The sequence below is a fragment of the Dermacentor variabilis genome, unplaced genomic scaffold (genome assembly GCF_050947875.1).
Source record: "Dermacentor variabilis isolate Ectoservices unplaced genomic scaffold, ASM5094787v1 scaffold_12, whole genome shotgun sequence".
Taxonomy (NCBI): domain Eukaryota; kingdom Metazoa; phylum Arthropoda; class Arachnida; order Ixodida; family Ixodidae; genus Dermacentor; species Dermacentor variabilis.
Genome location: NW_027460280.1, coordinates 52,940,212 through 53,084,390, shown reverse-complemented (window position 1 = coordinate 53,084,390; position 144,179 = coordinate 52,940,212). Strand labels below are relative to the sequence as shown.

Here is a 144,179-nt window from a genome sequence, read left to right as displayed (position 1 = left end):
CATTTTGACGTTACCCTTGAATAGTATGGGTGATCGAAAGGTTTTGTTTTCGCTCGACTCTGCGCGCTCGACTTTGCGCCGCACGCGCTTCGGAGTTTCAGTTCTTTATCGCGTCGTGCTGCGGTGGTCCTGCTGGCTCGCGAAACTTGCATTTGGAACAAGCAGCGAGAATGCCACGTCCATGCGATGTCGTGGGATGCGCGAACGGTCCGCGGAACTTGGCCAAGGGCAGTTGCAGCGGCGAATCCAATGTTACTTATCACTCTGTGCCAACGACTGAACCTCTCCGTTCGAAGTGTTTAAGTGCCGTACCTCTGCCACAGCGCGCTGGCAAAGAGCCGAAAAATCACGTAGTGTGCTCGCTGCACTTTCGTCCAGAGGATTACGAGTTCAACGCCGACTTACTGAAGTCGCGTGAAGTGCCTTTCAGAGCAGGCCGTCGTCGTAGTAGTACGCAACGACGCCGGCAGCGCGAGCCCTCAACAGCAGGTCACGTTCATCAGTGCTTAAATCGCTGAACTCGAGCCCAGCATCGCGAGCTAATGTGTCTTTGTCAGGGTCATCCATTGCAACGAGCGTCGAAGTTGGCGTCATAAAATAAAGAACCAGCTTATCGTCGTGCGCTTTCCCTTCCGCTAGCCACCACAGTTCCGCTTTCGCACTACTGTCGGCTCTGTCTTGGCTCTGTTCTGGCCGCGCGTTTGCGTTTTGTGCAGAAAAGCCGTAGCGCCGTCTGCGGGAGCCGTTTTACTCACCGACGGCGCAACGTCACTATGAGACCATGACGTCAATACTCCTCGATCGCAGGGCGGGTGATTTGAACTGCGCTAGAGGTACGCGGACGCTTCAGAACGCATTTTCTCTTAAAATAAGTCTCTTCTTCGAGGCTTCTGGGATTGTATTTCAACAGTCCACGTTGACTTAATATTAACCTTTAGTGTCCCTTTAAGCACCTAGCCCTTCGGGAAAATATATTCATTCAATCTCTCCCTAGCTCAATTCACTCTTTTGATACTTGCACAGTGGTAATGTGAGCATGTCTGTGTGTTTTTTGTCGTTTAAGGTCAACTGATGACAGGCACAAAAGTCGCCAAATTGTCTTTTTCTTTTTTTGATTTAGCTTTTAGTTCATCAGCACCTTTAATACCTATATAAGCGCGTCAGCGCCTAAATTTCGCCGGGCATACGTGCTCGCAGTGAATGGGGAAAAATTATGGGGTTTTAAGTGCCGCCAAAACCACTTTCTGGTTATGACGCATGCCGTAGTTGCCCAGGCCTGTCTCAGTTCTCCCCCAGTTGCAGGTTCGTTCGTCGTATCGCTGCTGCGTGACTCAAATTACTTAATGAGCACGAAAGGCACGCACGACAGACCATTTAAGCCGTGTGACGATGCTGTGCAATAAGTATCGACAGGCGTCTCCGTCGGGAGCGCAAACAGGCGCACTGCGAGTCTCCTGGTCCATCACTTGTGCACACAGGAAGCTGCGCGCGCCATCCCTCCAGGACTCGTTCGATTACACTCGAGCCAGCACGCTTCAGCGAGCGCCCCGACTTCGGTGGACCCGCTGTTTGGTCGACCGCCTCGGCCCTCCGGCGGTCGTTCAACCTCGTGCATGTCCACACGTGCGGCGCTGCGACGTTTGCCGTGCACTCGTTGTGCCCCTTGCATTCCGCGTCGCTTTTGACGCGCCGCCCAGGAATCTGATTACGGGAGCCATGTGAAGAAGAATGCACGAGGTGCGGTAGCAGCCGCGGCGCGCCCCCGCCTCAAAGGGGCGGTGTTCCCTGCTGGCCTGGATCGACGAACAACTTCCCCGAGACGAGGGCAGCAGTCGGGTGCCCACTCGACGCGTACCACTGCCACTCTTCGACGGAGCCTCGTCAACTGTCAGTCATTCGGAGGCACGGCGCGGGCAGCTGCCGCTCGCGGGCAGTGCGGCAAAACTGCGCCGCCGCCGTGAGCACTCGATTAAACGCCGCGGCTTTTCGTGCCTCACTGCCTAGCCCGCCTAAACAGTTTCATTTTGCAGCATTCCTGACGTTGTCAAGCCGGGCGCTTTCCGCGCGGCTGATTTCTGTTACGTATACGTGTTACGTTAGCAGGCCTAATTTCGAAGGCGTGCGACAGGGGCATGACCGCTACATGCGAAGTGGTCAATTTCGCGAAATGGAACACGACTTAACTGAAAAGAGAAGAAGGGCAAGCCGTACCGATTCGCCAGCTGCCCGGGCCTCCTCATGTGCAGGGATGAACCCCACATCGGCGGTGGGCTGCCGTGGTGCTCGCGGCAGTCGTAGTCAGCTTAAATTTCGCGAAGCTGCTAATGGCAGTGACAAACTGACAGTACTGCAGGCAGAGACATGTTCTGCTCTTGATGATCTGCATTTCATTCCAAACTTCGTTATTTATTAAGCGCCCGGAGAAGCAATATTAATTAATAAATTAATTAATTAATTCGCACAAACTTTTTACTACACCTGCATTTTACACTCCGACCCCATTAATATGCGGGGTGCAGGCCTGGGTATCAAAACCACGACCTTGTGCTGAGCCGAGAAAGGCCACAGCGGATAACGCAGCGCTTGGAGAAGCAAATCTGTGAAACATTGTGAAAATTCAGTTAAGTTAGCCACCGACAAACAAAACGTAAATACATAAATGCCGGACAAATGACGGAATACAACACTGCAAGTTTCCCAACTGCACATACATCGCCACTTCTTTTAACGAAAATCGCGCTCATTTTTGCCAAAGAAAGGAGACATAAGTCTGAACCACTGCGCTCTAGATAGCTACGCTTCACTTGGCACAGTGGAAAGGGATCGAAAGGGTGATGGAGATGGTAACAGCAATGTGAATGTGTCGATGGTCAACACTGCGACAAGTTAAAATTGCAACATGGCCCGTGCTCTCAATACTGCACATCCTGTGGGAAGCCAAGGTTTCAAAATGGTCTGACTTGATACTAGAGAAGTCGGTGTCAGCCGCTCGCGTGTGTGTACGATGAGTAGTCGTAAAATGTGCGTGCTAGCTTCTCTGGCATATGACAGTGATCATTTCCTTATTGACTACACCCGCCGCGGTGGCTTAGCCGCTATACGTGGCGTTGCGCTGCTAAACATAAGCGTGAGGTCGCGGGATCGAATCCCGGCAGCGGCGGCCGCATTTCGATGGAAGCGAAATGAAATGTCCGTGTCCCGTACATTATGGGCACGTTAAAGATCCCCGGTCGTCAACGTTAATCCGGAGTCCCTCACTACGGCGTGCCTCATAATCCAGTCGTGGCTTTTACACGTAGCACCGCAGAATTCCGAATTCTTTATCGACTGCTCTCACGACAATGATGTGCACTAAGCGCCAAGTTAGTGTCACGCCGAGACGTTCTCTGAACGCAACACTTGTGCCGTTTGTTCGCCAAACAAAAGCATCGTACCCGATGCAGAACTTATGGAGATGCCTATGAACAGGGCCTCGTTAAGTCGATGCGGTTATTGCATCGTTGGGAAGTTTCGAACCATGCACTTAGGGAGGTCGCATTCGAGAAATGAGTTGAATATCACGCAGCACAGGTCTCGAAACAAATTGGCAGCATTCCGAACTTTCTCAACAACAATTTCCCTAATGTATTTCGTCTTAGAAGATACGGCAAAGAGGGACCCCTTGGTGCAGGTCAACGTTATCGTATACGTCGCCATCTTCGCACCGCAATCGAATTTCCACGAGAAAGCAAAGCAGCCACAATAACCAGAAATAGAAACTGAGTCTCACAATTGCTAGTTGAATGCACTGGAAGCCGAGTGCATCACTGATCTTGCGTAATGACTCTACGGCCTTCCGCACTCCAACAGCGAAGCCTGTTGCCGATCACAATGACTCTAATACCGCAGCGTATAACCCTTATCGCAGAGTATAGCTGGGGCGAGCGAGAACATCTCTAATCAAACAAGCGAGGATGAATGGCGTCAAGACGCCGATTGCGGCTGGCCGCATGTTGCGCAACGGGCGCTTGAAATACGAACACCCAGACAGGACAAATGGTAGCGTCGGCACGCACTGCGGACTCTTGCCGCGCAGTGCCTCTTTTACCATTAGGCACTCCGCTACTGCGACAATGCTATCTGCAAGAAATCTGCTCTTTCTTTTTTTTTCTGTTCTCATAGCGTCGGCGCATTCCAGCGCCGCGATGCGTCCCGCCTTCGTCGGTTGTTCGCTTTAGCAGAACGCGGGCTGTCCACGCTGCCACCGACAAGACTGGGGCCACGTGCGCCTACCGTCCTACGCCGGGCAGCGCGACTGCGCGCGGGTCGAAGGCTGTGCTTGATCAGCTGCTGTTCGAGCAACAGACCAGCCGTCGACGATGCTCGCGTGGCGTTCGTTGCAAACGATGTTTCAAGAAAGTATATATATATATATATATATATATATATATATATATATATATATATATATATATATATATATATATATATATATATATATATACACACACACATTTCCCCTATGTTGTCACTTCGTATCTTTCTTGGCTTCTTATACGATTAATAAAAATCGAGCCCCTCGGCTACTTTTTTGGACGTAGGGATGACGTTATGCAGAGTCATGCACACACGCGCAAGCATAGCGTTTACGCCCCCTTGCACGGCAGCTATATAATCTTGGTTTTACTGGAATAAAGTTTCAGAGCTCTTCGTGAGATACTGGCAAAAGGTCCAGTTTTGGCATACTACCAGAAAAACCAGCCTATCACGTTATCGGTAGACGCAAGTCAAAACGGTATCGGCGCTGGGATCATTCAAAACGGTCACCCACTAGCATACTCATCGCGCTCTGTCTCGAAAACGCACGAGATATGTGGAGATAGAAAAAGAAATGCTAGCGATGGTTCGTGGTTGCGAAAAATTCTAGGACTATTTGTTTGGGCAACTGAAGGTCACAGAGTAGTCTGATCATGGTCTGATCACAAACCACTAGAGATGATTTTTTAAGAAACCATTATATCGGTGCCCACTTCGCCTTCAGCGCATGCGCGTCAACCTGCAACGCTATCGCCTAACAGTGAAATACATGCCAGGGAAACATATTTTTATTGCCGACGCGTTATCTAGCTTCCCAAGAAGTACAGTTTTGAGTCAATACGGAGAACACTTTCACGTCAATGCAGTGGTTAATCTTCCAGTTTCAGACAAGCGCCTGAATCAAGTTTTGCAAGAAACTGAGAAAGACCCGACCATGCAGCAACTTTGCCAATATGCAAGCGCAAGTTGGCTTGACCTCAAGTATGACGTCATTCCGGAGCTACTGGAAATTCCGAGATGAACTACACACGGAACATGGCATGGTTCTGCGCAGCCACCGCTTCGTTATCTCTACCAAGATGCGCGGTGACATTCTTTCTTGTTTGCATGCTGCGCACGTGGGAGCAGAAAAGATGAAGGCACGCGCACGTCTCTCAATTTTCTGGCCAGGCATCAATGGCGACATAAAAGAAACAGCAAGACGCTGTCAATTATGCGAGCGGTATAAGCCTAGAAATATCCGATTGCCGTTACACAGCCATGAAACGCCAAGTTTACCGTGGGAAGTCATTGGCGCAGATCTTTGCTACCACAACGGTAGTGAGTACGTGGCTGTCGTTGACTTCTACTCCTTTTTTTTCTTTGAAATCGGGGCTCTACCGTCTCTGCACCGACAATGGCCCACCGTTCAGCAGCCAGCGGTTTCAAGACTTCGTAAGATTGGATCAAATCATGTTCAATCAAGTCCATACCATGCCCGCTCAACTGGCATGGCCGAGCGAGCAGTGCATGAGGCTAAGAAACTATTAAAGAAGTGTCCTTTTGGCTCGGTATAGACTTCTGTGCCGCATTACTCGAGTGGCGGAACTCTCCGCGTGATCAGTGCTTAAACTCTCCTTCGCAACGGCTCATGGGGCGGCTGACCAAGGTGCTTCTACCGGTTCCGGCTGCCTCAGACGGTGCACCCAAAGGACGTCCAACAGCGGCTTCTGGACATCCGCCGTCAGCAACGCACCTTCGACAACAGAGGTTCCAAGCCTCTACCAGAGCTACCCGCCGCGGTTGCTGAGCGGCTATGGTGTTGGGCTGCCGAGCACGAGGTCGCGGGATCGAATCCCGGCTGCGGTGGCCGCATTTCGATGGGGGGCGAAATGCGAAAACACCCGTGTACTTAGATTTAGGCGCACGTTAAAGAACCCCAGGTGGTAGAAATTACCACAGTCCTCCACTACGACGTGCCTAATAATCAGAACGTGGTTTTGGCACGTTAAGCCCTATAATTTTTTTTCTACCAGAGCTACCACTGGGTGCCAGGGTCACGGTGTATAATGTGCCCACAAGAGCGTGGTCGCCCGCTACAGTCCTCAGAAAAGCTGACAGCCCACGCTCGTACGTGCTCGAAAGCGATGGTGGACGTCAGTTCCAACGCACACGAGAACACATCAGACCATCGCAAACACCCATCGTGCAAGATTCGCTAGCAGCTGGCCCCTGAGCTGCTGTTACGGCTCCACCAACACAATCGAATCAGCAACCAGTACCAATCAGAACCAGCGACCAACAGGAGCGCCATCCACCAAAAAGATATCCAGAGCTACAATTATATTGAAGTCTGTAAACTGGCTAAAAAAAGGAAAGAAAGGGAAATGTGACGTAGGTATGACGTTGTACACAGTCATGCACACGCGCAAGCACAGCGTTGTACGTCGCCTTGCACGGCGGCTACATAATCTTGGGTTTACGGGAATAAAGCGTCTTTCCGCAACCGTCTTGTTACACTTTTCTTCTCGTGCATTATATACCGGGTGTCCCAGTTAAGTGCGCATCTATTTCTTATTTTGAATGTTTCGCGCGCGTTTGTATTTTCTCGGAAAGACCAACGAGCCAAAGCTGAACACGAAACAAATGCTTGATTCGGAGGTTATTTGAGGTGCCCTACAACTTTGTAATTGATATGTTTGCGATTCAAGCAATAATTAAAAAGTTCACTAATTAAAATCAATTAATCAATTGATACTTCGTGATGAGAAATATACTGGCGTTAAGCACATACGACTCGGCTACTATGCAGTCCGTACGATTTCTCTAGAGCTCTTGGCTTTTGGTTTTCTTAAATCATGGTCCAAGTTCGCGCCGCTACTCAAGCGCTCCCAAGCGAATAGCCACGGATACACGGCTTTACTAGCGCCGGCAGCTCAATACAGAGCTAGCTTCACGCTATGTGATCGTCGCGGCGTCATGAAACACGCCGCTGACGCATTGATAAGCGTAGTAGAGCCGCCGGGGGGAAGGGGGGTGAGGGAGTATTTCGAAGAGGGGAAACCGTGACGGCGCACTTGGGAGTAATTTTGCGCACTCATCTTGTTCTGTAGATAGGCGCTCCCGGAGCGTATGTTCCTTTTGTTCCCTTTAGCAGTAGAAACAAACATTGCGCAGGCTATGTCCATCTAATTGCGTTTCGGCGGATCTGTGCGGCCAGCGTATGTACGCTCTTGCCGATTACGTAAATCATTTTTCCTTGACGTGTCAGTGTGTAGATAATAACGGGAGATATCAACGGTACCACGCCAGTGGTACCGAATGATCAGAAGGCTGTATGCAATGATCCTGGCTCTGGGGGCGGCGCACGGCAGCAAGACGAAGGCAGTCAAGCTATTCCGGATGTGGCGTTGTGGAGGACGTCCTATAGTCCGTCAACAGTGCTTAGAACGTACGAAGTCCTTTGCGAGACGGGTAGCTTCCCAAGAAAACGACACAGCACAGCGACGGTATTTCAAGAAGCGGAAACGCATGTTTTGGCATTCTTTGCTGCTAAACCTCACGGTAGCTGCACGACGCCAGTGCAGAGGCCAGAACCTCAAGGTCATCAGTGTGGAGGATTGTTAAAAAAGGGTCATATGCACCCGTGCCATGTACATCTTCATCAAAAACTTAAAGACCGAGATTTTGAAAAGAGGTTTGACTTTGCCAATTGGTTTTTCACGAAATGTGAAAATGTGATTTTCCCGTGCTTTGGACAAATGAGGCTAACTTCTATAGAAACGCACAAGTTAATCTTCACAACGCGCACTACTGGAGTGATATGAATCCCCACTGGCTGGCACAAACGCGACACCAATACCAGTGGTCGTTTAATGTGTGGTGCGGTATTTTTGATGGCAACGTCGTCGGGCCTACCTTTTTTGACAACACACTAACGACGCAACGCTACGTCAATGACATCCTCGAGGGTCCTGTGAAGGATGTGACGCCTGTTGCAACGTTCCACTTGAGCACCTTCGGAACATCCGGTTCCAGCACCATGGTGCCCCTGCGAATAGTATAGTAGTCAGTCTTGAGCGTGGCTCGACAAACTTTTTCCTGGACAGTGGATTGGCCGGCACAGACCTGTACCCTGGCCTTCAAGGTCACCGGACATGACACCGCTGGACTTGTTCTTGTGTGGTTACGTGAAAGGTCGCGTGTATAGCAGCGAAACTACCACACCGGATGCTCTAAAGGCAAAAATAAGCATAGCCTGCAGCGAGGTTCCAACGTCGTTGGTCAGAGTTGCAACAACACATGTGTTGAAAAGAAGCAAGCACTGTATTGCTTCAGACGGTGACCTGTTCGAGCACGTGCTATAAGTGGCAGTTGAAAGTAACCGCTCGAAACTGGTGTAAAATGTGACTAACGCATCTTCATGATGTCCACCCTATCCTTAAATAAAAAAAAGCTTGCGACAAAGATAGAAATAGGTAAAAAAAGCTGCTTTGTTTTGCCTCTTTTCCGGAGTTCAAGAGACAGAAAGGGTAAATGGCTAAACCATTTGCACCTTTGGATGTTTCTTTGCGGGCGGCTGAGACGCCTTACGTGCTTTTGGTTTACTTTTTATTGAAATAAACTCCTGAGTAGCTCTTTTATGTTCTTTCGAGAGCTGCCTTTCTTCTTTTTTTCATGTTCTCTTACACACCGTTTTTTAAAACATTAATTGAATTTCTTTCGTAGTCTTGTTTCACGATACGCGAAGGTCGAGCACAAGATTTCTGCAGCCGCAGATGCTGACGCTTATCGCACCACGCTAGTTAGGTCGCGAAACCTCTCGAGCCATCCTACATGACGAAGCCTTATAGGACGCGCCGATAAACGAATGCAGCCATATGCAGCCGTATATATTTCAAATGTTGCTTGGAGGCGCTTGAATAATAATATTTGGGGTTTTACGTGCCAAAACCACTTTCTGATTATGAGGCACGCCGTAGTGAAGGACTCCGGAAATTTTGACCTCCTGGGGTTCTTTAACGTGCACCTAAATCTAAGCACACGGGTGTTTTCGCATTTCGCCCCCATCGAAATGCGGCCGCCGTGGCCGGGATTCAATCCCGCGACCTCGTGCTCATCAGCCCAACACCATAGCCACTGAGCAACCACGGCGGGTATTGGAGGCGCTTGAGTAGCGGCGCGCGATCGCGCATCTATTTCATATTTCGCGTATTTCGCGGGCTTTTGCTATTTTCTTGGAAAAAGCAACCAGGCACACTTTAGCCCGAAATAAATATTTGATTCAGAGGTTATTGAAGGTGCCCTACAACTTTGTAATTGACATGTTTGCGATTCAAGCAATAATTAAATAGTTAACTAATTAAAAGGAATTAATACTTAATGATGAAAAAAGAAATACTGGCTGTAATTACACACGACTGCCGCTACTATGCAGCCAGTACGATTTCTCTAGAGCTCTTGGGTTTTACTTAAATCTTGGTCCAAGTTAAACGGAACACCCGGTATATGAACTATAATCAACTATAGTTTCTGTCATGATGTTGGATTATTAATTATGTGATGCGCTGTGGTGAAAATATGCGCAGGCTGTACGCTAAACAAAATATAGTTGCATCACTCTTTTATTTATGCAATAACATAGGTGCCTACCGGTATAACATATGCTCGTAAAGGTTATGGCTATATATACTCATATATAGTGGCTCTCGGAGACACGTAGCGTATACCATCCCGATCATTGTATATGTGTGATGCGTTGGTCCCCTTTGTCGTTTGTTCCTATCTGTACAGTGCAGTTTATTACACGCGATCTAAGTTTCCTATCTCGGCTCTTAGGTGCCATTATTTGATTGTGTTATAACTGTCGCGAAACTGTGCGGCAATGCGGTCCTCGTTGTGCTTTTTTTTTCGCATACGTGTTTATAATACCTTTAGAACATAATTAAGCGACATCATTACTTCTTGTCAATGGAAGTGTCGCATGTAAACAAAACAGGCCTAACTAATTTAATAGGGTAGCATATGCCACTGTATACTCCGGTGTCATTACTATCTATAGTTCGCAAACCGACTACCTGTACTAATCATATGAACCAACTCCTTTGGGTCGTAAATGCAACTACCGGCGCCGTTGCTAACTGTCCTTTCTAGAATTTTAGTTAACTTTGTGACAAGCAGTTACTGACTTTTTGGGAACGAGGATACTAAATAAAAAAATAAAATACAAGTATGTGATTTTGCATGCCGAAACCACTGGTGCCTAGCTCTAGACCGCATTTGAGCCCAAGTTCTTGACCTATGTAAATCGAGCACGGAATCAACCTTCCAAGTGGCGCCTTCCGCTTGGTTTTGTGCTTTCTATGTAGGAACGGTAAAAGACGCAAGCACAGAAACGGGTCGAGAAGCTACCGCGCCCACAGATAAACTCCATGTGATGGAAGGTTATGCACGTTCACCTGTAACTTTCCTCCCACTCGTTGCTGCTTACGAGTAGTTGTTTTTACAGCAACCTCCCACCACGCCATGAGTCGCCACCACCCGCGCTGCCAGCAACGCCAGCTGCAGCGGCCAGATTCCCGCGATGGCAGTATGTTAAAACGTAGTACGCTAAAATGTGTGTACGTTTAGGAACCCCGCGTGACCAAATAATTCCCAGCCTCGAGTACAGCGTCCCTGATATCGCATTGTGTATAGCTATACGGTATGTAAGACATCATCACTTACTAATCGCTGCAAAGCCACCAAGGAAGCCGAGGCTTGCGATGCACGTAGTGTGCGAAGAAAACAGAGGCACATTTGTGTAACAAAGCACTTGTAATAACAAGGGGCAACACATCTCCCATCAACAAATAACCTCTTCCGAGTGGCAGTGGTCCAGAAACACGAATGTGCAATAAAGAGACTAGACTGCCCGAGTTCACGAACCCCATACCGCGCATGCGCGGAGCTTAGCCATCGCATCGTCCCCGCTGCAGTTAAATGTCTTTCGGAATTCAGACGAGCTGCTCAAGGGAAGAATGACCCGGCTACGCCACTGGCACAGGTCGGCTGAGAAATGAGGGAAGAAGAGGTCGGCAGCCGAGTTGTTCCGAGGCGTCCCCCGGTGCGTCGCCTGAAACAGCTCCCAGGCTACTGGTAGGGCGGCCGCATCGATGAATACCTCTGCTGATGTGAAGCAGCGCCGCAACAGCGACGGGGGCGTGTCCAAGAGCAGTGCCCGCAGGAGGCAGGCGCTGGCGCGGGCGCTGAGCCTTGCAATAGATGGTTCGGCGAGCGATGCCGGCACGTAAAGGCTGCGCGAGCCCCGGGAGCAGTGGCCATCCAGGGGCGAGCCCATCCAGCGCGCCTCAGGGCGCACGCCCTGGCGCAGTGCGGTCATGCGCGAGCTTGCCTCGACGAAGGCTGCCAGGCCGTGGCTCGACAGCGGCTGCTCACTGGGTGGGGAACGCACCCAGTCCGGGAAGAAGGCGCGCACTTGGAGACGCCGCAGCCGCCGCAGGGCTTGGGCGCGCGTTGCTGCGTCCAAAAGGCCTGTGGACTGCTGTAGGCGCGCTTCGACTGCAGCCCGCAGGCGTCCGGCGAAATCGAGCCGCTGCAGCCGGTCGTAGAGCTCGCGTCCTCCCTTGTACACGGCCAGAAGACCTAGGTGCGGCTGGGCTTGCATTGTCAGCCGCAGGCAGGCGTGCTCCGTATCCAGCTCGAGCGGTCGGCCGTGCGCCAGGTGCAATGCCAGCAGTGAGCCAACACCTCCCGGTACCGCTGGCAAGAAAGGCGCCACGCGCACCAGTAGCCGGAAGCCGAGGTAGTTGAGTGGTATTTGAGGAGGCGACTCGTCCAGCAGGCGTAGAAGTCCCTGCACAAATGATGGCTGACGCAGCCAGAGCTCAGTCGAGTCCGACACGTGCACGAGGCGGTTAAGTGCCTGTGCCACAAAGTGCCGGAACCGGAAAAGCACTGCCATGTTGTCGACTAAGCCCGACGTCTCAGTAGGCGGTGGTTCCGCCAAGACGGCAAGCCGGCGCTCCAGGACTGTGACGTCACTCGCGGCGCCAGACTCGTCAAGACCAAAGGCAGACATAACCGAGCCCGCTGCTCGCGTGTGCCACAGAACACTCCAGTTGTGAGCAGCCGCGCTAACATTGATGAGCAGCTGGGGTGGCTCCAGGGCTACGATGAACTTGCCCTGGTGGTTCGGGTGGTCTCGTATGGAAAGCGACGCCAAAGCTGGCAGGCCAAGAAGCCGTAGTAAGAGCGCCGCGGCTTCCCACACTGCAGCCGGCGGCCTTGCTGGGGCGGTCTTGCTGAAGGGCCAACCTTCGAGAGAGACTGTCGTCAAAAGCTGCCGAAACTGTGCCCAGGCGTCTGGTCGTGACGAAGCGTTCACGCACTCCTCCCAGAGCGGTCTGAGTGGAGAATCGTGTTGCTGCAATAGAGTCTTCTCCAGTCTTCTAACCACAGCTACGTCTGTTGCAACTCGTGAAGCTGGCCTGAAACATGTGAAACTGTAGAAATCGTGACATGGGGAAACACCTCGATGAGAATGTTGCAGTACAGGTGCATGTTTGCGTGTAGTTATTGCCGTAGAAACAGTTTTCTTAATGGTGACCTCAAATCCACCACTTGTATCCTTGCCTGCAAAAAGATCCACAACTGCGAAGAGACAAAACAGGGCGGCCAGCAACAACAAGAAGTAGACGACAGCGTCTGTCCGGCTTCGACGCAGCTGAGGATCATGCAGGCGCTTTACGCGTGGCTCTCTTGACTTAAGTGAGGAGCAGGAAGGAAGGCTCTGTGCAGGTGTACCGTAGCTCGACTTTCCGGCAGTACGAGACGTCATATTGGAACTGGTTGTTCCAGACCTCTCCTGTTCTGGTTCGCTGTTCTCATTGACTTTGACAGTGGCCGGTTTCGCAGATTCCGAAGGTGTTCTCACTTCTACAGCTTCGAGTGGTCCAGGCGCAGCCATGTGGTCAGGCACAAACAATGGCTGATTTACTACTGCGGCAGCTTGGCGGTCGGGTACTTCAACCAGTCTCGAAGCCATTGCCGCTGAAAGGTCTCCTTGCCCGGTGTCGGTGTTCTGTTGATAACATAAGTATACCTGATCTTTCCATAGTTTCATATCCTCTTGCTTGCCATCGTGCTGTGGAGTGGCATTGCGAGCACGGGCGTTGTTCGTCTTGTCAAACCACTGCGGAGGTTGATTCCAGTTCTGGCTTTGCATCCGGCTCTTCTCCTCCCCTTCCAAGAGGTGTGGCTCCAGGGCCACGCGATGAAACTCGCGTAAGTGTCGTGGGCAAATTTGTGCCAGCTGGTCGGATGGCATGTTAGCGGTGTGCATTTGCAGGACAGTACTGCATGATTGCTTGCGTCGTGTCGACTCATTGTGCTGCTGCCAGGTGCAACGTGACTGCCGCACGCTTTGCAGCGGCGATACCGAGCGAGATGCCTTTGCATTTTCGTAGTAACTGCACCGGGATGTCGGATTTCCAGACCGGCTACGCCTTCTCTGAAGCAACGATGATGCGTTTGAGCTAGAACTAATTGTTGTCGCTGCCCGGGTCGATGATCTTGTAGTTGCTTTGGCGGACGGAAGGCGGTTTGAAACCTTGCTTGACGCAGGCGCACGAGTTGAAAACCGCTTCGAGCCTTTGTTGAAAAGGTGGACGCGGGCTGGTGGTCGCGTTGTAATCTTCACTGAAGAAAGTCGAGGCCAGAGCGAATTGCGTCGAGACTCTCCCTCTTCGTAAGAACCACTGCTGTCACTAGAGTCGTCTCGGGCGCGCTTGCTTCTTGAAACGCTGGATTTTTCCTTGCGTGCGTATGTGAACTTTTGCATATCGCTGCTGTCCTCAGTAGAAAAGCTTACTTCATTGTATGCATCTGCCTTACGCTCTTTTGCCGTTACTCGTGCCGCCACCTTTTCTGCCTTTGTGTCTGTCGTCTGCGACGCCTTGTCCTTAAAGAGCGGCACATGCCTCTCAGGTGTGCCAGCTCTCGAAGAGCCGGTCTTTTGCCGTTTTCGCCTTGGGCGCGAAATGTGTTCACGCCGCTCTTTATCATTGCGGTCGTTGTAGGACCGAATAAGTGACGAACTTCGGTGCAGTGTAGTGGCTGTACGGTCCCCACGGTTTGCTTCCCTTTTATGTTGAGTAGATAACAGAATTTCTACTCCACCATCCTTCTTCATTCTGCTCCCGACAAAATACAGCCCTCGCTCGCTGACTTCTTCAGAAACGGTGCTGCTCTCAACAATAAGAGACGCTTGTGTGCCTTTTGCTTCACAAATGTTCAAAATCTGGGGCCGAGACAGCATCGATTGCCATCCAGGCTCCGGTGACGGAGGAGGAGGACCTGGAGACTCCATGACGTCATAATGAACACCCACCGCTAAATCCCGCATCGTAACTCGCTCTTTTTTCGGTGTCTCGAAAACGGCGCGGTCAATAAGAGTAGCCTCAGCGATGCTCTTGAGTTTTTCACGGCCATCCTCGACCATTGCCCTGCTGGAAAGCGGCTCCCTTCGTGCGCATTGCAGCTTGGCCAGTTCTGCCTTGAGGTCTGCTTCGAGTTGCAGCAGCCTGTTTATGTCGGCCTGCGCTGCGTCCATCGTCTGGGCCGCTTCGTCTCGCTGCTGAACAGCAGCAGCCGTGGCTTCACGCTCCTGGCGCTCCTGTATTCGCGCCGTCTCGTCCTTGGTGAGGAACACTTCTTCCGGCAGCATCTTACGGAGCTCAGGATTTTTCGCCATCTTCTCTCTAAGCAGTCTCTCTAGCTTTATTAATCGCTGAAGCCGTGCATCTTGACCGCGCTTGCGCTTGACAAGTGGCAATGACTTTTTGTGCTTTACCGGTAGCTCGTACGAGCCTTCCGAAGACTCCGACGAGTCTGACGATTCGGACGAGTCTGTAGGCACATTCATAGCGCAAGAGTTCATTATCCAGCTGAAGAACGACGGCTGTTCCTGACCCGTATTCGCGGGCTTCGACTGACATATATTTTGGAAGCAGGGACTCAGTGTTCTGCAACACGATGTACCGCGGGATCCCGTTCGCTGTTCAGGGCGGCTTCGCTGAGTTTTCTTACCCGGAGATTTGCCGCCTCCTTTCTGTGCGACCGGCATAGAAGCACTTTCTGCTTGAAGCTCAATCTCACTTCTAGCCTCAACGACGACGGCTGGAGTTTCGACTCTCAACTGTGTGCAACTTCCCGCAGTGTTTTCCTCGGCCATTTCTGTTTCGTCGTCGTCCTTCATTGCTATTACAACTTGTTCTGTAATCTTGATTTCAACTTCTTTTCTCTTGTCCCCCGGAGGGGCGGTCACGTTGTTTTCTTCCACATCCCTGGCAATCTTCAAAGCTACATTGGGAGTCAACTGCAGCCGCTTTTCTTTCTCTGGAGTTTTTGTCACTGTCTCTGGTAGGGCGGTGATTTCGCTCCTTGCTGGCTGCCTAGACAGACAGGGAACTCGCCCGTCGCCGTGGGCAGCGTGTTCCTGTGCGGGTGTCCTGTTCACGACGCCGGAGTCAGCCGAGACAGTCGTGCGGTTGTCGGTTCGCACCTGGCACGTCTGGCCCGAGGCGCATTCGTACTCGATCCGCTCCTCCCTGTGTACAATGCCAATCTCCGGGAAGCTGCTCTCCGGCGGCGCGCTGGTTGGCTGCGGCCACTGCTGGTAGTTTGTCCACATGCGAGGTTGTTCCTGAGGATAGGCAGGCATGGGTGGAGGAGGCTGCATCATCGGGGCCGGAGGCTGGTAGCCGTCTGGTGGAGGGAACATGGCTCCCATCGCTGGACTCGGCTGGTAGAAGTTCGCCATGGGTGCCTGAGCCCGGTGGTGCATATAGTACGGCGCTCCGTATGTACCAGTCGCTGGTGCAGGCGGCTCCAAGTGTCTTCCCATCATCAGGGGAGCTGCTGTGGGCTGTCGTCTCTCGGCCTTTGGCTGCAGCCTACGCTGGTATGAGCGACGACGATTGCGACTAGCCCGTCCTTTGAATGCGTTGTAGTCGTAATCTTCGTCCTCACCTTCTTCGTCCTCATCTTCGTCTTCACTATCCTCATCACCGTTATCTTCCTCATCTTCTTCATCAGTCTGCCTAAAGTGCCGGTCTCTGATGAAGCGCCGCCGCCCCTTGTAGCTCTCTTCAGTGCTGGCGTGTTCCTCGGTTTCCTCGACGTAAACTTTTTCGCGCGATAAACGTGGCTCTGGGGGCGTTGCGCGACTTTTCTTTTCTGTTGCAGGCTTTTCAGGCGGAGGCATGGGTGGTGGGTCTGGCGTTGTCAGTATGGTCACAGTGGTAGGCGGAAAATGCGTGGGTGGTTGCGCCTGGGTTACCGGGGTTTCCGCGCACAGAGAAGACCAGTACTTCTTCGATGCGTCCGTCCGGTCTGAAAATGGCGGTCCGAACGCGAACCTGTAGCGTGGGAGTGGCATCTGCCTCGGCGTGGCTGTTGGTAACGGCGCATCATTGTTATGTCCAGATGACGCCGGCGTATATCCAAAAGTCATAGGAAGTTCATTTGTCCTTGCTTCATTCAAGACGTGAACTGGCGGGAGATCGAGCCTTCGTGCACTGGCGCCTGTTGCTCTTTGAGGATTGTTACTTTCTCTCTGCGCAAATGACATAGAATGACCGTAGGCAAAGTTGAATGGAACTTCGGTTCCTGGTGATTGCAAGTTTGCTGGGTTACTTTGTCCCATCGCTGTTGCAGGTGCGTAAGCGAATGCAAGCGGAACATCTCTTGTCATACTCGGTCCAGCGACATTTGATGCAGTAGCAGTTTGCGGCCCTTGTTGGCCTTCCATTGTCCTCGAGGACTGATTAACACCGTGTCCCAAAGATGACAGCGTCGGCCCGTAAGCGAATGTTAGTGGAACGGTACTTGCGATGACTGGTGGCCTGGAAGTATTTCCCGGCGGAGACGTATATACGGGAGCATAGGCGAACCTCACAGGGAGTTCGTCTATTCTGTCTGGTCGTGGCACGTTCTGCGTAGACAGCGGAGGTGGTGCGTAAGTGAAAGCAAAGGATGGTCCGACACCGTTGCCACTCCGCTGAGGTTCACCAACTTGAGCGCAGTTTCTTGTTTCTGTGGACTGCAGGAACGGTAAAGATTGAGCGGCAATCGAAAATGCGACCTTGTTGTTCCTGGCTCTCAGATCTAGACCAGCTTGATTGCCTTCGGCCGCTTCGGCGGCATTTTTCGTCAGCAGGTCTTGAATTTCAGTCAGTTTGTTGAGGATGAGTGCGTCACCGCCCAAACCGTTTGGAGCCCTCGTTTCACTCGATTTAGCGCCAGCAGACGTGGCCGAGGCACCAGATGCGCTGGGAGACACGCCGCTGTCAGCAGACAGCGCAGGAACCAAGTTATCGCTTGCCGCTGCTGGAAAACCCGAGCCTTCGGCGGGTGGAAAAGTAGTCGCTGCTGGTGCCGGAGCTTGGGGCGCAGCGCTCGGTGGAGTACGCAGAACACCCGAAGGTGCGCCTGTGGCAGTATCAGGCTCTAGCGATGGCAGCACTGGCTGAACTGCAGGCACAGATGTTGCCGACGGTGGCACGACTTGCGGTGCTGCTTCGGCTGCAGGCGGTCCGGCGAGCGGTGCTACTGTCGGCAGACCCGCCGACGGCGAGGCACCAGGCTTCGGAGGTGGAGGAACATTCTGATTCACGGGGATCGGCCGAGCCGGCGACGAGCCGGACGGTAGCTGAACGCCAGCGGGTGGGGCAGCCCGCAAGTGCGGCGAGGGCGTAACCGGCACCCCTGGTACTACCAGTGGTGGACGCGGCGGCGAGCCGGAGCGCACGTCTATAGAGGGCCTGAGCGGCGAAGGCGTGCGAAGTCGCCCGGGGCTGGAGCCTCGCGCAGGAGAACCGCCGGTCGGAGGCGGCGGCCAAGCTGGCAGCCCGGGCCGTCGAGGGGACCCTCCTAAGGGCTGCCCGGCTATCGGTGCCGCGTTTTGCATATCGGCAACAACGTAGATCTGCAATGGCAGAGCAGAACTCGCGTGTTCGAAGCGCCGGAACACGGTTGCTGACGCTCGTGCTTACGTGCTGTCCTCTTCTTCGTGTGCAAGCTCGAAATGGCAATTGTTCTGGCAGTTTCGTGGCGCGATTGACAAAAATGGGCTGTCTGTAAAGAAAAGCGCATCGCTTTTATTCACGTCGTGCTCGACGAGGTTCAAATGGGTGAATTTTCTTTTCGAAAATAGTTAAACTTTGGAGTTGAACGTCGCGGTATTGCACAATGGGTTATGAGGGATGCCGTAGTGAAGCGCTCCGGATTAATTTTGGGCCAGCTGATCTTTATCGTTAACCCAAAGCACGGTACACGAGCGTGTTTTTTTTTTTTTGCATTTTAGTTCCATCATAACGCCACCTCATGTTAAGCAGCGCAACCATAGCCTCTGAGCCACCGCGACGGTTACAAAAAATAATCGCTCACTTGATTGCGTCTAGAGGAAGCATTCACGACATCCATTCCAGTGAAATGTCTGTATCTATATATTCTCTTAAGTTCCATTAAGACTGCAGGTATCCAGAGAGCATGCCTGCACAGTCTTAATAAATATTTCAGTGTAACGGCGGACTGGAATGCCGTAAATATTGCACTCTCCTCCAGGTTTATTGTCATTTAGGTTTGCATTGACTATCCAAGTATAATGCACGCTAGATCCCCCTGCACACAAACGGAGATTGAGAAAATTGTAGTCGCTATAGCCAATTATTCTTGCGTTTGGTGGCTGCCAAGTGTCTCGTCTTTCACATGGTGGCATTTCCCAGTTTAATGCTAAATGGAATATTGTCGTTTCCTTCGCGTTTTCTTTTTTTCTTTCCCGTTCGTTGCTGCTAATTTTCGTAATGACCACTGACACGTTATTTACTTCTCAACCTCCCTGTGGGTACACAGACAAAGTGAGTGAACTGATTTATATTTTCAAGTGTACGCCGCGCCCGCAGGATGACCGTTGCAAGAAGACGTATTCCCTTATTCCCTTCCCCCGTGCACAGCATTCTTCCTTCAGGGATTCTTGTTCGACTCCATTAAGGCGAAGGAGAATGGCCGTCGTGATTACGTACCTAATTTGGCCACAGTCAGTGCCTCTGCAGTTTCTTTTTCTTCATCGCCTTATTTTTTCTGTCTTTCTTTCCTTCTTTCTTTCTTTCTTTCTTTCTTTTTCGCAAGCGCCATTAATGGAAAATAACTCTTAGCTTGACGTGTCAGCCAATGCGCGCGTTCTGAACTTTGGTGAGGAAAGAAACGAAAGAGGCCTGCGCTATACATCCACGGATTTGCAGATAACGCACACCCTGGGCTCTTTAATTAACGCGTCCGAATGGCCGCGCGCGCGCAGCCGCAAGATGAAGTGACTTTGCGCCTCTCTCGCCGTGTCGCCCTCCTTCTTCCGTACATTGCAATGCGGAAAAAGAAGAAGAAGTAAAAGAAATGCGGCGTGCGGTTGTCTCCGGGATCGCGGGGCTCGACGCTGCAACGAGGGTGCGGTTCGGCAGGGCCGCACTTCATTACACGCGGGCGCGAGACGCGCTCCTTCCGCACAGCAATGCCGCTCTCGCCGGCCGTGCACGGCTGCAGCTCATTTGCGCTGCGCCGCGATCGCGGGGCATTAACCGGTTCTCCCGGCAGCGCACAAGGATTTGCCGACCGGCCGCTCCGAGCGCGGCGGCGCGGCCGCGATGGCCACGCCGCTCGTCGTGGCTGCCGTCGGGTCGCGTCGCGACACGCGGCGCGCTGGATGACTGTCGGATCGCATGACTGCGCGCGGCGACGCTCTGCCGTAGGAATTTACGGCCGCGCTTGGCCGCTGTCCACCGCGCGCGGTCAGCCGCGATGGTCCCTGGCAAGCTCGCACAGCGCGCCCGTCGCGCGTGCACGTGGCAGACGATGCGTGCAGGCGACGCGAGCCCATTCGACGGTGCCGGGGAAGAGACCCCGCGCGGGTCATCCGGCCACGTCCTTCAGCCGGTCGACGACGCTTCCCTGGTCTCCCAGGGCCCATTACCCTTTCTAGTCTCGAGCTGTTGGAACGACAAGGTCCTGTTCGAGACAAGCATTAAATAAACGAGAGAGGCGGGGGCCATAATGAAAACTGGCAACTAAGCTTAACCGCCGCGTCACTTTAATGGAGACATGCACTTAGGCTACAGACGGGCAAGACACGGATGCTGCGAAGCTGGCCATGCGATGTGTGACACTCAACGGCTGAACGACCGCGGGCAAGAATGTGTATTCTTCTTTCCTTGTAACGCACTGGTTTGCGGACGCGCGTGCCACGCAGATGGTATATGCTTGATCTCGTTTGCATTGGTCGGCGCACATCGCTTTCACAATATGCGTGCTTATGTGGTTACCGCGTTGCATATTCGCGTGTCTAAAACTGCTTTCAAGCATTTTCTCAAGGCGGCATTGTAACGGTTCAGCTTTTACTTACGGACAACGTGCCACATATATTAATGATATACAGGTTCAATGTGTTTACAAACAGATCCTTAACTCCCGGAATGTACTTACTATATGAATGGTCCGCTGCCTAAAGAAAGGGCGTTACCGGCCCTCTTTTACGCCAGGTCTCACGGGTTGGTCCTCACTATAGCCAGTTGGGGCAGGCTCGACAGCCTCCTTGCTTGAAGAGCCACATCTCATTAAAAAAAAAAAAAAAAAAAAAAAACGGGCTAAGCTGGGTGTAATAAAATGAAGCTCGTAAAAAAAATTATTCGCTACAAGGACTCAAGCATGTGTAAATGCTGTTACACGGATGTGACAGCCGTGGCAACCTTTTCTTTTCTTTTTTGGTCTTCGTAACACTGCGTTTAGCAATGCTTGCTTCGCACGTAAGACATAGCAGTTTGCTGTTGGTTACCCTAGTGTGCAACGAAGCAGTGTATACGCTCAGCAGAGCAATAAATAGTTGCCTTACAGAGGTTGTACCCCGTCTACCATAGTCACTATCAGCTACGTTATTTATTGTTGGAGCCCATAAAAAGAACTAGTTATATCGTTAAAGGCAAGGCACGGAAATTCTTTCACGGCGCCTAAGACGCATCGCGATAAGTCCACCAGTTCCAGGACGCCCGCCACAGTCATATATATAGCGAGAAGTCCACGAGTTCTGCCCAATCGCGCATTACCTCATGTGTTTATGCGCGTGTCTAATTTTACATGAGCGCTGACGAGGCAAACGAACCGTGATTATACTGGTGTGGACCTAAATGATAAAATCTGCAATAACCTTTTGACAGTAGCGACGTGATTTCGACAAGAAGCAAAACACACCCACTTTCAGAACATCTAAGAGCTCCTGCCAGGTGAGCCATCTTATACGCATCACCAAAACGCGTGAGCCGTAACAGAAACATGCGAGCTGCAACGAGCTGAAGGTTGTAAGCAGGGCAATCGATGACTGTATGGTGAGGATGACGTCTGCCTTTCCTTTAGTGCCTTTTACTCAGCAAGTATACTGAAAACATCCGTCTCCTTTTACGCAGATAGTTCTCACCGCTTCCATTATGTTAGCAAGCGTAATACTCATTTATTATAGATTGGATGTTTCGCTTATTAACTTTTGGCATTGCCTTAACATGGTAACATAGTAATCTCTATTTTCATTAATTTAGTCGGATACAATTTAAAATTAAATTCTGGGGCTTTATGTCCTAAAGCCACAATAGGATTATAATGTTGGCCACCTGGGGATTTTCAACGTGAACTTAAATTAATGTACACGAGTAGTCTTGCATTTCGCCCCCGTTATAAATGCGGTCGCAGCTGCTGGGATCGGACCCGCGTACCTGGGTGCGTTTGCCGGGGAAAGGCTGAATATCATACTGGAATAGGGATTGGTAACATCGATGAGCTATTATTCGAGTAAAAGTATCCCGCAAAACGATTAGTCGTCATCGACATCCACCTTTCATTTAATCGACTTAATCGATTAGGCATGTTCGATTAATCACTTTCTACAGTTTGACAGGAGTGGCGTGAAATTTTTTTGAAATCGCACTAGAATGCCGGAGCACGAGCAGTGAGTGTGCGGCTGTGGTAGAGCGATTGTCGACTGTTCTTTGCGAGTCCCGAGAAATGCCGAGACGAGCATCACATCCTCCGTGGTTGCTCAGTGGCTATGGTATTAGTCTGCTGAGCACGAGGTCGCGGGATCGAATCCCAGCCACGGCGGCCGCATTTTGATGGGGGCGAAACGCGGAAACACACGTGTAGTTAGATTTAGGTGTACGTTAAAGAACGCCAGGTGGTCGAAATTTCCCGAGTCTTCCTCTACGGCGGGCCTCATAATCAGAAAGTGGTTTTGGCGCGTAAAAGACCATAATTTTTTTTTAACGAGCATCACACGCCACTACCCCCCCCCCCCCCCCCCCCCCCCCCCCCGCCGCCCGAAGCCGGAGGCTCGAAATGTCCTCACAATCCACGGCATACTACATAGAAACCCAGTCGTTGATCGTGCTGCCACTCCCAGTTCACTAAAGACGTGGCACAGCATTCGCGCCGGTTTTGAGGATGTATTTGACATAGCGATGGAATTCATGTCGATTCCAGCAAAACTGTACCTTCCGAGCGCCTGTTCTCGCATGCTGGTCGTATGGGCAAAGCATGTGGCTTAAAATCCTGCATCAGTAATTTTCTTTTTCCCCTGTGCATACTGCAATTTCTGGCCACTATAGTGCCAACTCTACTTAGTTTTCAACAAAGTAAAGATTATTCGTTATCAAACTTTATACACTTGTATTTCTAACCTGGTTCCACCTCTCAAAGATATTAACTGTTTCAACAGTTTTCATAAAACCCGCTAAAGACGAAAAACGAAAGGAACACATACGACAGGACTGGCACTACTTCCAATTGGCGCTTACTATAAACGGTCATCTATTTATGCTCTGGGCATCAGGTACATCATGCACTCATCATTGTACACACACAAGACTGTAAATGAATCGCATCATACACACAATTTTATGGTCAATCAATTCATGTGCCTAGATACCTCGAAACAAACGTCACTTCTTGCAAAACCAAAGACGGACCAGCTGACGCATTTGTCGCCTGCTTTCCTCATAAAATGTGCCTCAACTTTTTCGCGTTCTGTTTTTGTGTTTTCTTTCCTCGAGAAAGTTGTGTCACCAAACGTGGGCGTGCATGCGCACTTTTTGCAATGCTCAGCCAAGTGAGTGCCGTGTCCTTTTCTAACATCATTGTTGTGCTGTGTAGCCCTGTCGTTGAAGCACTGGCCCGTTTGTCCCATATGAACACGTCCACAATCTATAAGGGTATCTGATACACATTGCAACATCTCAAGTGCATTCGGTGTAATTGGTCCGGTGATTAGTATGACGTTGCATGCGTTTCTGGTGCTTCTTGTTTTGAAGATTACACACTGCTGATATTACAAGGCGCTGAAAAAAACTAGATTGACATCGTGTCGGTTCGCGACCTCTTTCGAATTATGTGAAAATTTATGTAGGTATGGAATTACATGTACATGTCTTTTGTCCCAATCTTCCCCGTTTTCCTTTTTTTAAGCAATGTTCCACAGACAGATGAAATGACACACAGGAAAACCTGCATGTTTCAGTCTGTCTACTTGGCTAGACACACTATGCTCAATTTGGTGAACACATGACTTATGGAACGCATTATGAAGGCGTGTGGTCGCTATGCTTCTCTTTATCAATTTCGTATGTGCGCTATCGAAAAGCAAAACACTTTTCTTCGATATTGGGTTGTATCTTCAGCATACTTAGTCATCTGACGAAAATAAAATTTTAAGATCTAGAAACATAATACAGTTGTCATTGAGCAGTTCAAAAGTAAACTTGAGCCCCTGGGAAAACTTGGTGAAAATCTTTAGACAATTTTCTACAGCATCGTCAAGACACAGAACAGCTGAATTGTTAAGGACTATTAGATAGTCGTCAACATACCTAAATACACGAATGATTGATTTCCCAGTTCGTTCCGCATTAACACGGTTGTCAAAGGACGCTAAAACAATATCACATAATGTTGGGGCTATTGACGAACCAATACAGATTCCTGTGCGTTGAATGTAATAAGAGCCATTGTGACTAATGGCAGCCGAATCCAAGTAAAATTCTAACAACGTTAAAAAATTGTCGCAGTTCATGCATACTAACTTCTGGAATTTCAGTTCACCCATTTCGTCAATTTTTTCACGAACAGCACATAGAATACCTTCACGCGTCACAGTATAATATAAGCCTTCAACGTCTAGTCAGAAAGCTGTGGCGACAGATCCCAGACCATCTTGCAGCTCTAAGATAACGTCATCAAAGCACCTCACCATGAAGGGATCTTCGATTGGTAGTTGCTTCAGGTGCCCTTGCAGGAACCGTTCTACTTGGAGCTGCCACGATGCCTTCTCTGAGACGATCACGCGCAAAGGATATTCAGGCTTATGGGCCTTTCAACGCTGTTGACAGCATGAGTATATAGAGCTGCTTTAAAATGCAATGACGCCGCCGCCTTTTGCCGGCGAACGATTAACTGGACATGAGTAGACGCTGTCGAAATCAGTGACGTCATAGAATCCAGGGGCACGAACCTCAAGGCGGGCGTCTGTGTTTCATTTTTGTGCTGACTCCTTGTTTAATGGAGCATTACGATGCTAAACATTGTGGCCACGGGAATTAACGCCGATTAGCGTCCACGTCTAACCCCACGCACTGCGCGCTCACTAACAAGAAGAAGGCAACTCCAACAGGCAAAATACGCTTAGAACTGCCACTTGTGCTACTATTCACTTTTCCTGCACTGTGTGTAAACATTACTTATATAGTGGCGAAGTAGGCAGCTGTATCACAGTCGCTTCGACTGAATAGCTTAGCTTCGATTGAATAGCTTACTAGTAAGCAAGTGGCCAGCACACCACATGTGCACTGAATATTTTTCTGTGGCAAGCGGCCTCCAAAAATTGTATACAGAAACCTCGGATATTCGTTCGTAATGAAAAAAAGAATGCGTAAATATCGAATATTAAATTTCTAACACTTAAATTTCAAGCGAAAGTACTCGATTCTTAATCAAAATTTTGAATATTCTACCATACCTACAAATTGCCAAATAGCAATTTAAATCGCTAAAGGTACTAGTGAAATTAGCATTTCCGCTTCTTTTCGAACATACACGCATTCAAGAGACCAGCCTTACACCCCGATCCAAGCGCCGTGGAAGCTGATATATATATATATATATATATATATATATATATATATATATATATATATGGCGTTTCGCTGCTGAGCTAGAGGTTGCGGCTTCGATCCCGACCGCGGCTGCCGCATCCCGATGCGGGTGGAATGCAAAAAAACAACAAAAACGCTTTTGAACTTAGATTTAGGTGCGCGTTAAAGAACCCCCTGCAGGTGGTCAAAATTAACCCGGTATCACCCCCGGCGTGCCTCAAAAGCCACATCGTGGCACGTAAAAACCCAATAGAAGTAAATTTAAAATGTTTAACACCTGCTATTTCGACGCTACTTCGCTATTTGCTATTTCGACGCCAAATGCTATTTCGGCGCGAAGTGAACAGCTGTCACAACGGAGCGTGAATCTGTTATGTCGATCCGCAATCAATCCATGCAGAAATAACGCTTCGCGACGATGCCAAAGTGAGACTGGTCCCCCACGCCATCGTAGACAATTGAAGCAGTCGATAACGCTCTGCCGACGCCTTGGGCCCCATAGGCTTCCAGGCACACGAGCGCTGAGCACCCATGTTCTCAGCATGAGTGAGCGCTACAAGCATGTATACCTCTGCTGACGCGTGGTCTCCTATAGAAAGTTTTTGCCGCCTCCGCGAAAGCGCTGCGTAAAACCATACCCGCAATTTAAACCAATAGCAATTTAAATCGCTAAAGGTACTAGTGAAATTAGCATTTCCGCTTCTTTTCGAACATACACGCATTCAAGAGACCAGCCTACGGCCATCGTGATGCAGATTTATTAATGCGTTCCCAACGCTCGCGCCTTTGCACAAAAGTGCCGCCAGGCAATTCCGGTATATATATATATATATATATATATATATATATATATATATATATATATATATATATATATATATATATATATATATATATATATATATATATATATATATATATATATATATATATATATATATATATACAGCACGCGACACAGACAAACACAGACAATACGGGAGCGCGAAAAGGGTATGCAGCGGTGGAGGGAGCTTCGTTTACTTGAACTTGACGCGAGAATGGGTCGAGTCAGAAATCGGGCTGGCCCGCAACGTCGTCAGTCGGGTCGAGCCACCATGCGTATACGCCTTCGTATGTGAGAACACGCGAGTTCCTCCAATCCCTCCTTTTCTGATCCACGCGCATTGAGCATTTGTACTGCATTCTCACTGTTAAAGGGCACACCTGGATGCAGAGCATATCAGGATTTCTATACTCTCACAAGAGTACAATCGGCTTGATTTGCAGCTGATAACTTGTGGTTGGTAACTCGGACTCCCTTCGATCCCGGTGGCATTGCTTCAGCAGCCACTTGAACCTATAGCGCCGGCAATATGAGAGCCCCACATTTGAGCGTTCCCTTTAAAGTGTACTGCACTCACACTGCCGCCATTATGCGACAAGACATTCAGCAGGGCTAGGTATACATGTGCGCTGGAGGTCTTTGAGGGCGTGCGTACGTAAAAGGAAGAAGTAGCCTCAGAAAAGGACTAGTAATTTTGCATGCCAATTTGCTTTCCTTCTCTTCCTTCCTTCTCTTCCTTCCTCCTTTCCACCACTCGACAGCTTACGTGGGCACTCACGATCGAGCAAGGCGGTTCACGGTGCGCCGCATCCAGAGGCCCTTTACACATAACTTAATAAGCAATGCAATGCAAAGAAAGAAAGAAAGAAAGAAAGAAAGAAAGAAAGAAAGAAAGAAAGAAAGAAAGAAAGAAACTGCCAGCGCGAAGTATGTTGTTGTCGCTCCACTTTTGAGATATAGAAGATGCTGCGCAACAAAGAAAGATAAATTCAGAGAGATACAGTCGCTCCTATCGAATCTAAGTTCAACATTTGCTCACTATAATCTGAAGAGAAACAGCAGGGAACAAAGGGTTGGTAAACACACAGTTTCCAGGAAAACTCGATAACAAGGAAAAGCTTTTTTTTTTTTTGTTTCTTTTGCGAACGACAGCGTCCTCGACACAGCAGCTTTCTGTCAGAGATAAAAAAGGGGCGAGATAGGCTTTTTCTTTTGCTTTTATAGCAGATCCTTAGAAATATAAAAACAAACGCGTTCATCAGCACGTGTGGACTTCGAACATGTACGCTGAAAAATTGAATGAATTCAGGAGTTTTACGCGCCAAAATCACGATTTTATTATGAGGCACGCCGAGGTGGGGAGGATTCCGGAATAATTTGGACTACCAGGGGATCTTGAACGTGTCCCAAGTGCGTGATACACGGACGTTCTTGCATTTCGCCCCCGCCGAAATGCGGCCGCCGCGGCCGAGATTTGATCCCGCGACCTCCTGCACAGCCGCACAACGTCATAGGCCCTAATCCACCGCAGTGGGCGAAAAAAAAAAATTGAAGCCCTTCCGAGTAATCGAAATGTTGTGCAGTAGAGCCGGCTGTTTCAAAAAAAAGTGATATTTCGGAACGTACTAGCACTTAAGGCTTTACTTGTAATGTACTGCATATCGCGGACCTCTTTAAGCATGCACTGTTTAAATAAGTATAAAGCCGAGCCCGAAACTGATGGGGGCAAAGCACAGAAAGGACAATGAGCGGTCGTACTCTCTCTTCTCGGCTTTGCCCTCGTCGATTATCGTTCACCTTCATTTATTTAAACTAAGCCCCAACTTTCCCAACAATGTACGTCAGTCGCGTGCATGTGTGTGTGTATGGGGGGGGGGGGGGGGGGACGAGGGGCATGATATTACACTTGAGACAGACAGTGCGAAAGTACACTTAATGTATATTGCTGCAAGCAAAAATAGAAAAAAACTAACTGAAGAACAATTTATGGCGTAATATTGCACTTGAGAAACCTCTCTCCTGCGATTGGTTTACGATAATCTACAGATTCCGCCGTAAAAACAGCGTTACGTGCGTTTTGCCATGTGTGATAGGGGCCATCATAAATGGAAAGTGTTCGCTTCTATCTTTGCATGTTTGCGAGGTGCTTATTCACGTTATTCCTGCTTCGCAGTCGTATAATAATCTCTTATGTTATACACCCCAATAGCGTCATTAATGGATGGCTGTTAGGGACAATAAACAAAGAGGTGCCAACAACGCGTCCTAAGCCGGAACCTCCGAGACATCTTCGCTGGATGCCGCGACACTTTCGAGCGTGCCCAAGCGTTTCCAGGTGTTTAGCAGCCCATTCAAAATTGTGGTATTTTGCGCGCCAAAAACCACGATCTCATTAGTAGGCACGCCCTAGTGGGAGACTGCGAATTAATATCGACCACCTGGGGTTCTTGAAAGTGCGCCCAATGCACGGTACACAGGCGTTTCTTGCATTTCGCCCCCATCGAAATGAGGGCGCCGCGGCCGGGATTTTAGTAGCGCGTACGATCTTAGTAGCACATCTGCGAAAGGCTTCAGTGTGGTAATTCAATGGGAGTGGGAATGATCAGTACGGGAATTTTCTGGTCTTTTAATAAGTTGATTTCGAATATGCTTGTGGCTACTTTCAGATAGCGAAATGCGAAATAGATTTTGCGCTGACAGACGCGTCTTCTCTGGACCAAAATAAAGTTACTTCACTCACTCACAGACGCGGACATAGAAAAGGGGTACAGGACACGCGAAGCGCTTTAGGTGTTCATTTTTATGTCCGTGTCTGATAGCGCAAACAAAAAAATAAAAAGAGAACATTTCGCAATGCATAACCCACTCGCCCAAATCGGTACTTTGACTGAATTCTTTCAGATAACCTCCTCGAACTGAATGGGATGTCAAACGTTTGTTAGACCACCACAACTACATTAATTGAATGCCTCAGTTCTACCATTAGACCGTTTTCAGAGCTTCCTGCTTAGAACTGCTTAGAAACTCCGAAACGTATGTACATCCATAGCGAGTGTTATTGCTTATGTATTACCGAGTTTTAAGACAAAACACATAAACCTGTCGTCATTTACTTGATGCAGTTCAAATCCACAGTAGCAAATAAATCGGTTCTTACTGATAACATTTGATAACCGGAAACGACCGCTGCAAGGCAGACCAAACGAAATTAACATAGTACCCAGAAAAGGCAATTAAAAAGAACAAAGTGCGTTCTTCGCCAATGACAAAGTCGCGAAATATCCATGCAGTATGCATGCAAGGGAGGAGAAGAAAACAAACGGAGAAGACAAGCATGTTAACTAGGAGAGCGTCTGGTTGGTTACCCTATGCTGGGGAATGGGAACAGGGGAATAGGAAGGAGACAGATAGGGGGAGGGGGTGAATGTGTACACGCGTGTGGACATCTCCACGTAGTCACAGACATTCGCACAGGCCCCGCTGGCACTGAAGAACCTCAAAACTGCCTGCACTGCCTCATGGGCCGTCAAGCAATAGAGGCGGTGTTCCAGCAGCGCCTGTACGGAGAAAGGCCTATCGTCCTGTCATCGCAATGCGTTGGATAGTGATTGTATATCAAATCAAGGACAATGGCACAATACGTGTTCTCAAAAGCACCGAAAGTTTGGCATGCTGTTACGTATTCAGAGGAGTCGATTGGTAAAGGCAGCGCGAATAAGGGCACAGACTGAGGGCAGAGAAGGATAGCCTTGTACTTTTCCATTCTCTTCTGTCTGCGTCCTTTTTTGCACCGCCTTTACCATTCCCGTCTATTTTCTTTTCACAACCGAAAAGTCATTCCAATTAATGTTGTGCAAGCCTTCGTGGAGGCAACTCACCACAGTCGACACAGAAGCAATGCCTCAGGTCTCTGAAGTCCAGGTGGTAGTCAGAGTTACAGCGAAGAGCTTTGTTCGCGCAGTATGGTGCGCCTTATATTTGGGACGTTCCACTCTGGTAACGACATTGTACGTACTAGCTGGTCAAGTGGCCTCCCAGCGTCTCTGTCCGAGTGGGATGGGAAGGTGTGGTCTTCTTCATGTGAAATTCGCTTGTCTGCGTAATAATTTTCGGCGATTCCGCAATGACCAGGCAACCTCGCGTGGTAGCGATGTGCGACGATTTCATGCGTCAACTGGTCATGAGCACCACGTCGGAGAACCAATTGCATACATTGTAAATCCGGCTTTGAGTCGCCAAACAAGGCCCCTACTTCAAGGATATCTGTGACAATGAACTGAACTGCATCGCGCAGAGCTGTGAATTCTGCAGTTATAGACGCCGTGACATGTGAAGTCTTCCACCGTAATGTTATTCCTCTCGTAATATTGTTAACCACAGCGCCGTTAACTACTAATCGTAGTGTTAACCACGGCGCCGCCAGAACTGGTCGATGTAGTCGACTATGGACAAACTAGAACCAGCGCTTGCCTTGTCCAGGCGTTCCTCAACTCTATATAGGACATGACTTAACCTGTACGTTCTCTGTGTAACCTTGGTGAACGGACTCGGATTCGCTTATTTTATGTTCATGTAAATTTCCATACTAAAATTATTTTATTATCTCGCCAGCAGCTCCTACAAGGGAAATGTCCATGCACGTGTTTTGCCTTCCTCTGATAAGATATACCGACGTTATGTGTATTTGTGCAGCGTTTACCGTGCACCAATTTAAGAATCTTGGGCCGTATTCACGAAGAGTTTTATATGCTATAGCTGTTCGCAAGGGATGCGCGCTGACCAATCATGAAACCTTCTGTAACACCCGACGGTTCTTGCAAAATAAATAAATAAATTGACGTACTATTAACGAAGGCGACCGGCTAAACGACAAACAGTTATTGCGAACAAAGATATCTGCTCACTCAACTCGTCTTCCGCCTTTAGGCTGTGCATTCACATTTTCACGCCTGTTATTTCATTATTTAAGCGTCCACTTGCCGTCTACTGCTGATGTATCAACCAGAGTCACGCACCCGCAACCATCCCGCTCTACATTTTACTGGGATCAGCAAGCACCGAGATCCGAGGAGATTCCCTGCAACCGAAGTGCAGAGTACACAGCGCGCCATGGGGCGCGAGCCAGGACTACGCCTCGACGTGGAGAAACAACGCAGGTCCCGAATGTAGGGTCGCCTGGCGCCGCAACTGCCTCGGCGGCGGCCTCTCTGGGACCCTCGAGATGCCATTGTGCGGCGTGCCGATAAGGAGTCCTGCCACAATAGCCCCTCCCTGCCACGCTCGGTGTACACTGTATATACACAGACAGTTAGCAGTCAGGAGCCTCTCCGCGAACAGCAGTGGCCACGCACAGCCACTCGCCAGCCGGCCGGGCCTGCAGTGCACTCGAAGTGACCCGAAAGCGCGCGTGGACGGGTACTAGGAATACCAAAGCGGCCTATCCTCTGGCAACCGCTAGACCACAGGGCGCGACGCACGAGCCAGAAGTGTCGCACGCGGAAAGGGAGGCTTCGCACTCCCTGCGAGCCGGTTACGGGACCACTCCTTCCACTTCCGCTTTTTTCTTTCTTTTTCTTTTTTTACAGAGATGAGTACTGTGCGGGTACCGTGCTCATATTTCCTGGGCAGACAAAATCACCAGAAAAGAAAATGCTCTCAGTCCGCATGCACCCAGGAGTGGATCACGGGTGCAGGACCTGTGAGCTGTCGTGTTTTTGACGGCTGGGATCGTCGTCGTTGGCGTCAGACCACTATATACCGCTTTTCTAGGTGGCACTTTGATTTCGTTTCTGTGGTCATATAGAACACTTTATTTTGATTGATTGATTGATTGATTGATTGATTGATTGATTGATTGATTGATTTTTTTCATTACGTACGAGAATGAATTTAGAGCTGAGGAAGCTGACATTTCAGTTGTATTTGTCAACGTTTTCCTTTTATCTCGGTGCCATTTGCGAACGAACTATTATCTGCTTGCATGTCAAAACAGTGTTGCGCTGGCAGCACAGTCAGCATGTGCAGTGAGTATGCAATGCCGGGCACGTTGTCTCTATCATGGGCTAAGCCAAGGAGGTCTGACATTGGTCCACCCACGCACTTGAGTTCACTGTTCGGGGAGCAGAGCGGCAGATCATGTATCCATCGAAAGTTCCAGGGACATTTCATTCTAACGCTGCAAGTCGCTGCATCTTTCATCGCTGTACAAGGTCGTATTCAGTCATTAAGTCACTGACAGCTCGTTAGCAATTGCCTTTAGGCGCCTTTCCTCGAGAAAAACCCTTCGTCGCCAGTGGTGGCTGCAAGAATCTAAATAATAAATCAAAGTGCACGTGGCCTCTGTCTATACGCCTCGGATCTACCTGTAATAGAGCATGACTCGTGCGCAATCGAAAGGCCTATGTATTGCGCATTTCAGTTACGCCATTCCAAACGTCAGCAGATTCCAGCGCGAAGAGAGCTTCTGTCGGAAATAACTTCAGGCGCGGCCTGCCACAACGCGGGAGCTCATTTCACGCTCGGCTGAGCAGAATATCGACTGCAGTCTCCGATCGGAGGTGATACACCGTAAGAGGGAGAGGGGAGATGATGGGGGTAACGCTGTTTGCTCTCAATTCGGTCGCTGTATCTGCGAGCTGTGCAACGCGCGCACAGTAGTATGCTTATTATTAACTCCCACACGGCCGACTGAAACACGAGCGCCTGCAACGCCGGCGGCGCGACGTCAGCCGCATGCATCACTGACGTGGATCGGTGCATCGGAGTATGTGATTGACAGATTGTTCCTCGAGATCCCACCGGATTCTTTTTGTTGGTGACGCGCCGGCAGCCATTCAGCACCGCTGGCGGGGAAATGTGGCAGCGTACTATTCCTCGGGTGCCTCTGAGACGGCTTTGCCGCAACAGAACGAAGAAATGCACGTTAAAAAGTTGACAGAAGCAAAACACAAACTAGCACCAGCTTCGACATTGCGTTTCAAATCGAGGAACCCTGTTTCCACGAAGGAATTTGTATCCGCGCGTATAGCGTCAACTGCACTGTATACAACATGCTGTACGCGGCAGCAGTGCAAATCACAGACGGTTCAAAAAGCGAGAACGGGCAAGGATAGTCCAGGTTTCGCCTCATTTGCATGAATCTTTTTGAAAAGAGCTTCACCTTCAAATGCGGATACTATAAATACCGCAGTCCAAGCTGCACACGCTACATTCCTCACAATTCTAGTCTTAATCGAGAAACCGTGACGTTAACTAAGGGCGCTTTATATCTCAAGATCCACACTGGATAAGGAGGAACGCCGTAGTGGATGACTCCGGATTAATTTTGACGACCTAGGATACTTTAAAGTAAATGTGAATATGCCATGCTTTCGGTATGCTTTCGCGCGCGCATTAATATGCGCGCCGCCACGGCCGTGAATCGAACCCTCAACCACATGCTCAGCAGCCTGCCACACGCACACACACGCGTGTGTTCGTGCGTGCGTGCATGTATGTGTGTGTCTGTATGTGTGCATGTGTTGTTGTTTACACGTCTTTATTCACATTTTTTGTCCTTAAGGGCTGCAGTGAATTCGCTTGGGAAGTGGCGGGAGTGAGAAGGTAAGGGAAACAGTGGGGGACTTAATTATCTACATCATAGAGTCTGGTGCTTTCGCTGGTAGGCTCGAGATGAAGCCTGGTCCCAGTGGCTGGAGCCTTAGGATCGTCCAGGAATTAGTACAGTGACCGCCAGAGCTCGTTGGCGGTCGCAGCACTGCATGCAGTGTCGCGGTAGCGCCCAGGTCTGTAAGGAGGTGGGTCGCCATTCCGTTGGGAGCGAAGCAAGGGCCCTTTGCCTGGGGCCAGAATACATCGGGCAGACCCAGACTAAGTGTTCGAGGTCCGCCCGGGTGTTGCAAGGGGGGCTGCAGGTACTCGCGCGCGAACGTTCCAGGCGTGCGTCGCGTGTGTGTGTGCAGGGCGTACGAATAGCCCCCTTGAGTAAGCTTTCAGCGTGTATAATCTCCTCGTTCACGAACTGCCAACTTTCCTGCAATATTTAAGAACCCGTTTATCTCGACCGAAACTTGGCTTCAATTATTTATCTGCGCGATAAGAAAATTGCTTCCTAAGCGTGTTGCGGTGTTCGACGTCTCAGGCACCGGCGTGGCGTTATGCCCTTTAACACTGCAGTCACACGCGTAGCAGACTGTGCCAGCACATGAACGAACTGATCCAATCAGAGAGCCTTTTAAAGAAAGCTACGCAATTGTGATCGTTCGTACTGTGGACAGCTGCCGCTGTTCTTCCATCGGTGCCGGTTCCCGCCAAACGTGAAACGTGGCACGATCGCCACACAGATGACTGCACAGTGATTAACAGTGTTTGAATAAAGAGCCAGCTTTTCGATAAAGGGAGTTCTCGAAACATTGGCTCCAGCGACATTCCTTTATCAGCCGCTGTAGTCCCTTCAAGTCGTCATCCTCCTGTGAACATCTCTCTAATTTAAAGGACTGTACAGTTTTCTCGATTTTTTTTTCACACGATTAACTTTCGAACACTTCAAAAATCTGTCGGTGTGCGCTCGAAAACGACCATCACCGAAACGCCCGTGATGACAACGCACGACCCTTCTCCGAAATTATCTATACGCCTGTTGACGTTTATTATCGTTGCCTCCTCCATAGCACGCTGCTGAACTGCGGCAAAGGTTGTGGCGCTCTGCTGTAAGAAAGCTGCACTGTTCTACAACTCACCGCACACTAAGATGAATATTCGTTGAGCCCTGTTTGATGCATGTTGCTTTGGACTTTCTTCCAGTACGGGACATGCGTCACAAGGACGTAGGTTTCCCGCATTAGCCGTAAATACCTCAAAACCATTGCGAATTGATCCGAAATGTCAAAACCGCAATGATATAATCGTGGAGTGGAAGTGCCACATTTTTCCTTTCTTTCTTTCCTTTATTTCTGTTTTCTTTTCCTTGTCGCGGCATCGACATGACGAGCAGGGCTGCTTCTGTAAAATCACGGCTTCATGCCTCGTGGGTTACGCGTACACCTCTGCGCCGAGGCAACACGCTCTCGCAGACATTCGCCGTTGTGAACGACGAACCGGACAAGCAACTTGAAACAGAGTTTAACGAATGCGAAGCGGGTCGATCGATCGCCCGTTTATGCGTTGAACGACCCCCATTCCGGTACAAGGGCTCGTGTCTTTGCCTCCTCGGCGAATAACGGCACCGCGGAGTCGGCCGTTGACTTCACAGGCGCCAAGCTATGCCATGAAGGTCGCGAGAGCTTCAGAGCAACGTAGTCGAGAGCGCGCTTTCGGCAGCCAACGTCGCCTGTACGTTGCGTAATGCGTCGTATTTAGTACACGCGCAGTGGGCCGCCCGAAGGACCCGCGATTTCCCGAGGCCGACGTGCGAACAGGCGCGAGTGTTTAACCGAGCGCTGCGGTATACCGACGCGGGCCAGCGCTCGTGCGCGGTCTTCAAGTGCGCGCGGAAAACATCCTGTCGCACAGTTGTCTGCGATCTGGCATGTCTCCCATTATTCATCTCATCTTTCTTATTTTCTTTTTTGAGCGCTTGTTTGCGTCTGCGCGCGTATACGTCCATTTCCCGCTTTTTTTTATGCGTGTTCTCGCCAGGAATGTGTTCCGCGTCGCTGAATTGCTCTGACAGATTCGGGGCTTTGCAGAGTGCGCGCTTGACAAAAGATTTTCGGCTAACGAGGCGTCCCTTCGCTCTATCAGTGACATAAGTACGTGTCACGCTTGTCTCACAAGAGCGGACAAAGAACAAAGAAGGAAGTCCCGCTAAACATCTTTCAAAGAACTGAAAACGCGCCAGAAAAATATTATAACCATCTTAAACACCGCTTCGGCAAAAAGGCATGACTCCGTTCAGCTAACACATCGTACCTTCCCTGAGCTTTAGACGGTTGAAGTCAGATGTCGGTAGTTCTGATGGAAATCGCAAAATAATTTAATCCGCAGACCTTCCTGTTCCCACGCGTTTTTTTTTTTCTCGTTTTTATGTGCCACAGAAGGTTATAACAAAGCACTCCGACTTTGGTTGTCACAAACTTCTCTCAAGAACATGTTCACTCTCACCAACTCAGCGTCTTCCGTACAAACAATATTTGTCAAAGCGTTGATCGACGAAATTGCGCAATAACTGATTATTTGTCTAAACATCGTGTACATTTTTGTTTCTATCCTTCGGCCGAGTAGCATTTCCCCCCTTTTCTCGGTGTGTATGGGCTGCGTTTGTGTTAACGGGATTTTGTTGTTGCTTGTTGGACGCGTTACGAGTATATATAAAGGGCGCGAGAAAAGAAGGGTTTTTTTTCACTCAGGATAGCGCTTCAACCAACAATAATTGCCTCTGACCTGCACACAACAAGCCCTAATTTATATGACAAGTGCCGCCACAGACGAAAGGACAACTTTCGATTTGCCAAAGCGTATTTACCTTATGCTGAGTATACACGTGCAGTCCCGCCTAATCATCGGCATGACGCAAACGTTTGTGAGCGTGCCAACAGAAAGGAGGGCATCGCAACGTTCTATCTTGCTGTTAGCGCGCCCATCGTGGGAACAAATACGACAGTTAGCGCAGTATACGGTTCGCAGATTCCCTATACATGTAAACGCTACAAAGCCTAAATGCTACAATGATCGAACGTTCCGCTGTAGAAACGCGGAGAAACTGACCGCTAGGCCATTCGACTGTGCAAACAAACAAACAAAAATCTTGCAAGTGCGTTCGCGAGCCACATGCAGTCGTCGAAGGTGGTGCATAAGTGAGCGAAATACTCCAACCGTCTATTGTTTTTCGTGCGCGCTTAGGTGGCGATATGGCCGGTTTATTTTTGGCAGCGCACCGATCGCTCTTAACTATGGTTTCGAGAACCCTTTCAGCCGATAACAGCAGTGCGTCGAAGCTGCAGCAATGACCACTTGCTGTCGCTGCCGGGCGTACGGGTATCTTTGGAGATACAGCTAAAGGCAAAACTAGAAGTATCTCACGTGTTTGTGAGGCTTCGCAGGCGATCAGTCGGGGAAGCCGAGGGACTCGAGATCGAGAAAAACTTATTGGTATGAATTGTGCACGCTAAACAAAAGTACACACTTCGGGAACGCCGATACCGACAAGCGCGTTCGCTGTTCATCGAATCGAACGACGCGGTTTTACATTCAGTGCACTATTGATACCCTCCCCATAGCACATTTTAAGTTGCCTGAAAGTTGTCGCGACAGTTCTTTGCCATGCGTCGAAACAGCCTGCTAGTGCTGACTGGCCTAACTAGAAGCGCTGATACACTCGCGACGCATAACGCCCTCACCAGCTGGCAAGCTTTCACGTATACAGCCATTCATATTCTTCGGCAGTTGGAACCGGAGCGCGCCGAGCGTCACAATGTACAAGGATTCACGCATGCCGCTCCAACGCTTGGGAGAGCGAGAGGCACCGTTCCTCGTCGTCCTCTCGAAAATTGATGCAGCGAAAGTTCTTCAGGGGGCCACGTTCCAAGCCCAACAATAGGTCCAATGACATACGGCGGCTTAGAAACTTTTGATAGAGACTGCACGTACGTATGTGCATATGTATCTCTCTTTACAATTGCCTGCGCTTGTCACCTATTCTGTAATAGTGTTTTTTTTTCTTTTTATGTGTGTTTGAAGGGTAGTGGTGGGGGGTGAGTTGCACTGATTTCATTCGATCTGAGCCAAACTCGAAAAATTAATTCGGCATGATTTTGTCGCTGCTTCCACTTACAAGATAGGCTCGCTGATAATTCTAGAATGCAGGCTAGTGTAATGATACAGTCAGTGTCCTCTGCTTCTAGCTACCGAAGTCGTGTTAACGAAACTGTAATAATCAGAAAGCTCTTGTTTAAAGAGACCCGCCGTGGTTGCTCAGTGGCTATGGTGTTGGGCTGCTGAGCACGAGGTCGCGGGATCGAATCCCGGCCACGGCGGCCGCATTTCGATGGGGGCGAAATGCGAAAACATCCGTGTGCTTAGATTTAGGTGCACGTTAAAGAACCCCAGGTGGTCAAAATTTCCGGAGTCCTCCACTACGGCGTGCCTCATAATCAGAAAGTGGTTTTGGCACGTAAAACCCCACATATTATTATTATTATTACTTGTTTAAAGAATACCGAAAAACGTATCGACGTTGGCTGAAAACATCGCCGAGAACGGAATGCATCAGTATGACGCACGCCTCATTCGCCCTCCACTTGGGGCAGCAACAGCGACTATCCCGCCGCTGCCGTGGCAACGCTCGTCTCCATTGCGGCTGCGGTTAGAAACTGGAGAGGTTGAAACATGAGGCGCGGTGACATATAAAAGAGATTCGAGCGTCGCGTCTACTTTTTCCCTCTTTGTTGTTCTTGTGGGCTGCGTAAGCAGATTGACACAGCTAACGGTGTACAACGCAAGGGAGCCGCCGTGGAGCAACCATCCCCAAGCGACATTTAATGTGCGCTTTCTTTCTCAACGATCGCCACTTAGCGAATCGGGTTTGCGCAATGAAAACAAGACAGTAAATCATGCGCGTATACACAGCGCCGCAGGCAAGAGCACCAATATTGAAAAACAAAAACATTTAACAAGAAGGCTAATAAATCTTACGGTTTTATCAGCGCCGGTGGTTGTAAACTGATGTACCGTGATGTTATTTATACAGGGTATCCCAGCTAACTTTAGACAGAGTTTAAAAAATATGCGAATGCCACGTAGCTGCACAGAACCAAGGCAATGTTGTTTGCCGTCGCTTGGAGATACTCAAATAGCTTTTTTTCATTCTGCCTAATAAGATAGTTAGTATCAATTAGTCAACTTTTCAAACATTATAATTAGATGAAAAGTGTCAATGAGAAAATTATAGAGCGACATGAAAAACTGCCGATACAGCTTTCTGTTGCTCAATACGCGCTACGTAAAAGTGTTTTTCCAAGCGTGAAAGGAGCCCGCGAATACACGCACACTGCCTCGAGCGGTTAGTCGTGCGGCAATTTCGCGTGCATTTGCGGGCTTCTTTCGCGCTCGGAAAAACACTTTGACGGAGCACGCATTGAGCAACAGAAAGCTGTATCGGCAGTTTTTCATGTCGCTCTACAATTTTCTCTTTGGCACTTTTCATCTAATTATAATGTTTTAGAAGTTGATTGATTAGGACTAATTATCTAATTAGGCAGAATGAAAAATAACTTGAGCATCCCTAAGCGACGGAAAACAACATTACCTTGGTTCTGTCCAGCTACGCGGCATTCGCATATTTTTAAACTCTGGCTAAAGTTAGCTGAGACACCATGTATAGCAACATTTGCTGACTAACGTATATGTGTACTTTTCTCTTGGACACTGTTCCTAGAAGTTAGGTTAGGTTGGTCAGGTTGGGTTAGATAAGGTTAGGATAGCTCGAAAGTGGGCGAGCAGAGTTTCTTCATATCGGAAACATACACAAAGCATGCGGGCCACCGGAATTTAAATCGCAGTATTTCTCTTGCTTTAAAATCGAAACTACCCGCCGCCGTAGCTTAGTGGCTGTGGCGCTGAGTTCGCGGTCGCGGGTTCAGTGTCCGCCGCCGCCGAGACAGAAAAAAAAAAAGAAGGAAAGAAAAACACTTGTGTACTTATATTTAGGGTCACGTTAAAGAGCTCCAGGTGCTCAAAATTAACCTGGAGCCCCTCACTTCGGCGTACCTCATAATCAAATCGTGGTTTTGGCATGTAAAACCCCAGAATTTAATTTCACGTAAAACCTCAGGGTCTTATTTTTTTTAAAATCGTATCTGATGGGCACGCGGCACTCAGTGGACTCTGTTTTCCCGCTGTCATCAGCAGCGACACGCGCTTCTTTTCGAGAGGAAAGCTGCGACTCGGGGACCCTGCAAGAAGCAAGGGGCCAAATGATACGGAACGCCTCCCGTGGTGTCACGTGAATGCTGGCACGGTGCCCCGAACAGTGCGAGCGCACATCGCAACCAACGCGCTGAATGTCAGTAGCGACTCGCGACCGAACCACCCCTTCTTCGAAGGAGGACGTACGACTGCTGTTAATTTCGGTCATGTATCATTACTCACTTCCTATGTGCTAGCGAAAAACAGTTTCCCTGCTTGTTTCCCCCCCCCCCCCTTTTTCCCCCGTTGAAGGTGGCTTAGTAGCAGAGCACGCGTGCAAACGGTGAAACTGCCTCGCCGTTGCCAGTGCGGGCCGAGCTCGCGAGTCTGATGAACGATTTCAACAGCCAGTGCGAAAACGCCCTAGTTTGAATGATAAAGACACACACTACTGCGTTTGAATACATAGCGTCACCAATGACCTTTGGTTGCAGGTTTAGCCATAAAATTCTTCCCCCACCGGTCATATTTGACTTGCTTGTGCGAAAAAGTTACGACTGTAAGTTTTATTTTTTATTATTCTCTAACACACATGTGGCTGCTGATGTTTAACATATGTGAACTTTGGAACTGATCTCGTTGTATTTGTTTCTTGCTTGTGACATTTGCGGCTTCTTTAGGCATGGTTAACAGGGTTTCCCAGCTAAAGGTAACCAATGTTTTAAAAACGACGGAGTGTGCTAGGGGACTGAAACTAACTCAGTAGTGTTGAGAATCGCGCGGCCTAGTCTGTGGTATATATTTTTTCGCTTTGCAAAGTCAGTCAATTAGTATAACTAATTACCTATACCTTTCCTAACCTTTTAAATATTGGCTTCACCAAGAAAGTCTCAATACGAAAGTTGTAGATCACATTTAAACATGGCCGTCTGAAGTGTTGCCAACAAATTAACGTTCATGGAGCTTCTTGTACAAGCCTTTAAAGAAAGGCCTCGAAATACAGAAACTAGCGCGTGATAGCGCCACTATCTCAGCGCTCCCAAATGACCGATCAAGAAACTAGATCCGCCCGTCTCTGCAGCGCTGTCCGGAACGGGCTTGGCGTTTCCAGTGGCCGCAAGGAATGCGCCAGCTACTGCTGACGCGTCGTGAAAAGCAAGCGGGCGCCGCTTCTGTAGGAAGCAAAGCCTGGCCCACATGGAGCCTTTTTCACGCCAAAACGCACCTCGCGTGGCCTGTGCCGTTCCATTGCAGCGTCGTGGGCCCAAGAAGCGGGCGCGGGAAGTGCCTGTGATAGCACCACTGGGGCGGCGCGTGTCTCGCGCAAGAAAAGCTCCACGCGGCTTACATTGTGAATAGGACAAAATGGTTTTATTTCTCGATTGCAAAGGTAGCAGCCAGGACATTGAGCTACAAAACGTAAGATGAAATAAAACATAAAAATAGACAGACGCGTTGTGGTAATTAGCCGAACACAATATACGAAGGAGCAACGGCATTTGGTTCTTCGCTGCTGTCTTGGGGCAACAAGTTCACGACAGAAGCGGTAGCACGCGTCATGATGGACATACGCTGTGTGCGTATGCGCTTCTCGAAATGAGTCTTCACGGGCGCCTCAAGCGCTTCTTTGCTTTCAGCTTTTCCGCTCCCACCTGAAAAGGTCAGGCGTCGCTCTCGCCCACGCGTCGTTAAAGAAACAGGCTTTTGTAAACAAAACAAACCCTTTGTACATGAGATCGCATAAATGTACAAGTGCCACTTTTAAAGCGAAACTTTCTTTGCCTCTTCCTTCAGCTTTCTCACTGCAGCTGCTGCTGTCTGGCACACGGAAGCGGTCGACCGTCAAATGAATACGTCTGTGCCCGCCGCGGTAGCTTTGCGGCTATGGCACTGCCATACTCTGTTCCATACATAACAGCCGACGCTGTGGAGGCTAGAGAGACTCCTTGCAGTGGCTTCGCTCGCACTTGTATATAGTTCGATGTTTTTTTGACCGCACTTGTGCGCAACTATTTATATAGACTCAATATTAAATGAAACAAATTTTAATCCTGAGAAATAAACGCACTGTGGTATACGGCTGCTAATGCCTTGCTTTAGATCATTTTTATTTTTGTTGTTCTTTATGGGTTTCTTTGTGTGCAGCACGTCGCGAGAAGCCTCACGTGCATGCTCGCGCGAGCGAAGGCTCTTGGCGCGCAACGCAGCGCGGACGGAACGCGCAGACTGATAACGTTTCTTCACCGAACTTCTTGCGTAGCTTCCACAGCGTTGACTGCTATGTATGGAACGGAGTATAGAGGTCACGGCTTGGTCCCGACCGCGGCAGCCGCATTTCGACGGGGGCGAAACAGAATAACGCACGTGCACTTCGATTTTGGGACACGTTAAAGAACATCACGGGTGTCAAAATTAATCCGGAGTCCGCCACTACGGCGTGCCTCATAATCCGATTGTGGTTTTGGCACGTACAGAACCATAATCAAATTCAAGTTTAATACTTCTGCCACGATAAGATGTGCCGTGTGAGACAATGACAATGCTCAAGCAAACACCTCTCCCTGTATGTTCTGTGTAATACGCAAACAGCAGTGGTTCGCAAGGTAACGTTTAACATCAACTCACCACTCTCGTGTTAGAGATTAAGCTTTCACCGTCAACATCACCGCTCATTATCGCCAATCAAGGCAACCAACACAGAAAGCTTCGCTTAAATCGATTCCCACAGTGCATGATATCTGCATTTATTTTTCTTCTTTTTTTACAGCAAAGCATGGCAGTATTAACAAACCGCGACTTCGTATTTAGACTGTCCGCGCTGCGCACAGCCACAGCCCTCACTTACGTGAGCCCACATCCGCACTGAATGACACCTGAAGGAGACTGTTCCCCCTTTTTTGCGTAATGGCCACACGCCAAGATGATACGCCAAGACGGCCGATTGTGCGGCGAGATGTGTTTACAGCGCGGAACGCAGGGGTAACGAGACCCGCACTTGGCTATAGAAGCGACCGTTGTAAACACGCCTGATATAACGTGCAATATCTACGCACCAGCACGAATGACGGCCCCGTCGTGGCGGAGCGGACGATTGATGCTCCGGCCCTAAGGCACTTATCATAAAGAGGCAAAGGCGTGCAGTTTGTTGTCAGGACTTCGGATAACTGCCGACATCGGAGTAGAGGCGTAGACGCGTGGGGGGGTACACACACACTCACAGCACAATGACAAGAGATTACCACCTTGCAGATCGGATGATCCCTGAAATCTGGCCCAGAGCCCTCGGTGTGGAAAGAGTGAAATGGCGTTTTTGTCTGAGCGGGGCAGGGAGTGAAAGTGCCGACATGACGTCGTCAGATGCTCTGGAATTTTCCGCTGCCACCGTCGCAAGGCGAGTGCGCCAAGAGCGATGTTTTGGCGCGGAGCGTTAACATGCAAGAGATAAGAGAGGAAACATGCCACCGCCAACTTTGATTTCTGGTGCGGTGAGAAAATGACCTACGCTGATACCTCGAACAAATGCCTTTCACGACAATCCTAAAAGCGGACTACCATGGGGTAAACTGTGGGCACGTCAGAGACAGGTCGAATTCACGCAGCTTTTCGTTCCTATAGGAGCCGTTAGCCATCGACCTTCGCTAATAATACGACCAACCAGCATCACGATTGGCTGGCGTACTAACGTGCTCGAAGAACAACAAACAAAAACATAACTGTCGTCAAAAGCAGTATTAACTCATCGCGGATTGTATACCGAATTACTTTTGCAATGTGTTAACGTAACATTCTTCCTCTAATGGCTTGGCGGTTCCCGAAGCTTCGTCGCTCAATTTCACCTCGCCTTTCATAATAATAATAATAAAAAAATATACGAGTGAATAAACAGCCCATGCATAAAACCCGACTCAAGTTGGTAAAACTTCTTCACACGGGCGCATATTCTCGGTCGATCGCTTTCAAGGATAGTTTCACTTTCGCGAGGTGAAACGCGAAAATGCCAATTTACCGAAATTTCGGTGCACCTTAAAGGAACGCTAAAGAGAAACGTAACTTGAGCTGTATTAGTAAATGATGTCCTTCCATAGAATACCAATTAAAAGCCCACCGCGGGAGAAGCCTGAAAGGACATGAGAACGAAAAGCGCCGGTGGCGACGCCGCCTTGCAATTCCCGCACTAGCTCGCCGCGTCGTCCTGGATTTTGACGGTGCCTGCTCGAGACTAATTAAATTTTTATAGGTAAATATGGACCGCACAGATGCCAAAAGAGCCAATGACTAGGCAAGCTGCAAGGACATTTACTGAGCCGCAACTGACCGAATACGAAAAAAAAAAAAAGATACTCTTAAATAACTTACGTGACGGACCTGCTCTGGGGTGTCGGCGCGAAATTCGAGAAAGGCAACTTGGACCTTTCTCTTCGAAAAATCAAACCATTAACGTGAAATTGACGAAAATGCAGTTTTTAAAGAATAAGAAAAACATGAAATCAGTTAAGATGTTATTAATCTTAACTATAATAATAATAATAATAATAATAATCTTTATTACATCCAGTCATGTCATGGTTACAGATCCAGCCCGCATAAGCAACATTGCTTGTGTGCGAGGCTGGGCAGTCAGCTGGTAGTACTGATATGTGTACAAATAAATAACCGATTTCAGTTATCTTTAGCAGCCGTAGCAACAGCTTTATTTATCCTTTTTAAAGGAAAGATGTTTCCCTTTAGTGTTGCTTTCAAAGAATTCGCAGTTGAATGTGCGGAGCACAATAGTGCGGCGTGCTTTATATTCCAGGCGTGGTCCCGACGCCCGGTTAACTGACGGACAACGCGATTCCACAAACCAGTTCCGTAGCAAAAATCTCGGTAACCTTAAGCAGGAAACCACCCCTGGCTCCTTGGTACCTTCTATAGTAGCGCAGAACATTGTTACGTTCAAATACGCCCTGCTTACCGTCCACCGTATCCCCTAGCAACGCGAGCAAATCCAGCAAGCAGCGAACCTCGCTCGGCGTTTCTTTTCCCTCGCCGAGCCACGGCGTGGAGTTGCCGCCTCTATCGAGAAGGAAAAATGGAACGAAAGAGGAAAGCAAGAAGGAAACAAAAATAAAGGGACAGGAAATAAGGAAAGAAAGAAATATAAAGAAGAAATAAAAGGACGAGGAAAGACAAAAGGAAAAAAAAATGAAAAAGAACTCCAAGACAGAAATAACGAACCGGCACCGACGTGGGAAGGAGGCGCGCTTTTTGCGACAAGTACTGTATGCAAAAATAGAAGAAAAAAAACGAAAAATAGATAAATGCGTTGCATAAAATTTCGCACACGTTAATGTGTTCTTAACAGACCAGCGGGAAAAGCCGGCGGCCATAGACTTTACCCGTCGGTCTCTATCAAGCTTGCTGAACGCCTTTCCGTAGTATGCGGGGTTCTGTGGCGGCCAGGTGAACGAACAATATGCTTCCGTTTTGCTCACGTGTCTAACGAGACAAGCGGCAACCGCGGGTGGCCGCCGCAAACACGTATCGGAGACGAGTGTCCGCTTGGACTCGAAGGACGCTCCGGAGGAGGAAGCAACTCAATTGGAATAACTATACATAGAAATGAAAAATTTCCGGAAATTCTGAAGGCTTAAAAAAGAGAGAGTGAACAAAATACTTTTTTTCCCGGAAATTTTGGAAAGACTGCAAAAATATCCCAAGCATATTGCATTCTTAGCATACGGAAGTAAAAATACCAGCAGACGAGGGTACACGCAAAGACTTGTTTTGAAAACTTGTGGCCAAGATGTTGACATTAATAAAACAAATAACCCAGTTCTTTATTCGCTCGGAGATTATTGGTGTTTCCCGAATTCTCGTCAAGCGGCCATGAAAGCTGTGCTCCTTTACTCTATGAGGGGGGCAGAGGCTGACGTACTGTCTGCCACTAATAGAAGTTGTTTTTCGGACTGCGGATGCAACGTGGTCAATTATGTGTTGGGAGTTTACCATGAAAAAAATATTTTGTCAAACGTGTGGGCGCCTTTAGATGCATATCATATTGACTGCAAATAAAGACGGGGACAGCGGGAGAGAACACATAAACAACACGGGCGGTGTTGTGTGTTCGTTATTACCGCCCGTGTTGTTTATGTGTTTTGTCCCGCTGTCCCCATCCTTATTTGCGGTCAATATGATATGCAGTAAACACCAACTAGGCCAAGCTGAAGTTCTTCTGAAGCCTTTAAACGTACGGAAGGGTGGTAAAGGAGCAGCCGTAAGTATATGCTCTTCTGCGACCCGCTTGAAACGTGTCAACAATTGTAAAAGTATTCAACCGCTTTTTTTTTTAAAAAAAACCTCAGAACCATCCCGTAAACATGCCGTCACGAATTTCAAGTTTTCTTATCGTATTTGGACTGTTTTTGACGGCAGGAGAGATCTCAAAACTCTTTAGGTTGAGCCTTATTTAAAACGCACAGTAAATTATAGTCCTTCCTTAATGAAAAACATCAACTATAGGTCCACGCAAACGCCGTATAAAAATCCATGACGTCTGGATGAGCTAGCATGAGAAACTTCAAAGAAGCGCCGCAACCCGAGTTCCATTTTTGGTTTTATTTTTTCTTTTATTTTGCCTTGCTTCTCCTCACGGTAAAAGTTTCCTTCTTGCAATTTGTGAAGTGTAATGTACTAACACTGCCAAACAATTTGCGTTAGTGCACCTTTAATAACAGTTAAAATCGTCAGCCTTACGTAAAATCTATAGCGAGTTAGCCTATTTGTCCTAAGCAGCACCTCCAAATTCTTGCTCCAGAAGTGCATTATTTCCAGTTGGGCAGTCAGACAGCCTACAACTTTAGAATATGGCAGCATAAAGGCTTGCATCGAAATTGAGAGCCATGGAAAAGAAGGAACTTCTGTGGAGGCTTTCCTTAGTTGAATGAGGCAGAAACCCAGGTCAAGCTGCTCCATTGCAAAGAAGAGCTACTGCTGGAATAAGTTATAAAAATGGAACGGTGATAAGGGAGGGTGTGCACTTCTGTGTCACTGTAGGGTAAAAAACCAGATGGGACTACTACAGAATGGTGCACCTTGCTTTGACATAAAGAAACACAAACACAGAATAGCTACTCGGAAATGCTGCACTGAACTGCCAACCTATTGGCTCACGTGCTCAGTATCCCAAGTTAAGGCAACAGCAAACGGTGTTCTGCGTATAGACTCGAATATCCATCAACAGGCTAGACAAGGCATCTAATGTGGCTTTCAAAACAGATTTTTTCTCGATCATTACAAAAGAGAGTATTACTAGGACTGTCTTTCCTGCAGTTTCTAATCCGCAACAGTTCGGATCCTATGTCCTGCGACATGAGACGCATGTCGAGGTTGCCTTTCAGAGTAACAAACGATGGAGATGCAGCACATCACCGCCATCAAAAATGTTACACAAATTGTATGAATCAACATGTCACCTGAATGATTATGCCCCCTAAGTGACATCAACCTAACTGCGCATGATTCACATCAATGCACTGCATTTTATTCAGTACATCTGGATTGTTATTTTCCCGCTCTTAATGCGCAGCGGAAAGAAAATGAGAAAAAGAAAAGGTTTTCCTCCTCCAAAATTTTTTTTTTCCCGAGCCCTCACATCCCTGGGAATAACAAAACACTTTCACGACGGTGAGCGGTTTCAGGAACTATGATTGAATCAGCTTGCGGCAATTTATTCGTTTGCAGTCTTAAACGCCCTATACTAACAAACGCTTGTAATGCAAGTTATAATGTGTCAATTTAGGGTGAATCTGAAAACCAGCAAATGGCGTGCCGATGCATGGGTCGAACTTGGTGCTGACTCCGTGCAGGAAAAATTGGTTTCAACGGTGGAAAAACCGATCAAGTCGCAACACTAGGTCACGGACACCCGTTTGCTTCTGGCAAGTGCATCACAGAACCATTTCCGAGTCAAGCGCAAGAAAGGTGAAAAGGAAAACAAGTCTGACATATATTTCTGCAGTAGAGACAGAATTCCATGCAGACTTTAGTACCTCAAAAGAAAGTGAAGCCGGAGATGCCATCTTACCACAGGCGTCAAAGCAATGGTATCCAGCGAGTCTCGGGTATCATCCGCTGCAGCGCTTCCTTATCTACTGAACATGCTTGGAACGTGCCTCCGTGTCAAGAATACAAATTTCTCTGTCGACAATGAAGTCCACATGTCAGCTGAAAGAGTGGTTCTCCTGCCCACAGTAAGGTTTTATATTCTACTTGCCCTATCTCTAAATTTTGGATGTGCAAACAGTGAAAATGCATTTAAATTCTGCACAGGCTCCTGTTCGCCTTTCCATAAAGCAAGATTGGCTGTGGATTTACCCGGCCTTCGTTAGGCGGATATGGGAGCTGTCGCTTGGGAACTTTTGGAACCTCCTGGGTGGTGTGAAGCTGTAGTCATTCACTAACTTACAGAGGGTGGCTTTTTTTTTTTTTTTTCAGACCATACAGAATTTTAAAAAATCACTTGTGGCAGATAGGAAAATTCCAGAGATTGAGCTGGATTAATCTGAGATGGACATCACTTACACGAGAAATCGAAATGCATAATCGAGCAATTAACAAAAATCACTAATTACTTTATGGCACATACTGCAATTTACGCATTGCAAGCGACGAGTTCGCTAGATGTATCCGCTTGGAACAAATTTTCAGGATGTGTAGGGTCTCACACGTGCTCTTGGGACAAACCTGGGGTTTCTTAATGGACACCCAATGCATGGTACACCAGCGTTTTATAGCGTCAGCATTCTTAGGGTTCTCAGTAACGTATGATTAATGCCTTCTTAATAATATATTAGTACGATATGCCAAGAGGTGTGTGCCGCTCTTCAATGACAAAAAAAAACATCCTCTTATTTTCTCCGACGCTGAGCGCAATCGAACCCACGTTACAAGGGTTCCTAGCAGGCTGTACCACAAATGCACTGGGCATATGCCACTTTTCAATGAACGCCTTTCATGCCAGATCATTGGCGAGCAGCTCTATGAATGGACTGGGTATGTGATGCTCTTCAATGAACCGTTTGCCAGCTCGGGTCATTGAGTATGGGTCACTGAGTGTGCAGCAAGCGAGGGAACAACCTTCAGCCTTCCCAAGCATTGGCGCGCCATGCTTCACGTTTGGATGACGCGCAGACTTCTCGGCATTGTCACTAGATGGCGCAGCATGTCCAGAGAGATGCACGAGCCTGGCTGCCGCATGACGCGTTTCTCAGTGTTCGCACGCACAGGCACGCCATGCATGTCGGAGGCCATGCACAGGCTTCGCGGCGGCGGCGCTAGACGGCACCCAGTTTTCTTAGGCAAGCACAAAAGAGGAATTCTGCTACAGTCCGCCCACATCAGAAAGCGGTTGCTACGGCCAGGGTTGAACTAGCGACCTCGTGCCCAGCAGCCAACGCCATAGCCACTAAGCTACCGTAGCGGGTTGATCGATTTTCTACTTCAAAAATATGTGCTGGACTCCTTCAAAAAACTGCCAACACAACATTTCCTTTTTTTCTTTTTACCTCAATATAGCCACCGACTTCGGAATCACGATATGAACGCCCCAATTTCTCGAACGTGCAATAAATCATGAATTAGTTGACTTCCATTAATGCGCCCATTGCAAAATTTGGTTGAATCAACAAATGGCAACAAAATTAACAAATTCAAGTAGTCTGCAATGCATTTTTCTTATTGCTTACGAAGCGCAACTTGAACAGCATGAGGCGAGCAGCAACGACATGGTTAGATGGCTCAGCGTGACATAACACAAAACAAGTGCCAACGGATTGCTACATGGGTGGAAGAAGAGTCGGCCACCACAGGGCAAAACTAAATCGATATAAAAGAACTTCGTGCATACGGAAGCACACGTGTGACGAAGGGCGATCAGCCACACGAAACGTGCACAAAGTTCACGTGCTATCACTAATGCATGGGCCACTGCAGTAGGTCGAAGCCGCATTGTGATCACCATGTCGAAAGCTTTAGACGACGGGATAATAGGGGAGAGAAGCTGACGAGGAAGGGCGCTGCGCATTCTGACAGAAGCTTAGCATAAAAAGATCGTAAGAAACGGGTCAACAATGAGACAAAAACACTATTATCCTTGTCCAATTTCTTGCACTGTTTTTTGTTCTTAGCATCATATGGAATGCGGAGAAGTGCAGAGCGAAAGCATGGTTTATACGAAGTGCATGTCACTGTGCGGCTTGGCTGACCGGCACAACTTGTCAACACAGCCTATGATGATGATAATTGGCATACACTTCGAAATGGGGCGGTGACAGTAACCTAGCCTGCTTGATTTAATCAGGTGAGCTCTAGCGTCAGCCTGCTGCCTGTGGGTAGCAGGACCCTCCTAGTGCGCCAATATGCTTACGCTATAGATGTTTTTTATTCTAGCATTTTTGCATACATCTCCTTAGACTTCCTTCCTCATAACTCGCTCTATCTACTGCACCACTACCTACACCAAGAAGCCGCACTATGTCTGTTGGGCATTTTGAAACGGTCACCTTAAAGGAATACTGTCACAAAACTGTAGTTAGAGGGTCAATGGCTATGTGATTAAGCTAAAGAATGCGAGATACAACACTTTTGTGTCCGCAGTCTTTTAAGTGGCAGCAAGTCTGTCATGTGCAAAAGCTGTTCATAGAGGCAGTGAACTTATCGGTGCAAGCTATAAACCACCAGCCTTAATTTCAGGCTCTGTGCACAGGCTGCAAGAAAATAAGGCTTTCACATTGCAAAACTTCTGTGGGCAAGTTAGACATTTTGTCTGTTGGGCTTCATGTCAGTCCCTAGCAATAGGCATTCTAGGTGTATGCCTCAGCTTCTCATCCTTTACACAAAATTAACTCCACTTGTAACCTGCAAGGTCAGTCCCTTTTGTAGGACAAATGAGCAAGAGCACTGGGAAAAACAGCGCCATTTGCAAGGCGCATTTTATTATGCTCCAAAAATGGTACATAGACCTCTGTTCTTCGAGAACAGTTGATAGTAACAGCATTTTGTCCAGATGCTAAAGGGCCATAAAAAATTTCTGGGAAACAATACATTTAACTTCTTTACAAAGCAACTATGTTGCATGACCAACATTGGAACTCTCTCTCTCTCAAAAAAAAAGAAAAAAAAGAAAAAGAAACCTATAATAATAAACACTCGAACAAAGCAAAATACTTTTGAACACTTGCACACAAAATCCCAGCACAAACACGCAGACGTAGCACTACCATTAGAGCATTATTTAGCCAGCCATAACTTCAATCCATTACACTGGCTGTGCAATATGTTCCTGCTCTACTGTTTTTCAAGCAGCAATGATTGCATGTTGAGGAAAGGGCAGGAGTAAAATGAATTAAAAAAATGCATTACCCATGAAAGAAAATTACGTCGTTCAAGAATTTTCAATGCTGCTGCCAGTGTGTGCAACAATGTTATAACTTGAAGTGATTATGGGAGGTGAATAATATTAACAAGACTGCAATGATGACTTCGAAGATGCGTGCTGTACGTCTGTACGTCAGACTGGCGTACTTGAAGAAAATGTGCCCATTCTTTGTGGCAACTCTCAAGACCACAACAAGAACACAGTGTTTGTGAGCATGTTGTTTTTGCTCCGGCACTTGATAAACACTCAAAATGTCACACTGAGAGTGACAACAACAACAAAAATGGAAGATGGGCCAGATGGGACGAGGCAGGGGGAAGAGGGAAGCAAAAGCATGTACTCCGCCAAGGCACATGGCCGTGCTTCCCCGATGGCCCATTTACTTGATGTCCTTGATGTGGTTCTTCAAGTACTTCATCATCCCGAACATGCGCACACGCTTCTGACCTGTGGTGCATGTACAAATGCAGGAATGAGCATGTTGGAAAAAGAGGTTGAAGGGAAGAATGTACAAAGAACAAAACAAACAGTATACACACTGTTACCGACAAGTTAGCCGCCGAAACCACATCAGTTAATAACAAAACTATATTGTTCTAGACCAATGAACATCAAAGTGCAATGTCGCAACATGACTTGGCCAAATGTGTATATACTGTTTGAAGCTAATAAAATTGCTGTAGTTCTGTAAATTTATGTACCAAGTCCCACCAATATTCGTTGTTTTGGTGTGTAGATGCAATTAAATTAATGACATCATGAGTAGCATGCTATAAGAGTAGGTATACTCATATTGAACATTGCACCTTGAAGATTTACAGTGTTAATGCCGTTCCCCAGTTGTCATCACAGAAAGAATGAAACATAAGATATTGAAGAGAATGCGGCTTAGCCAGAGTTAAATTTGGTGCTTTTTACTTCAGAAAACTGATCTTCCGAATGAGCTGCTGTGTCAGTCATCATAATCTTTCCTGCATCTAGATACTGCCAAGCTGGTTGCAATCGGCATAATCACCTTATAGACCAGCGAGCTCATTTTAGATTGCTGAAAGTTGCCAAAACAGTTACATCTTGCAACATATTTTTCACACTATGGCATACAACTAAAATTACAATAATGAATGCATCATTCACTGAGTCGATTGTTGAAGGCATGAAAAGCCTGCTCTTGTATTGCCTGGATTGTTAAAGGGACCCTGAACCATTTTTTTATTGAAGTGGAGAAAGGCATTTGAAGTGAAAATATGCTATTTCAGAAATACTTTGCTACAAAAAAGTACTTCGATGCATTCAGCAGAAGCACAGTTATTGGCAATCAAACACTGGTTCTGCTGTGCTCCCGTTCCTCATTCAATGCCTTGAACTGTGAAGGCTACGGCACAGTGGGGCGTGCCCACAGCTAAATGTCACCGTGGCACCCAGTTCAAATTTCGTCTGGATGTTAACGTAGATGCCACGACTTCCGCCTTTGGTGCCTACGGCACGCTAAACATAAGCCAAACGCGGTTGCCCTCAGCGAGCCGCAGTGTGCTCAGCCAGTGGACTCGTGGTGGCACCTACGCCATGTAGCCGACCACAGCTTGATGTCGGCTATCAGCCAATAGCAGCAGTCTAAGGGAATGACGAAATAGTGCGGTCTAGAAGAGAGTGAGGACAGGACCTTCTGTTGAAAACAGAGCATTTGAAAGAAAGGTGGCTTCGCAATCTGTTTTGTGAGCTCCACGCACTCTGTACGACAGCAAACCTTGGCTGAGATATTCACAGCAGCGTACGCCACCCACGGACTATTCTTTTCACCAAGCCTGAGTTGTGGTTCAGGGCCCCCTTTAAAGCATGGAACAGAAATTGCACTGCAACATGTGCCAATGAAAAAAGATCACACGAACAGTCACTCCATGTGGTGGTGACTAAATGAAGTTATGGGGTTTTACATGCCAAAACCACGATATGATTATGAGGCATGCCATAGTGGGAGACCCCCGGAAATTTAGACCAGCTGGGGTGGTCTAAATTGAACTGAAGTTTAGTGAAGTGAAGCATGTTTTTTAACAGCTCCTTAACGTGCACCTAAAGCTAAGTACATGGGTGTTTTCGCACTTCGCCCCCCATCGAAATACGGCCGCCGTGGCCAGATGTAGTGGTGACTGTGGTTACAGGCTTGCAATCTATACAAAAGCAACACTTGCTATTGAAGAGCTAGAACATGTACCAGCAGAGACATACTTAGTTAATGAAGGCACAACTGAGTGCCCTTTGACTTATTTCTCGCCCCATTTTTAACTCCTCTCAGTGACTTCGTGACATATGTTTCCATGGATACCTTTGTCTTTTCCTGCAATTTTTATGAAACATACGAAGGTTCTATTGTATTTAGCTGGTTCCAGCAGTAGAAAACTGGTAGCACTGTTATGGAGATGGAATACCAAGAGCACAGCACTGCAGAGCAGAGCTGTAAACAAGGCACCTCCTTTCAAGACACTGAAATTATTGGTTTTGCCTGATGATTGCAAAGAATGCAGAAAGTGAAGCAATCAAGAACTGGGCTATCTTTGTCCCTCATCTGCCCCTTCCAATTTCTCTTTTATTCAATGCTAACTGAGCCACTATCTTCCATCCAAATGCAAAAATTAGTAACATTCATTACATTTCAAAATGCCTGTTTCACAAACCATCAGCACTTGAGTCTACATACAAGATCCAGTATGGCTATGGGACCCCGTCCAGTAGATAACCACCTGTATTATCAGCTTAGAACTGATGATTTGGATCACAATTGAAGGTCCCAGTCGGCATACATAGATTACTATGGGTCTAAACTCTTGTTATTTCGACCCTGAAATTGCCCTTCACAAGATAATTAGAACTCGGCTGGTCAGCATGCACGCACCTGACCCCCAGTAGCAGCAGCATCTGTCTTGGTGGTACTAACACTTCGAGGGTCATTATCATAAACATGACATAAAAAATTGTTACAGCGCAAACACATGCAACCACAAGTATCAAGGACGGGACACAAGCGCTGACTGTCAACTAAATTTTATGTATGGAAGATGGATACCTTATATAAGGGGAAAGGCAGAAGTGAAGGGGGAAGGGAGTGATACAATCGGGGAAAATGGCATTGCGCATCGATGAACGAACGTGCCAGCAGTCAACGTAATCAGGCGCAGAAAAAACAAGAAAACGAGAAAAAACCTAGAAAAAGGCGAGGGATATTAACATACAATCAAATCAGTAAGCAGTCGCTTCCAAAAAATGAAGCTCTGCAGCAAAAAGCCATACAGAAGGGGTGCTTACGCACTTGCTGCCATATTTGTGTATGTGGAACGCTTCCAAACTGACGCACGCCGTCGCGTCGGCACTCTTGCCGAGAATCTTCGTCTCTCCCAATCGAGCCTCGCGTCCTGTGCATTCAATTACGTGCGCGACTAAATGTGCGTACTTATCCTTTAAGTTACTTAAATTTCGGGCATGTTCCCCCAAGCGTTCATTAGTGTGGAAAGGCTTATGTCGGCCAAACCGGCTGCTGCAATAATAAACGCTTGGGGGAACATGCCCGAAATTTAAGTAACTTAAAGGACAAGTACGCACATTTGGTCGCGCACGTAATTGAATGCACAGGATGCGAGGCTCGATTGGGAGAGACGAAGATTCTCGGCAAGAGTGCCGACGCGACGGCGTGCGTCAGTTTGGAAGCGTTCCACATACACAAATATGGCAGCAAGTGCGTAAGCACCCCTTCTGTATGGCTTTTTGCTGCAGAGCTTCATTTTTTGGAAGCGACTGCTTACTGATTTGATTGTATGTTAATATCCCTCGCCTTTTTCTAGGTTTTTTCTCGTTTTCTTGTTTTTTCTGTGCCCGATTCCGTTGACTGCTGGCACGTTCGTTCATCGATGCGCAATGTCATTTTCCCCGATTGTATCACTCCCTTCCCCCTTCACTTCTGCCTTTCCCCTTATATAAGGTATCCGTCTTCCGTAGATAAAATTTAGTTGACAGTCAGCACTTGTGTCCCATCCTTGATACTTGTGGTTGCATGTGTTTGCGCTGTAACAATTTTTATGTCAAGTATGCACCAACTCACCCAGAAAGAAGCTTTAATGAATTATCATAAACATACAGCGCCGCGAACAAGACCGAAATGGTTTACGCCATACATTTGCAGCACCGTTTGTATGTTTAAAAAAATGCCAATTTTTCAACTCTTTTTAGTCCAGCAAGTGCTGCCACCCTGTGTGGATACAAGGATTCTTTTTTTTCCCTCTGCAGTCTCTTGGTTTTCAATCCAACACTTCTTTATGGTGGCGTTTCAGTGACTGTTCGCAGTGGTCCGTTTCGGTTTCATTTTGCACGCTGTTTCCGTTCGTTGCACAGACGCTCGCTCATCTGCTGCTCACAGGGGTGTGATTACATCTGTTCACAAGTGGGCGCTGGTATATGCAAACAATGCTGCCATGCCTGAGCTTCCTTTCTTGAGACTTTGCTCACAAAAACTGATCAGATTTCGTTGGCGATGGAACGAAAAGTACTGCAAGTTTCTGACTCATTAGATTTTTCTGATGGGTGCACAACCATAGAGTTTTCTTGCATGCGCTCACATAGGTGGTTCGATTACACTATGGGCATGCATGGGCATGCACCTTCTTTGGATAACAAGTTCCTTCAAATTTACATGCGTGTTACAATCCTAACTAATTCTACTCAAAATAAAAAACAAAACTGATTCTTACCAAAAAAAGAAAAAAAGCTCCATGCAAGGTAACTAGCTGCACTATGAGTGGACACTGCTTTGGTTTTCAGTCACTATTTTTCAGTTTGCCGTATGTGTGGCATTTATAATGCGTTAGACGGAACTGAAGATTACTGTCTGTGGTCAGTACACAGAGAAAAGGAGGTGTCGTCGGACTTCGATAACGACTAGCCACTAAGATTCAGACGCTTGTGTGTCTGTGTGCCTTTGTATGTTCCATAAAACTGCTTAAACACTGTATACGTCAACTCAGGTTTCGGTACTTGATGTGCACGGTAGAATTGGTACCAAGTTATTTTTTTTTTAAATATTTGGGCCATAATACAACCGCGCATTACAATCGGGGATATGATAGTATCTTGCAAATACAGTAAGTTTACATGGCAAGCTAGTGCCAACAAGTCGCATAACATTTTTGGTGTTTCACAGAACTACATGCATTGCAGGATGATCTAGTGAAGTGGTCGTCTAATACCCCTGTCACATGGCAAATCTAATGTCATTTACAACGAATGACATTCGCTGATAATGCCATTTGTTTGCTGTCACATGGTAAAACGTAATGACATTTGTCGAAAATGACATTTACAAACGAATGAGTTCGCCAAACTCATTCGCATTCGTTTGGAACCGAATGTGTATCCTCGACACCACGAGTGTACCAGTCTTTCGCAAACAGTACATGCTTCTTTTTTTGTTTTAACAAAAATCACTATTATTCTATCAATTTTATTACCTAATTATTGCTTTAACGACATTGAAGTCAATCACGTGCGTAAATACAGAAAACTACTCTCAATCCAGTGACCAGACAACAGTCTTTAGCTTTTGCTGCAGCAGTCGTGTTGGTTCGCACCGGAGCAGCGGCCGCGGTCGCTTCAATTGACTTGGCGCAAAAGCATGCGCGTGTGTTCCTGTGGCACGCGCCAAGAATGAGGATATTAGGAGCCCGCATGCACATACAATGGTGATGACATGCAACTGCCCTTCTCGTACCACTTTAGCAGATGTAGTGGATGCGCCTATCGTTCCCTTCGCCCTGTTGCTTGCCTTAGCTTTGGCTTGGCTTGACTCGACTTCGTTGGCAATGTCGACAAATTAGTGATCGAACGCTACGGTTTGAAAGCAACGATCACATATTCTAGTGGAATTTAGCATATTGGAAAATAATTATTGGACAAAAGTGGGTTTGCGGCGTCTTTTTTTTACTATCGTCATTGTGGTCATTTTCAAATGACATTAGTTTTCACCGTATGACAGCGCGCTGTTATAATGACAATAATCGCAACAAATGTCATTTGTTGGAAATGACATTAGATTTGCCGTGTGACAGGGGTATAAGTGTGGGCTATTTCATTTGCAACTGTTGCAGAGTTGTTTGATAAATGTAAAATATCAAACATGCAATGGACCGTATGGAGGACGACATGCTGTGGTTATAGACAGCAAGTAATTGCTGTCTGAGAGTGACGATGATGGACACTAAGTGTAAATAAGATAAAGTTTTCTGGTTTAATTTCTTTATTGCCAGAACAGAAGGCATGCTCTTTTTTTTTGTCAACAGAGTGAATGTGTTCATTTTTACTTTGTTTGGGGCTCTACTATCATTTCTACATCTGTTTTCTGCTTTGAACCCGTAAAAAGTGTGTGTGCCTTTGATTTTAGGGCGTGTTAGAATAAGGCAAGTCCTACCAAATGGACCGGAAGTTGTGCCGGCATTTTTTCTGCTGCTTGTTTATTTCAACTCTCCAAATAATTAAACCAATTTCATCGTTCTCTTCAGGTCAAATTAAAGAAAGCTGACTATGTTAACAAAACAAAGTCCAGTAATAAACCACCTTAGTTGTTAGGACCACAACCAAAATCGAACACTCCTTGACTTCAGGCCATTGGTCTTTAGATATCTAATTAAAGTGATCAAACAATATCCAATATACATTCAGTAAGTTGTGAACAGCAACCTCATGTATGGGTGCCTTTACTCACAAATGCATAATGCCTCGTGCGCAAAATAAGGAAAACATGTGCGGCATTCACACGACAAGAGGAGGGTGCTAAGAGCAACCAATTCAAGCCGTCATCCACCAACACTTTTTCCACACCTGTTAAATGCATTCCACTTATTATGGCAGGGCTGCCAAGCCAATTTAGCCGGAATGAAGAGGGCACTGCAGTGCAGCACCATGGCTATCAAACACATGATGCAAAATGTGCGTAGAGAGCTTGGCAAGTGACTAGGGCTTGTATGTGCGTAGGCAGCATTTCTAGGCCTCACGAGTGTGCACAGAGCAGTTTCAAGACTTTGTTTGGTTACTGGAACAAAAAGTACTAGCCAAGTGCACCTAGAGGGCCCGACCCTCTAGGTGCATATGGTCAACTGCACAGGGTTACCTCTTGCCTGACTTTTCACTTTCAATCTCCTCTTTGACTAGCCTTGAGTTCTTTCCATTTTTATTTTTCTGTCAAGCGTTTGGAGCTAGTATAGGTTCAACACAATGGCAATGGCAGCACTTCAGATATTCACAGAAAGATTGACCATGTCCATGGTAACCCAAAATTAATTGAAACCAACGCTTCATTGTAGGGTAGTGGACTTTATGTAGCAATTTACGAAAAGCTCAACGCTCAAGAAGCCAACAGAAGAAGGTCACTGCATATTGAGCACACCTGACTATATGCAGTGGGCATTTAAATTTGCCTGGTGAACCTTGCAAATAATCACTACTGAAGTAGTCTGCAAATGTGCATTATTTAATGTGCATTATTTTCAAGGATTCTTTCTTTACGCATCAATTTACAAGCTCAAAGCTAAGGTAGTAACATTAGGTCACTGCATATTCTCCAAACTAGACTACATACAGCAGGCATTTAAATGGCCTGGCAAACCTCACAAATCATCGCTACTGAAGTTGTCTGTAAATGTGCATTATATTAAAGGATCAAACAACAATAATATAGCTTGCAGGCTCTTTTGTACATCCTTTAATAAGCAAGTCCAATCATAACTAGCTCTGCTTCTAGCAAGCAAACACATTTAGCATTACAGAAGACCTATAAATAGGTTTGACTGCAGTGGAATCCTAAATGCAAGAAAAAAAAAATGCACACAAGGTAATACTAGTGCCTAGAAACATGTGAAAAGCAATGCTTACCGAAGACTTTCATCAGTTGGGGATCACAGAGTGCAAACTGCTTGTTGGATGGGTCCTAAAAGACAAATGTGCTTTCAGAATACAAGATTAAAAAAAAAACTTTTTTTTAAAATTTACAAACAGCAAGAAAAATTGCATGAGTGGGACAGCTGAGAAACAGCTCTTGGAGCAATTTTGGAGCAGAAAAATTTTGCTTCTGGAACAGAATATCTTAAATTTGGAGCATATTAATGCGTAGAAAAATTACTTTTATGGAGCTGCAAATTTCAAATATAGAGCAATTTTCACACGTCTTTCTTTTTTTGGATTAACTGCCCCCAAAATTTTTTCAAAAAGTGCCTTCATCATCATCAGCAGCAGCAGCCTCTTTTTTATGTCCACTGCAGGACGAAAGCCTCTCCCATCTCTAGTTACCCCTGTCTTAGGCTAGCTGATTCTACAAAGATTCTATCACGACCCTGTTTCTCCACAAGTAGAAAATTATCAATAAAAGGGTCAGGCAAGGAGACAATCTCTCCATTGCCATTCACTGCGTGCTTAGAAGTATTCAAGCTATTAGACTGGGAAGGCTTAGGAGTGAGGATCAACAGTGAACATCTTGCAACCTTTGGTTTGCTGATGACATTCTCCTGTTCAGCAACCCTGGGGTTGAATTGCAACCAATGATTAAGGTACTCAAGCGAGAAATTGTTAGAGTAGAGTTGAAGATTAATATGCAGAAAACAAAGGTAATGTCCCCTGACAAGGAAATGAATTCATGATGTCCAGTCACCTTCTAGAGACTGTGCAGAATTTTGTTGATCTAGGTCAATCACTCACAGGGGACCCAGATTGGAAGAAAATTTACAGAATAAACGAAATTGATTGGAGTGCATATGGCAGGCATTATCAAATCGTGTCTGGGAGCTTAACACTGTCACTGAAGAGAAAACTGTACAATCATTGCATTCCACTAGTGCTAACATATGGGGCAGAAACTTGGAGGTTAACAAAGAAGCTCGAGAACAAGTTAAAGGGACATTAAAGCTTAACAATAAATAATTTATACTGATAAAGTATTCTTTGAAAACTTTTGCCATTATTTTGCAATAATAGGTCGATTATTAGATGAGAAACTGCAGCTCAAAGATTAATTTTTTTAATTTCGTGCCAAAACCATAACGCCAGTATGCCAGTGTGACGCAATGGATTTCAAAGGATTTTTGCATGTTTGGGCTGTGTTGGCTCTACAGTCATTGATCCCCACCAAGAGCTATCCAAGCAGCATGCGTTGGGAGAATTCTAACGCAGCACTGAGCGTGTCCAGTATTCCAGTAAACACAGGTGACCTGGGCATTTTGACAGATGAGCGGAGGCGTAAACTAAAGCCCCTCCATCCTGTTACTGCTATGATGAAGGGGCTTTAGCACCACCGTGAGCGGTCTGCACGGTGCGGCCACCTGGTGGTGCAGCACTTACCCAGCCTAACACAGGGCTAATATTGCTGTAACCAAGTCTAAAACATTTTAAACATTTAAAAAGACAACATGCTCATGATTACACTGCTGCCGAAAATCTACACCAGCAGCAAAGTAGAATACACTTGGTTACAGCTATATCAGCTACGGGCTTGTCTGATTGAGCTCTATGCCAACAGGTGGCTGCACCTTGCAGGCCAATCACATTTGCGCCTCGGCCCATCTGGCAAAACACCTAGTCCGCCTGCGTTTACCAGAATATTGGACACACTAAAACTTTCTATTGTAGTAATCCTCCAGCACGAAGTGACGGCTGCAAATGCATACATCCTGACGCTGATCAGATATGGAGAGCCTGATTCACTACAGCCCCTTCCGCTTGTCGCCTTGCAGTGGGACATGTCACAGCTAGACATGTCACCAATCGCTAGGTACACAGCTCAAAACGCAACCAGAGTGATTTCTGGTACTTGCAGAAAGGGACCTTGAGACCAACAATGACTGCGCAGCTCACAATAAACACAGAGCATGTTGGAACACAAGCACATGGCACTCACTCTGAGCTGGAAGTGCTCGAGTGTAGTGATAAATTGTCGTTGTGCATTCTCCTTTTTGTTACTTGTTGAACCAATTAAGCAACATTCTAACTACCGTATTTACACGATTGTAAGTCGACCACTTTTTTTTAAATTTGAAAATCTGAAGTGGGGGGTCGACTTACAATCGAAACCAAAACATGGCGCCGCCAAAAAAGCGAGACCAAAGGGAGCTACAACATGGTTACAATTTTGTTTGCTCTATGGCCCTACTCGTAGCTTTTCGCTATCCCGCATGATTGTTCACTTTTCGAAAGGGTTCTCTTCAACATTTCTTAGAGTTTTACAGTGCACACAACAATCATGGGGGGGTGTCGATAGTTGATGGAAGTGCCACTGTTCCATTCGCGGCGGCATCCTCAGAACGGCGGCACTTTCGGGTTTCTCTTTCCCTGTTGCGCTTAGCCTGGCTTAGCTTTATAGTTTGACACGTTCCACTTAACTGCCAGCTACGTGCTACTTCTATGCTTCCTCAGTTGTCATGAGTGCTCCAGACCCACTAATCATTCGGCACTCGTTCACAGCAGTGTTCAGGATGGCTGAGGGCCGCAAGTGCGATGTTTCTGAATGGGTGGTGCGAGAGTGGCGACTGTAGCGAAGCGAAATTTTTACCGGTGACGGCAAGTGAGGAATTTCCCACGTGCCGAAGTCTGGATGATTTCCGGAGCTGTAGGCTAAGCTTGTGTCGTACGTCACTGAAATGCGTGATCTGTTCTTGCCACTGAAGTGCGACATGGTCATAAAACAAGCCCGGATCTTCGCCTTTTAAGGACTTGCTCCGCTGTGAGTACAACGAGTGGCTGGCGGCAGAAGACAGCGAAATTACGCCAACTGGACCTATCAAAAGAGCCTCCCTGACGGCTACATGTGGTTGGGTGCATTCGGCGTGGGCTGCTGTTCCACAAGATGTCGTGGTGTGGTCATTTGCCAAATGTGAAATTTCGCTGGACGACGACGCGCTGTGGGACCGTAGCAGCGATGACGATGGCGGTACTAGTGAAGACGAGTAGTCCGGTGACCATGTCAGCTACTAATAAATTTTCATTCATTATCGAATGCGCCCTCGGGTATGCTCCCCCCCCCCTGTCACGCGATATGGGGGGGGGGGGGTCGACTTATATTCGAGTCAACTTACAATTGTGTAAATACAGTATTACTGACAACATTTTTTCCATAAAGTTGGAAAAGATATAGATGGCACTATCGGGGTAACCAATTGGATAGCTTGCCTAATTGACGTCACGTGTGCCCACTACATAGATGGCAACGGTGGGGCTGAAAACTCAGGGGAGCATTGCCATTGCAACTGGTAGCAATGCACATTTTTAAAAGTGTATAATAAATTACATCTTTATGTGGAATGCTTAAATATGTCACTTAATGATCAGAAGAACCTACCCTACCCACTCAGTAGGTTTGTACAATATTGTCAAAATCATTTCACGGTCCCTCTGTCCCTGTAATTTACTTGTGGTGCGCTAAAACTCAGATTGCAGAGCACCTTTTCATGAAAGATATTCCCGTTAGCGAAAACAATATGCTTTATTTCAACCACTGTACGGTCCCTTAGATGCCCCTTTACAGCGTCCCTTAGAACCACAACTAAAGGGAACACAGAGCTTAATACAGCTGGATGTATCCCACCATTTCATTCCACTCCCAGAGCCCGGCCCTGTCTTTACCTCCACACACTTGGTTCCTCTACTTCCGTGGTTTAAACCACAGCACGCTTCACCACTAAACAAGAAAAAAGTCTGTGTTTCCCAAAAGCAATAACATTCTTTCCACACAGGTGCTTCAAATAACTTTGAATTGAATGTCCTTAACACTCAAACATGACATGAGCACTGCTACGGTGTTCATCGCAGACGACACAGAGCCCATTCGAAGCGTTTACAATTAAATTTCACAATGCGTACTCATGCTGCTGTAAGCGGAACAACGCACGCATGTACAAAGATAAAAGATTGAATTATTTAAATGTGCATTAGAAGTTGTCACATGAAAAGTCATTTAATAGAACTATGGTGTTTCCCAACACCGGGTGACCAAGCAAGGAAAGCTCGTTTGGTCTACCGGCAATGCTGGCAAGAATGATCACGCACCTACTGTTCTACACGTGTTGACCTCTCATGGGATAAGCGAGAAAATATGCAACTCATAGGTTCTCAACAAAACAGAAACATACTATTGTAGGCGCACTAATATGATCGCGCAGCATCGCATGTGAACGTACCGGAATGTATGCATGCTGTAACAGTGCGAGACTAGACTGCTGTGGCAACTTCAGATACCCAAGGACAATGACAAACACTTGGATATCTTACCTAGCTGTCATTTTCCTCTAAAACTGACCTAAACATGAACCCTTGGTGGTGACACCCAGTGCTTTGGAGCAGCTTGGGTGCAATTTGAGGCATTTTTACGATTTTGGTGCAGCAAGTCGCAAATGTAGCACTTTGGTACAATTGGCACAGCTGCATCACCCCTGAAATTGGCAAAGCAGAAGAGAAAAACTTACAAAGAGGTTCCTCTCACGAACAATAGACCACATTTTCTTCACGACTGCACTTCGGGCCATCTGCAGAAAGAAGAGCTTACGTTTAGGTCATGTGTACTTTACACCTCTACTAAATAGCATAGTCTCTCCAGATGCTCATACAGTAGACTTACGTTAATTCTATCATGACTGACGGCACAGGCTGGCATCCATATATTTTTTGGGGACCAAACTTTTGTTATTTCAATGCTAAAATGAGCCTTCACCAGATAATTCAAACTTGGCTAATCATCATGCATGCACCCGACCCCAATGGCGACCACAGTGGTGACTCCTATTGCAGTAGTGTCCGCGTTGGCGGCCTTTAGGGTACAGCGAATGCATCAAACACACATCATCCCCCATCATAAATGCTTACTCTGGGCCTGCCCTAGGAATATTTGAAAGTTAAACCGGTTGCTCACTAATAAATTATTACAATATTCACCCAATTTTCACGCTTTTCATAAGAAAATATGCGCAAAAATTGCTTGGTAGGTGCCATCTGATACGAAACCAAAACTGCGTTCGCAACAGCCTACTATCTGAGCCAGCCTAGCCAGCATCATTGAGACCAGGGAAGCCGACAAAATTAGTTCTTGCATAGCATAATGATGACTGATTACAAAAGCACATTCAAGTATTAAGTTATTTCACATGTTAGGCTAGCAGCAACAAGTCGCACCGAGCGTTCTTCGCACTCCAGAGAATTTCATGCGTTGCAGGACAAACTAATGAAGTGGTTAGTTTAGTCATGGGACACCAGACCATTTGCATGTTGTGAAGTCGTTTGATAAATGTAGAATATCAAACAAGCTATGGACAGTACGGAGGATATAACTCCGTACTCCGTACATCGGCATAACTTCTTCGCGGAAGGTACGATAGCCGCTTTCTGGCTTCATAAAACTAGATTTTTTCCTTAAAAGTTAGAGCAATCACTTCTTTTTCTTTTTTCCAGCAAGGGCAAGACCGCGAGTAAGCTGGATGATCTCCTTTACAGTTAACACAATGTGGCGAAGAGGTGCAGTTGTCTGATTGGTGATCACTGGAGCTGCATTTAGCACAGGTTGCTTGGCCTCGGCACGCATGTGAAGCATGTCCGAACCTTTGGCACTTAAAACATCGTCTGGGGTTTGGGATATATCGTCTCACATTGACTTTAACATAACCCGCATCGAGTGAAGTAGGTATTTCGCTTGTTCCAAAGGTGAGTATAACATGTTTGGTGGGGATTTCTTGGTTGTTTCTGCGGATTACTATTCTTTGTACTTTTGTCACATTTTGTTCTTGGAAACCCTCAAGGAGTTCCTCATCGCTCAATCCAATAAAGTCTTCTTCAGATATCACTCCCCGACTTGTGTTCAGTGTTCTATGTGGTGAAATTGTCACTGCGGCGTCGCCAATAATGGTAAGGTCAGTGAGCTTCTCTGCTTGGTCTTTATCATTCAGTTCTAGGAGGAGGTCCCCGCTAGACATTTTGGAGGTTTTGTACGTCGGTCCGATTTTTTCTTTCAGGCATTCGGCTACACGGAATGGTGAGAGTTTTCTTACTGGCATGTTGCTTTCGCTGTGTACTACATAGTACATGGGGAAAGATGGAGCGTTGCTCCGAAAAGAGAAATGGAATGGTACTTCGGCGCGGCATCTTTTCAGATGCCGATCACAGACGACAGAGGTTTGTGCTGCCATAGAAAATTAGTATGTTCGGCAACAGCGCCGACCGCCCACCACGGAGCCCAACGAGGGGACGCGGCAGAGCTTGTGTACAAGCCTGCACGACGCCCAGCCGTACGCAGTCGCTTAACCAAATATGGTGTACCCAAGGTAGGATAGCCACACAAGCTTAACCCTTGCCGCCGTGGAGAAAGGAAGTAAATGGAAGAGAGAAGAAGACAGGAAAGGTCAAAAGGTGAGAGATAAAGACGAAGGTTTGGGGAGAGAGACAGGAATAGGCGACTGCCGATTTCCCCCGGGTGGGTCAGTCCGGGGGTGCCGTCTACGTGAAGCAGAGGCCAAAGAGGTGTGCTGCCTCCGCCGGGGGCCTTAAAGGTCCAAACACCCGGCCTCAGCTCAACCCCCAGGATCCCCTTTTCCCCGGACGCGGCTAAGCCGCGCACGGCTACACGCGGGAGGGTCCAACAACCCTCGTGTGCTCGGGCACGTGGTGCCGCAACAGACCAAACGCCTGCTGACGCAGATGCCCCTGCGGGGAGTGAGTCAATATAAACCCGCTAAATAATTGGATGTCATAAAAGCACATACCATTTATAAAATCACTTTATTGATGAAACTAGCTTAGTTTTGCATAAATTAGTCCTGCATTTTCTTCTGCTTGGGCAATTTCGCTGCCTGCGATGTACGTACTTCTCCACATTACCTAAGGAGTCGGAGCAGCTGAGGCCACAACCTTCCGCATTCACGCAGAAGCATCGGAGTAGTGCGAGTGCACCAATAACTTCGGAAGATGTGGGCAAAGGACCGTCGTTGCTTTCCTCATTGTGCCCACTTTAATTTGTGCTCTGTACACTGTCGGCGATGTAGCCTTCGTTTTCGGGCTCTCCCACGGTTGCAACACCGTCATCTGCACTCACAAACTCGTCCACCATTGATTCGAATGTCCCGGAAATTCGGACAGCTCGCTCCAAACTTCGGCAACACCGACAATGTTTTCATCGCATTCATCAGAATTTACAGTCATGACGGACAGCGCGGAAACCAGCACCGGGTCGCAAGTCTGGCCGCTTTAGCTCTGATCGTGCCGAGAGTGCTCCTCGGAATCTTGCACGCTGCGGGGACGTCCGACTTCTCGTTGCGTTCAACCCGATTTATGATTTCAAGTTTCATGACAAAAGGCGAATTCTGCCGCTTCATCAAGGCAACACTGCGCGAGAAGGCCCACAAGGCACAAACACAATGAACCAGAAAAGCAGCAAGACAACTCGCACTTTCGCCATCTTGCACGACAAGAGCACAAGAGCTTCTGAATGGCTGTCTGAGCAAGCGCGGTCACGGTAGAGAGAGCGGTTGGATGGAGCATCGCCGCCGGGTTTCGCCTCTACCGCGAGGGAAAGCCACCTTCTGGGGATACTTCTTAGCTGCTTGACGTTCAATATATCAGGAGTCGCTGCTATATTTGTTCGATGTAAGCGTAATTTTTGCGATATATATACTCATTGTAACTATACCGTGACCAGAAATTCTTCTATATATAGAATAATTTTAAGTAAACGGGTTCGATATGGTCGGGTTCAACTGTATTGAACAATTTCTGAACACGGTATAGTTACAATGAATACACATAGCAAAAATTACGCTTACATCGAACAAAAATAGCAGTGACTCCTGGTATAGTGAACGTCAAGTGGCAAAAAAGTGTCCCCAGAAGTTGGCTTTCCCTCACGGTGGTGGGGAATCCCGGCAGCACAGCTCCAACCAACCACTCTCCCTACCGTGACCGTGCTGCCTCAGGCAAGCCATCACAAGCCCCCCCCCCCGCAAAAAATGATCCTGGCCCGCACACATCGCTTGCTCAGACAGCCAATCAGAGGCTCTTGTGCCCTCGTCGTGCAGAATGGAACAAGTGCGAGTTGTCTCGCTGCTTTTCTGTTTCATTGTGTTTGCACCTTGTGGGCCTTCTCCCGCAGTGTTGCCGTAATGAAGCAGCAGAATTCGCCTTTCATCGTGAAGCTTGGAATCATAAATTGGGTAGAACGTGATGAGAAATCGGACGTCCCAGCAGCGTGCAAGATTCCGAGGAGCACTCTCGGAACGATTAGGGCTAAAGCGGCCAGACTCGCGACCCATTGCCCGTGACGCCCGATGCGTACGCACAGCCGTGCACGAGTGGTTCAGTGGTCCTTTGGTTCTTCATACATGCCGGTTTCAGTGTGCTCCGTGATGACTCAATTCTGATGAATGCGACGAAGCTGTTGCCGGTGTTTGGAGCGAGCTGTCCGAATTTCCGTTACATTCGAATTAACGGTGGACTAGTTTGCGAGTGCAGATGATGCTGTCACGACCACGGGAGAGCCTGAAAACGAAGACTACATCGCCGAGATCGTACCGAGCACAAATTAAAGGGACACTAAAGGGAAAAATGATTTCTTCTGCATCAGTAAATTACTTTTCTACGACACTAAAAACACCACTCTTACCACGATAAGACGCTTAGTGAGCCAGAAAAAGCGCAAGAACGAAAGACGGGTGGCGACGCATCCTTGAAGCTCCCACACCTGGTCGCTGTGACGTCATGGATTTTGATGGCATCTTCTAGGGCCTACTTAACCCTTTGAGAGTCGAATTATATTGAAAAAAACTTTCCCAGGTGGTCAAATTACTTTATTGTGGATCTTGAATGTACAAAATGTATAAAGTCGGGAATAAGTACTAAAAAATAATTAGGAACAGTATTTTGGTGTTGGCATCACTCAGAACTGCAAAATAGTCAATAGTATTTCCGAGCGTGGTACTCCTTGAAACACGGGTCTACGCACAGCGCCTTATCGCAGTCTGCACACCTAAAATGCGTGTATGTTCTCTTGGAGTGAGGAGTTGTGTTAGTGCACACATGACATCTCTGCGTGCGGCTGCGTTGTGCAGAGGTCTGATGCGGCCTCTCGCGCAAGCGCGTTGCCGCGGAGAGCGAGAATACCTCGTGAGCGGTGGTGATAAACAAGCTAAGAGCAGTGCCAATCAAGATGGAAATCAACTTCCGCCGCCCCTGCGAGAGCATGCCGACAAAGAGAAAAACCACGTTTCGCACGCCTCCGTTGCCATCATGCGGCGGAACCGAAACCACGAAAGCGCGTTGCCACTGAGAGCGAGAATGCCTCGCGATCGCGAACGTCGCTGATAAACAAGCTAAGAGCAGCGCCAATCAAGATAGAAATCAACTTCCACCGCCCTGCAAGAGAGTGCCAACAAAGAAAATGACGTTTCGCGCGCCTCCATTGCGATCACGCGGCGAAACCGAAACCGCCAAAGGGGCGTTGCCGCAGTCTGAGCGACGCGCTGAAGCTAGCAATCAGTTATGTTTATCTCCCCAAGAAGGTAGCGCAAATTTCAAACGCTTCTTGTAAGTGCTAAGAGGTGGCAGCACCTCTCGGTGAGCACGCATTGTCATTAAGGCGTGAAATTTCCAACTGAGGGCCGGAACCGTACCCGTACGGCAAAGACCTTGCGGGACAGAAAACCGCTGCCGTACATGTACGGCGAAAACCTTCAAAGGGTTAATATATAGCGGTACAGACTGACTACATGGTGACTACTACATGGTGTTCTAAAGGAACCAAATATTAAACATGGCAAGTTTCGGGAACCTATACTCGGCCAACGCGGCCCAAATGCGAAAACATACTTTGGAACCCCTGACGTCAGTGACGTCCCGGCATTGGGTTTTCGGCGCAATATTCAAATACTGATACTTCGACCTCCATTTTCTCATCTAATAATCAAACTATTATTTTGAAATGACTCCCTACAGAGTTCTTAAACAATGCTTTATTAGACTAAAGTGATTTAGTGTTTAGCTTTAGTATCCCTTTAGAGTGTGCACAATGAGGAAAGCAACGACGGTCCTTTGCCCGCATCCTCCGAAGTGATTTGTGCACTCGCACTAGTCCGGTGCTTCTGCGCATATGCGGAAGGTTGTGTCCTCAGCTGCTCAGACTCCTTAGACACAGGCAGCGACACACGCGCGTCACAGGCAGCGAAATTGCCCAAGCAGAAGAAAATGCAGGACTATTTCATGGGAAACTAAGCTAGTTTCATCAATAAAGTGATTTTATAAATGGTATGTGTTTTTATGACATCCAATTCTTTAGCAGGCTTATATCGCATTATGCTCTATATCGAACTGATAGCCGTTTTCTTGCGAGTTCGATATAGCTGGGTTTGACTGAAGATTGATTTCTCTCACTAAAGTTTGCAATTTGAGTTTCTCATTTGATATAAAATTGGGTTACAACACCATACTTGCTTATTTACACTCTTTGTTAGTTCCCCATCATTTTCGTATGTCAGTATTTATCATGCCATGTATAGTTTGGTAGATAGCTCACCTCTATGCAAATTACGTAATAAAGCTGAATTTCTTTAATTTCTGGAAAGTTATTTACTATGCTAGATAACTGGATGTATATTTAAAACTAGCACATTGAAATACATAAACTTGGCAAGTTTATCAAAATCAACAAAGAATTAAAAAGTTTTCAGGTGGAGGGTCCCCTCAATGGCGAGAAAGACAGAGTTGACATGTTGAAACCAGTTACAATAGAGCATGGCCTTTACACAGTGAAAACTTTTCTAGCCATGCAATGTGAAGGCCTCTCGATACGGTGTTGATGCTTCAAAACAACCTAGAATAATAGAGTGTTTTATAGTTTGGCATTTTTACGCTCCGCTCGGCAGCTGAGCAGTGTGGAAGCACGAATGCGCATGCGCCTCCGCTTAGCCGCAAGCAGGCTAGCAGAGCGACAGACATGGTCCGCTTAAAAGCTGACCGAGCGGAGCGCGTTGGCTACCGTTGGCATCAGAAAGGATTGGACTGGATGCAAAAGCAAACTTGCTGGCTATCACATCGCATTCCCCAAGATGGCACTTCATTTTCCATTGGATAAAATGGACCGGTAACGCATTACAAGCATACGTCTAGATACTTCATGAACAAATAAGTTACATATATTCGTTTTACTTTATAAAAGTGATCAATGGGTATTGTTATTTCCTTTCATTACCCTGAATTTGGCCAGTGGGCGCTGCAACTACAAAAGGTCCACTCCGCAACGCGAAACGTATACTAAAATGTGAAAATCGCCGCTCCGCTGTGGCCTAGCGGGGTAACTTGGAGCGGAGCGTACCGTAACGTCGCTCAACTAAAACACTCTAATAAATGAAGTGCTCCATGGGCAAGATTTGACAGAATCAAGAATTGAGAGGACACAAGTTACAAATTATGTAAATTTTAGCCATTGCAGACAACAGACAGACAATGAACGTTTTTTTTTATTTAAAAAATGAGTAACAGCGCAAAGCTATTGCAGATATTTTTTTTTTGTCAGTGCTGCAGGTGTTTCAATACTTTTCTGCCGATTTTGTCAGAACCCACTTTTCCCCGTTTCTTTCTTGCACCAACAAGCATAATTATATTGACACGGATACTTTATCTGTATTCGGTGACCGTATTTCAGCGGTTAAATGTTAAACGTTATGACTCGGCGCAGGACGCACCTGTACATATAGGAAGTTTCGCGAATGTTATCAATGGTTCTGTACGTTGTCTGTTGTCGATGAACCCTATACAATCTGACTGCATACGTGACATGAATTGTGTAGTAGTTTCTGGAAAGATTGCGAGCACCAGCGAATATGCTGGAACTTTCAAGACTGATATATGAAAGCTGACGTGCTTGACGCACAGATGAGATTTTCGACGGTCGCCGACCTTGCTCGCCGCTATCGTTGCGAACGAGTGTTGCTTTTGCTGGATACAAGTTCGCCTAATAAAGAATTATTGTAACTCCCAGTTTTGACCACGTTTTGACTCTGCATCATTTTTCACCGTCACTACTACGGGACACATATTTTTCAGTGATACTTTGCACGCCTAATTTTTACATAGTTGGCTGCACAATGAGTTACCAAAAATGAATTTGTACAACAGCTTTGATATGATATGGCATGGTTGTGCAGGTGTTTGCAAAGCTTATCTTGTAGACAGACGACGCGCAAGCTCGAGCGGCGACGTCGATATGTTGTGCACTATTGTTACTTCAAAGGTAAAAAGAAACTGTTGTGGCTGGACCACATTCATTAATCAAAAGTGCTTTTCATATCTAAAAGAGCATACAGATCACTAACTTATTGTTTCCAGCTCAGTTTACAGCAGGCTGTTTTAGGTTAGACTTGGACGGTTGAAGACAAAACAATCCAGCAACAGTGCGCTGCAGCCGAAGAGCGAGCATCGGCGCGCGTCAGAGCTTCTATCCAGTGGTTGCGTGCCCTTTTTCCCCAACAGACACGATGTGTGCCGGCGCATGCTAGTGGTTGGACCTTTAGGCGTCCTGTGGCTAATCGTGTTTTACAGGCGAAATTTCGCCAGCAGCATAAAATTATTGCAAAATTCAGCACAATATCAAACACGCTTAAAACATGTTTGCTCCCGCACAGCCAGCAATATATTCGATTTTCTAGTTTAATTTAATACAAATATTATAGTATAATATTTTATAACATTTGAAATTTTAGAATGTTCACACACCCCTACAGAAAACCTATAAAATGACCAAGACCACAAGACAGTCTTACCTCCTCAGCACCAACAACAGCAGCCAGCTCTGGAGAAAGGGCACACTTGCGGGAATAGGCACTTTCTGGAAGTGGAAAATGCAGTGTCAGAAACCATAGGTAGAACTTATGTATAAGACATGTTCACATTTAATGGCAAAATATCAAGTTAGTAAGGTGAGCCTACAATTTAAAACTATGCAGACAAAAAAAGCACAACCAATGGGCAAAAACCACTGAAACTTCACATGTCAACAACAGTGCCATAACAGATCCTAGTGAGCGAAGGAGAATGTTTTCAGTAGCACATCTGCGCGATATCACCTCCGCAAATTCACCACTCATCTTGAAGCAAACGTATCCAGCTTCTGATAAGATTCAGTATCAGCATGCTAGAACATGCATGTGCTCCCTGTGATGCCTTGTAGCCACGGTAGAGCATGGCCACGCTGGAAGCGTCAGGAAAAAAAGAATGTTGATACAGGTGCACATTTGTCTGAAAATGTCGTGCAATTTTCATGGCCTCCCAACCAGATGGCTTCAGCATATTTTAATTGCACAGTGAAACAGCTGTACCACCTCCTAGCCAGCACTGGTTCCCTATACCACGTTAGCTTGTTTTTGTTTTAAAGCATTGGATGTAGTCTGAACCTTGTAACCTTGTAGCAGGCAAACTTTATCCCCAGAATATATGCCCTTGCAGGACAATTCATAAAGGGGTACCGACACTTGCTGTGCGCACTTCTTATCCTTTACTGCATAGCTGGCGAACCCGTAACTACAGCAGTATAGTGCTAGAATTCCTAGAAAGCAATTATATATATATATATATATATATATATATATATATATATATATATATATATATATATATATCCTCTTAATATGACCAGTTCAAAACATACACCGAATATACCACACCCTCGTGGCTTAGGGTTCGTTTTCAAAGGCTCCTCTACCCAACTAGCTTCAGTTGTAAAACTCTCCGCCCGTGCGCTTACAGCCGCTGTCGCCACTTCTGTGACAGCCGCCAGATGGCAGCGCTGTTTCCATCGTGCTCCACTGCATACGCCTCGCCGCAGCCTTGATCAACGTGACCAGACTGGTCTTGAGCTCGTGTGGACGGGCAGTTTGCGCATGTTTCGCGCTTGCTGGTGTTCTCCCTTGTCTGAATTAGTGATACCATGAGAAAGCGGTGTCCACCTACAGCAATAAGATTTATCGGGCCAGTTGGTTCATACTGAAAGAAGGGTAAATTGCACAAAAGGAAGAAACGCATACAGAGAAGCACAGAAGCTGCGTTTCTAAATGTTGTGTGTTTCTTCCTGTCATCTTAACGTTTCACGCAGTTTAGGCTCAGGAGCCTGAAGATCTGTCCAAAGTGCATGATGGTAGGATGATCTTCATCCCCACCGAAGCTTGTCACCACGCCAAAGAAGCGCTACAGTAAGAAAGATGAGGTCAGTTGTTGAACTGTGGGGATGCGTGACTCTCGCGCGTCCTGATATGTTTTTCCAGCATGGCGCGTCTCCTGTAATCCGGCTTCGCCGCGTGGCCTGCGTGATGCCCGCGGCGGTCGATGTGGTTGGGGCGCAGTGCGAGAGATGGCGCGAGTGTTGCGTTGCTAACGCCGCCTCACGGCAGGGTTACTTGGGGGCGCAGGGGAGGACGGGCTGTCTTTTTCCCGGCGGGTCGGGGAACAGCGTGGACGCCCCGCGCGCCGACCCATGCTTCTGCGAGACCGCCTCGCGTGGCTGCCTTGGAACGCGCCACCGTCCGCGTGACCGTACACGCGAATGACCAGGCGTTGGGATCCAGCATGGGGCGAACATATTCGCTCGCAAACCGTTCACGGTAAGTCGGACTTCTAGATTTGTTGCGCGCCCATCGGCATGTTTTGTGGATAGCAACTCCGCTAGCAGGCATTGATCTATGAAAGGTGCAATAAATGCCCTTGTGATTGTTTGCACTACTGTGTTGTCGTTCCTTTGTCCCAAGAGCACGGGTGTGAGAGACCCCACAGAACACACAAGCAAAAAAAGAAAAAAAAAAGATCGTCGGATCTTCCACTCCATGAAGATGGTTACCCAACGAAGCTGAAACGTGCGGCCCCTGTGTTTATCACTAGGTTAATCCCTAGGGTTCATTAAAGTATTTCTCAATTCTAAGTTTACACACAATCGACTGTGATGGAGAGAACGACGTCACTGACGGTATGCCTGCAGTCCACCGTTGTTGCTTGCGTTCGATGTCTCAAGTTTGCTCGGCGGCATGGTTAGCAGCCTTCACTCGCCATTTGCGGCTTGTGATTCTTCAAAATTAAATCTGTCCATTACGTAAGACAATGAGTGACTCATACTCCCTTAAGCAATGGCTCACAACCCCGTAAAGCGGCCTCCCCATTACGACGACAGAAGAGAAGTGAAATTCTACGCTGGAATGATGAACGGCAACGCAGCCAGCTGTAGAAGACTACGACGAACGCGGGAGCAATGGCACGAGCGCGTGCCATGGATTTCACAGAGAGTTCCCGGTCGGCACGAGGAATCGCTCTGTTATAGTGAACTAGAATACTTTCCAAGATATTCTAGTACACTGTAGCTGTGTTCCACGCCAAGCGAAGCGTCACGTTGCTGGGAGCACAGATAAACTGGCGCGCCGAACTGTCGACATCATTCCGATACTAAAGTACTAAAGCGCCAAATAGATGACACAAGAAGAGACATGGACGAGCGCTTACTAACAACTGATGCTTTATTGACGGAAACACACAATATATATATGCAAATCTGGCGGCGCAACCCACACGTTGTCGTAAATCACTTAGTAACCAGGCAAAAGGCGATAAAACGATTGTAAAGGTGACGTTCGTGCCAATGACACGTGGTGTATAGGGCCAAATGACCATAAATGATAATGGTTACGTGATACACAAAACACCGCTGTAAGGGAGCACCCCATTAAAAACTAAAAGATTAAGATTTTTTACCAAGCGCAGGCGGCGCAGCAACATGCTCAGTTCTAACTAAAGGCTTCTAAAAAATTCTGTATAAAAGTGAACTGTCCTTTTTAAAAGCCCTTAGTTAGAACTGAACATTGCTGCGCCGCTTGCGTTTGGCGAAAAATCTTAATCTTTTAGTTTTTAATGGGGTGCTCCCTTACGGCGGTGTTTTGTGTATCGCGTAACCATTATCATTTGTGGTCATTTGGCCCTATACACCACGTGTCATTGTCACGAACGGCACCTTTACAATCGTTTTATCGCCTTTTGCCTGGTTACCATGTGAGTTTCGACAACGTGTAAGTTGCGCCGCCAGATTTGCGTACATATATAGTGTGTTTCCGTCAATAAAGCATCAGTTGTTAGTAAGCACTCGTCCGTGTCTCTTCTTGTGTCGTCTGTTTGGCGCTTTAGTACTTCAGTAACATGCACCAACTAGCTCAACAAAAAGTTCTGCTGGAATATCGTTCCGATAGCCGCCTATGCAGCCAGGTACGCAGCACGTCGGCATCGTCTGCTGATATTCTTAACAAACTCGGCGAAGGATACAGTTCCGCGGATGACATGCTTGCTGAAATTCGCTGTCAACAACGAAGCACAGAATACAACAACACTGCACCGCGTGCTTAGTCCGGCCCACCCGCGTAGCCGGCTAGTGAGGAAGTGAAGCTGGGCGCGACTGCAGCGCCACGAAGGCACGGGCGTGTGGCGGTTCCGCGCAACGGCGCCGAGTTTGAAAACTGAAGCTAGTCTAGTAACGTTGCCTCTACCCACCAAGAAAACCTGAAGCAGTGCAGTATCACAAACTCCTTAGAAGTCATTGCAAGCCACACAATGATTGTGCATCTGAAACCTGGACATACACTGCCCCAGTCTCACGCTCCTTCAATCAGCATTTCCCTCAGAGCTTCCAGCACCCTTCACTCTTTTCACATTCCCTACCATATTATCCTATTGCCTCAAGCAATCAACAGGACACTCACAATGTGGCTTCGAAGAGAGCACTGACCCACACCTCAATTCTCACGGCTGTAGAGGAGCCCTTCTTAAAGGGGCCCTGAACCACTTTGTATCAAAGTGGAGAAACATTTGAAATGAAGATAGGCTATTTCAGAGCCACTTTGCCACAAAAAGTACTTCAACGCGTTCAGCTGAAGCGGAGTTATTGGCAATCAAACAAGGCCTCAGCTGTGCTCCCCTTCCTCCTCCAATGCCTTGCACTGCGAAGGCTACAGCGGAGACGTTACCGTGGCGCACAGCTCAAATTTCCGATTTGGTGCCTACGCCGAGCTAAATGTAAGCCAAACGCGGCTGTCCTCAGAGAGCCGCAGTGAGGACAGCCGCAGTGCGCTTAGCCACTGGTCTTGTGGCGGCACCTCGCGGCGGCCAGTGTGTAGCCGAGCACAACGACCAATAGCAGCCACATATTGGAGTGTGCTTTATGACGAAATAAAGCACACAGAAGAGAGCGAGGATCATGGGGTTTTTGAAACCAGAGCGTTTGAGAAAAAGGTGACTTCGTGCTCCGCTTGCGAGCTCCACGGACTGCGTACGACAGCAGAACTTGGCTGAGATGCTCACAGCAGCATCTGCTACTCGCGGACTATGTTATTTCACCAAGCCCGAGGGGTGGTTCAGGGCACCTTTAATAAACTACTTAAAAATATAACAACTAATGATTAGTTGTACGTTTTGGGAACTGAGGCCCCATACTGTGATTACAAAATCAGGCGGCTATCTAATAGCATCATCGGATGGTCGTTTTCACCACTCTAGAGCATTCCCAAAAGACCAATCTTGTTTGGATGGTTCTTTCCAATCACCCGGCTGCACATCAGAGCACCAAGTGGCACTCCCAGGATTGTCGTCGGACCCCCCACTCGGACGAGCTCTCACATTACAGTTTTTAATTAACTAAACAACTGCACGGCACATATGCACTTCGAAGGAAGACCGTCAAAATATCGGCACGCAAGATTCATTGCTGTGCGGTTCACAGACCCACAGTACACGCTGAGTGCGTTTCATTCGTGCTCGCAATGTTACAAGTGAGTGGAAATGGACTCGGTTATTTTATGCAAGCTGAAAGCCACTTTCTAATTAACAGCATCTGTGTAGTGTTGGTAGTCATTGATGCAGCAGCTAGAGGGGAAGAACCAACAATGAAAGCAGCACCGGAGCATCGAGAGGCATGCAACTAGACACGGGAGGACGAGAAGTGATAATGGCTGGTTCCAAAAGGAAGGGAAAGTTGGTGTGAGCACAGAGTCAGTTCCGAACCTGATACCTAACAATTCCTGACAAACCTGGTTGATTCATAGCAAACATGGCAATTGGTTTATACATTGTATTGTAATGATCATAAGGCCAGGCATGTTCATGCACAAATCCATACAGGCTGGCTTGCTTTTGCACTCGCCCATTTCTGCCTTATCCTGAATAGCAACATGCAAGAAGCATTTCCACGCGCGCGAGGTGCATCACTGTCTTGCAGCCAGGCTACGCAGGCTTTTAAGGTTAGCGTTGCGTCATTACAGTCCACTTACATTAATTTGATCCTGTCAGGACTGGAGACACTGGTCGACTTAAACAAAAGGCAGAAAAAAAAAAAAACACGCCATTGATTCACTTGGCAGCATTTGTCTCTAAAGTTTGCTTCACCACAATAGGCACCGGGCGTGGGACGAGTCTGGCCCAGCGCCGCGAATTCAATGGCATGTGACGGCCAGGCCGTGGGCAGCAGGCGCAGCAGTCAGCTACGTTGGTTATGTTCTATCGTTTCTTCTGTTTCACGTTGTCGAAATATGATGTGGCACCAAATGTGAGCAAACATGTTGGCCTTTTTGGGTGAACAGTTACCGTATTTCTCTCGCATAATGATCGCACTTTATTGTAAAAAAAATTGATGCAAATTCAGGGGTGCAATCATAACGCGGATTAAATTTCCCGCGATAAGAAAACATGTTTTCTTCATCCTGCATTGGCTGCGGGATGACAACTGGTCAACGAATAGGTGGCTGCTGCTGTAACAGTGCAGGACACCAAAACAAAGAATGGCAGCTGGTGGAGCAAGCCAAACACAATTTTTTTTTCTCATGAGTACATTACACGCATTGAAACAGTTGCTTCCCTATCAGCAATGAATAATAGTGTTACCATCAGCAAGTTTGCGGCAATAACGTAGCCATGACCACTTTGAGGGGACAGAAATGGAGATGGGCGCACTTAGCTGCCAGTGACAGAAACCCATGGCGGGCACACTTCGGAAACTGCGGCCATTTGTCTTCACTACAACCTTAATACGGCGCGCTTCCGCCATGGGTGGGCGAATATCTTAGCTCTGTTACAAGAGTCGGCGTATGAATAGGGTACACTTCTAACATATCAGTGAAAACGTGGCTACTATCATTGCCGCTCGCGATTTGTTGCGTGCCCACAAGTACAGACGAGAAGAATCGGAAAAAAGCGTCTTTCTTGTTGTTGACCCCAACCATTAAAAGGCCTACAAATAAGCCAAGGCCAGCTTGGCTGTAGCTTTTTTTTTTTCATGAAAGTGCGGAAAGTGGTGAAAGGAATGAAATGGGGCATCTGCTTAAGAATGTTCGGTGCGTGCAGACCACTTTGTATGTCTTGGAAGAGTAGCTTGCGTAGCATTCGACAGCATTTGACAGACGGTAAGTGCGATCATCATTAGCTAGACTTGCCACACGACTATATCGCTGTGGCAAGTTCAGGGTGCGATCATTACACAGGAAATACGGTACTCATACATGACTGAAACCGTTAAGGCCATTCTACATCAACCTCACCAGATAAAACGGCGGAAGGCTTGGATATGCGAAGTTCATAAGCAGTAGTACGTACATTTCCGATGCACCTTTGCTTTTGTCCAGTTGTTCTAACATCAATAAAGGAGCCGTTCATTTGCAAGAGTTTCGTGTTCCGTGTAAATTGTGTGATGGCTCCGGAGCTTGGGCACATAGGCAAACACGTGGATTTGTAGTAATTATTTTGCCATCCTCTCAGCTGCTCAGTCTTTTTCTTTTGAGGCATGTTCCTAAGCTGCGTCTGGTACATGACAAGGCCTTACTCGTGCACCAGCCACCACCGCCACTTTTCATCAGGCCAAGTTGCGTGAAGTAGACCATGACTGAAGATTTAGCTAGTTTCAAAAAATTTAGATTGGCAAAGCATGATAAAGTAAAAGAAAGAAACTGGACAAAGAATGCGAACGTACCAACACATGCATGATCGGCAAAGCAGCACAAAAAAAAAGGATATGTGCATCTTGTCTGATTTTTTTTTCTACTTTGCGTATTTACATGAATAAATGCACGACCACGTTAACATGCACAGCAAAATAATATCTCCAAAATACCTGCTGAACTTGCACCTCCCAGCTTCTACAGTGAGCTTTGTGGGGTGCCTTTGCATCGCAACTTAAACTTGTTTTCTGCTGTATGTACTACGTGATGCCATAAATCCGAGCTGCTTCGAACAAGCTGCGGCCATTCTCAAGAGCAGACGAACAAAAATACATTTTCCAGTTCACCAGGCCTTAAAGAAAGCACTGTGCGCGCCCTTTGCCCGTCGTCTGCATCACATGCCAGAGCTCTTACTGTTGTCCGCTGGCACCTTACAATGGCCACCCGGTGCCAACATGGCCGTGCTATGTGGTGAAGCCTGCCAAGCGGTGAAAGGCGTCACTGTTATGGAACATAGCAGGTGTTATTTAATTTACGAATGTGCTGTCTTTGATAACAGTACAAGCACCAAGACGCATAAGTTTACTGGCAGGCCTTCAAAGTATTAGATAGACACCTGCTCTTTTGTTGGCTTCATATGTCCCCCCAACTGTGCAGTACACACACACTTTTTCTGCACTTCTGGGTGCACAGTGCACGTGAATAATTAAGGAACGCATATTACGTCCTGTTAATGTTCTTGTATACGAGACATTAACGAAAGGCGAAATGAGCGCTCAAAGCACCACAGCAATGTCAAAAACAGGACTCTTGCCATTCTGAATATGCTTCACAGCATAACACGGCTGTATTACAGCAAAGCTGACAAGTCAAGCTTGAATTATTCGGCGAAAGCCAGTTTCTCTTTCTTTAGATTGAAATAACGTCCTTAGAAATGTATGTGTGCCAGCCGGGACATTTGGTAGGGATCGAATTAACTGTAGTCAAATTAACAAATGCCTGTTATATCAAAGACCATTCCAAAGTGTGAGTGAGTAGTCTGACAAAAAGCAAAAGCCGTGGCACTTCGCTGCTTGCTAGGAAATGCAAGCAAACCAAAATTTGATGTAATGAATCTTTTCTGTGCCAGTAAATCACACGTTTCATGGCAGGTTTCTACCCATAATTGGTGGTGGGGGAAATGGCTCCCACTGCTCTGGTTTACCACCCAGTTGACCACATGCTCCTTATGGGGTGATTCAACAATTATCAAAGCCAATTTGTCAAAAAAAAAAAAAAAAAGCTTTCCCCACTAGCTTCAGATGTTCTCTTATCACATGGAGAAACATGGCAAAGAAATGTTAAGTACACGCTGAGAAAACTGCACTTTTCTTGTGTGCTGTCAAAAAAAAAATAGGTTGAAAATTGGGCCTAAGGAGGTGCCACTGCATTGTGCCTAGTTCCGTTGATGCAATGCCACCATGTCGTAAAGGGGAGAGATTAGAGCTTCAGATGACTACAGTGCCTCATATCACCATGCAAAAGAAAAGCAAAAGAAGTGAGCGAAAGAGGAAAATCTAGCATCGCAATTTATTACTGCTGCCATTACCCACAGGACGCATTCCTATTGGCTGACGCAGATTTGAATTGTGGTGCATTGTGCATGCATTTTGAAGGCGGCAAGCTGTAGGTTTCTTGGTTCTGGAGGCGTGTGGCAATCGTGACAGGCTCCATCACTGGCTAACATTTCTTTTGTTAATGCATCTGAGATGCAGAATTGTAATGCACCATTTAAAATAGTTAAATGGTATCAAAAAAAAAAAACATGAAAGCTTATTTGCGTGTTAACCACCCTCAGTTACAAAATGTTCACCCCTGAAATTTCTGGGGAGAACTCTATGTTTTATGAAATTTTTTACAAGCCCTATCAATGTTGTTGTGTCAGAATTTAGCTGTGCCCATACACATTCTCCAAACCATACTGCCGTCTTTTTATCTCTTATGTTAAACCTACCATTTTTAGTTCCATTGCGAATTGTACTGTCATAAGGTTCTTCTACAGTTTCCCTGTTATCGTCCAAGTTTTGGACCTGCAGGCAAGTACTGGCAAATTGCACCAATTATACACCTTTCTTAAGGCTATTAATAAGCTGCGTTTGCTTTATTCGAGAATGCATGCGTTTGGATTAGTTAAATACGCCAGTATTTTCTAAAATTGTCATATCAAGAAGAATATGGATGAATATAACAGGAACTTAACTGAATAGGGTTTGAACTGCTGAAGAAACCTTACGTGCAATGCAAAGCGAGGGTTTAGAAAGGTCACTTACCTCGCTTAGTGCCCGGTGCCTTTGCAGCTTTCTTAGCTGGCTCTTTCTTGGCAGTCTGGATGAATATAAAGTTATGTTAGCACAAGCTGTATAGTCACCCTGAATGGTATAAATGTCCCAACACAAAAATTCACTTTTAAACTCGTTTAAAGTCTGCAAGAGGACCATAAGGATTGGCTTTTATTTCATACTAAGCGCTCGTGCTGAAACCTCACATAAAGGTAATATTTTCCTGTCTTCTTTCTGTCCTACTACGTCCAACGACAGTGATACCCACAGTAGTTTCATGACAGGCCTCCTTTTTTATGCCAAACCTTGTCTTATTCAGCGCCTATTTTTTGTATTCCAACAAGATAAAAGCAATTACGAGTGCCTCCAGGCATTCTACTATTCTGGAGGATTGCTATCTACATATTATGCCACCAGAATGATGCACATCTACAGCATCAGCTATGTTTAGTATGCAAGTCCGCCATTCGGTCGCTTTTTTTTTAGTTGGTGCACTTTGCCAAACCTTTGATCATATCAAAGTTAGCTTTAGCAGCTTTCATATTTGGTGATGCAGCTTGCGATGCAAATTCATAGAGCAGCACAGTAACTAGTGCAGAGAATGATACAGAAAGCAATGAGATAAACATTCACTGTTTTGCCTCACTCTCCAATATTCCAGCCCTTACAGCAGAAAACATGCTCACCCTCGATTTCTTCACAGCACGACTGCGACTTTTAAATTCTTCATCCTGAAGCTTGCGGGCCAGTTCCTCATCATCATCTTGTTCCTGTAGGGTAAGAGCAATGTCTCAGAACAGAGAAAGACTTCACGTGCATATGTATACGAGGAAGAACACTAGATTAAAGGCTGTAGAATCAGCACCAGCCACAGGACATCATCAATCTCCCCTACTACTAAGAATCGGCTGGGCACAGTGCGTCCTTTCATACAGTCAGACACAATTTTGTTTATTTACACCTTTGTCCACAGCGATTGTCGCGGCACCATTCTTTGGTCAACTGCCAAGCAGCATTTTTTACTGGCAACAACATGAGGGGGGGGGGGGGGTTCTAATATGGACGTTCTAACAACACTCTTCCCAATGCCCTATTCCTGCCTGCAGCCAAGCAAACTTCCACCATGCTTTCGAACTAAGGCCAACAAAGGCAGCAAGAGCAGAGCTTAATCTCACAGGCTTCCTGCATGCACTAGCAAGCGCACTGCATCAAGCTAAAACTTCTGCAGCAACCTCTGCCTGCCTATCAACAAATATAAATGGCTAGCACCACTGCAGCCACGATGCCAGCAATGGCAACATTACACTGACCCAGAGAGCTAGCTGCCTTAGCAATGCTGACATGTTTTCACTTATTTGTCCTTAATAGCCCGAAGGAATTCATTACATAAGGGTAGGCTCGAGTACTAATAACTTTATTCAGCTAATCACAATAATAAAATTTTTGGAAACAACCTAGCGAAGTTTTGATATGTGCAATGAACGAAAACTAGAAAGATCTGAAGAATCCTGAGTGCAGTGATGAAAACCAAGAAACATGTGGTCTTCTGATAAACATGCTTTGTTATAAGATGGAGTCATATCAAGTATCCACACGATTTTATTTACTGCAGTCCACTGCACACCTAACTATGCGATGAAGAAGTGTGTAAAGTTTAATTTTAAAATATTTATTGGAAAATAATTACGGTAGTTAGCATATTAAGAAGTTGCAAGAATATAGGTACTGGGAAAAAAAAAATATAGAACCCATACAGAAGGTAGTCTCCTTCAGACTTTGTTTGGGCTTGCCTGTCTGGCACTTCCATCCTTATTCTAGCTCGTTTTTCAGTATCAGTACTGTGAAAGAAGGCCTTAGCAATGAGTGGCCAGTGATTTGCGAGACACTGCTTAATTGCGTAATGGCAAAGTTCTTTTCCACGTTGTTTCAGCATATCAAGTCTGCCTCTGTTGTCATTGCTGAAATGGCTAAGAGTCATATTGAGCAAATTTGAGTCAGAAGGCTCGTGTGTCTCTAGTTATCGATTACAAAATACTGATACCATTGAAATGCTCACTTGAGGAAAGGCCATGTTTGACAAAATGCAAAGAACTACAATTGTTTCACTCCAGTGCTGAGCTTGACTTCTGAAATATGCAGCCACCTTCCACGTTGAACCATTGCCATCACCAGATGCGTCACACACTTATGGCTTTGGTGTTTTTATTACCAGCTAATTTTCGTTTCCCTCCCCTTTGTACTCTGAACTCCATTCTGTAGCTACTAGTATAAATGAGAAAACTGTAGTATGAACACAACCAAGAAAGGCAATGTGCTGTTACTTCAAACAGGTAAAATGCCTGCAGGGTGTAAACAATGTGTTCCAATTTTGCTTTTATTGTGATAGCGATTATACAGACACTCAAGGAGAGTTCACACCGCCGTCATGCTGCACTGGTATCGACACTGCAAATGCAGCTCGCACGTGGAGGGCACAGGTTGGCAGACTAAAACTATCTTACTCATACTGACTCTCCAATATTTTTGCAGGCTATGTACTCCCTCACGTTCACTAGCATTCATAGTCACTTCCATTCACATTTACCAGCACCCACCCATGCTCATTCACCAGCACTCACATACACACTGATGTACACTGGCGCATTGTCCACTCAAATTGACCATTACTGTCTTTCGTTTATACTCATATTAACCGGCACTAACTCCTGTTTCTATTCATGTAATGTCAAACTTCGCGGCACTCACTCACACCCTTTGTCACTCACTGAAGCTTTATCTCCCAGCTTTGAAATGAGTGTGAAGCGAGCATGAGTCGGTGTACTCGTGGGTGAGTATGCCGAAGTATGATGGAGCACTAGAAGGTGTCCAGACACAGGAAACACACAATTAATTTGGATTCAAAAACAACAAAGCCAAGTGGATGCACCCTCTTGCTTTGCTCAAATGGCTCTCAGTGGAGCCAAGAAATCCTGCCTTCCACTGCTAAAATGAGCGCTGTGCACGCAAACACTAGCATCCTGCTGTGCAAATGTGCAGGTACCACACCATGGTGCGTACAGTGGTGCGATTGGAATGAACAGTACATTTCGAGCTACAAATGCTGACAGTTCTCCGTCTGACTCATCTCTTAGACCATTGCGGTGTGATGCCTGCAATGCTGGTGGTGGCGCTCAACCCACCAGCGTTGCGAGCCACCTAATAGCTGCCAGGGTGATGTTCCTGCTGTGCAGCAGTAGTCGCCTCGCAACCTGTCTCACGACGATATGTCACCGAAGCGCATTCTTAGAACACAGTTTGAGGAGCTTCAGCGCAACTAAGATGCCTGGCTACAGCTTTCAATGCTCCCCTTCGGGCAAAACTGCCCAAGATATTTTAGACATGAAAGCACGCTCAAAATGCTCTTAAATTCTCATTACTTCTTGAAACTTAAATTAACATTCGATGGTCTCCTCACACCCACAGAAATCGCACATCGAGCTTTTGGCCATTCCCAAACGATAGTTGTAGTGTCCCTGTGCATAGTGTCCCGCCCACACGCACTCAGTGCTCACTTTCTCCCCCTTTCCTCTTTATATTCCCCTCTCCCCCAGCCCCAGTGTAGGGTAGCAAACCGGATGCTCTTCTGGTTGACCTCCCTGCCTTTCCTGTCCTTGCTTTCTCTCTCTCTCTTAAATTAACGTTAAAAAACAAAAATAATGCTACAGGATTCAGATAGAGAATTAAGTGTTTCAAGTTTCAATTTCACAGGTGCCGACCTGGGTTACCAACAACCCCACAGTATCTTTTCTACACAACAGCACAGGAACACCATTTTTTTTGCAATGTGATCTCCAATGAAACATACCATCTTACTACGAAAAAAAAATAATAATACAAATAAATAAAAAAGCTGCTTTATTAAATTGCCAACTTGGTATCATATGTTAAAATACCCTGCAATTCTCCAAAAATATGATGCAGTAATACCACAAACTCTGATGCTTCCATACTATGTCTATATCTTTGCCACATAAAAACACATATGAGAGAGAGAAAAAAAGTGCAACTTGTGAATATAAATAGCACAGTGTTTAATTGATCCATAGTGATGCATAGTGTTTAATTGTGCAAGGGCCAGATATGGTTTAATAACGCCATGAATATAAATGGTATTAATACTGGAAAACGTTAATAAATACTCACTTCGTCGTCATCATCACTTGATGAGCTTTCGGCAGTCGATGTGGAGCTCACTGCTCCATTCTGCTGAGCAGTTGTCTTGGGCTTTTCAGCTTCTTTACCTTTAGGCTCAGAGATCAGCTCCATGACCAGACCATCAATTTCCTTTTTCCTATCAAAACCAATATCTCATATCACAACAGGCAACAACATAAATGCAGCAGCCACTGAAGGTAACTTCAATGTGCCAGGCTTTGCAAAGAAATTTTGTTTCACCTGTGCACTATCAGCAGCAGTACACATTTGGATGTGTGCAATATGAGCAGATAAACCAACTAACAATTATTGCTTTAGCTAATAATTTTAGGGTCCATGTTGCAATTCTGGAATTACAACACCTGTCCATAGTGTCACATGACCATACCGGAAGCCCTAGTTTCATGATATTCATTTTCAAATGACATGATAAAATAAGTCCCATTCAATGCAGTGTGTTTCAGATAGATAGGAATGTCCTGAAGCACAAATCTGTGGACACATCTATAAATCAGAGCTAGGCTGAGGATTCATAGACCCTTTTGCCCTAGTGTCCTCAAATAAGAACAAACCAAAGAAGCCGTTTTCAGAGTCCAAAATGAGCAAGAAAAATGGTAAGCCTAAACTAGAACAACTCGCACTGCATCTCCATCAGCATGGAAACCTGTACTCATGCTTTCATGTTTCACAGAATCGCTGATAGAGGGGACAAAGATGGCAGATGTGCAGATGGCATGCTCTGACCGGAATCAAAATAATGTTGAATTCCAATGGCGGAGTCGGAGCAAGTTTTTCTGCTCGTTTCGGAGCAAGTTTGTTCCAAAGGCAGAGTGAGGGTGGGAGTAAGGTGTTCCAATGAGAGAGTCGGAGGGGATTCAGAGCGGGAGTCACTCCGTGGAGCAGAAAAACATGCTCCGCCAAAATCGGCGGAGTGGACCGGAACTCTGCGTGACGTATTTCCTTTGCCACGTTTGTCTGCTGGGAGTCGCCACCGGTCACGACTCACGAGGAAGCAAAAGCTGCTGCAGGCTTGACGAGGTATCCATTCCGCACTTTTAAAAAAACAACAGGTGAACGGCGCTGAAGAGACAAGTGACCGGTGCGGCGGTGCTGGGAGCAAACAGCGAAAGGAAATGACAACACGCAAGGTATCCTGGGTAACTCTGTGATAGAACTTCCGCTTCCGCCTTGCTCCAGCGGCGCAGGTTGTGTTCCACTCGCGGATCTGGAGGCATTGCTCTGCGCCAGAGTCGAGTGCTCGCTTGCGGAGTCTGTCGGCTGCTCCGACTCCGCCATTGGAATTCAACATAAGTGAACGTCTTGTAGCTTTTCTCCCCCTAACTGCATTTAATAGCGAAATGAAACTTTCAGATATTTCAATAAACATTAAAACTTGTTGGAACAGTCTGCCCCAACTAAAGTTGGCTGCCGCACATGGCAAAAGTGTACTCAAGTACATTAGGGTTAAGCAGTCGCTACATATTGCAAGTCATGTCCTCATTCACTACAGCAGCTTCCCTTGCTATTCTTTCTCTAATTCTGCATTATGGATTGTGCATGTTAGTAAATAGGGCCCATGTCAACCTTTCTGCTCCAAAAAATGCAGACAATATGCTTGCTTATACATAGGTGACAACCAAGACATGGGAGGGCAAGGACTTTCCTGTTGAAGAAGCAGAAATATACACCATTTCTATGTAGGTTCAAAAGAACACTGATAACAGCCTCTTCTAAGGGGCATCGGAATTGGAAACATCTGATGAACTCGCCCAGAAAACCCTACTGAAGATGCTATAGTATCGGAAAAGGTTTGGGAACTCACCACAGTGGCTTAGCAGCTATGATGTGTTGCTAAGCACAAATCATGGAATCAAACCCCGACCGCATTTCGATGGGGGCAAAATTCAAAAATGTTTGTGTCCCGTGCATTGGCGGCACGTCAAAGCCCTGATGGTCAAAATTAATCCGGAGTCCCCCACTATGTCATGCCTCAATCAAACCATGGTTTTGGCATATAAAACCTCATAATTCAATTCAAAAGGTTTGGGAAGCTTCCTGCTGAATGTAGCCAATCAAAAGCCAACCTATTCCAAACAAAGACCAGTGGATGTGTGCCTCAAGCACGAAAGAAGCAACCAAGAATCAATTGCGAGAAATCCAAAGTTCCCCTTATGCAAAAAGGTAAACTGCATGAAAAAGGAGTTCAACAAACCCTAGTGACAGCGTTTAATAACTTCATTCTCAAAATAAGCCTCATGTGTAACCTTTCCCATGTAAAAATAGTATCCGAGCTGCAAAATAAAGATCAAGACCCCACTGCACGTCTTCACAAGCTTTTAGCTAGGGGGCTGCTGTATAAGCTCATGAGAACGAAAAAATTGTTCTCGGCAACCAATGCACAGAATTTGACGAGGCATGATGCATTTTTAAGAAAATTACAATCTAGTAACTGTAGGAAGTGGATTTTGATTTAGGCCATCAATTATTTTACAGAAACTGATTAAATTTGAAAAAAAAAAAAGGCTCAAGTATGTACGAAGTTCACAACTCTAACTGCACAAGAAAAACTATATCACAATTCTGCATACTGCACCTAATATTACATATAAAGAGGTCAAAATTGGTGCATACACTGCTTTGATAAAAAGTGCAAATTTGCAAGTAAGACTTGTGCAAAATCCTTGTAAATATTGCAACAATTACAAGTAAGCTATAAATCCATATATCCAATTTTTTTCGCTTCACACAGATGCAGTTTACAAAACTGAGATGTGTATTCGGTGCAGGGTTATGTATTGTAAACTTCCTTGTTTCAATTTTTTATTCTAACTTACCATTAAGGGGAATTTGTGTAATGATTTCCAGGCCCTAAATCAAAGTTCTGCTTTTCTTTGTCTTTCTCAAGTGCAACCATTTTCATTTAAATTGGTCTAGCAATTGTTCCATAAAGGTATTTCTTAATTTTAAATGTATTTGAATACAGAAATCTGAGTTGGACCCGAGCTAAAGCTTCCTTAGAAAGGGTCACTAAAGATAAATAAATCAGCTTAGACTTAACTAACCTTCAAGAACTATAATTTCACAATAATCAGTATAAGTGAAAAAGAATGTCAAGGCTCCATTTTCTTAATTTCACGCCAAGACCCCCAGCATGAGACCCCTATGCCGGGACACATCAGTGTGATGCCACAAATTCTTTTTTTTTTCTTTTTTGTATTGGGGCTGCATTGGCTCAGTAATGTTCCCAAAATTTGCCACAATGAATCTTTAGCTTCTTTATAACATAATTTAGCTCTTTTTACCATTAAAGAATTAACTAGGCCTAAACAGATGGCATTAAAACTCATGACATCACAGCAAGTTGGTTCAAGATGGCAGCGCCACCCCTAATTTCTGCCAGCTCAAATAATGCCTCTCTTTACAAGTCCTTTTGTATCAGTACATTACCTTTCCACAATACCAAAACAGCCACTCTTGCTGCGAGAAGATGCTTGGTAAGTGAGAAAAGGTGCAAAAAGAAATGACGGGAGGCGACGTCACCTTGAAGTTACCGCACCAGCTCACTTATGTCATAGATTTTAATGCTGTCTCCTCCGGCCTTGTTAAGCTTTTACTAAAGAAAATAAACCGCACTGTATTTAAAAAGAGCCACAGACTGAACTTGCATTTCATGAACTTTTAATGAACCACAATAGCTTATTAATGAAAAAATACTTTCTCATCCGTGACATCACATACCAGAGTTGGGGCTGCGGCTTGAATTCCAAAAATGAAATCAACAAAACTAGAGTTCTTCAATTATACTTCATCAATATAAACTGATTCAGTGTTTCTATTTAGTGTCCTTTTAAGGACACACTAATATCCAACAGCAAACAGTCGCATAGCTGAAAGTGCTAGTAAATAGACATACTTTCAGGTACTGGTTGGTCTAAATTTAAGGCACCTGCCTTACAATAAGGCATTTCATAGTCCATTAATTACTTTGTTTATTACTGTAACTAGTGTTTCTCAACCAAATACTGTAGACATTGCTCCTTTGAATTAACGGCACACATCAACTGCATAAGTAATTGCACTTGCACTAGTTGCAGTTCACTGAATGACCTATTTTGCTCCCAAAAGTTCCTTAACTTCCATGCTAGAGAGGAAACCTCAGCACAAATAGCAAACTTGTACAAAGTACCAACCGCTTGATTATGTTCATGACTAGTGACCTGTTAACTCGTGCAACAAGCAATGCACAATAAAATAAGGTAATGCATTCATACAAAGACAAATTAATGATAAAAAAGTAGATACTCAAACAATTTTAAATAGTGCATTGCTTATTGACAACCCCACCTGCATACTAAACATTAGCAGCTCCATTAAATAATTTGGCAAAAATTTATGGTGTGCTCTCAAATCAATGTATGCCATTTTACTTTGATTCTAATTAGCATTCTTGCAAGATATACCAACACCAAATTTATGCAGTGAGGATAGCTTTTATGAAATGGAAAGCTCATAAGGGCCTTTAGGGTATCTGAATAAAAAAAAAAGTGCTAAGACTGGCAAAATGCGGAGAAGTGTTACTTGGCCTACTAAGAAAAGCTCAGAAAAAGTTGTACTACAAATTTTTACCCCTCAAAAAATGCCCACATTACATAAAACTTCGCTTGAAAAAGAAAAAGGCAGACAAAAAAGACCTACAACCTAAGAGCTTACTTTTGGCAAACATTCAAGACCAAAGTTGGCTCATGACACAGACAGTGTGGAGCTTGAAGCAGGCAGAAAATAACATTCGTTGCAAAACTGTCCTCATACCATACATCCCATTCCAACAGGGCAGCTACAGTGAACAAATACTACAAAAGAGAAGTGTATTCAACTACAAATACAAACGTTAACTCCTAGGTCCCTACTAAAATGATTAATACCTACACAAGGAACACTGGTTGGTTTGAAATGTAATTTTTCCTTGGACCAAGGTTAATAAAACATCGCTACAATTCAAGATTATTACATCACTACCAATAACATGTTTCGTGTTTTTCTGGCGTAAACATTAAAGGGCAAATGCTAAACTAAAACAAAACACGTCTATGTTTCCAGGCATTAATTCATATGTCAGGAACACAAAAACTTGTTAAAAGCAGTCTATTCATTCATTTATAAAAAGTAAACCAGACAAAGTTGTTTGAGTCTTAAGCCACTGGCACAAACTGACGATTAGTGTAGCTTATAAATCCCACGCGAGATTCCGATCAGTTTTGCTCTCTACCTCAGGCACATACCTCAAGTTCAGATATGGACGTGAGCTGTGCTGAACACACAAATACCATAGAACTTTGGACCGCTTTGTAGATTTTAAATTACGTATATATAACGTCGGTAACAAGACGCAGCACTATAGCGGGTTCCGATGCTCACTAACACACCACACGGATCGCCCATCTGACTAGACTCGAAATATGCCACATATTCGTAAAGCACATCGTATTTTCATGGTGAACCAGATGAAAGAGCAGCGTAACAACACAGTTTAGTTTGCGCAAAAAGTTAAAATATTCATGAATGCCACCGCGACGTGTTCGAACCACGTTCGAACAGCCGACGCGCGGCGACGCTACATGCTCGCAGGCACTTTCCTACAGCTGGCATCTGCAGGGAGGACTACAAGGACTGGCTTTTATTTCATACTAAGCGCGCGCTGAAACCGCACACAAGGGAAGTATTTTCGGTCTCCTTTCTACACTACTACAATCCAACGACCATCATACCCATTGCTTTTCCGTGAATGATTAATCCGACACTGCCGACACCAGACGCGCCAGGTGCTAGGCGACACAGCGTATGTATACAATCTCGCAGATTACCACAGAAATATTGATTATAACCAGTGAGCACGCCGTAGATCGTGGTGATCGGTAAGAAGACATTGCGCAATGGCACAGCGTGGTGTGCGCAAAAAGTTAAAACATTCCTCATGACCACACCACGATGTGTTCGAATTCGCATTCGACGCGCGCCATCGCGTAGATCAAAGACGTTCGCGATCACTTTCCGGTTGGCATTGAGCGGATGAAATTCTTGAAAACACTGAGCATTAAATATCTGAAAAGTAAAAAATGTCATCGATACGCACAAAAACTATGCCGAACGCGCCCGATACTGGCAAATAGATTGTAGCGTCCGCCGTCTCTGCTGCCGATCCCACGGCATTCAAGCAATCGGGGCCCCCCGACAGGCACTCGGGAGCTAATAATTTCATTTCACCCGACTTTTATTCGCTGTTATACGAGGCACTGCGATTCCGATGTTGTGCGGCCGCTCACTTGTCAAACGCGCACGGTACCAAATGACAAGTGAGGTTACCCGCGAGATGTCTGATGTCACCTGCGTCGCAGCGTCTCATGTAACCAACGAACTGCATACTAGCGGTCTTTTTCTGCGTAGATACGCCAATAAGTGATATGATTACCATCGTAGTATTAAACAGTTAATGCTACATGCAATCGCTGCATTAAACCCCATAATACATGGACGAACAATTAAGAGCGATGAGAACTGGGACGCGTCTCAGCACCATGGAACACTGTACTAAGGAAAGCTAAGCCTCGCTTTTTGGAACCACGCGATCTCTCAAACTACATGCGTTCCACTTCCCAATGACACGAGGTACTACCAAGCTCACGAAAGTATAACATCACAAACACATGGCTTACCTGTCAGTGAAATCGATACCGTACTTTTCTTCCAACTGCTGCCGGATCTTCTTTGATGAAAGTAAGTCGAGATCGGCACCATCCAACATCTCTGAAAGCACATCAGACAATTCGCGAAATTACCACCACATATGGCAGAGAACCGCTTCCCGTCACTTATCACATGCGATTAAATGTGCGCAAAAATCAATTTAAATAAATTTCTTACCTGAGATAGCCTTCCGCAACTCGCTAACCGGCACCTCAGCCATCTTAACGTTCGGAACACACGTGCTTCTTTGACGCCGACACTCGAACTACTGGCCGACGCTGTTTACCCACAGAGTTGACTGAGCCGCAGAAACGTACCGGCCGTACGCATCTCTGTTTACTAACAGAAGAGAAAGTAATAGCAAAAAATATAAAATATTCAAGAAGCTTGGCCTTTCAGCTGAAGTTTCTGTTTATTTGTTTCTTTTCTCATTTTATTTTATATAAAAGAGTACAAACCTTTCACCGTGATTGCTGAACATATATTTCGGTTTCATTTCTGCCGCTGATGCCGTTGCAACGCGCAAACAGGCGCAAAGCTTTCTTCTCCTCTTGCCATTTTGTTCACGCTGTTTCGCTGATTTCCGGCACGCGAAAGATATTGCTGAAATTATAAAGTCGAGCTCCATTGATCGTTCCAGATCCGATTCTGTAGCGATTCTTTTCCTTCCCGGATTTTTTCCCTTAGTCATTCGCCGCACGAATCCATAGCCTCGCTAGGGTGGCTAGCCTCGCTATCGCCGACGTCAGTGGGTCATATAAGTGAACAAAATCAGAAAAATAAAGAACGCTTGAAAAATATAACTCCTTGATGGTGTATTCTTTTTTTCTCAGCATCATTTTTTTTATTTTTTATTCTTAAACTTTTTTTTAGCAGCCAGGGGTCGGCAAAGAGCGGGTTCGCGTTGCTGCAAAGTACGAGTAGTTTTTCAACTGAAAGGCCGGATATGCCAATATGTCAGCTTACAGAAAATAAAGAGAAGGGAAAAGCACAGCTAAAAAATAAGAAGGAAGTGAATGAAAAAATGCGATAATTATTACCCCTGAAACAAGGGCGAACTAAAGTCATTGGAGGTAAATCCCGACTGGTACCTATTCGAATCAGGGCTGGTCTCGATCCTAGGCTATACCTGAAATTTGGAAGGTCAGCAATAAAAAGGAAACGGAAAGAAAACTTTAATCGAGTTTAAGCCGAATTAAAAAAGGCATTTCGTTGCGAAAGAACGTACAACGTAGTTGATGTTCCACTTTCACAAACGTTCCCTTATCACATCGGCCGGAATTTCATCCCGCTTGTGTAGTGACATGTCGTGACCCAGTTCACTACCTAAGCAAATATGTCGAAGGCGCGCCAAAATAGACAGGCATCTGAAGTTATTCCGTGCGACACTTCGAACTTTTGCGACCTCATTAGCCTTCGCTTATAGTAGTAGTAGTAGTAGTAGCAGTAATTCTTTATTCAAAGCGATTGAAGTGCGTCTTGTTCCAGACCCTCCAGAGCTCCTTTGGCCGTGGCCGCCGAGCGGGCCCGGTAAGCCTAAAGCCCCTCCATACATGCGCGTGGATTGAGGGGCTTTAGGTAAGTCGTCCGGTCTGGAGCTGAGCAGCGCGGCCTCCTATATGACTGGGTGGGGTCGGGAATAACTGGAAACGCCGGATTATATACTGACACCCCCAGGCAGTGTACGCGGTATAGGTTAGCATATTTGCCGCAAAAAGGCCATAATTTTTTTTTATTATGTGGGGAACTATTTGTCCATAGTAGGCGTTGTCTGTATAGTTGCTACCAGACGACAGCCTCCTCTTTGGCTAGCTATACCTTCTTGTGGGGGGAAAGCTGTGGGGTGTAGCCGTCTTCTCCCTAATCTGTATTGCCTGAGCTCTGCGTATCTGTTTAGCGGATGGCCAGTGTCCGTCCCCGGTTCTAGCGTTCCATTTCCTGGTGCTGCAGAGGGTACTCTCTCGAGCGAGCTACAGCGGGGGTTCACTGATTGCACCGGACGCCACCGGGCACGGATTCATGGCAAGGAGTCCGTACTAGCTTGGCTGTGTAGCGTTTGTCTTGTATGATCTCCGCGTTACGGACATTCCTGTTTCCCTTTGTTCACTGGGTTTTCGGTCGACGTGACGGATGCTAAAAAATGCCGGGATCCTGTGCTGTAAAAGTCGCCAGGCAACAGCAGACGCGCGCCTTTATCATTGTTTGCTGAGCCCGATGCGCCCGGCCAAGTTCTGTCCATGGCCATGCGGGTTCGCGTGCGCTGCTGCATTCTAGCACGTCCGTGCCCAAAAAGATCAGTTGCTGAATGTATGTGCTTCAAAATGAGCGGTGAATTTGCTTACGCAAATTCGTAGCATGTGCTACTGTGAACTGTATCCGCCACTCGCTAGGCTGTGTGTTACGGCGCTGCAGTCGGCCCGTGAAAGTTCAGCGCTGGTTGCCCATAGTCATGAGAAAAATCTATAGCGTTGTAGCTCCTGACGTTATTTGCGGTTCTGCTTGGCGTCACATCTGACGTCAATGCTTCAATGTGACAATGAAGTGAAAGAAACAGGGAAGTAAAACCCTCCGTTGAATCTAAAGACGAAATACTTGCGTTGATTGAGGAAATAAATCACTTTATTTAATGTTGTAGGAATTTTCCTGCACTGTGAGCTTCTGCAGCTTGTTTAATCCAGGCGCATTCACCCGTGAACATCTCAGGTTCCACATAAGAGCTGTGAACCATGTCCACAGCAGCCGCGGAGTCGCGCAGTAGGCGACATGGTTTCCCGTTTACCTCAAAGTCGCACATTTACGGCTCGAGCAGCTTGATGTCCTCGTCATTGCAATCAACCGATAATAACACTACCTTTGCCTTGTTATATTGCGCAGCAATGTGCCATGGTTCGTGACAGTTGTAGCAAAGGAAGGGTTTCCTCGCTTCTAATTTCTTTTGCTGCTCTGCCTTAACTTCAGGGATCCCTCCGACCAGGAAATACTACATTTTGAGGTGCCCTCAATCATAGGCTCATCCTTTCTTTTCCCGGGTCCTAGCTTCGGCCTGCCGAGCCTGAAATTGGGATCGCCTTTTCGACCGCCGCTGACTTCGCGAGCATGACGCGTCACTAAGTTCTTTCGTGCCAACTTCCGTGCTAACCAAGTTCCACCGTGCTAACTTCTGGCCTATCTTGAACCCAGTACCTCACGTTCTCGGGTAACCGGTTATAAAATTGTTTAAGTGCAAAGCACTGAACAACCTTCGCGTGAGCACCATAGGCTTTTTGTTTCTTGAGCCATTCCTTCATGTTTGACTTAAGCTTATATGCAAATTCTGTATAGGACTCCTTCCTAGCCTTTTACATTTCGCGTAACTTCCGCTGACAGCATATACTGGGCCTCTTCGATTTTCGGAGTTCTGGCAGCCCGCTGGCAGCCAGATGGCAGCCAGCTAGTTCCGGTTCTGACAGGAAGTCACGTGGGCTGGGATCCCAAGACCACCCGAACCTGCCCGAAGTTTGCAAAATCGAACGCCGCTACAGCTGGCCAAATGTAAACATGCTACCAGCATGGCAGCGCCCGGCGAGGCCGGCGCGCGCTCGGCGTAGTCGGCCCATTTATGCGTTACCAGCTTGAAACTATATAGTTGCATTCAGGAATACGATCACTTTCGCGCGATTTCGCGCGACTCTGCGCAGGACGCGTACTGGGCCAACCTCGCCTTGCGCAGCGCAACAGGTGGCCTCCGACGCGGCGGATGACAAGACGCGAAATCGTGATTGTATACTCGAAAGCGATAGTTGGAGGATCCCTGTTCGCGGCGATCACGTCGCCCACTGGCGACATTGATGAGTTGGCGCTGTGTCATTACAAGACATGAAAAAGCAGGTTATCGGGTACGTCTCATACGCATAAAATTTCGCGCCTACCTGCTTGCACGGGCTTCGATTTCAGAAAGTTTGTTGTGGCTGGTGGTGCTTCTCATTTTGACCCCAAGGAGCTGGGAACGCGGCTGGCGCATGAAAATGCACGTCGCCTGTGACCAGCGAAACGTTTCACGCGAAAAACATTGGTCGCAATCATGAGAGCAATAAGCCAATGTACATACGTGTGTGTCTAATGTACCGAGTGCAATCAGTGTATTCTTATATCAACGGCCTGCAGTTCGAACACATCGGTTTCGAGCTGCCACCTAAGCATACGACGGACAGACGGAGCGAACATGGGCTAGCTGCAAAGCCTTGGCTAATTGCAGAGAAAGGAGATATATACATACGCGAGATATGTGAGAAGGAACGCCACCAGTGAAAGACGAACCCAAAATGTACCGCAATGTGCGGATGAGCGTCTACAACTTTCGTGGAACACGATGCAGTTAACATGCACGCATGAGAGCGCGGCGCTCTGTTCACCGCCGCGAAGAAGCAATCAGGGGACACACACACAAAAGCTTCAAGCGGTTCACCACGGCTCGTATCACACCGCTTCGCGATGCGCAACGGAGCGTTAGCACCTAAAAAGATAACGCGAGAAGTAAGGAAATCCGAAGATGACCGTAGACAGTTGGCTGAGCGAGGTAAATGTAAGTCCTCAAGCGCCCGCGTTGCAATCCGTGAAGTCCCAGCAAAGATGGCGGCGAGCGCCCATCGCCTCTTTTAGTCGTCTGCTAGCCAGAGAACTTCCAGAGAGCAGCCAGACCAAAATCGTCCTGGCAGGTTCTGGCAGCCCGCGGGTAGCCAGAACCGTCCAGCCCGAGCAAAACGAACGCCCGGCGGAAGTGCGTCGCGCGGTGGGCGGAGCAACCCGAGAAAAACGAAGGCGCTCTGGCTGGCTCTGGCAGCCCGCGGGTAGCCAGAAGTGTAAAATCGAAGAAGCCCACTTCCTCAGCAAACTGGACTTTACCTTATCATAATCCTCAGCTTCCTGTCTGGTTAAAGGGTCCCTGAAACGGTTCGGACAAATTTTGTAGACGCGTAGGGTACAGCTTAAGTAGAACATTCGCACCACAATTTGAATGAAGCGTTACGTATTAATGGAGCTACAAGCGATATGAAGTTACCCTCCTCCCCATCCACGCTTTTCCTCCTCAACTCGTTCGCCGAGCGAGCGGGGCTACGCTCCGCCTTCACTGGTCCTGCGTCACGATGCAACGTCACATCGTCCACTTCCGGTTGTTTTGGAGCCCGCCCCCGCCCGCGCGAGACCTCTCCGCTAGCCGCTTGGCTGTCGACCCCAAGCGAGAGCTATCGAAGCAGCGTGCGTTGCGAGCATTCTGTCGTAGCGCCGAACGTGTCTGGTATTCCGTTAACCACAGGCAAGCTGGTCATTTCGGCAAATCACTGGAGGCATAAACTCAAGCTGATGAAGGAACATTGGCGTAGACGTACGTGAGCGGCCTGATCGGTCTACACGGTCCAGACACTTGTTGGCGCAGCGCTTAACCAGCCAAAGAAAACGCTAATATTGCTCTAACCAAGTGTAAAACATTTTAAACATTTATAAAAACAACGTGACGATGATTACACTCCTGCGAAAAATACGCACCAGCAGCAAAGAAGAATACGCTTCGTTGCTGCTACTGTGTATGGTTGCGCTCTATGCCACCAGGTGGCTGCACCGTGCAGACCATTCACATTTGCCCTTCTGCTCATCTCGGCTCATCCCGTTACGGCAGTCAAGAGGCCAGACCCTGTCCCCTTGCGCTTGCGTTTGCCCTAATACGGGACTCGCGAAACGCTGTTGCGTTAGTAATCTTCCGGTGTAAAGTGACGGCCACGAACGCGCAAATTCTGGCGCCGATCGGATAGCGGTAGTCCGATGCGCAGCAGCCAGTTCGCTCGTACGCTGCCTTGCAGAGGGACACGATGTCGCAGCTTGACATATTGCCAGTCGCTACGTTTGTAGTCCACAAGGCAACAAAGTCGAATCATAGTGCTCGCGAAAAGACTGAGACCAACTGTGACCGCGGAGCTCTCGTCAAAATGGAGTACGTTGTAACACAAGCAGACGACACTTGCTGTGTGCCGGAAGTGCTTAAGTGTACTGAAATATTGTTCTTGTGCATTCTCTTTATGCTACTTTCTTTTCATAAAAACAAATTAACTAACATTCCAACTATTACGAAGATCATTTGTTTACCATAAAGTTGGAAAAATTATCGATCACGCGCCCTGGTCAGCCAATCGGATAGCTCGCCCCACTGACGTCATATGGGTGATTTTGGTCATATGGGTAGGGGCGGCTTAAAATTCCGCCGAGCAGTGCGCTGCGATCGGCAGCGATGTGCATTTTTAAAACTTTATAATAAATTACACGCTTTACGCAGAGCACTTAGATGTGTCAATTAATGATCAGAAGGACCTACTCTAACGACTCAGTACGTTTGTAGAAAATCGTCAAAAGCGTTTCAGGGTCCCTTTAAAGGGACCCTGAAACGCTTTTGACGATTTTCTACAAACGTACTGAGTCGTTAGAGTAGGTCCTTCTGATCATTAATTGACACATCTAAGTGCTCCGCGTAAAGCGTGTAATTTATTATAAGGTTTTAAATATGCACATCGCTGCCGATCGCAACGCACTGCTCGGCGGAATTTTAAGCCGCCCATACCCATATGACCGAAATCGCCCATACGACGTCAGTGGGGAGAGCTATCCGATTGGCTGACAAGGGCGCGTGATCGATAATTTTTCCAACTTTATGGTAAACAAATGATCTTCGTAATAGTTGGAATGTTAGTTAATTTGTTTTTATGAAAAGAAAGTAACATAAAGAGAATGCACAAGAATACTTTTTCAGTACACTTAAACACTTCCGGCACACAGCATGTGTCGTCTGCTTGTGTTACAACGTACTCCATCTTGAAGAGAGCCCCGCGGTCAGAGTCGGTCTCAGTCTTTTCGCGAGCACTATGATTCGACTTTGTTGCCTTGTGGACTGCAAACGTAGCGACTGGCAATATGTCAAGCTGCGACATCGTGTCCCTCTGCAAGGCAGCGTACGAGCGAACTGGCTGCTGCGCATCGGACTGCCGCTATCCGATCGGCGCCAGGATTTGCGCGTTTGTGGCCGTCCACTTTACACCGGAAGATTACTAACGCAATAGCGTTTCCCGAGTCCGGTATTAGGGAAAACGCAAGCGCAAGGGGACAGAGTCTGGCCGCTTGACTTTGCCGTAACGGGATGAGCCATGAGATGAGCAGAAGGGCAAATGCGAATGGTCTGCACGGTGCAGCCACCTGGTGGCACAGAGCTCAACCATACACAGTAGCAGCAACGAAGTGTATTCTTCTTTGCTGCTGGTGTGTATTTTTCGCAGGAGTGTAATCATGAACACGTTGTTTTTATAAATGTTTAAAATGTTTTACACTTGGTTAGAGCAATATCAGCGCTTTGTTTGGCTGGTTAAGCGCTGCACCAACAAGTGTGTGGACCGCGCAGACCGATCAGGCCGCTCACGTACGTCTACGCTAAAGTTCCTTCATCAGCTTGAGTTTATGCCTACAGTCATTTGCCGAAATGTCCAGCTTGCCTGTGGTTACCGGAATACAAGACACGTTCGGCGCTACGACAGATGCTCGCAACGCACGCTGCTTCGATAGCTCTCGCTTGGGGTCGACGGCCAAGCGGCTAGTGGAGCGGTCTCGCGCGGCCGGGGGCGGGCTCCAAAACAACCGGAAGTGGACGATGTGACGTCGCATCGTGACGTTGAACCAGTGAAGGCGGAGCTTAGCCCCACTCGCTCGGCGAACGAGTTGAGGAGGAAAAGCATGGCTAGGGAGGAGGGTAGCTTCTAATCGCTTGTAGCTCAATTAATACGTAACGCTTCACCTAAATTGTGGTGCGGATGTTCTACTTAAGCTGTACCTTACGCGTCTACAAAATTTGTCCGAACCGTTTCAGGGGCCCTTTAAGCGAGCGATTACGCCCGTTGTCTCGCCCGGTAATAGTATGAGCAGACGCTGTGACCACGATTCGCGGGAAAGAGATAAAACTTTATTGTGTCCTTGATGGGGTCCAGGGGTGGCGGGGATTGGCAGACTAAACCTCAGTTACCCCCCCCCCCCCTCCCCGTCCTCAGACGGCGGTCAGTCCTTGCTTTTTGGTGGCATCTTCAGCCATCCGGACGGCCCAGAGCTGCTATTCTGGGTCCAAGCATGAGCGGCAGAACCCTTGCTTCTGGCACGTCTGCTCGAAGGTCACCAAGAACAAACTAATGTCCTCTCCGAGCTTAAAGGGTCGCATTAGCTCTGTCCTCTTTAACGATACGCGCTCTCCTGCACTGTTTTCTTCGCTCCTCTGACCTGCTGCTCGAGCGCGTTCCATTTCAAGCTCGAGTCGTTTCAATTCAAGAGCGTGTTCCCTTTCCTCACGCTCTTCCTGTTCTTTATGTTCCCGTTCTTCATGTTCCCGCTCTCCTGCCTGACTTTTTGCAGTCTCCCTCTCTCTAATGATCTCCAAGCATTCTGTAAACTCATCATCCTCAGCCTCTACAGCAAGAATAGCAAGAATAGCCTCAATCAACTGTGGTTTTCGGAGTGCGTCAGTGACATCCAGGTGCAACTCCTTCGCCACCACCAACTCCGGTTTGCGAAATAACTTCAAATTCGTGGCTGTTTTCAGTGCTACTCTCTCTACTGTGCATGACTATCTTGCCACAGCCAAACTAGACGACAACAATAGCTCGAATAACCCGTTATGTTCTAACCACTCAACAAAACCTGGCAAAACTCCGCAGAGAGAGTCCCGCACTCACCCCCTTGCAGCCAAGAATCCGGCCTATAGACCGTCGCAAACGCTGCATTACGTTGCGACTTGGTAGACGAGGCTCGCAGATTCATATCCAACCGCTGCCACAAGCTGTTACGGGGACGGGGTTTCGGCGACCTTCAACAGCGTCTGCTTGGAGCTCGAACCAGGTTGACCATCGGAGAGGGTTCGGTAGTGAAGACGAGCTGATGTAAAAACAAACAACAGAAGTTTAATATATCGTTACGGGTGCGCGATGCGCTCCAAGAAAAAAAAAATACAGAAACGTTCGGCCTGAGGAGGAGTGTAGAGAAGATGTGTTTCCACGTGGCGACTCGCTGGCCTTCTGACACCCTCCACCATCCGAGCAACCTCATTCTCTTTAGCTCCTTCGTTGCGGGCCTTGTCAAGACATATCGAGTCAACCCACACCGAGGAACACATGGAGAAACCACTCTTGGGCGTAGAATGGTTGAACGTAGGACAAAGGAGAGTAGGATTTGCACTGGTGCATAATCCCGTCGCACACAACCAACGGATAAGCATTTTCACGTTGTCGAGCGTGACGATTAGGCACGCCGCGTCTCAGACGTTTGGCATCGTTCCATTCATTGCCGCGCAAAGGGAGCCGTAACACCAGTCATTTGCAACCTTCGCACAATCGCAACTCAATTTCCAGCGAAGCCCTTTCTTTCGAGATGTTAAATAGGAATTTTCAGGTCGTCTGTCATTAAAACACGTACTTTAAAACGCTGTCCACATATGACACGCCAGCTTGAAACTTTGCCCGTATATATCGCTTTCGAGCAATTGTTAATGAATTATTTTACAACGGCAGTATTTGATCAGCACACATATTAAATCGAAAACATTGGCGATAATTTCCCCCAAATTTTCACTAAATTTGATCTTGTTGGCGTACATCCCTGGGCAGGGGCTAAATTTTGCGCTATTCGTAAAACACACTTGTCACGCTGTGTGTTAGAATACGCAAGTTACAAGCAGGGCCGGATAAAGAAAAATGGGGGCCCTGGGCTAATGCGCAAGCAGGCCCCCTTTCCCTATACTGACCCCCCCCGCCCCCACCCCTGTCGCCTGCTACGCTACTGGAAATATGCCATATTTCATTTTAATTCCACCAAATTAAAAAAGAACGAAGTGCGATCAACGGGATTATTATTATTGTTATTACTATAAGGAAAAGAACAAAACTTGCTTGAAACGCGTGCTGTTGTAAACAACACATATGTTTACTTTTGATTAATCTGCATTCTGTCTTCAGCAAAAGCTAGGCTTTAAGGAAAAGTCTAGTGCACTCAAGACGAACAAGAACGTAGAAAAGACAACACAGCTCAGATGTCGATCCTTCTGAAGCTAGGCTTTTTTTGCATCACTAAGTTTGATCCCGTAGGAGACGCATGGTTGTATCTAAAACATTCTTTATTAAAATTCAAGCATCGATCTGCAGTAATCGTTATACACGTTACTCTATAGATATGCAATAGATATATACAATACGTAAGGCAATACAGTCACCATAAAAATGCACTAGAATACAGATGAAAATTACCAACTGTAATTGCAAAACGTTATTTGGAAATATTTTTGTTAAAGGTAAGACAAGCAAGGACGACACCAAATAAACGTGACACTATCAAAAACAACAAAAATATAGTTCTTTATAAGCACGCTAAATATAACAAGAAGAACAAGAGACGAACGACGCAGGTATGCATATCTTGAATTACACTGCTCAGCGTTTCATTGGCAACGTGAAGGCTGGGAGGCGACACAAGGAACTTATTGGAACTATTCATGTATAGCGCAAGCAGTCCTCTTTTAAAATGGCATTTTTCGCGCCTTCGCTTTGGCGAAATCAGATGTAGTCTGTTCGAAGGATAGATCGCGGAATAGGTCACTTTCAATGGACATGATAGCAAGCGAGTTCATCTTGTCATCAAGGAGGCTCGAACGAAGGCGATTTTTTTATCAGCGACAACTTGGAAAACGATCGTTCGGTCTCACAGTTTGCCACGGGTATGTTTAAGCACATTCGCAAAGCAATAGAAAGGTTCGGAAACACATCAATAAGCTTTCTTTCGTGCAGCAACTTCATTATTCCCTGGGGACTCGTGTCCTGGCACACAGAGTTGTGCAGAAAGTTCGCAAACTGAACGATTTCAGCGGAAAATGCTGGCTCCAAATCATTTTTGTAGGTTTTCACCAACTTCTCAGCTTGCTGTGCAAGAGAGGTCTCGCTCCCAACTTCTGTCAGCAATTTTAAGAATCCGAACCTTTCGCAGAGTTGAGCGCAGGCAGCCTTTCGCACTCGCAAAGCAGAGCCTAGACTGTCAAGTACAACATTGTAGGTCTCTACGATAAACTTTTTCTACCTTGTAGCGCACTATCGCTGTTTCCGTCCGGGTGCTTACTCAAAACGATGCGTTTGCCCTCATCCTGATAACATTGATTGGTACTTAGCGTGCGTGCTCTGTCTTCGAAGGTATCAAAGAGGTCGCAAAGAATTTAGAAAGCCTTCTAGAGAGCTCAGCAGGTATACAGCAGTTGAAATGTTGAAACAGTCGGTACTATTGGGAGTTTGACACGGACTCTCAGTAGAGCGATCATACTGCTCCGCGGAAGCTGCATTCAGTAGGTACTTTGTCATCTTCGGTAGGTTCTTTTCACGCTCTTGTCTTTCTAACTTCGCCTTTCGTTTAGACGCACCACTTTGATGCTTCCGACCGAGCATTTCCGCATGAGTGGGTGCTAATTGTTCACCGGGCACTTCGTCAGTCCGACGCGACCGCAGGTGTCCAACGGTGGCCGTCCCGATGACTGGCGCACGCTGCCTGGATGGTCCGTGGCTGGTCGAGAGTGGTGCGTCCCCCGGGAGCTCCTCAGCGGGCGGGCTTATGCAAGCTTAACCGGCGGCCCGGGGCTGAATCGCAACCCGCGATCAACTTCCTTTTTATAGACGCGTGCCGCGTCTGTCTGTTACTAGCGCCAAAGTAGGCGTTCACATACGCATAGAGTTCCTTGTACAAATTCCCTCCTTCTCTGTACAAAATCACTCCTTCTCCCGTTCCGGTCTCGTCTTCCTATTGGCTAGGAGCAATCGTCTGTTCTGGGAGGTTCTCGATTTTTCTTTCGCCCCGTCGACGCCGAGCGCGAGAACGAAGGGGAAAGGGCGACTCCTAGCGCGGGCGAAGTTACGCGCCCTCCGTCGCCTCTGAGTCATCTTTTCCTACTTCTTTCTGGAAAGTTCGGCGGCCAGTCTGACTTACTTTTTCCGTCGAGCGCGAGCGAGGGTGCGCAGCCACTAGGCAGGAATGGGCCCTGGAGACAGGCATTTGTGTCCAGCTCTCCAACTTCCCCCTTCACTCTTCCACAACCCTAGCCCGAACAGTGAACATTCCATGCCCCACGGCACGCGGACAAAAGCACCGTGTGACGTCGTCTGCCATCAGACTCATCATCATCTGCTATCGGACTCATCCTGCCCCGCCCAAATTACCATCACGGTAAAGAAAATTAGAATGGGAGGCACTGTTGGGTACTGCAGCACATCCTTTCTATGAGAAGGACAGCGGCGGAACTATTTGAGAGGTGGAGGGTGGCGTGGTGGTGACGAGGGGCAAGGGAGATTTAGGTCCTCAGCCCACATTACATGTTTTAGGTGTTTCCCCCTTGCCCCTCCTCTCCAGACAGCACTGGACAGACGGACTGACAGGAAACCACGAAAACTCTTCCAAGCAAACGCACCTCGCTTCGTAAGAAAGAGGGCCCCGCCGGGGTGGCGGGGGATGCCTGTTTTTGCAGCTCGACAAGCTCTCCCCAAATGATCAGGCTAAACGCATGCTGTTACATTAGGCGGGGGGCCCCATCTACTCGTACTGGTTTTCTCGCTTCATACATGTCGCTCGAAGTTCCCTCGCGCATGGTTCCATATACTAAGCAGGTTAGAATAAATGGGCCCCCTTCTCCTACTGTCCGAGGTGAGGCCCTGGGCTGCAGCCCCCCAAGCCCGCCCCCCCCCCCTTAATCCAGCGCTGATTACAAGTGCGACTGATGGCAATCTATCGCCAACATACGCAAGTTGCTTGAAGCGATTTTGACGCGGATTTAAGTTAAGGTTTTAGGCTTCTCAGCACAGTGAACAAGGCTTCCATGTGGAAGGCGAAACGTTTAAGAATCTTTAGACAAACCCATTTTGGTCGGCGTTCTGTGTTGCTTCTTATTATGCCGTTACTTCCCGACCAGACGATATTTCACCAAACTCTTGATTTCAAGTTACAAGTGTGCTTGAGTGCTCAAGTTACTGCAAAGGTTACAAGTAACTCACACACTTTGTGTCCTACTTATCACCCACAACCTACCATTCGTTTTCAACAAATATGAACAAGGTGCCTCATTAAGTTCACCGAAAACGCTTAGTACGAACCTCGTGTATAAGGCATAAAAATAGGGAAAAGAAGAGGGTTCAGTAATTATTTGCAATGCTCCTAATTAGCCAGATCCATTAAAGTTCTGTCACACTTTAGATCCAATATGCAGCCCCCCATTCCCACATAATGCAAGCTCAGTGTGACCTAGAAGTCTCTCGGGGCTCTGGGAAAACATACAGCGTAAAGTGCCGTCCAACACTTTTGAGCCCTCGCTAATGGAAAATGTTACGAAAACTGTGTTTGATATACACACACTTAGCTTCGCATACACATTTAACATAGAGTCCACTCCTTTTCCTAGAAATTTGATCTTGGTCGAATTTGTTGTTCTCCAAAGGCAGCGGGCTGAATTCTGTGCCATTCGTAAAACACACTTATTATGTACAATGCCTAGCGCTTAAAAACGTAATTTATTACAAAGACAGCTATGAGCCAACACACGTCCAACTTTGCATGTACGTCACATGTGATCTTTTTCTTTTTTCCACCCGCTGCAAGCTTAGTGTAGTAGTAATGAGTGTTTACTTTAAGTCATAGGAATAAAGAGAAAGCAAGGAAACCGACTGCTAACCACGCTGTATCTGTCTAGCTACACCTTCTGACACATGAACGGCTGTTAGCAGTGTAAGTGGGATGGGAGGAGGGGGAGCGACGGGGCCAGAGTGTACGAAAAGATGACAGAATGGGACAAAGGAATCTCTTTACGTGTTTTACAATGCGGCAAAAATACCAGATAAGTAAATAAATTAAAAGCAACTAATGCCAACATGAAAAACCATAGTTCGCTTGTGCTGTCCCTTCCAAGAAAGTGTTTGTTAGCCCGGCAAGCCATGGCCTTGACACAGAATAAAATACCGGACAAACAAGGGTTTAGTAAACATTTCCAATGCTAGTAATTAGGCAAGAAGCGTTAAGATTTTGCTACGCACTATGCCCATTTACTTTTCATCGCTACAAAATACAAACGTAGTGTAAAGCCGGGATAAACACTTTTATGTTTACCGATTTCAAGAAATCGCATGTTGCAGATAACATAATTTTAGTCCTTGAGCTGGATTATTCGATGGAGCGGACATTATTTGAACGAGAAGTCGGAGCACATATTCAACTGATTAAAAGGTCTCTAATTAACTTCTTATTTAATTACCTTACGGTACATATTATAATTTACGAATTGTATCCGGTGAGTTTGCAGGGCGTATCCACTTGGAATAAATTTCCATAATGGCACCAGTTTGAAGATATGCGCCATCAAACACACCGTAAAAATGCAATTTTCTTCAACAAAACGCTCTTTTATACACTGAAGCACAAAAGTAACTGAAATGCCCATGAACGCTCCAGGGTCCATCCTGGAGATTAATTTTAAGTGCATACGTTTTGCAAGCTCACCGGCTACGATTCGTGAATTGCAATATGTACCGTAAAGTAAAGGAGTTAATTATCAATTTTTGTTAATTAGCTTAATACGTTTTTTTTTATTTCTCGTGCTAGTATATCACGGCTCTTCGAATATTCCATCTCGAGGACAAGAATTTTGCCGTCACAGACAAATTTTTAAAAATTCCAGAAGACTTAAAATGATCACCCCGTATCGAGCAAAGTTCGCTCAGGACATTAGGAAACAGATCTCCGAACACTACTTTTATACAAAATATTTTGCAAAAGTTATGTCTAATGCACACGTATTTAACTTAATAATAATAATATTTGGGGTTTTACGTGCCAAAACCACTTTCTGATTATGAGGCACGCCGTAGTGGAGGACTCCGGAAATTTTGACCACCTGGGGTTCTTTAACGTGCACCTAAATCTAAGCACACGGGTGTTTTCGCATTTCGCCCCCATCGAAATGCGGCCGCCGTGGCCCGTATTTAACTTTTCATACGGTTTTGCTATAGTGGTTACCCGATTTTTGATCAATTTGATCTCAGTGATAGCTGTTATTATGCCACCAGCGGGCTATTGTAAAACATACTTATAACGCTCCGGTCACAGAACTCGAATACGTAACTTATTGCACAAACCACAATCAACTCACACATACTGAACTTTACCAATTACGTTCCCCTTATTTTCTACCAAATATAAACAGGTGGGTCGTATAATTCACCGAGGACACGGGCTAAACCAAGTACGAACTTCTTATAAAGCACGAAAATGCCAATAAAACGAAGGGTCAATAATTATTTGCAATGTTGCTAACTAAGCCAGTAACGCTAAAGTTTTGCCGTATATTACGGTTAAAATACCTCATATCCTTCCCCATTTCCACCGAACTAGAGCTCGGTGTCACGTATTATTAGCGTACGTAGATTACAGACTTCTTGTATGCAACCCACCAATATGATCCCTACTTCAACGAAATATACATATTGGGCTTGGCATACTTCATCTAGAAGACCGGGAAAAAGAGCTATACACGCCTCGTATAACGCAATCATAAAAAATTGTGAGAACACGGAAGTTCAGTAATTATTTTCAAGGCACAAATTATTCAAAGAACTTGGAATTTTTGGTACACGATACCCAAAGCATGACCCTTATTTTCTCTAAGTATGAAATTGCTGCCGTCTTTCGTCCTTCCAAGAAAGCAGGAAAGTTTGTAAGTGTTACATGTCCGTAGACTGTAACACTTTAGAATTTAGCAACCCTAGACTTAGCAATTTTCCTTTAGCACCTAATTAAAATTCAAAATTCACCTGCATACCACCCCGAACATTTCCCACATTTATTTTTGAAATAATAACTTTTGAGTGATCTATATTTGTTTTTTGTTAGAAAATTGTGAAAATAGGAATGCAACGTTTTCTAATACTTCTATAGTCGCTCTAGCAGCTTCGCTGTAGAGAACGTGACAGCGGCCAAGTTTCATGTCGTTGAATTATTGGAACCTGCATGGGGGCGTTGTTAGAGCCCGGTTGCAGGCTGTACGGAACAGAACAACCTTTGTAACGGCAACACCTGTCTCACAAGCCTGTGTCATTGCCAAATCTTTAAATTTTTACTCCCTCAGTGGTCCTTCACCTCAACGCCCAATGTGGACACTGACCGGCGCAAATAAATGGAATTGAATAAGTTATCAACCCATTTGGCACTGTGGCCTTCGAAAACAAACCACAGTACACGCTCCAAGCCGCCTTCCCTACGCGCGGGCGCCTTAGATCACAGTGTGTACAAAATTTTTTTGCGGGATAATAAAAACATCAGAGATGCATCGGCCCGCATCCACGTGGGGACGGAAATAAACTATCTTTCGGTCACATCAATTTAAAGGTGAGGCCTGAAAAGCGTTTTCTAAATGCTTTCATTCTCCGTAACTTTGAACCGTTATGAACCCGTATGAACCGCTTAAAACCGGTTCGAACCATTATATTTGTCCTCCGAAGCCGAACCCGAACTGAACTGAACCGCAAGATAGATAGATAGATAGATAGATAGATAGATAGATAGATAGATAGATAGATAGATAGATAGATAGATAGATAGATAGATAGATAGATAGATAGATAGATAGATAGATAGATAGATAGATAGATAGATAGATAGATAGATAGATAGATAGATGTCATAAGGTAAAGGCAGGGAAGTTAACCAGGCTGAGCCCGGTAGGCTACCTTGCACTGGGGAAGCGGGAAAGGGGACTGAAAGAGGAGAAGGAATAAAAGAAGTTCGCACTTTGCACAGTTTCACAGAGAAGTGTTCATAACTGAGTTAGTCACCGGCAATCATACAGGCTGGTGTATTTCATAAAATGCAGCAGCGCCTTTGTAGCCTTGCACATAGCAGATGCGCGAGGTCACGGGCCCGAGATCTCCTCTGTAAAGGACCTGCCATCAAAGTGCCTCAAAGTTGTCCTAAGGGCACTCCTCTTATCTTCGTATGCGGGGCAATCACACAAGAGATGCTTGGTGGTTTCCTCAACGCCATATGTGCTGCTATTGGCACTGTTGCAATTGAAATTGGCACATTCCGATTAGGAATGAGTATGCGTTTATAAAAGAAACTCATATTGGCAGGCGGCGCAGTAATGTTTCTCCCCGTCGGTTAAAACCCGGTAAAAGTTGTAATTTCATATGTGGGTCCATGGCATATAGGCGCCGGTTGGTAAGCTCCGGTGTATTCCATTTTCTTAGCGTTATAATACTATGGGCAAGACCGCTGAGGTGCCGCGCTGCATCCGTTCTCGATAATGGTATCGAGGTTCTTTAACATTTTCCATGTGCCTCACGGGCAGCTTGGTCGGCACTTTCATTGCCAGTAATGTTGCAGTGCCCAGATTGCCACTGAAATACAATCTCGTGACCTGTGTCCGTCGCTTGATGGTAGCGTAATCGTATCTCTGCTACTAATGGTTCATGTGGGTTGCGGCGCAGAGCTGATAAGAGTGACTAACCGAACCGCAAAATATGCAAAAGGCTGAAACTGAACCCGAACCGAAGCCAAAACTTTTCGGTTCGACACCCTGACACAGGGGCGCAGTCCCAACATGGGTCCCAAGGCTACACCTCGGAAGGAAGAGGAACACAGAGCGAAAGATAAAAGACAGGGAGGTTCGCCAGTCATAAACCGGCTGTCTATGCCCTGCGCGGGGGGGGGGGGGGGGGCGGAGGAGGGGTAAGGAACAACGGGAATTAAATGTGATAGAAAGACGGATGGCCGAGCAGTGTCCTAACGTGGTGAAAACCAGGGCTGTGAAAAGGTCGCGAAAAGTTCTTGAAGGCATGCTTTTACCGTAACCCGCGCGATAAAGCCGACAATGCGGCGCGATTTTGCCACAGTGCCGGCGGGCGTGAGCGTCTGCATCACATTTGACCAAGAGTGAGGACGGGAGGCTCGGGGGCGCGACAGCGGCCGATTACCGTTGTTGCACAGGACTTGTCTTAAAACTTTTTGTGCGCAAACATGAATCTGTTTAAGATGAATCTGTTCCAACTAGGCCGACTCGCAGTTGTGCATCAGGACTTGTCAATGTTGATTGGCAGCGCGTGGAGTTCGGTCCCTTGCTGGCATAGGTCAAGGTCAGATTAGAAGGTTGCATATAGTCGGAAGGATTGCGCATTGGTTGGAGAAGGGACATGTGGGAGAAACGATAGGGGGGTAAAGGGATTGAAGACACCAGGGAGGATAAAGCAAAGAAAGCTCTCTATATGTCTGCAACTTCGCGTGGGGAGTGGCTTCCTCGAGAGATTTTGTTGTTACCACACGGTCCGTCTCAGTACTCGCGGGGGGCAGCTTCTAAAACACGGTGTGACTTATCGGCAGTCGGTACCTCGTTGTCCATAAAGTAAGCATACACTTTACGTCGCAGAGCACCTGTTGTGAAACCGTCGTATCGCTGCAACTTCGTTCTTCTTTGAGAGCGTGCACATAGTAGCGCTCTAGAGCTGTGCGGATAGGCGTTCATAGGAAGGTTTCCTAGTTCTTTCAGTCTTCTGGCGGCCACCTTCATCCGAGACCTTAAGTTTTCTGCGTTTTGGGGGTTTCTGAGGCCCGCGCAGAGAGAGATTCGGCTTTTATGCTGGCCGCTGCGTTCACACCGACGAGTATCGCAGTTGAGAACGAAAAGGCGAAACAGTGCAGCACGACGAATTCCACTTCTGAATCTAGTATATAAGGAGCCTTTCATCCTTCCTTACGGCGAAGGGTGCGTGAAAAAAAGCAAGCGTATTCTGAAAGTGTACTGTAACAGAATGCTCGGAAGTGTACGGCACCCGGGCAGAATGCGGGCGCTGTCCGCATACAGGCATAGATGCATGCAGGCACGCTCAAAGTATACGTCGTCGGGAACGCACAACCTAAGCGTCGCCACGAGTTGCGCATTATTTAAAGACCATACAAATAACATTTCGCATGATAGATTCAGATGTTTTCTTCCGATTGTATCTACTATACAGACATTTGCTTGGTACTTCGTAAATAGGCCGTCTTGCGCTGCTTTGCATTATACGTGCAGCTCGCGCTTCGCACGCGGGTATACACAATCCAGACGCGGAAGCACGGACTGCAAAATGTTTATCTGAAACGTTTTTTTATGTAAAAGCAACATCAGTGCCTACACAATTGAACAAAAAAATTCAAAAATTAGCATAAGTAAATGAGTTTGTACACATGTTCGTGAAACTTGTGGCACAAAGTTCAAGCGACGATGGATAATACCAGCAGCAGCCGTATAAAAAATAAAATAAAAGGGAACGTCGCCGAAGTTAGCATAAAAGAGCGTGCTTTACGCGCCAAGATGCACATAATGAGGGAAGAAAGTGGCAAGCAAGAAACTACGTGCAAACAGAAGAGCGCATGGGAAAACCTCTCGCCAACTCGCTTCTTTTCTTTCAGCTCCTTATCGCTCTTCCCCTCGTTGTAAATAAGCTCCATATCACACTAGAAGCATATGTGCGATTAGAAACGAATCTGACACACGGCCTGTAGGTTACGCGATGCCATCCTGCCATGCGACTCGTGCAACAGACGTTTCAACTATGCCTGGGAGATTTAAAGAATATGTCGAGAAAATGTCGGTGCTAAAGAAATGCTGCAAAATTAGTAGGCCTGAAACCAATGCAGGATTTCAATGTAATTTCCAAATGAACGAAGCACAGTCGCCAACTTAACTGTTCCTAACAGACGAAAAGAGCACCTTTCGTGAGGACAGGTGAAGGGAGCTTCCAGAATACACTTGCTTCCTCCATGCAACCTTGGCGGTAAGGAAGCATGAAGGGTGCCTCACAGAAGATTAGGAAGTGGCCTAAGGAAAGTAAGAATTCCAGTATTTGACTCTAACTCTTTACTGGAAGAACTTGTGCCCAGAAAAAATGGAACAGTCAAAGCACTACGATAGCGCCGAGCACGATCGCCTGCATGTCGGCTAAACTTTGGTCTATACGGATGGAAAGCGTCGGTTATATATGACTCATCGTACATTCTTAGACTGCTTTGTAATTTGTTATCGCAATCAATGCTTCGCTTTCGAGCGAAACTGCAATTTTTTCTCTACCTAATTTCTGTCCTTTTTGCCTCCTTTACTGCCGCAATACTTTGATCATGTGCTTCACTTTATATATATCTGAATTAATAGCCGTGGCCGCATGCAGCGCAATAGGTATACCGCAACGCTCGCGTAATGTGGAGGTTGTAGGTTCGAATCCCGCCGGCAGCATGTTACCTTTTCGTCCACATTCATCTCGCTTTCTTCATTCTTTCTAGATTTCAGTTATATATATATATATATATATATATATATATATATATATATATATATATATATATATATATATATATAACTGAAATCTAGAAAGAATGAAGAAAGCGAGATGAATGTGGACGAAAATATATATATATATATATATATATATATATATATATATATATATATTGTCACGTAATAGTGACGGTGAAGAAAACAGAATAACGGTGAATGACGAGACTAGCGTTTTATTGGGCGAACCTGTGCCCTTCCTGCGCCCTCAATAACAGGCTACACAACGATAGCGGCGAATGCGATAGCGCACGAGCGCAATCACGTGGTTTTATTTCATATTTCGCGGGCTTTCTTTAAGCGCCGAAAAAAAAAATCGCCACGAGGCATGTACGTTGCCACAAAAAATTGGACCCGTCGTTTCTGAATCCCCTCTACAACAAAACGAAACGGACTTGGCCTTAAAGTGAATATTAAAACTTTTGCATAATTCGTCTTATATTTAGCCAATTAAGCGGACTATAAAATATACTCTAAGGAGCACCACATGACGGCAAATTATATGCCGTTGGTATCATTCAGCTGCGGGTAACCACTTTTTTTTTAATCCTTGGCACAAGTTACGTGAAACACCCTGAATAGTACCATTGGATGCGTTCGCCGCATGCCATCAGTGAACAGACGACGCGCGCTATATACTCTGGCGTCATCTCGTAGCGGTCGTCACCGCAGAGCGGCGCTATGCTTTTCTTATCACTAAAGCCCCTTAAACTTCGTAAAGTAGTGCCACACTGTGAAGAATGCCTCCTCGCGCGCTCTGGCCGAGGCCGACGCCGCGTCGCTATTGGCCGAATAACATCACGTGGGCGCTCGCGCCCTGCATCAGCGCCATTTTTGCTCGAGAAGCGTCTACGGAGTGGCGAGGAGCGCATGTTGGCGCCCTTGCTACGCTCGAGCAGTGTAGGCGGCGTCACGGTCGAGGAGGAAGCGTGAAAGAGAGGAGAAACGAGGAGGAGGGAAGGCGGAGGAGGAGAGTGTCACGACTTTACGAAGTTTAACGGGTTTTACTTATCACGCTTTCGCCCTACCCTCCTCTTCCCCATTTCCCTCATGCTTCCACTGTAGCCTCCTCCGCTTTCCCCGTCGCGCTCTCTTCGCTTTTCATCGCCCGCTGCGATCTGCGTTGACTCTTTCGTCCTTCGTTCTGCTCGTTCGATCGGTTACGTCGACGACGCCGACGCCGGGGCACACCGACGCTCATCGCAGGAACGGGCACTTAAGAGCTGCGCTGTAAAAGAGTATTGAAGTCGATGGTCGAGTAACTTCGAAGCACAAGATATCTTAACGGTGAAAATGAGCGAAATTCGTCATGTTGAGGCTCATATAGTTTGGCGTTGAGGTCCAAGTAAACAAGCGCGCTTGACGTCATTCGGAAGATTGTACGAAAGTCATTTATTTAGGAGTGGTTTCATCGGAGTACTTATTGTTTAAGGCGAGAAAAAAATTTATATTGTGCGTCCACCGCGTCCCTAATTAAGCGCGTCTGCGGGTATAAGATGCGGCAGCCGCGCGAGTCGAAAGACCGCACGTTGCATTGAGTTCTCACGATGCTGGCTACTTGATGATAACACTTATTGGGCACGCGTGGGCCGGTTTTCCGTGGTGCCGCTTACGAAGTTGTTTGTTGGAGTGTACAAGTAAAAGCGGAAGCGATCGATAAAGACCTATAGAAGGACAACGCCACCTGACAATTACTGAGATGACGGCATCATTGCAGCACAGATGGAGAGCGAGCACGTGTGGTTTACTCGTAGGTTGTGCAGGTTTAAAAAGCTTCTAGCTTGGAAGGAGGTAAGAAGACGCTAGTATTGCTACTCCGAGTGTTGCCAATATGATGGAAGAGAGACGGCGTGAGCGGCGTGCCAGTGCTTCTGCACCTGCAGCTTGTACTTCTGAAGATAAGCGTCAAGAATTTTAAGGTACTTTTTTTTTCTTTGGTTTACCAATGAACTAGCTGACGCCTTCGTCTTAAACGGAGTGTGTTTCTTACAACGAAGCTGTTAAGGGCTGCTTTCCCCACTACTGTGTCCGCGTGTAGAAAAAAATTCCGAAGATAGTACAATGCCAGGCCGACCCGCGGAGGAGGTGCAGTTCGCCACTAACGGGCCCACGTACACAGCGTTACTGGTCATCGTTGTTCACAGAGTGGAAGGGCGTTTTTTTTTTCTTCGACGTTCGTTTTTCCGATGGCTGCAGATTGTTTTTAAGATAAAGTGACACTGCATGGTGTCGCTTTTCCAGATCAGATTAAAATCTATTACGAAATAGTAGATTCCAAAGTAGTAGATTAAATTATTGATTACTAAAATAAACACTCTAAGCTAGCTATGCAATTGCTGCTTGCACAGGAGGTTTATACGCTCTGGTGGACACAACTTTTCCGAGCAACAACTGCATAACGAAAAAAAATCGGGTCCCTCAGTTTCCTTTCTTTTCGCTCATTACATAGCGAGGGTCTCGAATCCGGCAGCTCTGATGCCTTCAGGTAGCACGTGTGGGTTTATTGACCAGTTGCCTTCACCCAAACAGTTCATGTAGACGTGACACCCGACGCTCCCACGTCTGAATACGAGATTGCCGTCTTGTGCGTCAGCTTTCATGAATATCTCGGAACATAAACGTTTTGTAAATACCAAACAAAGTGAGGTTGTCTTCGAATACACTTGTCTTCAAGGAGCTAGTATAAACATATGCAACTGGAAAGGTTAAGGAAGACAATACATACATACATACATACATACATACATACATACATACATACATACATACATACATACATACATATACATACATACATACATACATACATACATACATACATACATACATACATACATACATACATACATACATACATACATACCAGTGGCGTAGCCAGAAATATCGCTCGGGGGGGGGGCCTCACGTTGCAGCTTGGCCTCCTCCTTAAGAGGAAGCTTTATCTCGGATGCTCCTATCTAAATACATGTAGAAGGTGAATTAGTTTTTCTCGGCAACCACTGCACAAAATTTGATGAGGTTTGTTGCGTTTAAAAGAAAAACTTATATTCTATTGCCTTCTGGTTTCGTATTTTTCATTTAGGTTGTCAATTTTTTATTAAAGATTGGCACAAATCTCAAATTTTCAGAAAACGATACTATCACGTTTAAAATTCTGTAACTCAACAATGAAAAATAATATCACAATTCTGTGAATCGCATCTAATAGTACATCTACAGCGGACAAACTTGATGTGCTACAAATGAATCTCAAACAATTTAGCATTATCGAAATACGGCTTTTGCAGAACCCTTGTGCACTACGTAACTAATTCACGTAAGATACAACTTGACATACCGAATTTGTCCGCTTTGACTCTTATAATAGAATGTCGTTTGAAGAACCGCGATATCTGTTTTTGATGAAGAGCTTTTAGTTTGTAAACGTCGTGGTTCTATTTTTTACGCACTTTCAATTTTTTCAAAATATTTTCAACAAAATTCAGGCCCTATAGAGCCTGAGGGAAGCGGAAGTTCGATATATATATATATATATATCGAACTTCCGCTTTCAACAGATATTAGAAGTTAACTTTCTCAAATTCAACAAATTCCATTAAAAGTGACCCAGGGGTTATCTCAGAAAAAGCATTTCTGCGTTTTACATTTATTTGAATAGGCTGCGTCGGAGTTGGGCCCGAGCTAAAGCTAGTGAAAAATAGTAAACAACACCTTCCTGGCGGAAATGATCGCCTTTGCTTTCTTTGGGAGCGGTGAATTCGAATTTTTCCACTGTAAGCTTTGCCGTCGTGTTTCAGGCTCGTAGTAGTGGCACCATGGTTCGTCCCCGATCACAATTGCAGACAAGAAGTCGTCATCCTCATTGTGATACCGGATCAGATGACTCAAGGCAGCGCAGAACCTTCTGGCGGTGGTTCAAAATCTTGGGCAACCATTGCGCACGCAACAGCCGATGACCGAGATGTTCATGAATTATGGTGTGAACCGAACCGCGACTGATGTTCACACGCTCAGCCAGTTCATGGATATTTATCCTCCGTTCTTGTCTCATAGCTCATCAACTTTTGCACATGTGTTGGGGGTGATTCCACGATGGCTTTGGCCCGGTCTTGGATCGTCTTCGCAACTTTCACGTCCTTCTTTCAACCGTTTGCTGCAACGCTTCACAGTGGCCAATGAGATGCAATGTTCAACGTACACGGCAGCCATACGGCGAGTAATTTCCTTTTGGGAAACACCTTCAGCTGTCAAAACATTCACGGCACTCCGCTGCTCAACTTCTGAAGTGTCCATTACGTCACGCAACCATGTTCAATGCAGTGTATGAGAGCATTAAAGAACATTTGCTCTCACATCTGCGTGTCACTTTTGTAAATGAAAGATGCCTGTGTGCTACGTGCATGCCGCGCAGATGATGGACCGAACCATTATTGCGCGGGGTGGGTATAGGCTCACTTTCATTTAACTCGCCCTCGTTCATTAGAAGAGTGAAGATACAATGGAATATACAAATGCTTGATAAAGAGCAAAAAAGTGTCACTGGAAAGAAAGTTCACTGCACGTATACACAAAACGTCGCAACAAGATATTTAAATATACGTATAAGTCTCCAATAAATCTACGTATCTAAGAAAAAGTGACTGTATAGAATGCGTCAAACGAGGCTAATAAACATGCAGCGCAATCACAGATTCACAGAATCCTAGATCCCGCCCCCATTCTGTCCACTCCATCCGATGTATCGCGTGCGACGGAAGGCGGCGCGCTTAATTGCTCCCCGCTTTTCTCCTTTGCGCACGCAAGACTGAGCCACCATCGTCGGCTCACCCATTCCATCCCCCCCCTACTCTTTCACTTGCACATACAGCATGCGGCGCGCGGTCACGACGTTATTGCCCTGAGACTTCATACGAAACATGAGGGCGACGGCGACACCACGAATGCGCCTGGAGTCTTCATATAATTGCTATCACAATAATATAATAATAGTATCCGGCAACAGAAGCGTGCCGTGGCCGATTACTTTCCGCAAAAGAAGTAACAAACTGTCACCATGCGACATTTCGCTGTGCCGCAACAATATATCTTCTTTTTTTTTATTTTGTGGGATGGGCCACCGAAATGAAAAAAAAGAAAGAAAGGCAAAGGATAGTATGTTGGCCACAATCCAATGCCTACTTTGGGCACCTAATGTGGCTACCGAATGAATATCGGAAGAAAACGTGAGACGCTTGGTCCACCGAGAACCATACGCATAGTGCTTGGTATTTTACACCGGCGAGACAAGACTTACCGGAGAAGTTGCGCTCAAGAGAACACGGTGAAATCCGTCAAGTCTTCACAGTGATGGCGGTGAGCGACCATTGCTTCTTTTTCTCCTCTGCTAGCCAGAAGGCGTCCAAAACTCTGCCAAGCGAAAATTCACTCGGCCAGAGAAAACCACACGCGCACCGAAGTACGCCGCGCGGTGCTTTCGGGGCAACACAAGAAAAACGCATGCGCTCTGGCTGGCTCTGGCAGCCCGCGGGTAGGGTAACGAGAATAAAAAAAACTTAAGAGGCTCAATGTGTCCTCACGAATAAAAGTCAAAGTAGAAAAAATAAATAAGAACGTAGTTACCCTGGCTGGCTTTAGTGTCTTGACATCGATGCTTTGGCATATGTGAAAAAAAATGTTGATATTTGTTTATGCGACAGGACGGCACAAATGAACCACCACACTGCTTCGTCTCATCGAATCTCGCTGTGTGTTTTGTCAATTTATCTGATAGTGTGTTGATTTGGCTTGTCTCGTTGTATGTTCCGATCTAAGACTTTAGAAATGTCAACGCACCTTTGGCGTCAAATGTTTATAACAACATTATAAGCCCACAAAGTTCCGGAATTGAAAATCTAAAGCACGGCTTTGGAAATATCAATGCACGTTTCGCTTCAAATGTTTATTAGAACTTTATACCCATAAAGTGTCAGAATTGAAATACAAGCGGTCCCGATTCCGCGGCCTCAGCGAGATGCCGCGACAAGCACGCCGCCACGCCTTTGGAACTTTGTGCTCGGATGGAACTCCTTGCGTTACGATATGTGACTCCCGGTGCATGGGCGCTGCCGCGAAATCCAGCCCGATTTCGCTATGTTCGCGCTAAAATGTTTTTTCGAGCGTGAAAAGGACATTCTAGACAAAATCGAGCATGATATTTCCGGCGCCGGGGGTTGCCGGCGGCGCGTGGACAACACGAAAACATTTCGGGGGGGGGGGGGGGGCTGAAGCCCCATAAGACCCCCCTGGCTACGCCCCTGATACATACATACATACATACATACATACATACATACATACATACATACATACATACATACATACATACATACATACATACATACATACATACATACATACATACATACACGCTTCTCTTCTATGCGCAGCAGAGCTGGTCGATCTGTCACACGTTTCAGGAACTGCAAGAGCAGACGGGTTAGCCTCGTAATCCAGGTGCACCACCGCCGAACTGCGCTGTTTGTTTCTGCAAAGGTTGGCAATGGAGGATTTTTTAGTTCTTAAGCTTAGGTCGTTGTTTATAATCATGTATTCTATTTCATTGTATCATCCAAACTATGTGGTAGTGAAAATTGTACGCACCAAATATCCTCTTCAAGACAAATAGGTGGTTATACCTGTACACGCGCGCATTATAATGATGTGCATAATTTGCGTATCAATATATATATATATATATATATATATATATATATATATATATATATATATATATATATATATATATATATATATATATATATATATATAAGCACGGAGGATTTATCTGCTTTTTTGTGTTAGGTTTTCTTTTTTTCTCTATTGCTATTCTCCTGTAACAGTTTCTACGCTGCCTGTCACGCTCTGCAGTCAAGCCCAACATGGCTTTGGAAGCCCTGTTGAATGTACTGTGTTTTCTAGAAATAATAAAAAGAATTATTATTATATTATTATTATTATTATTATTATTATTATTATTATTATTATTACTATTATTATTATTAACACTGGCATATAGATTTTAAATTGTACAGGGCACTCTCTAAACACCTTTACAAGCGTGATCATTCCATCTATGCTGCACATGTGGAAGCTAGTACTTCTAAAAATTCAGTCTTTTTGGAGACACGTTCGTGAACACTAATCCGAAACAAGATATATCTCTACTTAGTGACGACAGCCAACCTGTCTTAGATGTTTCGGGCGCCTTCGCCCTACACTTTGGGTCTGTGTACGGTAAAGATATGCAGTGACGGAGTTAGTGAGCTTTCCAATCACCCTTCCCTGGATTCAAGTCTATCGGTCTCAGATAAACTTGTCTGTAAGAGCGTCAAACACTGAAAACCGTCTTTTTCGTGTGGTCCTGATGACATTCCACCTGCTTTGATTAAGACGTACGGGTCCGTGCTTATTCCAGCGCTTACTTGTATTTTTAATTCTGCTTTAAAGAAAAATAATAAATTATGGGGTTTTACGTGCCAAAACCACTTTCTGATTATGAGACACGCCGTAGTGGAGGACTCCGGAAATTTCGACCACCTGGGGTTCTTTAACGTGCACCTAAATCTAAGTACACGGGTGTTTTCGCATTTCGCCCCCATCGAAATGCGGCCGTCGTGGCCGGGATTCGATCCCGCGACCTCGTGCTCAGCAGCCTAACACCATAGCCACTGAGCATGCTTTAAAGACGAACACGTTCCCAAACGTTTGGAAAACAGCCCGGGTTGTTCCCGTCTTTAAGTCAGGGGTAGAAACGGCTGCGAGTAACTACAGGCATATTTCTCTCCTATGCTCAGCATCTAAATTATTCGAGTCAACTTTGCACTCAATAATTTCATCCTCTATTAAAAATACTATAATTCCTCAGCAGCGTGGATTCATATCGGGACGCTCCACAGTTACCAACCTCGTTAGCTTCATGATGCATGCCTCTCAAGCAGTGTATAAGAAAGGACAACTGGGTGGCATTTATTTTGGCCTCAGCAAGGCGTTGATGTCGTATGCCACAAAATACTCCTTCATAAGTTGACACCAACTTGATCTACACCACTCTGTCACAGCGCTGATAAGAAGCTAGCTGCACGGCCGGTATTGCTACGTTAGCGTAAATGGTCAGTCGTCAGAACTTTATGCGGTTACATGTGGAGTTCCTCAAGGGTCTGTCCTGGGCCCGCTTCTTTCCTCGCTGTTTATTAACGACGTTTAGACAGTCATTAAAAACTCTTCAATTTTGTTAAATGCTGATGACGCAAAACTTTTCAAAGCGGTAAAAAACGTTAATGATTGCGCCGGCCGCTCTTCAGAAGGACATTGCAAATTTTGCGTCATGGTGCGCTGAAAACCAAGCTGGTCATAAATGCATCAAAAACGAAAGTTGTGAGCTCTACGCGGAAGACTAACAGGACTTTGTTTCCATATAGCGTTAAAGATGTTCTCCTGCCAAGAGCTCAGGGAACGAAGGACCTTGGAGCGTACTTCGATAGCTCTCTGAGTTTCTCGCCCCACGCTCAACAGACGAGGCAGCGTGCACTTCGAACCCTCGGCACAGTATGTCGGGTGACGAGAGACTTCAAACAACCATTTGTAACTTTATATGAGAGCGTATGCCTTTTAGTTCTTGAGTACGCCTCCGTGGTTTGGGGCGGCACGTGTAGGTCCAATTGTGAACTCCTCAAAAATGTGCAAAAGAGTTCACATCTATATTTAAACATTGATTCTGCCAAAAGCCTTCCATCTTCATAGAGCTAACACAGACACTCCCGTTACCTACCCTCACCTCTAGATGCAACAAATCGGATGTTCTTTTTCTTCCCAAATTAATACATGGAAAAAATCTGCTGCTCGCACTTGCTTTCTAATGGGCAGGAAGGCGCAAGGAAAAAGCGCGCCTTTCAGCCTTCAGATTTTTTTGTGACCCTCTATATGAGTGCAGGCGACATATAAAGCCCATTCAGAGTGTCTGGATATCTTCATGCCTAACTTTGATATTTTCCTGAAAGGAGTTGCAGAGATATTTCAATAACTGAACAAAAACTCTCATATATGTTGTGTGTTCCGTCATTCTGTAATCCTTTGTTCTGTTTCTCCAGTTTTGCTTTGTAGTCTCTTCGTGTGCACATTTTATGCTCTGTTAAAATCTGTATTCGCGAAATTATTATTCCTTTTATTATGCGTGCGCGCATGTGTATGTGTGTGTGCGTGAGCTTGCATTGTTCTTCCTCTTCATTTTTTTGCCGAGTGCGCCAGCACCAAGACCCTCGAGGTTGTTCCTGGGCACTTTAATAAACACATTTGATTGATTGATTGATTGATTGATTGATTGAAATATTACAGTGCTTGAAAGAGGGAGCCTCGTGTTGCACAACTAGTAAAATAGTGACAGCGGTAACTCGCTGCTCATACGTGTTGTGCTGATCAACAGGTGAGCGTTATACATTTTCCCGCTTCGTGTTAGGTGCGGAAGACATCGTCCGCGGACACGGAAAGTTCTGTAGGTTGAATTGCCGGTGCCCCGCTTGCGGCGTGACTCTGTACCAATATTGTTCCATAGGTGCGCGTCATACCTTTCGAAGCCAGAGCACAGCCGACACGAAACTGTGAACGGAAGCCTGCGAAAATCTTCGCAACTTGCTTGGGCCTTTAAAAAATGACGTGTGGCAACGTACGAAGCGCCGCAAAAAGAGCCAAGTTTCTTGACCCCTGGGGAAGTGAATGTGCGCCTCCGAGTAACCTCGGCGCCAGGAACATGAACGTGAGACCTGCACAGTAAACCTCGGCTGAAAGCTTCTGTCACAATTGTTGGTCACCTTACAGTCAATGCATCATGGTATTGCGAAGAACAGATAAGAAAAGTAGGCGACAGTGTTTGAAAAGCCAAAGATGCATCTATTATATGAATTCCTGACTGCATATTAAAAAAAACATATGCGTGTTATCTGGTAAACGCCAAAGCTCTTTCCGCTTCTTGTATGTCATGTGCGCACTTGTTAAGTTAGAAAACACTCTTGACGAGCACAATATTATCAGCACAACGTTTCTGAAGGAACGGTTAAGTAAAAGTAAATAAAGTAAGTAAATAAAAGAAAAGGAAGATGACAATACTGGCACAAAAAATAAAGAAAGAACGTTACTTTCAGAACGGAAAAGATATAAGTTCTGTTGTTTATTGTGGCCACACACACAAAAAGAACTTTAGGATATTTCTGTTTCATATTCATTTCATATTGCGTGAGTCTTGCTGGGTATAGGTCATGTATTAGGAAATCGGAATGGTGTATGCTGTGTTCATCGTATACATTCTAATAGTTGATTGAAATATATATGTTATTTTACTTCCTTATTTTTTTATACACAAACGCGTTTATATAGTCCAAATGTAGGTAGCTTCCACATTTTCAATGAACCGTTAAAAAAAATCAGCGCCCCTTTCAGTCCGTGAAGGTGGTCGAACAGCGAAGCTGTGTTAGTTCCACCGAGTGTTACACCATGCAAGTCAAAGTTCGTAAGCATTCTATACAGTAAATCTTTTGTTTCATCATTCTTTCACCTCATTTTCGCTGTTGCCGTAGGCAGCTTCTTTCTCAGCAGTAGGCACTACTCGTGGGCTTCCCATAGTTGTAGCTGGGATGGGATGTGCGGAATCACTACTCGAAAGCTCCGGATATTGGGCGCACCACTGGGGATGCGGGCGCGGTAATCGTTTTTATGACTGCTTGGATTGGTTTGACGATTGATGTCTTTGTGTTTCTTAATGTGGTTACACACGCGTTCGGCTGCGACGGAGAGAACGACGTCAGTGACGGTACGCCCGCAGTCTGTCACTGTCGCTTGCGTTCGATGTCTCGAGTATGCTCGGTGGAGTGGTTAGCAGCACCCACCCGGCATTGTCGCTTGCGATTCTTCATAATTAAATTGCGTGAGTCAAAATTAAATCCGTCCGTGACGTAAGATAATGAATGGCTTATACCCGGTTAAGCAATGGCTCATACCACCGTAAACGCGGCCTCCCCATTACGACGGCAGAAGTGAAATTCTGTGCTGGAATGACGAGCGGCAACGAAGCCAGCTGTGGAAGAATATGACGACACTCGCGCCACTGAGGATGACGATAGTTTTAGCAAACTCCGACAACGATGGCACAAGGTCTGCGTGAACAGTTTCGCTGTAGAATCAAGTCAGAAATGCTTCATTCTTGTACGATGCCACGTAATGGGTCGGAACCATTTTAGAGACAAGAAATGGGGAGCAGTTTCTACTCGCTCATCCTGCTGAAAAATCGGCACTATAGTAGGATACAACTGACAAAAACAGCAGTTGGCAACCAAGGCATCCGGACCGCGCCGGATTATGTTAACCCGCCAGCCAATCACAGAAGCAAACAAAATCGCCGTCATGCGACCTTTTCAAAATGGCGTCGTACTTGATATCTCCGGAACGTCTGCTGTTCTTGTTTTCATCGGCGGAAGTGATGAGGTGTGCAAAAGACATGGACGAAGTGTAGGGAGTCTGAGAATTTCACTTTTCAAAAGCCCACGGTACAGTTCATTTCACTGCTGAGCCTGTTTTACTCGTGAAACTTCACTGCCAACTGAAGTTAAACTTGACAGTAAGTTGCAGCGGAGCAAGCGTTTTAGTTCTGTTCAATAAGAATTAGGCTTTCACCATTCCGCTATAATAGACGAATGAAAACGTACAAAATTACGCGCTTAAAACTTTATTTTTGTGGTTACCGCCTTATTTAGGAACAGGGAAAGTTTGAAGTACGAAGTATTTGCAGCCTCGCGGAAGAACGGTGGCTGGCGGTTATGAGCTAGGGCGTGCGCGGGGCTTCACTGCAGACTTAAGTTGTATCTGACTATATATGAAGATTGTCCGAACGTGCAGTGCGGCTTTTCGTGTCAAACAACTACCAGTACCCATTTATCCCACAACCTAGAAGATAAAATCCACTATCGCATCTAGGGCGCGCGAAGGCTAGGCGAAACTGGTCGGCCGGCGGTTCTCGACGTACCGACGTCATGTCACGTGACGCGCGCGCCTAAAGGTGGTTCGCAAGAGGTGCTCCTCGCAGCGCACTTATCACTCCCGACACACCTCGTATTAGACAGAAGAGCCATCTCATAGAAAATATAAACGTATTTAATTAATGCCCGGTGCTAGCGGACGTCTTCAACGGTGTCGCTTCTGTTCTGTGGCCCCTACAGCCACAGGTGCCGTATCCGACTTCTTTTTCGGTCTTGGCTTTTCCCTATAGTAACGATGATGTTGGTGCCGACTATTTCGGCCTTGTAGCGCACGCGGCGGTCCCGTCGCTTGACACGTTCCTCCTCCCGGGGAGACCCCTTACCGAGAGGACAGGCGCGCCGTCGCTCGCTGTGCCGCGAGCGACGAAAGGCAGCAAGTGCATGTGGCTCGCAGGCGTCTTGTTCTCCTTGCGTGGAATCCTCGGGTTGTTCTGGTGCCTGGGCCGGTATGGTCGTAAGCCACCTCCGGTGGCGCCCACGGCGGCGATGGCGAGCTGTTTTCTGCTTCCGGGCCCGGATCCCGGTCTGTCCTGCGGAAGTTGGGCCGGCGTCCATGGCGGCGCGGGGGTCCTCGGAGCGAAAACTTGTTGATGCTTTCCTCGGCGGCTCTGGGAGTGCGAGAACCTTTGATGGCACTCGAACAATCCTGCCCGGCCAAACGGTGGCGGTGGAATGGCTGGCTCGCCGGGAGAAACCATGTGCCAGCTGGCAGCTACAGCAGCGGCGGCTCTCTTGGTCACGGCAGGTATGTACCGGTCGAAGGCGAACCAATTGCACTCAATTTGCATTAATTTATTCGTTCTTGTTTGCCAGCTGGGCCCACCGCTTGCTTCCGACTCCTCCAATGGTACTCCTCCCTGTATGGGCACAAAGTATAGTGGTTCCAGAGGGCGGTACCGCGGAGACCACAGCGAACGCCCACGGGTGGGCCGCGTGGCCCAGAGGGGCTGGATTCGGCCCGGGGCCACCACCCGGCGTCGTTTGGGGGTTCCGCTGTACCTCATCCAGGCTGCAGGGCAGGGCCGGTGTAACACTCGCCCTGAAGGGCTGGGTTGTCTGGGCGCAGCAACTTCTCCGGGTCGCAGTCGGTGTCCGAAATGGAACTGAGCTACCTGGAGCTCAACGTCGGTCACCCCGCTTCGAACGGCTGGCTCGAGCGTGGGGATGCCACGAGGTGATGATGATGATTATGAAGCCTCAATTAATGGCATAAACCCACTATGGGGGATATTCCACGAATCGGGTGGCGATTAATATAATTGAAAAAAAAAATAAATTAGTTAACAAATAACAACACAAAAAAGGAAGATAAATGTATAACCCAAGATGAAAAATAAACTCTGAATACATGAGATAAAATAGTGATCAATACTGTAATCCGTCTTGCGTTGATAGGAATACTAAAGAAGAAAATTATTACTGAAATACATAAAATAAAGGATATACTTGAACATATGAGCAAGTTAAATTTTTAATAATAATACTATTAAGATTTAAACTGTGAATTTGTGCTTTTACTTTCTGAATTTTCTAAATTGAAGTAGAAGTAAATCAATCGTGAAAACTACGAAATATTAACAAGGCATTCTTTTTGTGCCGCATTGAAAATTATAAATGGCTAAGAAAACGTTCCTGTGGCTGTATCCCTATACTGTTGCTCCAAGGAAGAGTATAACAGTACTGCTTAAAGGCAATCCTAAATTTTGAAGAGAAATTTCTAGACATCGTTTTCGATTAGTAGGAAACCATCGACACGATAATAAATAATGATCTATGAATTCCGGCTCATTGCATAGGTAGCATAGAGGAGGTACCGCCAGACTACATCTGTGCAAGTAAAAATTAAATGTTGGAATACGGCAACGGCAGCCTAGCAAATGAAACTTCGAATTTCCGGTTGGGACACCATTGCCGGTACCAAGAATAACTTAGGCGCAAAAAATCTGTAGATTTTGCTAATGACAGGGCTTTTTTGTCTTCGCTCAAAGAAAATTGCCTATATCTGGCTGCAGTGACGCGCGCAGTTGCCGGCAGCACAGATATTACAGCACCTGTTGAAGAGGCTCGTGCCAAGGAATCGGCAATTTCATTAATATGAATGTCTCGGTGGCCTGGGACCCATACCGTATGAACTAAACTTAGGTGAGGCGGAGCTAATGTATAAAACGTGTTCAATGCTGCCGACTTTGTAGACGCAGTAAGTGTGCTGCACACAGATAGAGAATCTGTGACGATAATAACTTTTGTAGTATGAAGGGGTAATTTCCGCAAGGCAAGAACTATTGCCAGAAGTTTGGCATGAAAAATTCATGTATAACCTGGTAGGCGAAGTGAAAAAGAACAGTCGAGGGATGGTGAGTAGATACCCACGCCTGCCTTTTCTTCACACTATTAAATTTAATTTGAAGCGGGCCAAACATTCTTTTAAACGGTCATTCAAATATGTCGTGGTCAGAAAATTCGCATTGTTACTGATCCCCGCGAGAGTGTCTTGTCCTGTCTTGTGTCGCAGACAGTGGCGCGTACCCACTATGGGGGACTGGCCAAGAGGCAGGCGGTTTTCCGTAAGGCTAGTAGTATAGAGAAACTAGAGTTGAATAGTGGAGCGTGGTACGATAGAACTGTAATTTAGACTTGCAGTGAAAATATTGTTAAGAATTTTGATAAAATAATTTAACGTAAAGAAATGAAATAATAGAAACTATTTATAATTGTAGAAAATAAACAAGGTACTCTTTTTGACTCTCTAATAAAATTGTAAACTGCAAGAAAGGCATCCCTGTGGCTGGATCCCAGTGAAGTCACCCCAAAAGAAAGAATGCTTGTCGTGGTTAGCGAGAGGCCAAGTTTGGTAAATGAGTATTCTAATATTTTTTCTTAGTCTTAGAATGCGGCGGCATGAGAGAAAATAATGTTCGATAGTTTCAGGTGCACTGCAAAAAGAACACAGAGGGGAGAGTGTTCTTCGTCTTCCTTCGTCTTCAGCCGCGATGTCGCTGCGGACTTTCGTCTAGAGCACCTCAAGAAAGCAGTTCCCACACCATTAAGTCGCACAAATTCAAAGCGACAACTGTAAGGGCCCCGTGGCACAGAAAATCTGGTGTCGTCGGCGTTGGTGAGTTGACGGTGAATTGACTGTGAGCGAAAGTTTTCTACCAATCACAGCGTTCTGCGACGTGTCTCTACCAATCACAGATCAGCGTTCGGTTCCTTGCAGCACCACCAGATGGCCGCACCGCAGCATAAAGCCCTTCAAACTTTGTAAAGCAGCTACACGCTTTGAAGAGTGCCGCCTCCTCCTCCCCCACCCTGGTCGATGCCGACGCCGAGTTGCTACTGGTCTAATGGCATTACGTGGGCCCTCGCGCCGGATTCGTTTCTTTACAGTCGCGCTCCACAGCCATTTTCGCTTGAGAAGCGTCTAAGGACTAGCAAGGAGCGCATCTTGGCGCCGTTGCTCCTCAGTGTTTTTTTTTTTTTTGTTTGCGAAAGACTTGATCTAAGTTTTGTGGGAAGTGCGACGTCGCTTCACGGCATTTTCCCCCACCATGACCTGCTGCGCCTTCGTATGCCAAAATAGTTTCAGCAAAGGCAAGAATGTCTTCTCGATACCGTCCAGTAATCGCGGCTGGTTAAGAAAGGTATGAATTCATCGAATTGGATGGGAGAACTTTTTGCGCAGTTCACTGAGCATGTTGCCATTTGTCTGCACGCTTTAACACGATTGCTGCGCGACGTGTACTTTGTTTATATAAGAAGTACGTGGTCGTATTTCGTGCGCTTAATGGTTTTGTACGCCAACAGGCTTGAATTCGCGGGCACGCGAGGCTGCGTGGGGGAAAAAGTGATTACGAAACTTAAGCTTCAGCCCTGTCCTTCTGACAAAACTTGCGGCTCGAACGTGAAAACTCGTCTTAGGAAAACAACTCTCTGTCTTTTGTGGTTACCTGCTAGCCTTCTTTAGAGCGAATTGCCTTGTTTGCCTCTTCGTATTCGCCTTGGTGGTCGCCCGGTGGATTTGCGATACGAAAAAAGAGCGTGCGTGCTCTCCCGGAACCGAGTTCCTATCTAGCCGCCCACTGTAAGGAATGTGGTCGTTATGTATCCTGTATTGAAAGATACTCAGATTATCTTCAAGAGTAACAATCAGCTAACCCGCGAAATGGCAGAGGCCTACTACAAAAAGAAAAGAGGAGATAACTGTGTCAGCCACCCCTGCAGTCTTCGTAACATGATAAGGAATTTGACTTTCTTGATAGTTAGACTTTCTTTTTTTAATTTGTAACGTTGCCTTTGAAAGCTTTAACCCGTGATCCTTCACACACATGCGCAACCCTCCTACTCCGTTTCATTGCGTGCATAGATTTGTTTCCTTTCAATAAAATTTTTCATTTGTGAGTAAGCGTCTCGTCCCGTCTTCTCTCTTCGTTCTCGTCTTTGTGCGTTTTTACAGTTTCAAGATGCAAGGGTATCATGGATGGAAAGGGTAATGGCAAGCGCACTCGTGATGACATGCAGTGCCCAACTAGGGACAAGCGCGCCCCTCAGTGACTGCAAAAAGTGCCGCTGGCAGGCGCCACCATCCCATCCAGGAGAAAACACACTGGCTGCTCTGGCACGAGGGCACCGACGCGTAGACAAGAGTTTGGACCAGCTGTTGTTGTCGTGGCCCCAACGCAATGCGCACGCCCACAAGGGCGACTTGCCATTCGTAATATGATGCCTTCACGCAACAAGAAACAAAGCAGAAAACGCTAGGTCACGAACGCGATGCCATAGCAGAAAAAGGGAAAATATACCACGATCGGCAGTAGCGCAACTGTCCGCGGACGCTTGAATGAACTTGCGGATAGCATCTCATGACAGGACACCTGATTTCAGGGTGTTAAAGTAAGCATAGTGGTCTTTGCTGAAATCCGAGGCCAGCTCTTATCACAGTGAATTCAGTCATTACTACCAGCACCAACCACCACCTGTTCATATTTTTTATTTATTTGTTCAAATCGGGGTCATTTCCCCTGGCCTAATGCTTTTAGGGTTTTTATTAAGCGTCAACGTTATTCATAACATACCTCGGAATTTTCACGCTTTAGTTCCCGCCTAGATTCGTGTATTTCATCCCACTGTACGCACTGAATTGTTCGTGTTGCACCATTTTGATTCGAGCTCAATATATTTGTGTTTGTTACCCTAAGGAAGTTGCGGCGTTTTTTAAATCTTTCTGGAGACCAATCTTCCTACGACAGCTTCACGTTACGTGTGATATGTCTCAATGTGTAACCTGAGACGCCAAGGCCTTTAATATCCTGAAATGTTTGCAAGAGCGCCGGATGGCCAGAAATATGCAGAAGCGTAAATGTTAATCTTATGTTAACTATTATGTTAAATAATAAAGATATGAGGCGTCATGCAATGCAATAATTTCAATTCTATATTTAGGTACAGTACATTGCCAGTTTCTCACTCGTCAAGTTGCGCCTCCCTGCCCTAGCAAGCATGGTGAGCTCTTTCGGAAATTAAGTCTAGCGTGGCAAGGGTCTAAACATTGCATAAAACCGGTTTCCTAAAGTTAGCTTTAGCGCAGTACACTTGTTTTATGCGGTAGAGCATACAGAACACAATGAGATGAAGCATATTAAAAGCGGGAAGGGGCCACTCTTTAAATGGCGCGAACAGAGAGGAAGCACACTCGAAGAAGCATGGAATTCGAACCCTGCCGAATTCTTGTTCGTGCTTTAATTGTCGTAACGTTATCGTCATCGTTGCGTCGCCGACCGTGCTTCGCCGCAGGGACGGCGAAATGAATGGCAGTGGTGACGCCAAAATTAATTCCTTGACTTACTATATATGAACAAAGCAGTTAGACAGGAAATGGGCTTAAATCGCCACAGAAATGTCTCGAACAGCTTGAAATGGCTTCCAGTACAGTTATTATACGTCTCAGTATTCTTACTGTGACCGAATGTGACACGTGTTCGCTTGTACAATTAAGGAACGCGTACTAGACCCCGTTACGGTCTGATATACGGGGCGTGCAAGGTGGGCAGAACCAGAGTTCAAATCGCCACAGCCACGTCTGAAACAGCTCTGACCGCCTGACAACACACTTATTAGGCATTCTGGCACTCGTACTGTGGCAGGAGAAAGCGGGTGCCCGCGTGTATAATTAAGGAATACATACAGGGCACTTGTTTCAGCGAACACTTCGAAAAATCTTTAAAAGTTGCCTGTGGCAGTTATCACAATTATAGTCTATGAGCTGGTCTACTCGAAGCGGCGGAGAATAGTTGCACAAAAAATTCATATCCAAAATTGATTGATTAATAAAAATTCACTAATTATGTTTTAACTAACTACAGTATGGCCCATATTGGAATTTACAAATTCTAGCCGTGGAGTTCGCAAGGCGGGTCCACTTGGAACAAATTTTAAAAATGACACCAGTTTCGAGATATAAATTCCCGAACTTCGCGGAGAAATGCATTGGCGTTCCAGTTAGTTTGTTAACAAAACATCGTTCCATGCACTGAAGCAAACAAGTAACTGGAACGCCAATGTATTTCTTCGCGAAGTTCGGAATTTATATTTCGAAACTGGTGTCGTCCTGAGAATTCGCTTCAAGTGGATCCACCTTACGAAGTCCACTGTTAGGATTTGTAATTTGCAATGTGGGTCATAAGATAATTACGTAAAAAGTTAATTAGTGAATTCTTGTTAATTAGTCGACTTTGCATTTCAATTTTTTTGTGCAAGTAGTGTCCACCGCTTTGAGTAGACCGGCTCATAAACTATAACTTAGCTATCTGCCAGAGGCAACCTTTAAAACATTTTGAAAGTGTTGGCTGAAACACCCTGTATATTATGTCCCGTCACAGTCGTCCCGTTCCATTTTTGGTGTGCTTCAACGCAATACAATGCGTATGTTTCAACGCGTAACATTGCTGTACTGCGGCAAAGCTGACTTTCAAAACCAACGCTATGCAATGTTTTTTAGAGCCCTGCCGTTTAGGCGTACATTTAGGTGTTTACGGAGAACAAGCATTGATTTTTATTCAAGGTTAATTTATTTCGAGAAAAAAATATCCCAGAAGACCAGCGCCACGAAAACTACATAAACAACAGCGCGCAATTAGAACACATTTACAATTTACGAAAACATAGTATTCTAAACACCGAGAAGAAGGGAAGCAGAGGGTCCCGGTTTTTTGTATGTCACAACTACATAAAGTCAACAGACAACGACAACAAGGAAAATATAGGATGAGTTACTTGTGTCAATAGCAGCGAGACGACGGCGACTAGGTTACTAAGACAGTAATGGCATGACAACTGAATTTTTTGTACGTCACCCAAGAAAAGTTATAACACGCTGCGTTACGAGCTGGGCCTATATGGAAGGCGATGAATTGTAGCTGCTACGAGTAAACGACTGGAGAATGTGGGCCATTCCAAAAGGAGCTGCAGCCTAACACAGAATCACAAACCGCTACCTGTCACGAGAGAAGAACAGGAGAAACTGGTGCGCTCTTGTATTTATAACCAATGCGCAAATCACCTCAAAAATGTAACTACCGCTGGCACGCGAAATGTGTGGATGTCACTTTACAAGTGAATGGTTTTTTTTCAAGGTAACTTCCCACCAAAGGGATATTTACTGTTGAAGTGGATCTGTTTGCTTCCCATTTGAAGAACCGCTTGCTTTCCTAATTGTCCTGTGAATCGTTTCGTTTTGTGCTTGTAGACGCGGATATGACTCCATTGGCCACTCTGTGAACTTTAAGCACGCACTTTTTTGTATTTGCAATAAATATTATGAATAAAAAAAGACGACTGGGACCTAACGATTAGAGCATCGGGCTATTATGCAGGGAATCCGGGATTGAATCCGACCACCGGATATTTCAATAAAAAAAAAAAATATTGCTTTGGCTCTTTCGCCTGTTTTCGTGGTTGGTGACCTGATGTTGTGATCATGGGTGGTGGCCCTGTGTCTCCATGGTTTAAAATTTCTGCAGCGCGAAACACCAAAGTGCGCAAAGAAAGGTAAAAATAAAGGACGAAGAAAGAAGCATTGCAAGAGGACAACGGAAGGTGCTGTCGTCTTGCAATCCTTCTTCCTTCGTCCTTTTTTGACCTTTCTTTCCGCACTCCAGTGTTGCGCGCTCTGCAGAAATTTTAAACCATGGACCCAAACGAACTGGCCCACATCGCTATTCTTTTTTCCATGTGTTTCCGCTGCCTATATATTGTGGGGATGCGCTATTCTAACGCGTCCCCTGATACCATGTTTTCCCGCAAAGCACCCGTCTCCTGCAATGCGGCTTCGCCGCGTTGCCTGGGGCCCGCGGCGGTCGGCGTGGTTGAAGCGCAGTGCGAGAGATGGCGCGAGTGTTGCGCTGCTAACGCCGCCTCACAGCGGGGTTACTTGGGTGCGGAAAAGAGAAGGCGCTGCCTCTTTGGTTCGCGGACGGCAAGCATCGCGGACGTACCGCGCGTGCGCCGATCCATGCTTCTGCGAGACCGTCTCGTGAGGCCTCCTGCGAACGCGCCACCGTTCTCGTGACCGTACGCGCGAACGACCAGACGTTGGGATCCAGCATCGGGCGAACATATTCGCTCGCTATCCGGTCGCGGTGAGTCGGAATGCCGCGGCTTGTCGCGCGCCCATCGGCATGTTTTGTGGATAGCAACTCGGCTAGCAGGCATTGATCTATGAAAGGGGCAATAAATGCCCTTGTGATTGTTTGCACTACTGTGTTATCGTTCCTTTGTCCCAAGAGCAAGGGTGAGAGAACACCACAATATATATAGGCTTACGGTGGAACCGTTCGTGTGCGTTCGTCGCCGACATCTGCTGCGTGTCTCTTGTCGAGGGACGCAGTTCCTTCTTGCCGGCTCACCCCGAGTCCCACAGTGCGTAGCATCTCTGTGGTTTGAAAGTGGAGTGTGTGACCTCCGTAGAGTAAACCTAAAGTGAAGAAACCGCCGGTGCGCAGCCATCGCCATCGTCGTAATGCCGTCGTCATTGCGTTGTAGTCACGCCGTCCTGGTCACGTTGCCGTCGTCGTCGCGTCATACTTTGCGTCGCCGTCACTTTGCCATCGTTGTCGTGCACCCTGTCATGCCGTCAACCAAAACATGTCCACGATAACGTGTGCAGCCGTCATCAAGCATCGTTATCGACGTCATCGCTATATACCTCGGAAGTATTGCTAGTGCTGGTGTATGCATGTGGGTCCGTGCAAGCTATTCGCTGATTTTGACAATCATCTTCGGCGAAGTCGTAAGGGAATACATCTACTTAGGGCAGGTAGTGACGGCGGATCCGGATCATGAGACGGAAATAATCCGAAGAATAAGAATGGGCTGGGGTGCGTTTGGCAGGCATTCCCAAATCATGAACAGCAGGTTGCCATTATCCCTCAAGAGAAAAGTATATAATAGCTGTGTCTTACCAGTACTCACCTACGGGGCAGAAACCTGGAGGCTTACTAAAAGGGTTCTACTCAAATTGAGGACGACACAACGAGCTATGGAAAGAAGAATGATAGGTGTAACGTTAAGGGATAAGAAAAGAGCAGATTGGGTGAGGGAACAAACGCGAGTTAATGACATCTTAGTTGAAATCAAGAAAAAGAAATGGGCATGGGCAGGACATGTAATGAGGAGGGAAGATAACCGATGGTCATTAAGGGTTACGGACTGGATCCCAAGGGAAGGGAAGCGTAGCAGGGGGCGGAAGAAAGTTAGGTGGCCGGATGAGATTAAGAAGTTTGCAGGGACGGCATGGCCACAATTAGTACATGACCGGGGTTGTTGGAGAAGTATGCGAGAGGCCTTTTCCCTGCAGTGGGCGTAACCAGGCTGATGATGATTCGACGGCTTCTTTCTTTTTTCTTTCAACAATTTTCATTGAGGAGGGCCGCATCGACTCCTAAACGCAAACAGCCCAACCAGCCAGTCACAGCCTAGCCTCGCCTACACTCTACCCCACCTGTGGCTTTACCTACCTGTGACCAACCAGTTACAGCCCAACCACTGACTAGAATAGACTATAGTGTCACGTGGAGTGACGTACGAAGAACACAGTAGCAATACTGTGAAAGACGAAACTAACTTTTTTTGGGCGAACCTGTGACCACGAAAAAACAGGCTACACTTAAAGAACGGCGACAACGGCGAACACAGTCGGCGATCGTCAAAATCTGATCAGCGGGTCGAGCGCGTCGGCTTTTATACATCAGTCGTCGAATGTTCCGGAGTAATCGCTGGGACCCGCGTGCCTTCCACAAAGTTCTACATTATTCGCGTCGCGCACACATGCAATCAGATTACACAAGGTTCAGTCACAGACAGCGGATGGAAGCATCGATAACATTCCAGAAACTTCCGATACATGCAGGCGCGTCCTGCGCTGTGCGATAACATTTGTTAGGCGGTGAAACGTGTCGCCCGATAAAGACAAACAAGTGCACGTGTCAATAGCATATCCTTGCCCCCTCGCCTTGCCCTTCCTGCTCGCCTATCTATCGTAAATTTATATTTTCGAGCACCGCTTTTGTCATTCTGGTGGACGTAGTGCAGCCCTTTCAGATGTATCGAAAATTATGCCTGCAAAGTCAAGACATGCTAAGTCTCCTCTTTAAGGTTGTTAATAGCAGTATGCATTGCCCAAAACTTCTTGATCGTGTTCAACTTAGCTTACCGCAAGAAATCCACCGGCCAGCTTCTTGGGCGAGTTGATGTTGTTTCATGCGATACTGGGGTTCGCGTGGATCGAAGGACAAAGCGAGGCGCGCAAATGCATGTGCATGTATCGGAGCGCTTTGTAGCAGCTGATGTTTAGTGAAAATTCCGTGTCTTCAATATACATAATCGTACAGCCATGTGACGCGGCCTTTCGATCTTCCTGCTGAATTTAAGAAGAAAACTTATTTTTCTGACAAAAAAAAACTGATGGTGTTGGGACATACTTGGAACCTTCGCTGATTTTCGCTTCTGCAGCTATAACTTCTCCTGTCAATTCTCCTTTGTCGGAGCTTATTAGGCGGCACTTTGAAAAAAAAGCGGGAAGCAACCGTAATCACTGGCAGTGCGTTGACAGCTGCCAGTCTCTGTAAGGCGTAACGCTTTGTTTGTGCTCTAGTAACCGGTCATTTACACCTGTCTCGCCGATGTAGCTTCGGCCCCATTGACAGTGGTACAAACCACAACTTCTGCTCAACGAATGAAGTGCTTCTTCTGGCACCGCCTCGGGCTTTTCGTAGTCAGGACGAGAGTGTCCACACTGAAGCTTTTCTGGCGCCGAAAAAGAAACTCTATTACCCCTACCTGGCTGGCCGCTTTCTTCAGTCAGTGCGACAGCTAGTATAGATATTAGAATGAGCGCAAGCTTCTACTTAATATAGTTGCGCTCGCAGGAACGCCATCTGGGTTCCGCCCTTTAATACGTTGCTTGCCACTGAGGCCTTGTTGCAGTAGTCATGTCCTATGGCTCGACTTCAAAAAACATGCAATACGTATTCTGCCCAAACTGACATCAGAGCTCAATTGCTGTGTTTAGTACAAGTGTAGATAAACATGTTGCATGACTAACTCACTTTCAGGCCCCGTCGTCGTTCAATTTTTCTCCTATTCGTTTCTCTACTTTATATTGTTTTGTTTACCATGGTTGCCTTTTCTTTTGTGTATTTGTTCCTAAGAGCACTTTGAAGACTTCATATAGCTGTTTCTGGGCGATATATATATATATATATATATGTATATATATATATATATATATATATATATATATATATGTATAAACGTTTGATAGAATTATTATTATTATTATTATTATTATTATTATTATTATTAAGCGTGCGTGTCTCCCATGATGACAAGGAACTGGTTCGAGTAGACAAGTATACCCCTTGTCTTTCAACTGTGACAACACTGAGACTAGGCTTCAGAAACAATGCACCAAAAGAGCCCGACTCTCCGAAGTATAATTTCGCCGCTGCGGATTACGTCAATCTTTATCACCATCTTTCTAAGGCAGACTGGTCCCCTATATTAAAGTCGGGGAATAAAAACTATCAAGTTGGACAGTTCATTGCATGGAATCCTGCAGGGGAGAGGAATTTTGTTAGTTAGTTAGTTAGTTAGTTAGTTATTTATTTAGTTAGTTAGTTAGTTAGTTAAATGGGGTTTAATGGCGCAAAAGCGGCTAAGGCTATGCTGCGCCAAACACGAGGTGTTTTAAAATCCAGTTAATGAAGGAAAAGGGTTTGTCAATACTCTATATTTTATGTAAAAATCCAGTGTCGTCTAGAAATTTACGGGCGTCACATAATGGGACTAGCGGATCATCACCTAAAATTAGAGCAGGGTGTAAAGGTATGTGTAGTTGATATTATTTGTGCAAAAGTGTTCTTCTGTGTGTTTCAGTCTACGTACATGTGAGTAATATGTGCATAACTGTTAGTGGCTGTTGACATTTCTCGCATGTTGGTGTGTCTTCTTTCGTAAGTAAGTAATTGTGTGTGAGGTGTGTGTGCCCAATGCGTAGTCGGCATAAAACTACTTCGATGAACCGCTCTTGATGATAGCATGATTTCCACTCGCCAACTATGGGTTTCGTGAGATGTAGTTTGTTGTCAGCACAACGGTCCCATTCGCGTTGCCATTTCGCCGTTAAGGCTTTTCTAATCGCGCGGATGCTATCTTTGTATGGAAGTGTTGTGTTTGTTATCTCTTTGTTCGCTGCCATCGATGCACATCTATCGGCTGCTTCGTTAATTACCCGGTATCCCAACATCACTTGGTACCCAGCAGAAGCGGATTGATCTCCCGTATTTATTAAGCACGACCATGTTTAGTTAATCCCCTAACAGGGGTTCACACTCAGATTTCAGATTTAGAGCCTTCAGTGTACTTAAGGAATCAGTGTATATGACTGTGTTTTTGTGCTTGCCAGTGATAATCTTTTTAACTACAGCCCATACAGCGTAAACTTCAGCTGTGAAAACAGAGGCATGTTTTGGTAGACGAATACTTCTTTCCCAATTTTCTGTTACGGCCCCTACACCCCCGTGTTCTTTTTTTTTTTTTTGGACCCATCAGTGTAGAATTGCATGTGATTTTGATATTGGTCCTGAAGAGCACGGAATTCTTGTATAATGTGTTCGTGTGGAGTGTCTCTTTTCCTTAAATGTGTTAATGTCCAGTCGCACAACTGCGTTAAATCGTAACACGGGACCAACCGTTCTGGTTTCTTGGCAACCTGGAGGACTTCGTGGGGAATTTCATAATCCCGACAGTATTGCTCATATCCCAGTACAAGTGGCCTAATCGTGTTTGGTTTATTTGTGTAGTGTAAGCGTGAGTTGCACTGTGTGACGATGTTGTACCATATGTGTTGCGCTGATGACTGAATTCTGAGTACGTAAGAGAATGTGAGTAATGCTCTGCGCTGCTGTAATGAGGGTTCATTACATTCAACATATAAACTTTGAATAGGTGACGTTCTGTAGGCACCACTTGCGAGTCGCAATCCAAGGTTATGTACTGGATCAAGTCGTTGGATATAGGACTGTCTGGCTGAGCCGTAAACCACGGAGCCATAGTCTAAAACGCTACGCACAAGAGACCGGTAAATACGTAAAAGACAGGGTCGGTCGGAACCCCAGTGCTTATGAGATAGAACTTTGAGGATATTCAATGCTTTATTTGCCTTAATCTTTAGTGTTTTAATGTGGGATAGGAAGTTTAGTTTTTTGTCAGAGGTTACTCCGAAGAATTTATATTCTTGTTTTACCGGCAGCGCGACATCATTCAAATTTAAATCCGGGTCTTAGTACAACCCTCGTTTTTGCGAGAATAGCACTGTAACAGTTTTTTTTTTTAGTAGAGAAGCGAAAGCAATTTTTCTCAGCCCGCTCGATTAGTTTATTAATTGTTATCTGGAGCTGCCTTTCACATGTTCGTAAGTTTGAGGCGCGGCACGCTATTTGCAGATCATCGACGTATATGGAGTGCATAATTGAGGGGGGATATGAATTTGTTAACAGAGTTCATTTTTACTATAAAGAGTGTTGTGCTTAGTACGCAACCTTGTGGCACGCCGTTTTCCTGTATAAATGTGCGTTGAGCACATTGCCTAGACGGATTTGGAATGTTCTGTTGGACATAAAATCAGCGAGACAGTTTAGCATTTTGCCGCGGATTCCTACCGCAGCGAGGTCACGTAAGATCCCGAATCTCCACGTGGTGTCATACGCTTTTTCTAAATCGAAGAACACTGCCAAGCAGTGCTGTTTGCGTACGAATGCCTCACGTATTTCGTGTTCAAGTCGGAAGAGGTGGTCTGTCGTTGAAAACCCTTTTTTATAGCCGCACTGATGAGAATCAATGGAGTTCCGTATATGAAGCGTGAAAGTTAACCTGGCATTAACGATACTTTCAAATGATTTCGCCAAACAGCTTGTCAGAGCAATGGGTCGAAAGCTGCTTGGGGATGTGGGAGATTTACCTGTTTTTAAAAAAGGCACAACTATTGCATTTTTCCAGCTTTTTGGCATGTTTCCGGATTCAAATACTTTGTTAAATAATTTAAGGAGAGCCTCTACGGATGCTTGGGATAGGTGTGCGAGCATGGAATAATGGATCCGGTCAGGACCTACTGCAGTATTCTTGCCAGCACAGAGAACCCTGTTAAGTTATTGTACCGTGAATGGAGTGTTGTATTCGTCGCTTGACATGCTAGCAGTTGGTAGTTTCTCCTTTTCTGCCGACAGTTTGTATTTTAGGAACGTGTTTGAATAGTTAGCCGAGCTGGAGACGTTGTAGAAATGCTCCCCAAGTATATTCGCTTGTTCTTGTAGTGTTGTTTGAGTACCTGAAGGTATAAGTATGGGTATCGTGTATGATGAGTAGTCCCCCTTAAACTTCCTGACCTGTTCCCACATCCTTTTGAATGTGACGGTGCTATTAATTGTAGATACATATTTTTGCCAGGAAAATTGTTCCGCCTGTCTACGGATATATCGAGCTTGCGCTTTGGCTTGTTTGAAATTTAGAAGGTTGTTATATGTTGGGTAGCTGCGTAAGATTCCTCAGGCCTTATTTTGCTGCTTTTATGCCACGGTGCATTCATGTGTCCACCAAGGATTAAGCTTTTTCCGAACAATGCCAGAAGATTGCGGAATGGCCTTTTCGGCTGCAGAAGGTGGGCTCGGTAGCTGTGTGAAAGCACAGTCTACTAATCCATTCATCTTTACCATGCAGACACTCACCGTCGTCGCCAGCACGCTCCTGGTGGCTCTCCTGCCTGCCTACGCCGTACCTGCACCGAATCTCGCCCCCAACTACTTCGAAGATGGCCGTCACTACTGGCGCCATCCACTGACCACTCTGCCCGTAACTGTCCCGCCACCAGATGTCGCAATCTTCGATCCAGCCTGGCCAATCGCAACGAAACAAACGTCAACCTCAGCCGCTATAAGAGAGTGCCACCCATCTGCGCCACTCTGTGGGCTCGGTAGCTGTGTGAAAGCACAGTCTACTAATCCATTCATCTTTACCATGCAGACACTCACCGTCGTCGCCAGCACGCTCCTGGTGGCTCTCCTGCCTGCCTATTTCATTGTATCATCCAAACTATGTGGTAGCGAAAATTGTACGCACCAAATATTCTCTTCAAGACAAATAGGTGGTTACACCTGTACACGCGCGCATTATAATGATGTGCACAATTTGCGTATCAATATATATATATATATATATATGTATATATATATATATATATATATATATATATATATATTTATATATATATATATATATATATATATATATATATATATATATATATATAAACACGGAGGATTTATCTGCTTTTTTTGTGTTAGGTTTTCTTTTTTTCTTTATTGCTATTCTCCTGTAACAGTTTCTACGCTGCCTGTCAAGCTCTGCAGTCAAGCCCAACATGGCTTTGGAAGACCTGTTGAATGTACTATGTTTTCTAGAAATAATAAAAAGAATGATTATTATTATTATTATTATTATTATTATTATTATTATTATTATTATTATTATTATTATTATTATTATTATTATTATTATTATTATTATTATTATTATTATTATTATTATTATTATTATTATTATTAACACTGGCATATAGATTTTAAAATGTACAGGGCACTCTCTAAACACCTTTACAAGCGTGATCATTCCATCTATGCTGCACATGTGGAAGCTAGTACTTCTAAGAATTCAGTCTTTTTGGAGACACGTTCGTGAACACTAATCCGAAACAAGATATATCTCTACTTAGTGACGACAGCCAACCTGTCTTAGATGTTTCGGGCGCCTTCGCCCTACACTTTGGGTCTGTGTACGGTAAAGATATGCAGTGACGGAGTTAGTGAGCTTTCCAATCACCCTTCCCTGGATTCAAGTCTATCGGTCTCAGAGAAACTTGTCTGTAAGAGCGTCAAACACTGAAAACCGTCTTTTTCGTGTGGTCCTGATGACATTCCACCTGCTTTGATTAAGACGTACGGGTCCGTGCTTATTCCAGCGCTTACTTGTATTTTTAATTCTGCTTTAAAGAAAAATAATAAATTATGGGGTTTTACGTGCCAGAACCACTTTCTGATTATGAGGCACACCGTAGTGGAGGACTCCGGAAATTTCGACCACCTGGGGTTCTTTAACGTGCACCTAAATCTAAGTACACGGGTGTTTTCGCATTTCGCCCCCATCGAAATGCGGCCGCCGTGGCCGGGATTCGATCCCGCGACCTCGTGCTCAGCAGCCTAACACCATAGCCACTGAGCATGCTTTAAAGACGAACACGTTGCCAAACGTTTGGAAAACAGCCCGGGTTGTTCCCGTCTTTAAGTCAGGGGTAGAAACGGCTGCGAGTAACTACAGGCATATTTTGTCTCCTATGCTCAGCATCTAATTTATTCGAGTCAACTTTGCACTCAATAATTTCATCCTCTATTAAAAATACTATCATTCCTCAGCAGCGTGGATTCATATCGGGACGCTCCACAGTTACCAACCTCGTTAGCTTCATGATGCATGCCTCTCAAGCAGTGTATAAGAAAGGACAACTGGGTGGCATTTATTTTGGCCTCAGCAAGGCGTTGATGTCGTATGCCACAAAATACTCCTTCATAAGTTGACACCAACTTGATCTACACCACTCTGTCACAGCGCTGATAAGAAGCTACCTGCACGGCCGGTATTGCTACGTTAGCGTAAATGGTCAGTCGTCAGAACTTTATGCGGTTACATGTGGAGTTCCTCAAGGGTCTGTCCTGGGCCCGCTTCTTTCCTCGCTGTTTATTAACGACGTTTCGACAGTCATTCAAAACTCTTCAATTTTGTTAAATGCTGATAATACAAAACTTTTCAAAGCGGTAAAAAATATTAATGATTGCGCCGCTCTTCAGAAGGACATTGCAAATTTTGCGTCATGGTGCGCTGAAAACCAAGCTGGTCATAAATGCATCAAAAACGAAAGTTGTGAGCTCTACGCGGAAGACTAACAGGACTTTGTTTCCATATAGCGTTAAAGATGTTCTCCTGCCAAGAGCTCAGGGAACGAAGGTCCTTGGAGCGTACTTCGATAGCTCTCTGAGTTTCTCACCCCACGCTCAACAGACGAGGCAGCGTGCACTTCGAACCCTCGGCACAGTATGTCGGGTGACGAGAGACTTCAAACAACCATTTGTAACTTTATATGAGAGCGTATGCCTTTTAGTTCTTGAGTACGCCTCCGTGGTTTGGGGCGGCACGTGTAGGTCCAATTGTGAACTCCTCAAAAATGTGCAAAAGAGTTCACATCTATATTTAAACATTGATTCTGCCAAAAGCCTTCCATCTTCATAGAGCTAACACAGACACTCCCGTTCCTACCCTCACCTCTAGATGCAACAAATCGGATGTTCTTTTTCTTCCCAAATTAATACATGGAAAAAATCTGCTGCTCGCACTTGCTTTCTAATGTGCAGGAAGGCGCAAGGAAAAAGCGCGCCTTTCAGCCTTCAGATTTTTTTGTGACCCTCTATATAGAGTGCAGGCGACATATAACGCCCATTCAGAGTGTCTGGATATCTTCATGCCTAACTTTGATATTTTCCTGAAAGGAGTTGCTGAGATATTTCAATATCTGAACAAAAACTCTCATATCTGTTGTGTGTTCCGTCATTCTGTAATCCTTTCTTCTGTTTCGCCAGTTTTGCTTTGTAGTCTCTTCGTGTGCACATTTTATGCTCTGTTAAAATCTCTATTCGCGAAATTATTATTCCTTTTTTTATGCGTGCACGCGTGTGTATGTGTGTGTGCATGAGCTTGCATTGTTCTTCCTCTTCATTTTTTTGCCGAGTGCGCCAGCACCAAGACCCTCGAGGTTGTTCCTGGGCACTTTAATAAACACATTTGATTGATTGATTGATTGATTGATGGATTGATTGATTGATTGATTGATTGATTGATTGATTGATTGATTGATTGATTGATTGATTGATTGAAATATTACAGTGCTTGAAAGAGGGAGCCTCGTGTTGCACAACTAGTAAAATAGTGACAGCGGTAACTCGCTGCTCATACGTGTTGTGCTGATCAACAGGTGAGCGTCATACATTTTCCCGCTTCGTGTTAGGAGCGGAAGACATCGTCCGCGGACACGGAAAGTTCTGTAGGTTGAATTGCCGGTGCCCCGCTTGCGGCGTGACTCTGTACCAATATTGTTCCATAGGTGCGCGTCATACCTTTCGAAGCCAGAGCACAGCCGACACGAAACTGTGAACGGAAGCCTGCGAAAATCTTCACAACTTGCTTGGGCCTTTAAAAAAATGA

At 46.2% G+C, this 144,179-nt stretch overlaps 1 protein-coding gene across 1 annotated transcript; it reads right to left on the bottom strand.

Annotated features, from left to right (window-relative positions):
• Nucleotides 1-51,118: 51,118 nt before the first annotated feature.
• LOC142566148 (uncharacterized) lies at nt 51,119-93,142 on the bottom strand. The gene is made up of 9 exons (XM_075676972.1): nt 93,015-93,142; nt 92,807-92,897; nt 86,085-86,232; nt 82,589-82,672; nt 81,894-81,948; nt 72,400-72,464; nt 64,075-64,134; nt 59,501-59,555; nt 51,119-52,042 (listed from the first exon to the last, which is right to left on the bottom strand). The coding sequence occupies exons 1-9, from the start codon at nt 93,055-93,057 to the stop codon at nt 51,975-51,977; spliced, it is 669 nt and encodes a 222-aa protein (XP_075533087.1). The 5' UTR covers nt 93,058-93,142; the 3' UTR covers nt 51,119-51,974.
• Between the last annotated feature and the right edge of the window lie 51,037 nt (nt 93,143-144,179).

Coding starts and splice junctions, on each gene's coding strand:
- LOC142566148 (XM_075676972.1), bottom strand. CDS start 93,057: ATGGCTGAGGTGCCGGTTAGCGAGTTGCGGAAGGCTATCTCAG. Junction 59,556..64,074: donor TTCGTGAGAGGAACCTCTTT/GTAAGTTTTTCT, acceptor TTTGTCTTTTAG/GACCCATCCAACAAGCAGTT. Junction 52,043..59,500: donor CCAACTGATGAAAGTCTTCG/GTAAGCATTGCT, acceptor CATGCACCACAG/GTCAGAAGCGTGTGCGCATG.